General features: G+C 38.8%; 1 protein-coding gene across 1 annotated transcript; it reads right to left on the bottom strand.

The window, feature by feature from the left end:
- Positions 1 to 13,723: 13,723 nt before the first annotated feature.
- On the bottom strand, positions 13,724 to 109,428 carry crhr1 (corticotropin releasing hormone receptor 1). The gene is made up of 14 exons (XM_079455578.1): positions 108,803 to 109,428; positions 78,433 to 78,520; positions 67,189 to 67,239; positions 65,307 to 65,426; positions 56,138 to 56,223; positions 44,745 to 44,851; positions 27,903 to 28,023; positions 24,662 to 24,815; positions 24,281 to 24,341; positions 19,999 to 20,071; positions 19,729 to 19,814; positions 18,381 to 18,516; positions 17,131 to 17,172; positions 13,724 to 14,081 (listed from the first exon to the last, which is right to left on the bottom strand). The coding sequence occupies exons 1-14, from the start codon at positions 108,824 to 108,826 to the stop codon at positions 13,941 to 13,943; spliced, it is 1,290 nt and encodes a 429-aa protein (XP_079311704.1). The 5' UTR covers positions 108,827 to 109,428; the 3' UTR covers positions 13,724 to 13,940.
- Positions 109,429 to 144,179: the final 34,751 nt, after the last annotated feature.

Below are 144,179 nucleotides of genomic sequence, written 5' to 3' on the forward strand. Positions count from 1 at the left end.
AAAGAAATTAACATGCACGAGAACAGCAAACTCAAAACTTTATCGTTCTGCTTACTTAAAATTGGGAACATCATAACTCAAAACATTAGATGTAACATATTTACCTCAAAATGTTCACATATTACAACTCATTCTGGTTTACAGTGCAATAATAATGTGAAGAAAGTTGGATTGTAAGCGCCCTCCAAGAACTGCACTAAACCTTAAGACATTCTTTGTACAGTTTTAATCTCTGTGATTTAAGAAAAAAACATGACACAAGGCTTTAAGAACCAAACTAGAGTGATAAAAGATGACAACTTTTAATGTCTACATTTCTGTGAAATTCTAACTTCTAATCAGTCAGCCTTGTGTTTCATCCAACACTTCTCAGAACGTTATTTTGAAAGAGGTCACAGATCTTCCAGCTGTTAACTTCCATCTTCTCAGCTATGTAGTAACACAACAGAAATGATTTTAACAAGATTTTTGGAAGTGTCCCAGTTTAGAGAGACTTAAGCCAGGGTGATTCTAGAGTCAGCCCATTTCTGATAATGAGAGATTATGTGGATTTTCTTGCTGTAAATAAAATAAATTCACATCTTGACATGTCACCTTTGTAATAAAGAGAAACAAGAACACACCACAATCTAGACCGAATAGCCCACGATATTTCTTTAAAACAGTCTTTGGATGCACATTGGATCTGCCCACTGGGGTAAAAGTCCACTAGTTGGGGAATTTACTGTACACCAAATTTTGACAAACTGTTCCCAAGTCCACTTCACTTTGCTCTTAGTAAGTCACAAAAAGCATTTTGGGGATGTTAAGCAGAGTTTGTGCTTCCTTTAAAAGACAGAACATGATAAATTGAGAGCATCTTCCGGTTCTTCTCACAAAAAGTCAAGCATTTCTAAAATACACCATAAGTACACCAACGCTGGAAAGAAGAAAACCAGTGGGTTAAAAATAATACATTCTGTGCATTCAAATGACTAAATATCCCTAAATCGATATGACAATCGTCTTCATAAACATACCAAATAAATGTTTTGATTCATTTCCAAAAATGGAAAGTGTTTTCAGAAAGGTTTATTTTTAGAGGCGGAGTAAGGAAGAACCAAAAGGGATTAAAACAACAAAAGACTGAACGCTGCCTCAAGCTCATATTGGTTTGATCAGATGCTCTCTCACAATTGTTATACAGATGGCATTAAAAAACAATTCAAATGAACATGAGTGTACAAGATGAGGCAAGTTAAGTAAAGAAAATGATATTCTTTGTGCGGCAGGAAAATCTTCATACGCTAACAAATAAATCCAACCTCATTAGCATCAAGTCAGTGACTCAAGGTCCATCAATTTGAGACTTAGCTGGTGAGTTGCTTTAAATCAAACTGTGTCTGAGCACAACTCAATAAAACAATAGATTAAATGAAGTCACTGAAAGAATTTAGTCACAGAGGAGAGAAAATCTTCCCCAGCTGTCAGTCTGCTTACATTCGCATCTGCGACTCTCGCTGTCAAATTCCAATGACATGCCGGTCAGATATGATGGTGTCACAGTAGTCTTTATTCGTTTTTTTCATTGTGTCCTGATGTCTTTATTGGTCCAGTTCTCCGTCGTTTGTTTCCTTGGTTTCTAACGATTTAATATTCAGTTCAGGTGTGTCTTGTTTAGTTCAGGGTATTTAAACGTGCTGCATCCCAATCCTCATACTATCCGTCCTTAATAATATTCGATAGATGAATTAGTATGTACCAAGTGCCTACATACGAAATAATGAATGGATAATACCTTAATGGAAAGTAGAGCTGTATTTTGATGTATGTGACAGTTAATGGGCACAATGTTGTCTAAGCAACAACGGCCACTTCCTGTTAGTATGTCCCAGTGCGTGCATATTGTTTTGCTACACAATAAAATGTATAAACTTTTCCATTACAAAAACAGTACATACTTTAGTGCATAGTATAAGTAGGCGAACTGGGAGGCAGCTCCAGTCTTAGTTGATTGTCTGCCTTTGTTTACGTTACGTGTGGTTGTGTTTCCAGATTTGGGTTCGGTTGGTTTATTAAAGTACTCATTGGTTTATACTTTCTTTGTTGTGCGCTTGTTATACACAGCCAAACCCTAACAGATGGAAGTGTGTCAATATTTGTCATGATAGACATAAAGTAGCATTAAGACAGAACAGCTTTGAAAAATGAATTTGACAAACCTACCATTTAGCGACAGTGTTCTTGGTATTTACACTGCGCCTTTCCCCAATATAAACAGCAAGATGCTTGCTTTGCAGCCAGTGCTTATTAATGTAACTTGGCGTGCTCTAATCTAACATCTGACCTGTTGGGCTTTGTATTTTTGGTAAATAAATCCGTCACTGCCTTACTCGTCCAAATAGCTCTGGAGCGCTCGTGTTTCCTATTCCGTTATCTTAATTTACTGTGAAATGTCTTCAGGCCTTAAACTACCCCTTGAACAAAAGCATTTGCAGAAGAGCAGAGGATTTCACAAAAAACTAAATACACGTTTGTTTTAAATGCTAGCACCTTATTGAATGATTAAATGACTCTTATTGTGTAATAATGGGAACGTATGACCCTTTAAGAAGTGTTACTAGAATGGCATTAAATATCAAATAGAATATTCGTACTAAACTCTACACTTAGCTTCACATGAAATCTCAAATAAATAAAAACAAGAACAGAATGGTTCGTTTCATTCATTCTTTTAGAGAAAATTGAACCTGTCAATGATTTTATGAGCTGGGTCAAGATTGTATTTTAAGGCCCCAGGGAGCCATTTCAACTAATGGATTTAGACTAGACCGCTCCCAGATATATTGGGGTCCAAGGCGAGGTCGACCCTAGATTGCCATCACGATCAAACCGTTGACTGACATCATCAATCCAATGACCTCTAGCTCAGTTAAGAGCTCGCAAGAGTAATAGCACGCATCATGCAACATGAACCTGTATGTGGATGCTATATTTGCATTATTTCCAGTCCAAATACATCAATACCGCTCTGCTTAGTAATATTGATTCATTTAGCAATCTTTCTGGTTACAAAATCAACAAATCTAGAACCAGAGTTATAATTTACCTTCTGAGGTTTTGCCTGACTCAATGTCTCGAAGTGTTTAGTGGTTTAGTGTATCTTGGTATATAGTATGTATAAAACACGGACACAATGTTTTTATAGCACTTGTTGTTTACAGATGAAGGAAAAAGACCTGAGATTTTCTGATCTAATAGTTGCTTGACGTTAAAAATAGTATTTGATTGTCAGTCCTTTGCATCTTTAAGAGTAGATTAAACAGATAAACATTCATTTATGTTATTTTAGAACTATGACAACAAAACCATTTAACAAGGTATTGCTGTTTGCATTTTTCTGTTCCTGTATATTGTTTAACAGTGTCATGTATAACAATTATTTTTCACTGTGCCAACAAGGCAGATTTATAGCACATGAGTCATTTTTAATCTGAGCTACAAAAATGCAACGTCTCAGTTAAATCTTTTACAGCTCGTGTTAATATATGACAATGACCTCCACCAAAGGGACATCTGCAATCCATTGTTTCTTAATTTTTCCTAAGGACCACAGCCAATGTTAATCCATCATGACTATGGTTTTATATAAAACAGCCACAGTAAAGCATCTTTTCCCCTTTGGTTTGTTCACCAGCGTCCCCTGAGGTTTCACACCCCAACTGAGAACCTAGTGCAGCTTGAAATGACCGCTCACCTGAACAATCATCTGAGGTGTTTTACCTGCTGGCTTGTTCTCCATACGGTCCACCACGATTTCGCAGAAATTCATAACCCATTTAAAAAGTGGCTAATTTGTAGAAGAACAATTTGAGTAGCATAAAATCAAACTATTATAACAAGCTATTTTGAGCCCCTAAACCTAAACACCACTGACATGGAAGCAAATCTTACTACAAATGAATAGAAAAGTTATATGGATTCAAAATGATATGAGAATAAATACAAGAGGGCAGAATTTTTTTTTTCATTGTTGGGTGATCTCTTTAAGAGAGAGGTTTTAATAGTAATTTTACTACATTTTCCAGGGTCTTTCTGAACCCCTTATTTATACAGTAACTAAAAGATCACAGCGTAAGGTCTCATGTTTACTTAAAAGAATCTGCAAGTATTCCACAAATAATTATATTCATTATGAATAGTAATGACAGCTTTATCATGACTAAATGTGAAAAAGTTGAGATTTAAACATCATCTGAAAGCTGAATAAACATAATCTTTAGTTTCCATTGATGTATGGTTTGTTAGGACAGGACAATATTTGGCTGAGATAAATCTATTTGAAAATCTGAAATCTGAGGGTGCAAAAAAATCGAAATATTGAGGAAATCCCCTTTAAAGCTGTCCATTAGAGGCACTGTAGAAGGCCACAGGTTTGTTTTAATGCTCTCTATTGGCAAACCACTGTAATGACGTTGCGGAGAGATGAACCTGAAAGCAGAAATTGTAAGCTTTACAGAGATACCAAACTTGAGTGTTTAATTCCTAAAGAGAAGACACAAGCAAGTGAAGTTTGTAGGCGTGTTTCCAGCTATTTTATTTCATGATGTTGCTGCATTCACTCAAAAATAAAGTTTTTATATATTTGCAGTAAGAAATGTAAAAAATTTGATGGAACGTGATCTTTACCTAATATCCTAATGATTTTAAGCATTAAAGAAAAATCTATAATTTTGATCCATACAATGTATTGTTGGCTATTGCAACAAATATACCTATGCCACTTATGACTGGCTTCGTAGTCCAGGGCCACAAATATAGTATAGCAGTTTGGTGCTGTGGCAGTGCGAAATTTAACAAACACCTTGGAGACTCCAAACAGGCTCTAACAATATGACTTTCAATGTGCTGTTACTCTCCTACGCTACACCAGATCTGACTTCCTGTAAACCAGCTCTTTTCTCAAAGCCTCACAAGATTATCTGACATTCCCCATCTGCAGCTATCGACCAACCACAGCAATTTAATCTGTGAGGCAGTATGACCACTAAAACGCAAGCAGGGCGCTTGGAGTTGTCAGACAGATAAGAGATGTTTTCATGGTAAGGCCTGCGCTCTGAGCATTTAACCTTCTCATGGCCCCAGCTCTGAGCACAGAGAGAGAGAGAGAGAGAGAGTGAGAGAGAGAGAGAGAGAAAGAGAGAGAGAGATAAAAAAAACGACATCAGAACATAACTATTGTGTGACATAGCAAAAATGTAGAAAAAAGCAGTTTACTATACATTATTTTATATTTGTAATATAAAATAGTATTTGAGAGATTTATCTCTATTGTTTTTGTTTCAAATTGAACATTTTTGCTGTCACACCATAAAACACGCGTACACAATTATTTATACAATACAATGTCTACGCTCGCATGAGAAGTGTTCACAAAATTTCAATGGATGTATAGTCTATAACCTTAAATTTCACATAATGGAATCATAAATTAATCTGCCAATCTGAGTCTCGTCTTCTTCTGGATAGAAGTCTAAATATAAATGTGGAGGTGAAACAACTACCTTTCCTCTGAAATCTGAAATAGTTCAGGTAAAGTTGACCCTCAGAGAAAAGAAAACCGATGAAGCTTTTCCATAAGAAACGTGTAAGATCGCCTCTGCCAGAATAAAATCTGCTATAGGATTTTAGTCTAAGCATTACTGTAGACATTTAAAGAGATTTACATCTGGAGAACACAAATACTTGTTTATTGGCTTTGTGACATTCTAATTGCTGCCAAATTTAAAAACAATCTGATAAAATGAATTATGATGACATAAACAGGAAGTCATCATCTTTCTGGATGTTTAAGAGGACACTGCGTACTTTGGGCATGACACCAGTTAAAACATCAAGCAGGCAATAGGGACTGTTCAATGCAATTAGAGCATTTAAATGTGTCACAAATGTATGCTAAGATCTCCAGAAGTGAATTTACACCAAACGCGCTGCATATTTTCAGTTGATGTGCATATTTACAGGGTGACATCAAGCATTAAATATGCGTTTATCCTCATCTCTTTGTTGACAGATTTATGTGAAAGTCTTGTAATGTGGGAGGGACAAATCACAATGTTTTCACATCAATGTCAGATTTATGGTCTTGGATATTTTTATGACTGCCCAGAAATGTCGAATTGATAGACATAACGGGCATCTATAGAAGCTATTTCGGGTCGTGATGGGTCCTCAAGCTCTGTGATACATGCTCAGATTATTATGACATCTGCTGTAAAATAGGTGTGATGTTAGAATATCAAATCAGGTTAAGCAAGAAACAATTAAACATATTGTTTCGAACTGAATACATCACCTTCTATTTCTGCTTCCCATTTTGTAGTAACCATCTGCAAAGCATCTGCTGAAGTCCCTCTCTCTAAAGGACTTGTGCCTCATTCTCAAAATGTTACCTGGAAAAAACAAAGCTGTCTGAACATCACCTAGATGTGTATACATTGTTAAACAATGTATACAACGCACCCAAATTAACTACACTTTTAGCTGCCGCCATTCGTGATTCAACAGCCTCATGTACAGCAGATGAAAAACATGGCACATCTGAGGTGACAGACTGACTTCAACCAGAGCAAGTGGTGAAAATGAATTGAAGGTCATTGAAAGGGATTTATCTTCTCAAACTAACATATCAAGAGCTCACCCCACTCTGCCTGTTAATATTATTGTCAGCATTTTAGTCTTGGGTGAGATCCTATATTGTTCAAATCTAAACTCTTCACTGACTTTCAAGTCTTATAAATGGGACATGTCATTCCAGACCTGACTTATTTTGAAGAACGTTGATAACCAAACAACACTGGACCCCATTGACTTCCATTGTATGACCACAAAACCACCAAGATGTTTATCAGAATGTCTTCTTTGGCAAACAATTACAATAAGGTAGCATAAATGTCAGAGAAACCAGCCTTTTGGTGGAGCTCTGCAGCCCGTCTTATGCCAAGAACATAGGCCTGTGATGTATGAGTAAAGTTCAGGCCTTTTAAATTCTCCCAGTCGTGCATGAAGTCCATTGTATCTGCTTTGCATTGTAGCTACATTACCACGCATTGAAAAAAAGACACAATTGGGGATTAAAGTGAAACCGTGTGCATATATTAGTAATGAGTAAACACAGATATATCAATCTGCTGTTGTTTTGGATCCATTTTTATGTGTTGGTGGTTTTAATGAATTTCGAACGCCACCGCAACATCATTTTTAATGCTATTGAAGAAGATTGTTTGCAAAAGGATTATTGCACCTGTAATCAAGCCAAACAAATCCATCCAGAGTCTCATGTCAGGTTAATCAAACAATTAAATCAAAACCGTCCACATCGGATTATACAATTTATACTAATGGATGCTGTCTCGCGGGCGTTTATTTCATTTCGAATGAAACCCAACCTTACATGACCCATTTAAAACATTTTATCACAATTTCCCCTTGATCCAAGCAGTGTTGATCTTTCAGCGCGATTTAGTTTTACAATTATTAAAGCGAAATGTGTTTAATGAACTATGGGTTAAACTCACTATCCTCTGTGTGTGTGTGTGTGTGTGTGTATCTGATCTCCCAAAAAAGGATTTTTGACTTGGATTGTAAATACTTTATAAAATCTCTCCAGCTTTGCTTGAAAAGCTTTCAAGTATTACAACACTACACCACAGGAAGAATCTTACGCAAGAAATATGCAAGAATTGAAGAATTTCTCAATGCCAGGTGTTGTTTCCCAAAAACTGTCCGAAGCAATAAAACACACCTGGGTTTATCTCACGCGAGTTTATTGGGTGTTTGTACCTGAAACATACCATCAAACTTTCTGTTTTTGGAACGAACCTGCTTTCAACACCTGTCCTTTAAATGTAATGGTCTTTGTTTTGGTTCGGCCTGATAGTACCTGATAGAAAGTGACGTACCTCTGATAGCTGGGCCTTTTAGGGTGCTTGTATACCTTGAAGCACATCTGAATGTTCTTGGATTCAGTTAAAGGCAGACTTTGTTATAGATGGTCTCAGCTGGTAGGCATGCAACTCTTTCTTCAGCACAGGAATCCAGACGAGTCGTTTGTACGCCAGTATATATCCCATGAAAACAGAGGGAAGTAAAATGCTACAGGACCCCTTTCTATGAAAAAGGTGTCAAAACGATAGAGCGCTTTTCATTATAATGAGAAACACCCAGGGAACCTGAGCATGTAGGCAACACCACATTCTGAAGAGATGCTATTTTGAGCCATGAATCAGACAAAACGCTATTTATATGGAAAAGGAAAACAAATACTTTACTATCATTTGACAGATCGTTTTTCTCCGCACTTTGTTTTGTCAAAACTAGAACTTTTATCCTCAACAAAATGTATCCGCAAAGAGCTCATATGTCAGTTTTTACACAAAGAAGGATTAGAGCATTTCTATACATGCCTCTGAAAGATGATGTAATGACATATGTAAGGGATCAAACTCTTTCTCCTTTCGAAGAACTTGATATCCTGCAGGTGACTTGTGTTTTCAACCTACTGTAGTACAGCATGTGTGCATGTAAACATACCATGACATTTTTGAAAAGGAAAAACTTTATCAGCACAGTACCATATGCCTTCAACATTTGACTCTTTGAGTAGTTGATTCATATAAATTTCTGTACAGTTCCTAAATTCTCTCAAACATCAAACATAGTCATAAAATAAAGAGAAACAAAAGTAATACATAGAATGTTCTTGAAGCCTTGCAGAATGTGACAGAAAATGGCAAGATTGTCTCACAGATTCACGAAAAAGCTACACATTTACATTTTTCCCCCATTCCGGATATTAATGTTATGGATACTTACATAAGTCACGTGTGCGGTCTTGTGTATTCTGACCTTTATTTAAATAGTGAGATAAATATATATTTTCTGTGCCATATATGTATAAATAAATATTTTCTTTTGTACACTTTCACATGAGCGACTAAACACAACAGACATACCCGAAAAAGAACTCTTATTGACATCGTGTTACAAATACATACGCATGTACCCGTTCTTGCCCCTCTATACATGCCATGACTTTGGAAGAATTTCACTTTCTCTAAAATAATGAGAGCAAAATAAATAACAGAAACGGACGGCAGTGTTGCTTCTGAGAAATCTAGGGGTGAGAAACGTACTCTCCACGTTACTTCACTTACAGAAGAGATAACATTAACAGATCAAAGTAATACTGAAAACTCACAACTGACCTGACCAAGAACGAGTCTGAATCCTTACTTTTGTGCATTAGAAGTATGTTATTAAATCAGGAGTCATAAGAAGAAACTGTCTTTGTGTATCTTTAAGGCATGTTTGAGGAACCGAATGGAACCTCGCTGGTATGGAGGACAATGTTTTCTATGGAATGATAATTGATGGCTTTTGTATTTTCAAGCCAAAATGAAAAGAAAGATAAATCACATGATTCAGTAGCAGAAAAAAGTAGGATACTAAATACAGGCCACTGAATCTCAGACAAAAACATTTTATCTCTTGCTGTCAATCCATAGTATAACTATCTTGAATTGCAAACATGGTTTTGCAACACACTTGTTTCACGGAAATTCGTAACTTTTCTACAAGCTGCCTTATACGTACGATTTAATTTCTATGATTTAATTCTATCTGCATTCACCCAGTGATATTAAGTTTAGGTTTGGACCTTCATTCATGCTTTTGTCTATTAAAGGTGCTGTGTGTAATATTTAGGAGGATCTATTGACAGAAATGTTGTATAATATACATAACTATGTCTTCAGAGGTGTATAAAGATCTTACATAATGCAGCGTAATGTTTTTATTACCTTGGAATGAGCTATTTCTATCTACATACACCACGGGTCCCCGTACATGGAATTCGCCATTTATTCTACAGTAGCCCTAAACAGACAACCTGCTCTACAGAGAAGCGAAAATGCGACAACATATTTGTCCTGTCAGAGCTGCCGTAGTGCTTCAAAAGGGAGGGGGGAGTGAGCCGTTGGTTTCTATTCACAACCTCACCACTAGATGCCGCTAAAATCTCCACATTGCTCCTTTAATCGTACATTTATGTCTGATTCTCATTCAAAACCACCAATATGTAAAAAGTTACGTTCTCCCATGAAATCATGTTGGTTTTGACTTTCTGAAGAGAATGAAGACAGTGCTTGCCCATGTCGGTTACTTTTAGGAACAAGTCAAAAAGCCAACTTTTGTTCAACATAGCAAATCTGACTAGAAAAGGAACAGCATACCTGTCGTCAACAAGCATGATGTATCTTCATATCATTAAAGTTGCGGAAAGAGTTTGGGTTAAATCCCACATATTTTAACATGAAATAAGAGCTTGACTAAAAAACCCTGCAAAATGAATGTACATGTAATTCTCTCGATCTAAAAACTGTGGCGCTACTGTTCCAAATTGAAATGAATGGTTCTTTAAAATATACATGGAATTAGCTTCTTACTGTGGTACATGAACAGATTAGACACGGAACAAACTAATGGACACTAGATTACTGCTCCAGCAAACATCTAATGCACTACACGTAACATATTTAGATAATTTACCATGTATATAAGTCTCTTTAGAGGGCATTTTTACCTGTAACCCTGTTTCAATTGTAAAAGCTGGTTACTATTAAAGTGCTTTAAATAGTGAGACGCAGGCTAATGTAATATGTCTGTGCTATGAAGCCCTAAGGCCAGCACTGCTAAATCTGACCCAAGGTGACAGTATTTCACATGCACTAGCAGACAGAATTAAAGTTGTACGACTAAACAAAGCTCCTCTGCTTTGCTATTCAGCGATAAGATATTTTGATTTCCTTTTATATATTAATTGAAGCGATTGAATCATGCTTGCTATTTTAAATGAATTGAATGTGATAATTGTTTATTTTATCACTGGCATATTTGGCTGGATTTCATTACAGGCCTTTTTAATCAGTCATACTGTGCTAAACAGAAAAGTAAATGCAGTGGAAAAACCAAATGTTTTATCTTTCCACACTAACAGAGAAAACTGCTTAATGTTGGAAACGTATACTGTGTTAACACCAAGCGCGAATTAAGCGATTTGCGTGAGTAAATTACATACAAATTCAATGCAAAGATGCGAAAAAACAAACTCGCATCAATCGCATCTTCCGCACAAGTTCATATTCATCAGCTTTAAAATAAAGCATTTTTATCTGCGAGTAATAAAGAGCGAGGAACGCGATTGTTCGCGTTTGCTGTGAACACAGCATTACTGTATCGACCTTGGTCAAGACACTGTAGTCTTAGTCTTAGTACCATCCTAAAAACATTAAAACAGACCGTGTTTTCCGGTTTACTTGGAGAAACATGAGATTGGTCCTTTTTCGGAAATACATAAAATAGCAATCTCCACAATGCTAGCTTAGTACAACTCATATGTACATAACTATAGATGGCTATATCATACATATGGCGATTCTAGACGTGTCCACAAAAAGCACGGATGAAGTGCATGTTAAAGGGATAGTTCAACCAAAAATGTTAATACTTTCTTTCTTGTACAGAACTCAAATGGAGATATCATGAAGAATGTTGGTTACAACTGCGGTATCCATTTACTTGCATTGGTTTTGTCCATACAAAACAGTATCACAGTTCTTCGCTTACCAACATTCTTCAAAATATATTTTTTTGTGTTCAGCCAAAGTAAAAACGTGATCCAGCTTTAAAATGACAAGGGGGTTATTAAATGATGACAGAATTAACATTTTTGGGTGAACTATCCCTTTAAAGCTGGATATGCTGAAGCCTTTATACAATTCTAGCACAAGTGTGTTGAGAAGGTCATAGAGGCATATAAAGGTCCTGAGTCCGTTTTTTTAAATAACCTTGCTCTCCTTCTATCCCTATCAGCTGTGATTGATTGAATCCGTGCAGCACAAAAGGCATCGTATCTGTTTTTAGTGCCGAGTCAGCAGTGAGCGGTCACAGGACGCGGTCATCGTTGGCTCAGGCTTAGCGAGAATTTTAGCACAAGGATGTAGGTTAAAATAAGCTTGAGATTTGTTTTGACTCGCTCATTCGGTAGAAGCAGATTTGACTTAAACTGACATTAGATGGGACAATGAAACGGAGAATCTGGTCCTGGATCACGGCAAAAAAAAAGCTAATTTAGAGACGTTTTTCCTTCACGTAGAGACTAGAAAGAAACAAATGGTCCACTGCCAAAACAATCATCAGTATATCTGTCTTGATTTTAAGCGAAAAAATGCTGATTTGTTTTAATCTATTTGGGTAAAATAAGAACAAACCCAAGCATTGAAATCCCTGAAAATATCCAAATTTGACCAAATCATCATATATTTTGTTTAGAAAAAAAGATTTTGACATTTTTATGCAAGAACAAGACAGAGGTAATGATTAAGAATATGCGATTTCCTTGCTGTCCAGAATTCAACACCTAACACTATGACATCAATAACAATAGCACTACCATAAATGTCAAAATGCAGCTTGATTGTAAGAAACCGTAGAGGTTTTTAAGGCTGTTTTGCAGGGCGGATGTTAATGCAATCCAAACATAAAACATCCTCAACTTAGAGTCATTATGATGTTGTCTCCAGCATCCCTGGCATCTAGTGCCCCAATCATCTCAGCTTGAAAATATGAGAATTTAGAGAATAAAAGTAAAACACAGAAAAAAATAATTGAATACATTCAATCGCCTGCTTCGCTATAAATGCAAGACAAATCTAGCGTTGTTCTTGACCTATTATTTAAAAGAATGCGTTGTGTGTTTAGCTTGTGGGTCGTTCATCTCAAAAGGGTTTCGTGAAGGTCTTCTGTTCCTGTGAGCTTCCTTATTTCCCTGGGGTTCGTAGATCCTTGAGTCCCAGGATGCAAACAAGCATGGAAACATCAACATATACCGCTCATCTTTGTAGAAATTGTTTACAACATTTTGTCCCAGAGGAATTCCACAATACAGCAATAGATTCAGTCGTAATTTCAAAGCGCTTCCATGTTGGGTGAGTTTAGTCACAGATGTTTTTTTGGGGAACGACTGGGATCACTATTTGCAATCATTTGGACACCATAGAGCAGCAAGGAAAGTGTAACAAAAATATATAATCACAATCTGAACAACCTAAAGAAAAGTCTGTCCGCCATATCCAGTTAAAACAATCGATAAAGAGCGTTCAAGGAGAAATCCGAGAGATATGCAGTTCGTTGAAATCAGTCATGTTTCCAATTATGTTTGAACGGAAACTGCTGTTTTAGTCTTTTTATGTGATTCTATTAAAACCACTAACACAGCTAATACACTTTATGGCCAAATATACGTGGACACCAGAACACACTTTCATTCCCAAAACCATACACATTTTTAAATGGTTGGTCCTCTCTTTGGCATCTGTTATTTTGAGACGCTTTCCACAACATAGGTCCTGGGATTCGATCCTGTTTAGACACTGATGTTCACTGATGTCGGGTAATGGGAGTCTGGCAGTCTGTGTTTAAACTCATCCCAAAGATGTGATGTTTGCACTTTTGGCCAAATTTCATATTATCATAATCCGATCAGAGTTCTGGAAAAAAGTTAGGAATACCTTCTTGCGAAGTAAGGATGAGAGGAGTTTATATACTGTATTATAACTTTGGCCATCGAACAAAAAACACCCTGATTGTATGTATTCATCACCTGTGCCAAGTTTTTCTTTTCTTTCTGAATAAGACCACCAGCGTTTGTGTTCTCACAAGGCGGACTTAACTTGACTTCAATCGCTTAACTGTGTACACAGTTGCTGTTCATGTGTGTTCAAGCGGAGGATCATACCCTGTTTGGCCCTTAGCTGTTATCCCTGGGTTCTGTAGAAGGTGTGGAGGGTTAGCTTAGGATGGTAGACGAGAAACGAAAAAGAAACAAATTACTTCTGCTGAGGTCAGACAGCGGACGACTGTTTAATGCTGTGGAAGCTGACCCGTGTGGGGGATGTAGGAATGGACATGGCCCGAGCCACCCGCGCCCGGATGGAGTGCTTGTCCTGCCAGCGATGCCAGCGCTTTCGTACGGCTGACCGCACCTAAGAAAAAAACATACAAACTAACTATAATTTTAAATTCAGCATGCCTTTAAACTGCTTTACACTTTCCTACAAAATCACACCGAAAGCTGAAGATATTAATCATAATTATAAGCGTACGTGATGAGTTAGGTAAAGAGACAGTATTTGTTTATTTTTAACAAAAAAGTCAAAAATTGCAGCTTTCATAAAAAATGCTTATATACATTAGTCACAGTACAAACCCACAATATGTATTTCAGTATAACTCTATATAAACGGTAATGTTCTTTTAACAGGACTAATGTATCATATCATCTGATTTGTGGGTGTTAAGCCTGAAGTGTAGTTCCCTTTTTACGCGTACGTGAGGGACAGCTTAAAGTGCACCTGGCGCAAATTTCGTCATCAGAATAGTATGCACGTACTGTACACACACTGCCGGAATTATGTTACCATTCATAATAAGTATGCTCAGGTCGCGCATGCGCATTCAATTTCTTTAATTCTTTCATTTCTTCAGTAATCAGTTTAATCACCAGATGGCAACATGTCCTGGGAGCATCAATTCGAGGTAGTAGAAGAAAACCTGACCCCTTTAGGACCGGAGAGGTATTGCGTTATGTGTCAATATTATATATGCGTAATGATTTGAAGGACGTATACTTTGAAAGGCTGTGCATTTGGCTGTATACGTACACTCGCATAGATGTAAAAAAGGAAGTATGCCACAGGCTTGAGAGAGTGAGTATGTGTTTGTGTATGTGCAATGTTTGTGAACGTAGTATGGTTGCTTTTCTACTAATGGTTGCAATGTGAAGTGCTACAACTGGTCACAGGTCAGCAGTAAAGATCTACTACTAACAAAAGCTGATGTCAACATCAAACTGTTAACATTTATATTATACTAATCTGATAATACTCCAAAAATGAAAAGTGTGGCACCATAGCAACCACACATCTCTCTCCCGAACAACTAAACCTTTGGCATTTCCCTCAGCCGATGCTGTCAGAGAAGGTTAAGAATAACCCGTTAAATAATCTGAAGGATTCACTTCACTATTTCATGAGATAAAATCTACACTGAGCAGAACTGCATTGTAAGAGGAGTATCATATTGATTTGCATTAAGAACTAAAACTAGTTTCAAGCCACAGTAGATGAAGGCAATAGTCAGTTATACTATTTATTAGTCACTAGTCACAATTTATTAAACCAAAGTCGGATTAGAGTACCGGAACTTGAAGTGACAATGTTTCACACCAGCTCATGAAACAGTCTGAATTACTTTCCTGTGTCCATGAGGTTCAAAAGGTTATTGTCACATCAAAAGAAAGCACCAAAGCTCTGGTGTTCTATGTCAAGTGGAAGGATTCAAAAGATGAGCCCTCGGGGTCAAATTTATATGCAGGGATCAAAAACCAATCTAGAGGAGTTAAAAACAACAGTTCAGACAACAAATGGGGTTTTGAAGCTTCGCTCTGAGAAAGAGATGTACTCTTCCCGCATTGCTTATTCTCCGTATTAAGCGAGAAGGCCTTCGGGTCAGAGACTATAGAGTTCAAATGCAGCTTTGGAATTTGCTGAAAATAATCCCTGACATGAATGTTTATTTTTCACAAAAAAAGTGAATTAACATCATTTAACATCATAACATAAGTCATTATAACAGAGGCAGTATATGTCTGGAGATTATTTTAAGGTTCAACAATGGATATGTGTTAACAAGTTTGCTGATTTGATCAAAATTGATTATTATCAAAATGTTAACTGAAAATACATTTACATATAGGCTACTGTATAACCGTTTCTGTATGCTTTTCAACCAAGCCTTTCAATTAACATACTGTATATAAGGGGGGAAGGCTGTTTTATTCAACTACTGCATAAAAGGAGTGTTGTCGTGTATTGTGACACAAACTAATGCCAAATGTTTTAACTGGTAATGATCTCAGTTCAATTTTGCCACATTTAAGCACAAATCTACATATATACAGCATAAGGCTTTGTGAGATTCTGATTTAAAAGGATTTATTTTTATTTTTGAGTGTATTTGTCCTTTAAATGCTGTCATCCCATGAGCGATTTGAACAAACAGAGACAAAATGACCAAATAACTGGTTCAATAACAGCCTCTTTATCGTGTTATCTTCTTTACTGATGCGCTTCCAAGCCAGATCATTTCTCTGTTTTCCTTTGACTTTCAGTGACTTCCCTCATTGTGTCAATGCAGGTGTAACTTGGTACTGCTGTTTTTCAGTTCTGAACATACTTTGCGGAGCCAAAGACTTCATCTAAACTATCAAAGTGATGATGGCTTCTGTGTTTTTTGGAAGACTTGCGTCTTACAGCGTGGAGTCCTTTTCATATGTACCGGGAACAGATCAATGTTATCGCTTTGACTTTAAGCAATACTGTATACTCTGCCCTTCTCTGCTGTGCTTGTGTATTCTGATATCTATCTGTGATTCAGGGTGACCTCAGATACAGACCCATACTTTTCTGTCTCCCTCTGATATGTTCACTGGATAAATTGACAAGGAAAACAGCCCGAACTGAGCGGATCCCGTATCCATTTTCAACAACCGTAAGCACGCCACGGCTTCAGGGAACAACATGATGCGCACGATGGGTTTGTGCTTTCGATCCGGGCTCGGCATTGAAGAGGTATATGTTAGCTGAAATTCCCAAAGATTTACTGTCCTTTTAAAAGGGCATGTAATAGAAGCCGTTTTAGCCCTTCGAGCATTTCATATTTAATGAATGTTTTTATAGTTACAGACTGCCAGGGGGGGGTTTTGGGTTAACTGTGGGTTAAAGGGGGTCTCAATGTGATTCTATTTTTAGGGCATGTTTCATCGGGCGGGTATGGCTGAAGGAATCTGCAATGCCTGAATAACTCAGTCTGTTTGCGTCGCACTTCAAAGAACCCATCAGTTAGAGATTCCCGAGACTCATCACATAAAGAGAGGTTTAGAAGTAAGACTCAAAAACAATTTAATGATGAGGGAGAAAACAGCAATGAAGGGTAAAAACGGGACAAGGATATCAGGAAATGAGTTTTTCTTACCTCACTGTTTAAAAAGCAGTAAAACACAGACACAAAGAAGCCCTGTGAAGAGATTGAGAGAATGGGTCAGATTGAAGCATTGCTTTATCTTTGTGACTTCATGTTGACTTCATATATAAAATGATGATTAATGTGAGTTTTGAGTGCTATCTGAATGAAATCATACTTATAAAATGTCATTATTATGAAACAACTATTTTGTCACAGGAACAATTTGATCCCTGCCATCAGTCAATATCACGTCATGGTTAATATTAACTTAACAAGGCTAATGCTGAATGTTAATGTCTCATTTCTGTGTGACCTTCAAAAAGGAAATACAGGGTCTGTCTTCATTTCATCCCTGAAGTCAATCCTTACCAAAACCACAAATGTGTCACAGATTCCGATGTATAATGTTTTTTAAAATAGTTAAACCAACTTCTAGCCTTTTACTATTAATCATGATGAATACTATTATTTAAACAATATAGACGGTTTTAGTGAGAACAAATTATATGTGGCCAAAACCTAACTTCTAGCGGATCTCCTAAAATAACCAATAACTGTTGAGTAGTTTGAATTGAAAATATTACTATAAATCAATATAAAATATTTAATATTTGATACAAATACAAAGCATGATTTAAATCCAAATAAATTGATATATTATTACCAGACAAAGACCGGAAGTTAACTTTGGGTCATGTGTGTGCGTCTGATGAAACTGTCTTTGCAAATATTCGAAACCTTTAAAATGAATTTCATTGATCATTGTCTTCGTGAACATAACTAAAAAATATATATGATTTGTGATCCATAGTCTAGTGTTACAAATGGAATTGTGGGTGGTTAGTGAATCTTAACACATTACACTGCATGCAGCAATTCCCTTCACAGCATTTTAACATGTTTACATAATGTGAGTACACCAGCATTCGGTTTTCCCCACAGATAAACGGGGTTATTCCCATGTGAAGTGGAACAGCTGTGAGAGGAAGATGAATGTGAGGAAAACATAGATTCAACATGCGTGTGACCTCCATGTCACGGCAGGAAGCATATGGGGCAAAACAAGGGCAGTTGACCTTATGTGCTTTGGACACTGTTGGTTTTTGTGAGAAATGTACTTCTAGGAAACGAAATGGGATTTTTCAAATCAACAACATTTAGCTGTGCATCTGGTATAAGCTCATCAGTGTCTGACATCCACTTTAGAAGATAAGAACAGATATCTGGCTAAAATGCTACAAAGGAATCTGTTTGCCCACCTGAAAAGACTCTAGAAAGGAGTTGAAGTAGATGAAGACAATCTGTGAGATCTCATCCTCGCCAGGGTTGACGAAGAATAGCATGTAGGTGATGCCCAGCAGAGGCAGAAGAACCAGTGTGGCCTTTACAGCTTTCCTGTGATGACCAAAAATATAAAACAAGAAAAAACTAAATTGAATAATAAAAGGTTTGAAATACACAAGAAATTAAATACACAATAAAATGCAGTATTCTTAATTCAATTCTAGTTCTTTAGATTTTTGTTAATTCAGTTCAAGTTCTATAGTGGTTTTCAAAGTTTTACATTAAAGGTGAGGGTTTATGCATTATAAACCTGCTGTCTTCTCATGATAAACATGGTCAACTTTTCAAAAATATAGTTGAACTTATGACGTAGTATTTCGGAAAGTATCTTTTAAACATGAAATTCCCTTACTTAACAACTTTTCTTATTCCCTTATTGGACAATTCTTCCCGAAAAGCACGCCCATACGTCAACCCTCGAGAGTGAGATGAAAGAGCATGGCCACGGGTCAACCAACGAGAGAGTGGGAGAAAGAGCATGGGCACACGTCAACCAGACGGAGCAGGAGAGAGATAGCACTGTGTTCGCAAAGTTCACTGCATTTCGGTGAGGAATGTTATTAAAACAGTGGATAGAACGCTGGATTTGGAGATCTTTTGAAACTGATTGATGGAATGGTCCCAGAGCTAAAAGTTGCCGGACATGGACCGTACTTGGTAAGTCAAAATGAGTCATATGTCTGTATTTTATTGGAAATGGCTCACATGCTTTATTGCCACCCCCCATGCTGGCAAGAGGTCATCTGGTTTCCGAACTAATCATGGAGCTGTATCTGTCTTTTATAAATGTGATCAAACTAAAGACTCTTCGAAGATACAAATTATGCAATACTACTCTATAGATACAAAAAATGTATATGAGATTCACAGAAACTGCTTGTGTTACTTCCGCTTTAAGCTTTACAGTAAATACATATTAATACAATACACTCTAAAAAATGCTGGGTTATTTTCAACCCAGCGTTGGTCAAAAAGGGACAAACCTACCCTTTGAGTTATAAATTACCAGAGTTATTATAGTTTTTTTATTTAGTTTTATTAATATTTTAATTTTGCTTTTATTTTTTACATTTGTATGTTAATTTTAGTTAGCAATTCTGATATACTTTTATCATTTAATAATTCATGTTTTATGTCGCTTTATAAGATTAATTAGTATTTATTTTTGTTTATTATTATTATAATTTTAGTGCTTTAAACTTATTACAGTTTATTTCTGAGGCAACATTTAAATATTATTGACTACCTGACGTTATGTCTCACCTGTATTGAATGGTCTCTGAAGTTGTGGAGGCCCTCAATTTAGTCATAAGTATCCTCACAATGTTGAAGAGAAAAATGAAGTTAATCTACAGAGAAAAAAAAACAAGAACAATGTATCACATGATGAATTCTCATTACAAAATTGCACACATAAATCACAGACGACACATAAAGCCTCCTGTGACAGAACAAAAAAAAGAAAGTCTGATCAGTTCCCCCCACACACCAAATCTCATGAAACATTCATGTAATTACTATGCTGTGACTCACCAGCAAAACCAAGATCATGGGACCCTGGTAAATATAGTCAGTGTAAACTCCAGCCCGCTTCCCAAACCAGCATCTGTAGTGAAAAAATCAGATCTAAAATGAAACATGTCTTTGTTGGAGCCTGTAAAAGAACGTTTTTTTATGGCTCCTTGCGGCGAGCTCTTGTCATTTTGACCCCAATTATTCTTTGTGAATTCATATAACACTCATGTAAATGAATATTTCAAGCAAGAATGTATTTATTGTTTAGAGAAACAAGTCTTGTTAACCAATTAAATAGGGGCACTGGGGAAAAAATCTAAAAGAAAACTTTTCTCAGAAGCAGCAAAGCAAGGATGAGTTAGACGTATGCAGTCCCTTGGGCAGATGTGCACCAGTTTTGCTAATTTTACAGTTTCAGTCGAGAGTGTAATCTTATTTTGTCTCGACTGAATGTGTCAAAAACACATGGGATGATAGAATGGCAAAACAGGTGTCACCTGTGGAGCTCAACCAAAACAGATGTACATTCAACCTCAAGTTTGTAAATATGTGTGTTTACTGAAGCACTGCACAGATTTGATATCTACTGCATTACCAACCAAGCACATTACCAATATAGCCTACTAATATAGCCTAGGTCATATTTTCTTTAACCTGGTCTAACTGTGTCCATAGTGTTTTGAGGATGAGAGTATGTGCTGTAACCTTTTCGTGTTGGGAAATTTTTTATTTGACTGTGACTGGCTACCACCATGTGACAGATAAATCTGAGCAAAAACACTGGAGTAGTGCACGTGCACAGCTTTTAACAAAGGATATGCAAAGCATTTTCTCCTCTTGTTTTGCTATCTACACATGAACGGTTAGATGGACTTTATTATTTATATTCTCAAAAAAGTTTGTATTTCTTGCTGCCTTTGAAGCAATATGAACAGACCAGCGAACCATTTCAGGGACAGCTACCAGAAACTCTTTAATTAAGCTTGTGTGGGATATGAATTACTTTTTCTCTGCATAGTGATCCAAAGCTCTCTATAGACACCACAAAACACCAAATTCACATTTTAACACTGTCCAGTTTTTAAAGCCCCCCAATGTTATATTAAAACCTAAATTTGAGTCGCCAGGGTGTGTGCAAAACCACCCTGTAATTATACAAATCCATCCATTCTGTTTTTTGTAATCTCATATAAACAGCTACACTGAACGCAACTGTTGCACGATCGCATTGAAAAGTGATGTCACTCTGATAGCGCCCGGTCCATGACCGCTCACAGACTCCGCCTTATGAGCATAGATTCCACCTTCAACCAGAGACACGCTGTTTGCCATTTTCATGCAAGAGCAGTTGTAGCCAGTGACAAGTATGTCTCCGAAACAGCTAAGGTGTGGAGTTGTCGGATATAAAAACGAACATAGAAGTCTTCATTTACTCCTGACATCTGAGCCTCTGAAGTCACTGTGGATTAGTTTTATTTCTCACCCTGCACTTTCTGCTGTAAAGGGGGCGGAGACCAGCAGCTAATTTGCATTTAAAGAGACACACACCAAACACCCTGTATTTCCTCACAGGCAAAAATAGACTTGTAGGGCATAGTATTGAACAAGATCTGTGGTTTAATTTGAGCTGAAACTTCACCGACACATTCTGTGGTATCCTAAGATTTATATTACATGTTGTGAAAGGGCTACATTACAGCGCCTTTAAATCTAACACTTTCGTGCTGAGTGACTTTCAGATAAACACTCTCTATAATTAACCATTTAAGATGTTTAATGGAGCATACAGTAAGTGTTTGAGTATTGATGGTGTGCGATCTTGTGGGTCTGCCATTGAGCATATGTAAGGGTAACTGCAGTTTTGCTGGTGATACCCCTGGGATGGCATGCTGAGCCACTTTGTAGTGTAGAAGAGTCTGAGACAGAATCAGTGACTGGTTGAATCTCTCTACGGTCCCATTTGACTGTGGGTGAAAATAAGACGCTCGAATGTGTTTGATCCACTTGCTTTGGATGAAACTGGTAAACTCAGCAGACACCAGTTGAGGGCCATTGTCTGTTCTCAGGGTGCTTTGCAGGCCACAGCAGACAAAGAGAGACTCCAGAAACGCAATGATGGAACTGGACGTGACAGACCCCACAGGCAAAACCTTTGAGTGTAGATCAAAGTGAAGGAATTCTCTGCAGATATCCATCTGAATGTGGTCCCAAGGTTGAGTAGGCCAGGGCAAAGACCCAAGGGGTGCCGAGGGTGGTTGGCCAGTTTTCCCACTAAGAAGACATGGAGTACAATCCTGAATGAGCTGTTCAATGTCTTTGTTCAACCCCGACCACCATATGAGGTCCCTACAACGCTGCTTCAGTTTAACTATACCGAAATGGCCCTCATATGGCTGGATATCTGTCGCAACTTGAGACGGCCAGCCCCTCTGGACATGCTCACGGACAGCCGAGAGGATGGAGTCAGCAGCTGACTCCTCTGTGAGTTCTACAAGGACACAAAAGCGGTGAGGGTTCTATGCACCAGTTGAATAAGGTCCTTTTTCTCAGCTACGTGACAGGAATCAGAGGTTGATGACACAGAACTAGACAGCAAGTCAGCAACTACATTATCCTTGCATGATGTATACTGTGTGGCAGTGGCATGTCCACCGGGGTGGCACCAGCCACCCTGAAAAGGAACTTTTTCACCTCAGCTGCCACCCTAACTCTGACCAAACAGTCAAGACTGTAATGTACAAACATTTTTGGATTATGTTTATGGAGTAGGTTATTTTCGTGCAAAATCCCAAATTGCTAATATTCTGATAGAGACGCGCTTCTGTCTGCGTTTGAGCAATCTGATCACAGTTTCTATCCTTAGACAGGAGTGGCAGTATTACTGAAGCGGAGTCGAAAGAAAAACACACTTCTCCACAGACATGTACGTGAGAATGTAAATCTCCACGCATCAAATATACCAAAGTAATAGTAGCAGTAAAACCTGTTTACTGTTACAATAAAAGCTTGTGGGCCAGCGGGCATTCCTGTGACCCGTGGATTAATTGCAAAGTTTATCTGTCATAGAATGAAATACAGTTCTAAATGCGATCTCTTTCTCTACCTCGGCGAGTTCAGTATAAATGCACATTTTTGCATTTAAATCGCTGCGTAAGGCAAAGTGTAACGTTAAAGTACTAGTGTTGTGTAGCTTTACAACTGTTAGCCGCTAACTCGACACACAAATGATGCCACAAAGTATCTGTCCTAGCTGTCCAAGATAAAACTATCACATTTGTTTAAAGTAAATAAAGTGTGCGCTGCTGGAAAAGAAAGAGCCGAAGCAGTGCATATAAGATTTATATGTTTAGGTCGCCCCCCCTCATTGTACTCTAGTCCCCTTTTGCCACCCCATTAATAAAATCCTGGACATGCCCCTGCTGTATGGTAAAGTCATAATGTTGAAGATGGTCCGTCATGCGCAGGGGTTTGTGGCCCGAACCAGAAGTGTGCTGAGGGCTTTTATTGGTCATTTCGAAGGGTGAATTTCCGTCCAAACAGCTACACATCCCAACGCTCGCAGGCCCATACACAAGTCAGGGCTTCCCTCTCTCCAGCTGAGTACTTTTGTTCTGTCTGGTTGAACCTGGAGATAGTCTTGGAGAAGGTCAAGTTTGGAAAAGACTGTTGACCCATGAAAGTGTGTAGTCAGCTCTTCAATTGATGGCAGAGGGTAGTGATCCAGAATTACTGCTTTATTGACGGACCTTAAGTCCACACAAACTAACAGCCCACCATCTGCCTCTGCCCAATGCACTGGTGTTCATTCTTGTATAGTGCCCCCACTGCTTGCACTTGATTCAATTTAACGCAAAGTGAGATCATCATCCTTCAATAACAGCCGCTCCCGAACGAGTGTATTGTTTGTTTTTTCAATTAACTGATCTCGTATCATCTCGTCCCATAATGTATCAAAACAGCACGGTTTTGCTAGACCGTTTTAATCAGCAACATACTGAGCAATCGACTCACCAGGCGCTGTCGGAACTGAAGCTTCTTCAGCAGGTGACTGCTTTTTCTCAAAGTGAAATAGTACTCATGCCACAGGGACATTTTCAGAGTAACAGGTGTTAAACAGCATTACACAGAGCCCAGACGTGTCCATGTCTACCTCTGTTGATCGGTTGTTTAAAGACCAGAAGCTAAGGTGGATGATGAAGATAACTGTTTGGTAAATCTAACCATTAATTGCTTTAACTGTGTGTAAAACACTTGAAACAGGGAAAAAGTTCAGGTAAACATATGCATTCGATAAACTTACTTTTCATTGTCATAGTAGAGTTTTCCCATGGCCCAGGCAACTATAATTGGAAATGGAATACCTGTAAAAAAATCAGCGAATTCACTTATTCCATTTACTTTGAATATCAAAGACATTATACAAACAGTTTAACTCATCCTATTAAAGTACTGCCTTTAGACTTTGGCTGTGACTCATTTACAATGTACAGTTAGCTTTCTTATTGAGAAAAATCCACATAATCTTTTTTGCAACAGTTCAGAAGTAAACCTTATCCAATACTAGTCCTCATTAGAGTAATAATCTACAGTAGAATTGGAAGCATAATACATCCAAACATTTTAAAATCACAAGATTTAGTTTTTGCAAATGCATCATGCAGTTCACCAATACAATACGTACACCAGCCTATGCAGATGAACATCCACTTCCTCAATTTGTCGGTGGAGTAGGTTAGTACGATGGCTGTGTGCAGATAACAACCTTCTCCAAACATCCAGAAGAAGTTGGTCACATGAAAATAATTATATGACGCTGTTACCAGCCTGCACCAGATCTGAGAGAGAGAAGATGAGAATGATAGAAAATCCAGTTAGATATTTAGAAACGGCCCTCAATTTAGCCTGAGGAAATCACTATGCCACTTCTTGTTAGCTTTTGTTGTTTTAAAAACGCTTTTATTATAATAGCTTTAGGAAATGAAAGCTTTGGTATGCGTGTGCATGTGTTCTAATCTTTTTGACTAAAGAACAAGCGGGGGGGGGGGGGGGGGGATAAAACCTGCCTGTTTCAAGGGAGCTGACATTAGAGATGAGAGGGACGGGTGATTTCAAACGAGGCTCTGGGATGGAGCAGATTCAGATGGAAGTATGATGAAAGCCAGAGGGTTTTGAGTTCTCATAACAGGACCATCAGAAGTGTGATACACCTCTTAGGACCCATTACAGATGGTCACAGTCAAAATTGAAGCTCTCCTTTAAAGCTCATATTTGTAAATCTTGTAAATTTGGTATAAAAAGTAGTTGGATAGTATTTGATTAATTTGTTTTAGGCACTTATTTATATACTGTATATAGGACAGTGAAGCCAGACAGGACTATGAGGGCACGACCTGGGTCGTACTTGAACCTGGTGAGCCCTTGAGCCATAAGTGTCATATGTGTCTGAAGCGCTGACCACTGAGCCACAGCTCTGACTCAGGATTTGATCGATTTAGCAAAAGTAAATGTCATAGATATGTCAGATTAAATGATATTATATGCAATACTGTACACACACCAGATGCATTGAGTTTCCAAAAGGCTTCAATTAAGCCATTTTATATAATTAGATAATAAAGTATGAAATCTACATGTTATCCAAGCATGACAGAAGCATGGAAATCTGACATTTTGTACAAAGTTAACATGGTCAGTGTCACAGATTTTATGACTTGGATTTATTTAAACTTTTTGTTTAAGAAAATAATGTGTATCCAAGCATTCCAAATCCAAAGCCTGCCAATTTTAAAAATAAATCTACAGAGAAACACAAAAAAAGCTTTGTTTAATTATTTACAAATGCATGTATTTCCCCATTTATGTATTTATGTTTTACATTTATGTATTACCACATGTATATATTGTCACATTTTCTGAAAATTGTGATTTATTTCTGCATTTCTTTTTATTGTCTTGACCGTATTTCACCGTAATACTGAAAATTACAGCTTGTGTTAAGACTGTGGTCTCTTAAGTATTGCAATGCTACAAACCACAGGTTTCACCGTAAAATCATCTCTCTCTTTAACAGACCTTTAGAGAAAAGGAAATCTAAACTTATTTCAGCATTGTGGGTTTAAGAAACTACCGTCGACTCATATTTTCCAGGCATTAATCGGCGAGCTAATAGTCCATAGTCCATTACATATATTCTGTGGTAACGATTTAGTTTCAACATGTGAAATAGAGGGATACAAATTAAAAGCTCCCTGAGTCATAAAGCCCGCAAGCTTACAGAAGTATTTCTGAAGCATTTTGCCTGTCTACGGTTTAACAACCCATTTCATTATAAGCCCTATGGTGTGACAAGAATTTAGTAGCGTGCAGAGATTATGTACTTCTGTGCGAACTTTATAGCTAATTTTGCAGTTGTTTACCGAACAATGTATTTCATTAACTGCCTTTTATAAACTTGTTGCATTTGTGCTGTAAAACTGGGTAAGAAAAACTTTTTCTAAATGGATTGACCAAATAGCAAAATAAGGCAAATCTGTCAATATTTACTTACACTGGTGTCATTTCGAACACATGGCTTTTATCTCTCGAACACAATAGTGGACTTTCATGATAAATCTGTATGCACTTGAAGCATAAAATTCACATGAAATCCCATGTGAAACCCTTTTAATCCCATCTGAAATGTGGTGGTGAAAAACATGTCAAATTCACATGGTTTTTCTGTATGGGGAAATTATGTTTTTGTGCTCTATCCCTGATCTTCTGAATTCATATATAGCTTCATCCGAGAAAGAGAAATTTAAATGGATAGTTCACCAAAAAAGAAACCTCTGTCATCACTCTTATGTGAACGTATTTGTTTGAACGTTTCTGTGGAACACAAATAAGGTATTTTGAGAAATGTCTCAGATGTGTCTCAGAGGATCTGCAGAAAAGAAAGTCATAGAGGTTCAGAATGACATGAGAATGAGAGAAAATGGAGCAAAGAATTTTCATTTTTGAGTAAAATCCCCCCCAAAAGGCCTATTTTCACTCTATTCATATTCCAGCACACAGTCAACAGCAGTTGTTCTTTCTTAAATCACTCATTTGTAAAAATCTCTAAAGATTTTTAACCTTTCACCGTACAGCAAGCAAGAGAATTAGGTCACAGCTGTTTCACAAAGACCTGCCGGAATGTTTAATTACTGCTTCACCTTAAAAGCCCTCTCAACTTTTTTTGTTTTTTTGCCTTTCTTTTAAAAGTCACTCTCTCCAGGTGAATGCCACCTCAGAGGTGGAACCAATGCACGGCTACACAATAATGTGCCTGAAACCCTGATTAACAAATTGATAAAATGTATGCTTTGGAAACAACAAAAGATAACGTATCAAGGTCGAACCTGGTCGAATCTAATTCTAATACCTTTGGAGAGCCGTGCATGTAAAATAGAGTTTTCACGGTAACAGCACGCATGGGAATGACCCTTCGGGACTGGTATTGACATGACAGTAGATGAATTAATTGCCCGGCTCAGATAAGTTGATTAAGGAAGCACAGAAATCTGTATGGTGATTAATTTTGTGGAAGGCCCGCTGGATGGTGACCAAACTGTTTGCATACCCAGACACCCACATCTACAGCCACGGCACACCCGCTGGAGCTAAAATAGTCAGGCTTCAGTGGTTATGAGGCCAGAAACAAAACTCCAGGGGTCAGAGTTTTTCAATCCAATTAATGGAGGAAGATGAAAACCTGTGTGTGCGTACATATGTGTATGTAAATGAAAGGGAACCATAGAGAGTGTGAACAATAGATGGTTTGGAACAATAGACAGGGCCTGTGGGTTTTGTCAGAAGGAAAACTGTATTATTTGCTCACTGTATTTGAGAAAGTAATATGAGAAAGGGAATAGTCCCAGTCGTATGTGTTGGGGTGCACTCACCACGTTGCTCTCATGCACCTCGGGATTCATGGTGAACTGCACCACAAACCAGGTGGCATTACGCAGGATAAACGCCGTAATCAGGTTCCAGTGGATGATATTTCTCAGGCACCGGATACTCCTGAGAATAGAGGAGGAAAGAAAGATGGAGGAGGAAGAGCGAGGGGAAGAAAAATGTAAAAGACATTTTAAAAAAGGATAGGAAGACGGAAAAATGAAAGGAATGTAGAGAAAAAAAGACATTTCACATTTGAACACATTGCAACGCATTTTGCAAAAGCATAAGCCTTCCTCTGGGCTGTGAGTGTTTGTGCGCATTTATGAGTTTTTGTGTAGTGTGTGTGTGTTTTGGCTTTGCAGCACGATTTAACAAAATATTTCATGTTGTTTTATTGGCTGCACATCCATTGTCTTGACTTTTCTCTGCGTGCATTCTCATCCGAGCATGTTATGTTTATCTTCAGATGGCCCACCAACCGCGTGAAGCATCTTTAAGTAATTCATATTTTACATTCAGCACTCATTTCATAAAAAAACACATCATGTTAGGAGCGTGGTTGAAAGTCTTGACACTTACACACAAATGTATTTTTAACCATCAATATTCATTATACTCTGCACCCAAGCTTCCCTGTGCTATAATGTTTTCAAACCCCTGTAGCCATTTTTAAGACTGAAATAAACATAGTGCTTTAGAAAAATGGTGTTTCACGAAACTCGCTGCACTAATGGGAAAGACAACCAGACATAATCACGGACAGAAAGACTTACTGTATTTACTGCAAACTATTCATATTTTTGTTATGTTAGGACTCAATTTCTGCGAGTGTTGGTATGCAAGAACAACATTAAAACAGATTCCTCTTAAAGCTTCTATATTCAAGTGTTTAAAATGTAATTTCTGGCTGAGTTTTGCTCTAATCTGTCCTTGCCTTGCAGTTTGTTATGACCTTTATTTGGCCTTAGTATTTTGTTTTGAGGATATGTGATCTTCAAACCAAAACTTAAGCTCAAGCATGCACAAATAGTAATAGTAACATAAACATCTGGGAATCAATTCTCAGGAGCACGAACACAAATGTATACCCTGAATAGCATTGGATAAAAGAAGAGCACCAGACTACTTTTCTTCTTCTAGTTATAAATCACATAACTGCAACTGCGAGGCTGTGATATCAGCTTCAGGATGTAGTCAGTATTTACGCCGAAACCCAAGCTTTTTTCTTTATGAGATATGCAACAAAACTGGTCCCAGATCAGAAGAAAAAAGTAAGAACTCACAGCAGCACCACACACCTCAAACATCTATTTATGGATTCGCAGCTTTAATTTATCTTCTTTAGAAACCTACGAAGTCGCCTTAAAGAACCCAGAAACCAATTCACAGATCGAAACAGCGTACAATCTAACATCAAGAACACATGATGAAATAAAAGCATGTAGTAAACCTGAAGTATTCCTGATATAAACTTCATGTTAGAATTCAAGAATTCAAAAAGAATGAATAACGTTCTCACTTAAAGAAACATGCGCATGAGACATGCATAAAAACAGACGCAAATGTGCAAATTTGGTTTAGACCTTCATCCTCACGGCAGAGATGTCAGAGTATGGCGCAGTCATCTCCATAATGATCTCTAGCCCCATAATGATCTCCAAAGACACATTTACACTTCGTATGGAAAATAGCCTTGGCTTTCCTTATGCATGCTTAATGCAAAGTTATGCTAGATGAAACCTCGTGCTCTGGAAACTTTAAAGCGTTAAGGGTTATTAAGGGATGATGAACAGATATGTGGCACTGATTTTGCATTACTCATTTAACCCACGTCATCAATTAAATCGATTAGCTTCAATCTGACTGCCTGTTAGACAGAAACACAATGTTGCCATCACAGTTAATGCCCCTAAAATGAGATTAATATCCATCTCTCTCTCTCTCTCTCTCTCTCTCTGTGTTTGAGCTTCTTACCTCTTCTCCACTTAACTTCAACAGTTCAAAGCAAGATAATGTAAAATAGAGGAGAAAAAGGAGATGTTGAATTGACACCAAGCATGTCACTTTCAGGCATTTTCTGTATGATGTTGCTTCACATACTAAAATAAATATCTGAAAACACACACACACACACAAAACCTAACCTGCCAGTAGACTTACACATCATGTAATTTGAATGAATCTTCATTTTGTAAACATTTGTAGACCGTCACCCACTTTCATCCTCATGAGTGTTTGACCTAAACGTTAATGTACACAACAAATGTTATCTTTGCAAATACAAAACGTTGTGCCAGAATTATAATACATTCAGTTCACATTCATGAGTATTCAGGCACACTTGCAAAAACACATTCATGAGCATGCAGTTAAATTTGGCCACAGTTCTGCATTTATCTCAGCAGGAAGATGAAAGTCTGTGGTCATTTGTTTAGCGCAAACGTGGGACGCAGGGCAAAAAAAATGATGACATTACACGTTACAAAGCGTGCCTTTGTTTTACTGCCTGTGCTTTAATCACAGACACCTAAAAGCGAACAAATTTCCTATAACATTATTTCTCTTTTTCCTTATGTTTATAATGCATATATGCTTGACTTATAGACAGGTCCAAACAGAATCTGCAACAGAAACTCAATATAATATACATGTCTTCAGAGGTGTATAAAGAGCTTACATAATGAAGCGTTATGTCTTTATTACCTAAGAATGAGCTATTTCTATCTACATACACCGTGGGTCCCCTTACATGGAATTCGCCATGTTGTTTCTACAGTAGTCCTGATCGGACAAACTGCTCTACAGAGTGTGTTTTGTAGAAACGTTATCTCCTTCGGTAAAAAAGTGAAAAAGTGACGACATCTTAGTTCTGTGTCAGGTTGAGTGAACTGTTGGTTACAATTTGCAACATCACCACAAGATGCCACTAAATTTCAAAGACTGGACCTTTAGAATACAGCCACGAACAGCCTCTAATGGCGTCTAAAAGCATACAAAAAACGTATGCAGGTATAATATGTTGTGAATTGAGATTCGTTCAGTATTTTCCTGACCTAATAGTCCCATGGTTGGAGAATAAAACGTCCTGTACCAGCAGAGCAGCTGCCATGTAGATGAATGAAAGAGATTTCTCCTGGTATCATAGACCTTCCTGAGATACACGCTCATTCAGCTCTAATGATAACATATCAAAGACATTAGATGTCTTGAAAGTGACATCAGAGAGTAGCTACATCAGAGATCTAAGACAGGAAATAGATTAAAAGCATGCTTCTTGTAAAGGTCTATCTCACACAGACAAGTCACCATTCCTTATCCAGATCAGAACCTTTAACATATAATGAAAAAATGTCAGCTAGAAGGGTGGGCATATTTTGAATGGCTTGACAGATTCTTGCTATAGAAGAGCAAGAACGCGGTAGTAAAATTGTGCTATGTTTTGAAAACAAATCTAAATAAACAGTGGGGAGCGGGCATCTGACATCAGGATGGATAGATGGATCATATGATGGTGTAATTGTCTTGGTGACAGATGGGAAGGCAGGGTGTCCTCAAATGGTAATCGCCAGTCAGATGGGAAGGCATGGTGTCGTCTTAATGGTAATCGCCAGCTTCAGATTTGTGAAGTCTGAGCTGGAGATGAGAGTTGACGTATAGACTCAAGCTACACGCTGTTGGTTATGAATGGCGCTGCTGGGTCATAATTGAGTATTAGAGGTTATTTCACATAGAGCCAATCGCTCAATATGTCTCATTTCGTATCTTCTCCATGCAATCCGATTATTAAGAAACAAACAGACCTCCCCCTCGCATGTCATTAAAAATCCATCCATAGCTTCTGAAAGAATCAAATTCTGATATTTTGTAGTACTGAATCTCATTTCCCTGTGGAACCGAAATTGTGAATTTCTAGTGCCCTTCCTTCTATATTATGAAAGTAAGTGGGGACTGGAGATATCAAGCATTTTTGGGTAGAACTATTCCTTTACATCCCCAATTGAATTAATTGATGAGCCCTGGGTAGCAATTTACAGTACAGTTACTAGTGTGATGGATGAATGCCGACACACAATGAGCGGGTGAGAATGACTTTTATCTAAAGGAAGGACAGCTGTAAGGCCAGAGCTGCCCTTGTACAAAACACAAGCTCTGGGCTGTTAGCAGCCGAGTATCTGACGCTTGTGCAGTTCCCTGACCTCGTTCACACAACCCACTGAGCAGTTGAATCTGACGTTACTTTCTCATTAGTTTCGCATGGTACATTCGCAAGCGCACACACACAGATGTGCACTCACATATTGCACACAAACACTAAATGTCAGTTTGTATATGGCTGTGTGTGTCTGTATGTTGTTAAGATGTTTTTAATGAAGTTCTTTTAACACAATGCATTTCTTGAGATGCATACAGTACATTGCGTGTGTATATGCACGGATCTCATTAAATTTACCCTACGGATGTTTTTGCCTTATAGCCAGTTTGAAAAACAGAGGATAACTGATGAAAGCATTTTTGTACTTAGAATACATACAGTACATTTAACTGCGAAAGAAAATATTTGAGCTGTTGGTCTTTATTTGCATTTGTTGAACTAAAAATAAAATTTATTGTATTTTACCCTTTCTGCTGTGTAACACAAAAGAAGATATTTCGACGAATGTCTGAGTTGTTTTGTCTCCGTACAATGGAACTCAATTGGGGGAAATGTTCTTTGGTTACCAACGTTCTTTAAAATATCATCCTTTGTCTTCTGCAGAAGAAAGAAAGTCAAAAAGGTTCGGAAAGGTTCCATTTAAAACTTGTAAGCTAGTTATTTTCATTTTTATATTGTGTTATAATTGGAACTAATAATTAATTATATATTATTTTATAAATAAAATCACAGGACAAAAAGAATCATGTTTTGGGGTGAAATTGTTCTCGGTTTGATCTTTAGGTATATCATCATCACATTTGTGCCTGTGCTTCTTTGAGACTAACTCACCAAAGCTCAATGACATTTTGAGGGAGTGGATCTTACCTTCCAATGACCTCCTCCAGTAAATGTGACACATAGATCAAGTCTACTGTGACTCTACTGCAGTGCGATGTGACTGACCCTGAATCTCCATCTCTCTCTCACCCTTCCCCCTCCATGCCCCAAACCGGGTTTCAACTCCCAGTGGGCAACACGGGAAAAGGCCACACATGACCATATTACACGACGGTCTGAAGATGATACATGTGTGTTTGCGGCCAAAAGAAAATACTTTTTCTCACGAGAAGCAGTATTATTTAAAGGGGAAGTCTGTTTTATCTGCATTGCAAGCTTCATCATACGAATAAAAAACGTTGGGTCCTCATATGCAAAAGCAATGTTACTTTAACCCCATTCACACAGACCACTGATTCCATAAAATTGGCATACAACTGCCAGAGTGTATTCTATGTGAACGCGAACACATCCCGGTTAAATCCATAAAGTGATTACGGAAAGGAGACCTAGTAACATTAATGGGATCAGTACAGGAAAACACCCTGTGTGAACAAAAGGCAGAAACAATGCCGTAAAAGCCATGTATACTGATGACAAACATCTATAATAAATCGTAAATAATTTGGTTAACATGATGATCATATACCGACCTTAGTGTCTCTAATTCAATATGCGTGAGCTTATTCCGAAATGGTTGCCAAATCTAAATGCTAAAAACCTTTTCCCAAACTTTGTTTTAAAAAAAACAATAACCTTATTTTTAAACTCACATTTTTGTTCATCATATTACTGAAAAGTCATTATACTGTGCCTTTTGTATGGTTGCAAAAATACTGGCAAATTTTTACTTCGCAACATTTAGATACAAAAATGTTTTAGATTATCAAGTCAACAAATTGCGCTATTTAGCAGTCTAATTATTTTGCCACTAGCACCAGGGAAAATTGAACACCGTGATCAACCCTATTTTCACGATTAAAAAAACTGTATATTACGTCATGTGCCTTTATGGGATCTTCAAATGATGTGTGTGAAAACACGCACAGATTTCAGAAAATCACTGGTAGTGTGAATGAACAAAATCTAACGATCCCGGGACAAATTCCTGGAAACATTTTCCATGTATTTTCCAGGATCTCTGTGTGAAATGGCTTATGTTCGTCTGGCGAGGAAGCATTGAAAGCATGTGCAATGTTTTGATATCACCCAGAGCCAGTATTTCACACACATTTCAAGAGAATTAACTAGAAATGTGTTCTCTGTGTATCTGATATAGGTGAAAGTAGTTTAACATAAACTGTATGGAAATGCATCGTAACATTTTCTCAAATGTGTCTCCTTAATTTCTTCCAAAAAACACACACACAACAAAGAAGGCAATAGCTGACACACAATACGAATATAAAATTATAAAATTCACGTCACATCTCAGTATAAATGTGATGAAAAGTTTCTAATTTCATGTCCTGGCTTTGTAGGGGAAACTACAGTCATATTAAACGTTGATAAAGATCCCAGAAATCGTTTAAACTGATAATTTTCATAGAGTTCTAATAGCTTGGCAAAAATCATTCCTCTGTCATTTTAATTGAAAGGTATTTCACTTATTAGAACAAAAATCCACTTCTTAAACTGACGGGGCTATATGTATCCATTTAATACTCACTAGATTTGGGGAACAATGCAACAATAGCTCCTTTCAGATCAGTACAAACCCTAATGAAAATAATTTATTTCGAATGCCACTTGAATGTATGAAATCTCTGGGAAGAATAGAATAGCAATCCACACTTTTATTACACATAGGCCAAGAGTGGGTGGGGGGGGGGCTACGGGCTGGCAGTACTGGTGACAAGTGGACATAAGTTCTCTCCAGTGGAAACCTGGAAGTGAGCCTACTGCAGCGCTTATGAAACCAGCACAGTCAGAAAGAGCCCTATTCACACTGAATGATAATGAATGAAACTCCTATTTTATAAATGCTTATCTGAACTAAGCTGGAATTTAATAAAGGTAAAGATCATTCTGAGCAGGGATGGACGATAATACCAAAATATTACGGTCATAACACATCCATATACCACAGTAAGTCTGGCCATTTATACCATGTTGAAAAATATATTTACCATGGGATAAACCGTATACGCCCTGTAGACGGTTTCATCATAACAACATAAACAAACGCAACGTTTGCATGGGCACTTTTGTGACCCCAATTTAACTTCCGGTACACATTCACAAACAAAAGAGGGTCTTGTAGATTATTTCTGATAACATTAAAAAGAAACAGAGAAGAACCGTTACTTGGCTAAACTTGTCTAGCCGATATTTTGACATTTAGACTGTGAAACCAAGCTCAACCACAAGTTTTGAATGTACCATACGGTTTGTTTAAATGTGTCAAGGACCCATTCAACAAATTGTTTATGTAATAAAATGAATGTACAACAAAATTCAACAAATTGTATATTGAATACAATTATTACACAGTAGAATAATCATATAAATGAATATTAACATAAATAAAATAAAGAGTTATATTGTAAGACACTAGCCAAACATAAACCGGAAGATAACTGGAGGTCATGCGCATGCACGTCCGATGAAACGGTCTATACACTCTTAAACATAAAGGTGCAATAAAGGTTCTTCACGATGCCATAGAAGAACCATTTTTGGTTCTACATAGAACCATTCAGTCAAAATTTCCTCAAAGAACAATCTCTTTCTTACCATTTTACCTCATTTTGCATTATTGAGTTTACCATCTGACAACAGATGAATCTTAAAGCTTTGTTGGATATCCAAGATGTATGGCAGCTGTCTGGCAGTGCGGATGTTGGTGGCAGGACAGGAATGAGTCAGTGCCTAGAGGCTTGTGTTTCCGAGGAACGGCCAGCCAGGTTGGCAGGAGAAGGTCTGGTCATTACACCACTGAAGCTGCACTACAGAGATTGTAGCCTCAATCCACACACCACATCCCAGCTTCATCTACAAGTCCATTATAAAAGACTGCACAACTATTTGAAACGGAGCGCAAAAGTATAGAATGTATGTCGAAAGGTACAATTCTTAAATAGAAATAGAATTAAAAGGAGCCTTTTTCACTATACAGAAGGGTCCTTAATGTGGCCACACAGCCAATAATGGGTTCTTCTAAGGCATCGCTTGTCACCTTTTACTTTTTACTGCAGACAAAATTATAATTGTGCAAACATATTGCTAACATACTTTTTTGAAAAATTCAGTAAAGAAGGTTTTTGAAATGGGCGCCTTTAAATAAAAAAAGGAATCAAGAGCCCAGCATAAATGCAAACTTAATAACTGACATAAATCGGGGTGAGACCTCAAGAAGCTGTTTGATAAAATGCAAAGAAACATTTCAGCAAATCTATGCAGAGGGCGAAGATGCTAAATGTATAAAAAACTGTGCATGTAACCCCACACTTCTGAATTGTGTTGCATAGTAAAAAACACACACACACACACCAACAACAACCATATGTGAACACACACATGCACTTTCCATAGACCAGATGATTTTGTACAAACTGTATATCCTACCCATAACCCACACCCTACCCCTAGGAAATATTCTGCATTTTTTCATTCTCAAATAGACATCATATTTAATGATTTAATACCTGTTGCTCCAATGAGGATCAGAAAAATGACTTGAATTACTGTCTTTGTGGGGACTTTTACAGGACACACACTTCTTCAAAACAAAAAAATAACTTGAAACAGTCAACAACTCATGTACTTTTGGAAAAGCTCTTCCATCCACTTCTCAATCACAGCGTGGGTCAATCACTGTTCCAATGCCTGCACACATTTAAGTTATTATCATTCCCATTGCCTGTGCTAATAGAAGTGCGTTATCACAGCTGTCTATTCAGTACCTCATCCTCATCATTCACTTTTGTATTGATCCACTGCACCAGCTTCTTTCCCCTAAAAGATGTCCCTTTGTGAATAATCACCTGCCTTGGCCATTTGCCACGAGTTGGGCTGCACAATCTGATCCTCCAGCTAGATTGGAAAGGGGTCACAGGCAAAGTCTCTGAGTGTTGCAATTTCAGGCAATAAACATGGTAACGATAATCAAAAACTGCAGGGAGCTAAAGCAGTATGCTTAGGGCAGTTAAGGGTCCCTCGCTCCACAGGGGGCCGATATTAACGGACCGGGTTGGCTTTATGCAACGCCTGTGGCAAAAGAGATTCAGACCTCCTGGAGCGTGCTCAAGCCAAAATGGTGTGCAGATGTACTGGTAACATCCCCTGCTGGGACCCAGGACGAGCGAACTGTCTGTCCAAGCGTACGGTACAGTGGGGGTGCTGGCAGAGAGCCACCGCTTCATACAGTGACCATGTGCTCCGAGGTCTGCTGACTCCATCACCCTGCTGAACTCATTGCGTAAGCAAGGATAAAAATAGAATAACAGAGGTCCTCCTTATCTGGTGCCACTTGAGTTGCATGACACGTTTAGTGGGGTATGTTTCAGGAGAAGTGTCGGGTTAGTTACTCAAAAAGTTATACACTGGAGATGCTTTATGGTAAAAAGCAATCACTTATATAAAAGGGACGTTCACCAAAAACTTTTATCATTTACTCACCTCACTCGAGTTGTTCCAAATCTGCATTCATTTCTTTGTTCTGATGAACAAAGAGAAAGATATTTGGATGAATGCTTGCAACCAAAAAGCTTGTGCCCCCATTGACTACCATAGTAGGTTTGCTATCCCACATTCTTCAAAATATCTTCTTTTGTCGTCAACTAAACAAATAAAGTTATAAAGCAAGTTTTTCTACTGTGGTAGTCAATGGTGGCAAAGAACAGTTTGGTTACAAGCATTCTTTCAAATATCTTTCTCTCTTGAACAGACCAAGGGTGAGTAAAAGAAAACAGAATTTTCATTTTATAGTGAACTGTCCCTTTACCCCACTTTTGTGGTACTCTTGCTTTGTATTATTAGGGAACGACTTAAAAATCTATGTCTTCATTTCACAAAAATGAAAACAAAAGTGAGATAATGCTTCGAACAAGAAAAAACTGCCAATGTAGTAAAAAAGTCAAGCTGTTATAAGCACTTTGCATTACAGATCATAATAACAATCCCTTCCAAAAAGCCTTCTTGCTTCCCAAGATACATCACACTCTGAATTTTCAGATTTCTCTGTTACTTCATCACTCCCATGTGAAAATAAGGTGATATCTTTATAGGTCTGATTACATAAACATCTTAAAAGCAACCCAAAGCGATTTAAAAGGTTTAACAATGTGTTATATTCCTCTTTTCAAGTTTGTTTTTGCTGAGGTGATCAAATGAACAAATTTAAAGGGACGGATGCCATTCCAGTTAAAGCATGAAAACTGAATTTTGTATGAAAGCTCTGCATGTTTGAAAGAATGAGGCACTACCCAATTTAGATAGACACACTTTATCGAAGGCACATTACTGTGGAAATTTCAAAAAAAGAAAATGATATGCGCTACTTTCCCAGGATCACAATTTTTCAAAAGCTCTTTGTATAGATACAAACTTGCCTTGTGGGGTGGATTATGTAAACAGCCTTGATTTTCAACTTGAATTGAATTGAAAATGTATTTCAAAGCTTTTCTTACTGATTCGTATTGAGAAAATTGATGTGCAGTGTACTGCTTCCTGTCTCTGCCCTACAGGAACACGTAAGGAGTCACTGAGCTTCAGGCATTTGTCAAGAATCAGGATAAGAGACAGTGATGCTGACCGGGGTCTGTTTCTTTTATCTTGACCCGGTGAGCCCCTCTATCGTGCCACCCGCTATGGCTTTGCTCTTCTTTCACACTTTGATGTCCGTGAAAGCCAGTGAGCAACATCTTTTTACCCAGCACCACTTCTTCTGTGAATGACTGAAGGTGTGGATGACACTCCTCTGTCAGTAGTGTGCTGCGAGGACTGTATTGACTGAGGGTGAAATCACATTGAAGGTTATTCTGTTCTTTAATATTAAAAAGAGTATAAACTATTTTCACACTGACCTTCCTGTAAGAATTTTTGGTATTGACACTTACAGAAAAGTGGACCGAAATCTCTTGTTAGTGTATTATATGTTCACTCACACTGTGTCTATTCTAATATTATATTATTATGATTGCAAAATAAAAATGTATTGTACAAAGGCAGTATTTCTGTTTTGTCATCATTTTCCTTTCTTTAATTTTAAGTAAGCAGTGCATTGAAAATATTACACATGCAGTGTAGTACTGAACACTTTACGTGTTTACATGGAGCTTTGTAATCTGTTTGAAAGTCCAATTCGAATGAAAATACTCCACATAAACACCTCAATCGGAATAAAAATATCCAAACCGATCATAATTTCATTCGGATTGTAAGGGGTGGTTTATACCGTTTCTAATCCGCTTGACAGGGCGTGTAAACACATAATCGGTTTTAAACCTGAAACCGGGAGTTCTGTGCATGTGCAATGACATCGAAATGACATACGAACGTAATTACGTATGACGCACAGGATGCCCTATTGAAGGAAATTACTATATCTGTGGTCCTGTCATTCTCAATTTCGCTCACCGCTTATGAAGTGGTGCTGTACAAAGTTTCCCCAACAGTCCTTGTTTCAGACGCTCATCCACAGACGCATCGTTTTCGGAGTGCAAAATAGCATTTTAACCACTTGATAAATATAAGCACCATGGCACAGAAAGTGATTTCATCTTTGTGCGGCACTCTCAAACCGACTGGTGTATGACATGATAATAGTGGCATCATGTACTTTCAAAGCGCTCTCGCTGTTATTATGTCATGCACTTGTAAGTTTCTGCAGCGCTGCATGAAGTTGAACAATTTTAGTCAGCTCTTACAATAAACAAGCAATGGTGTGTTTTTTGTCATACCTTCCAATAACAGTATGCCTAAATAGGGAGGCTCAGAGATGACGTACAGTATTTTTGTATGCAAAACCCGCAAGTGAGTTAGCATTTTAGGACTTCCGGTTCCATCGCTTCAAAGTCTATGGCTGCATCCGAAATCGCATACTGTGACAGTACATACTGAATTTGAATAAGTACCTATCGGCCGTTAAAACAGTTCGTTCTACATAGTATTAGACAGCATGACTATTGCACAGGAGTGCCTTAGGCTGGCCACAATAAAAGGCCACTCTAAAATATGCAGTTTTACAGTATTGGGGGGTCCGAAATTTTGAGCTGAACTCAAAATTATGCACCGGAGTGCCTTAGGCTGGACACAATAAAAGGCCTCTATAAAATGTGCAGTTTTATCACACAGCAAAATCCCACAGATGTCACAAGTTTTGATGGAGAATTGGCATGCTGTCTGCAGGAATGTCCACCAGAGCTGTTGGCCTGTGAATTGATTGTTCTTTTCTCTACCTTAAGCCGTCTCCAAAGGCGTTTCAGAGAATTTGGCATCCAACCGGCCTCACAACCACAGACCACGTGTAACCACAACAGCCCAGGACCTCCACATCCAGCATCTTCACCTCCAAAATCGTCTGAGACCAACCACCCGGACAGATGCTGTACACAATTCCTGGAAGCTGAAAACATCCCAGTTCTTTCTGACATCACAGTTTTCTGAACCCACCGGACCCCCCCAATACAGTTAAACTGTACATTTTAGAGTTGTCTTTTATTGTGGCCAGCCTAATGCAGACCTGTGCATAACTTTGAGTTCAGCTCAAAATTTCGGACCCCCCAATACAGTAAAACTGCACATTTTAGAGTGGCCTTTTATTGTGGCCGGCCTAAGGCACACAAGTGCAATAATCATGCTGTCTAATTAGCCTCTTGATATGCATTTGGATCATCTCGGCAAAGGAGAAGTGTTTACTAAAACAGATTTAGACAGATTTGTGAACATTATTTGAGAGAAATATATGCCTTTTGTGTACATAGAAAAAGTCTTAGATCTTTGAGTTCAGCTCATGAAAAATCGGGGCAAAAACAAAAGTGTTGCATTTATAATTTTGTTCAGTGTCGTATGAAAAGCGATGTCGGACACAGCCTATGGTTTGTTTTTGGTAAATTGCCCGAAATAAGGTCTGTGGTAAACAAAACCTCTAAATATTTTAAAGTTTTATTCTCTGACATAAAACACACTAGTTTTGACCCGCTTGTGATATTTTAAAAATGGCGGTTTCTAACAAAAATTGCTAAAAGTGACTATTTCCTTTGGCGGGGACGTTAGACGTCATCACATTTATAAAACTCACAAATAATGCAACATGGGCACAAATCTCTTAAAACGTAGATGCAGATTCATTAGCGAAGAATTTACTTTGCAGTTAACTAATTTTTAATAAAGTTTAAAAGACTTGTCAGAGGCTTGATACAGGTGACGTAGATTTCGAGCAACCTTAAGTGTAGTCTGTTTATAGCATCATGTAAGCTTTTTACTTCTGCCGATTGTATTTCGGCTTCAAAAGTAACAAATGTGGTGTTGATTTGCAAAGATTTTCTTGATAGACAAAACTTGTAAACATCATAAACCAATGTTAATCACAGAGCTTATTTTTGCGATCTTCCAAAAGTCTATGGGTAAAATGCATAGGCTTTTGGTCAAGGGAACCAGCGAGGCGCTTTCTTCCGGGCTAGCCTACAAAAATACGTCATCTCTGAGCACTGGATAGTCCTCACCCTGTTGCTTGAGTAAGAGCAACATTTTACATAAAAGTAGCGCAAATAACGGAACTCCATGCTGAGAAGAGTATAGTCCGGAAACATACTAATGTGCGCCAAGGTAATGTTTTTCACTAAAATATTAACTTTGAAAACGTTTCTGTTCTTTGAAATCAAATAAAATATTGATCTAAAAATTATTGGGAAATCTTAACTTAACTTAAAGTAAAAAATATAATAAAAAATAAACTGAAATCGGTTAAAGCACTAAAATTAATAATAAACAAAAACTAAAGTAAAATGTAATAATATTATTAATATAGCAACATAAAAAATAAACAAATACATTTTAAAAAGACAAAACCAAAATGGCTTAAACTTGAACTAAAATTAACATACTACAAATCAAAAGCAATTTTAAATATCAATGAAAACTAAATAAAACTAAAATTAAAGTAAACATAAGTTTTAATGCAATTTTAATGTAAAACTTGACATGTATTTATTAAATGTATTTGAGTAAAAAGTATGAAATATGCTTTATAATGTATGAAGTAAAACATTTCAATAATACAGTAAGGATACTTAATTCCATAAGACTAAAAATACTTAAGTATTTTAAACCTCTAGTCAAAAATATGTTTGACCCAACCATATAGGTTAATTTATATTCCAACATCTGGGTTTGTCCCTTTTTGACCCAACCATGTGTTTAAAATAACCCAACAATTTTTAGAGCCTCCTAGACACGCTTTCAAAACCTGGAATCCTTAACCCTGGAAATAAACCCTCCAAACATTGATATGCTGATAATTTAATACTCGTATCCTTCTGTCCTGACACAAATATAGCCGAAGGGTCAGAGTGCTCTCAGTTTGTACCCTAAACATCTGCTCAACAGTTATTTCATTACACTGTTTCCCTGCTACAAAAACAGCTCCAGCCCAACTAATTTTATGACCTCTCGCTTTATTGCGCACAGTCTCAGTTCATCCATGACGCACTGACTCTGGAAGATTAGCCGGGCAGACAGAGACAGAGGTTAATCAGCAGGGAAACACTGTTTTAAAGGACTGTGTGAAAAAAAACAAGTCAGATGATTTCTAGTGTGACTTCAATCGAAAATCCAGGAAAAAATGCCAGAATGGCTTCACCGGATTAATCAAGGCAGATTAAATCTGAGATAATCTAGTCGAAAGAATCCTAAAGGCTGGTTATTTAATCTGATCTGTCTACACAATTTGTGGACCAGATTCCAGAGCGTGTGTATGTTATAATTTGATATACGTGACATCCGGTTTTGAGCATCAGACAAGGTTTATTAAAGGAATAGTTAACCAAAACATGAAGATTTAAAAACGTCAAATCTCATTGGTTCTTGCGTGTCTCGTGACAAAACACGTAAATGAAAACTTGTCTTGGGAAATGCAAGAACCAATGAGCTTCGATGTAATTGGCATACTTGCATATTTAATTATTTTGTCAATTTATTAGAAAATATTTGTGTTCAATTGTAGAAATGATATCACATCTGGTAAACGCATTTATCCAAAGCGACATACGTTGCATTGCATTATACTACACCGAGTATTTGCAATCCCGTGGATCGAAACCATGACCTGGCGTTACTAGCGCCATGCACTAACCACTGAGCAACCCCATTTCAATGCGCTATTACTTTAATTTTGGTGTGTGTATGGGGGAATAGATTTGTTGATAAATAAATAGTCTATTGATGTATTAACCATCAATTTCATGTTGTTATTATTATAAGAAATATAGGTAGCACTTTATTTTACAGTCCTGTTGCCCATGTACAAACTGTGTACTTATTACAGTAAATGTAATAACTAGGTAATTACCTACACCAAACTTATATAATGTAGTTACCTTTTACTAACCAGTACTTTCTTAGGTAAGTACACTGTAAGTACACAATAGGTACACGTACTGTAAAATAAAGTTCAACCAATATATATTTAAAAGTAGTGATTATCTATCATGATTAATTGCATCCAGAATAAATGTTTGTGCTTACATATATATGACTGTGAACTATACATATTTATTTTGTATTTATAAAGACACACATACATACATGTTTACATATTCAGAAAATGTTTACATGTGTTTATGATAATGTATTTATCACGGTTTAATGCTTGACAGCCCTATAAAAAGTAAAACAATCAACAAAAAATATTTATGCAAACTAAGATAATAAACTCTTGTTTGACAACTTAAAACGTACTCTTTGTAAGGCACAAATGATGAAAGATGAAAGCACAACAAAAATAACCCACAAAATTACAAAAAAATATATTGATTCAGGTATTAAAAACATTCTGTCCATGAGCTATTTTAAGGGGACGTTAACGCTTGGACATGACCTTCTTATTAATATTATTATCACCATTTAATGGCAACCAGTTCAATAAACACCTTCAGTTCCAACCCCTAAACTGTGGAAAAGCAAGACATACACTCATGTCCTTGGATGGGGTGCTGAGGTGTGTTAATTTCTACGCCATCACTCTAAAATCTCATTGTCGTGGGGCAGTTTGCTGACCCTTGGCTTATCGATTTCTCAGGTGAAGTGACAACAGGTTGTCCTTGGACCCAAGAAACCTGAGATCAAAAAGGGCCCACCACCAAAACGTCATACGTGATTACGAAGCACACACAATCCTTCAGACCTGATGTAAAGTTTCTGTCAGCAGCTAGAAATGCAATTGAAGTACTGATGAAACGTGACAAGGAGGACAGACTATATATATGTGTTGGGGACAGGGACTGTGTCTCATTGGTGAAAACTTGATCAAAGCTAAGGACATTGAGCATGATGATGGAGTTGACCAGAAAAGAAAGAACTGATGAGGAATCAGGATATTTGACTCTATTTTGCACTATTTAAACATTGCTAAACATTGTCTGTTTCACCCTTTAAATGAAGCGTAACTGAAAACTCAAGTCTCCTGGGACGTAAAAAGGAAGCTCTAAGCAATTAAAATCTTCTCAGAGATTGGAAAGAGACTAAAAACTGTGCACTTTATGTTATTTATATTCCTGAGGTGCCCTCCTTGTCAGCTTTGAAACCCAGCTGAGCAGCCCGCTCATAAATCTGTCTCATACTGTACACGTCCAGTGGTGTGACTAATGCCCATGTCGCTCAATTCCACACGATCTACACTTCAAAAGTCCTCACGGCGGAGGGTCTCACCCACCTGAGTCTCATGAAGAGGGTGAAGGCGACCAGCAGGGCTCCCAGCGATATACAATGTCCCAAGTAGTTTATGATGACTGCAATGTGGTAATGCAGCTTGCTCTTGTTCTGAAAGATCACAGACAGACACACAGAGAAACAAATTAGGAAGATGTCAGACTTACCGCAGATATGTGGCATCTAAATCCCATCATGGAAGAAGCGCTAAAAGCTTTTTGGGGCATTACTGGAACAGTCTACAACCTCAAGGAAAGAAAGTCCATTTCTTTAGTTTTTTGGCATTACAATTTTTTAAATAAAAAAACTGACTGACCTTTAATATATGCATGTTATTTCTGTGTCCTTGACACAGAAATACTTCACCCAACAAAGAAAGTTCTGTAATTGTTTTCCCACCCACATAATGTTCCATATCTTTATACTGTTATTACTGTTATCTGTGTAATCTTCACACAGCCATTTTCTATAGAATGATCTTTCAAAATAACCGTATCTGTCAACAATGGATGATAATGGAAATATAAAAGCATGTGAAAAAAGTAGTCTATACAAAAGGACTATCACATGCTTCCAGACATGGGATGCAGTGTCACAAGTTGCATGGACTATTTTAATGATACCTTTAAATCGCAAGTTCATCAAAAGTAGATCAGCTCTTTGTGTCTGGAGGGGCATTTGAAATAGAACATGCAACAAATAAATAAAATAAAACCCCACCGCAGCCAACACTGAGACTGACCCTAAAGCCATAACAAAAAAGTATTGTCCGTAAACATAAACCCTGCACGGTAAGATCATGTTATACATGACAGAATGTTCCTATTTAGATGAACTATCCTTTAAACTGAATTTGAATTATGATTTTAAAACAGTATCATTGCATTTTGTGTCTATTTTATTGAAAATGTGAGTAAGGCTTAGATCACTTCAGTATAATCTGCTGTTGCCAGTGATGTTAGATTAAGGGGTGGGGTTAGGGGCTTTATTCTTGCTTTCTTGTACAAAAGACTACATATGACATTATTCCCCATGGACCCTACGTGCGCCGGATTTAACTGAGCTTGCTTTCGATCCTGCATAGAGTCTAGTGTTGTTTTTGTACAACTTGCATTATATAAATAAACAATATCACCCATGATATGAGGTGTCTTTCCATATTTGTATCTCGAGAAAAAAAAGTGTTTCAGTGTAGTCAACTAAACTTAATTTACAGTGTTTATCTAATTGATATGTCCGACGTATTTGACAAAGTTTGAATATATGGATCGGTCCAACCAAAAAACCCATGCAGAGAAGAAAATTTAAAAGATGAATTGAGATTTCTTACAGCGTAGAAGAGATCTCAACAATGTCTGAAACCGACCTCAGATTTTGCAAGACTGCTATCAAAAATGGATATGAATTATGGGTACGTGCCAAATGGCACTCTAGGTAGCATATGTTGATCACGTAACGCATAGGTTAGTGTGCGTATGTGTGAGCATATAGGCGTCATGTGCTAGGCATCATGGGTCCAGGACCTTTTCTTTTCCTACTCCTAACTGTGTCCTCCCGGTGCACAAATCTGCCACTGATTTCCTTCGGTACTCACAGGCCTGTGAAGCAAAGCCGCCACTGCTCAGAGCCACAAGAGCACACAATGGGGAGTAAAGGCAGTCTGTAATCCTCAGAAAGGAATGGATGAAGAGATCAGCTACAATTTATCCTAAAAGAAATCTAACAGCAAATTCATCTAAAGTTGTTGTTCCTAAGATTGTTTTTCAGAATGGACTTTGCAGATCCAGACGTTTTTTTTTGTTATCATAATAACAAATGCCAGTGGAGATATTAGGAAAAGCTGAGACAATGAAGTCGGCTAGATGTCTGTGAACATGCGCATTGTCTGGAAATGTGATCAAGAGCCTTACGTGAAATAGTTGATTTAAATACTGTACAATCTCTCAAGCTGGCAGGTCAGTTCATTTCATAATATTATAAAATAATATCAGTCATCAAGATACAAATGTGTTTGAACAGGTTGCCGCCAGGTTATATTTCAACATACAGTCTGACAGCAGTGCTATCATTGCTTTACCTCAAATTACCCCAAAAATTATTAGGCCTACTACAGTTTATAAACAGTAGTATATCTACGACTGGAGCGGTGCACAAATGACAAACTTCAACATTAAAGTCGTCCGTTCAACTGAAACTAAACCTCTATGCCATTTTGATTTGTGCTCGACCACAGCTTTACACTTTGGCTCGGATGCCTCTTCTTTTGAACTAAATCCTGAGAAAAGAGCTCTTCAAAGCAACCCTTTCTGATCCCTGTATTGTATCACGGTTGTCCTATTTTAAGAAGAGGCTCGCTCCACCAAAACAGAGCAAAGCGTTCCCCCTCGGGTAACCATGGCTGTCTTCTGGCTAGACTACGAGTCATCTAAAGGCAGACGGTTTCAAACCCAACATCCCCATCCAACGAGCCTGTGGGAACACATGCTTTCACATTTTTGATTTTTCTGTCATTTTGGTTTTGACAATGCTAACTCTCTAGCGGACATTTTGGAGGGAGCCAGGGTTTCACATATCAGTGTTCTACTTTACTAATTGAACTGGATTCAACTTAAAGGGTCTGGCAGTTCTCTGTGGATGCCAGTCGTGACTACATTCCTGCATTAACACACCATTCCGAAGGGAACGTGTTGGAGATGACAGTTACTTTGTCAATGCCCTCGTCTCGCACTCTTTTTTAGAAGACTTCTGCAGAGTGCTTTTTTGTGTTGAAGCATTTAGCATTGAGATATTAACATGTTCAAAATATTGTGAGCTCCTGAGCAAAAAGGAGCCAGGCTTTGGCTCTTGACCTTTGGTCTACAAAATACATCACAGCATACAGAAACTTCCCAGCCCCTTTTTACAGCAGTCGGGCTCCTATAGTAAAAAAAATGCCATTCATTTTCCCCAAAGGGAAATTGATTTTCAACAATAACAGAAAAGCCCTTTAAACCAGACTCAGGGTTGTTAAGTGATATATGCTTCTGTTGAAGACATCAGTCAGGGGGTTTAACTCAATGAATGCAATTTGTATTAAATAGCTGATTTACTGAAGTACTTCTGTACTTATAATCCTCAAGTGGGCTGCTTTTTGGATCCACCAATTAGAGAAGTGCCCGTCACTATGGAAACGAGAACAAACCAAATAAATTCAGTAGAGACATTACTAACATAAAGCATTGTTATAATGGAATGAAGTCTCTCAAACTTATATACAGTTTTTGTGCATATTTTGCCAAAAACGTAATAGATAAACTTTAGAAATGCATTATAGAGAATTATATATAATAATAGTCTATCGACAAGGTCACAGATACATTTATTTAAAAAGTAAATGTATTAAATGTGGAGGCTCATTCTGTGTTTTCTAGCTCGACTTGAAAGGCCTCATATCAAGGCATCCCAAGTAAATGTGACTTTCTCCTCTGAGAATAATGTAGTCAAAGTTATAGTACCACGTATCCTTTTTCTTCCAAGCGGTAGAATGGGAGTGAAGGGGGGCAATTTTTTTAAGCTCCAAAAAGTACATCCATCCCTCAAAGAACTGATCAACACAGCTCCGTGTTCTTAACAAAGGTCTTCTGAAGCAAATCTATGTGTTTGTTTAAGAGAAATATCCATATTGACAACGATATTAACATTGATGTCTAACATCCACTGCAGGCGAACAAGAGGCCTGTTTTTCCGCTAAATGATGTTGACGAAAGCTTCCACCAACCACGAAAGGTGGTGATTCTATTGGCTGAAAACGAAAACTGCTGTGTTGGTCACAGGAACTTAAACACGCATGCGTCATTTGGAAAAACAAGCCTCTCGTTCGCCTGCAACGGATGTTAGACATTATCTTTAATAGTGTTGTCAATATGGATATTTCTCTTAAAAAAAACATTGATTCGCTTCAGAAGACCTTTGTTAAGACCATAGAGCCGTGTTGACTCATTCTTTGATCGATCGATGCACATTTTGGAGCTTCTACCGCTTGGAAGAAGGAGGATATGTGGTATTATAACTCGGACTGCATTATTCTTCAAGAAGAAAGTCACATTCACTAAGTGCCCCAGACCTGTTTGCTTTTGTGCATTCTTCAAAATATCTTATTTTGTGTTCATCAGAACTAAGACATTTATAGAGCAATTTGTCCTACTATGGTAGTCAATGGTGGCTGAGAACTGTTCGGTTACAAGGATTCTTCCAAATATCTTTCTCTGTGTTCATCAGAACAAAATCATTTCTCTCGAGGGTAAGTAAATGATGACAGATTTTTTTGTGAACTGTTCCTTTAAAGGCAACAAATCACTATAAAATATTGAGTGGAGCTCTGAATTGTTCACAGTGTGCACATTTTTATGCTGTACTTTATTTTTGTTGTGCCTGACAACCATACTTCCTTGTGCGTTGTATGCAATATCTAATCAATTCAAATGAATATACATTTATTTATTTAATTGACAAGCAGCCTTGTAATAAACGCAATGTAATGTACAGTCAGCCAGCAAGCATTACAAAATAATCACTTTCGGGATGACACAAGACCTGTCAGGGCTCACTTCATGATAATGACTATACGGTTACTGACTCTGACCTCTTACATAGGTGATATTCGTATAGCGTGAGCAATGAATATTTTTTCCCCACTCAGAATCTCTAACAACGTTGGTAATTCATAGAAAACGAATTTGGCTCATGCACCACCACACCAAGCATACACATTTCTGTTGCAGAACCAAATGGTTTAAGGACAATTGCTCATTTGAATTCCAAGCCATAAGGTTTTCCTCAATGCTACAAGAATCCATTCATTTGGAAAACCGAGTATTCAACCTATTTTTTGTTAGCGGGGAGATTTAGAAATGAGATTTAAATATGGAAAATGTGACAATTGCTAAAGCTATAACGGCTATTTAAAATCTTTCTTAACTAATTCAATTAAAGAGTATCCAGAGCCTCTTTGAACATCTGAGGTTTATTCATGTATTTGTTTAAATGGGTTAAGTGCATCCCACTCATACATGAACCAATTTTTTAAAACTCAGTATTAAAGAGATATTTCAGAGGCAAAACAAATTTCCCCATGTTTTGATCACCCTCAAGGCATCCTGACTGAATATGACCTTCTTTTTGAAGAATAATGTCGGCGTTATGATACTATGTATAATTTTTCTTCCAAGCGGGCAATTGTTTGAAGCTCAAAAAAGCTCCCGCACAGAGAAGACAGTCTCCTATTGGAACAAAATGTAAAATGCTGTGTTCGGCACCGCAACTTACGACAGGCCTGTTTCATTGGTCAGAAAAACAAGCCGCTGTCAATATGGATATTTCTTTTAAATGCATCAATTCGCTTCAGAAGGCCTTCGTTAAGACCACAAAGTCGTGTTGAGCCATTCTTTGATAGATGGATGCACTTTTTGGAGCTTAAAAAAATTGCCATCCATTCACTCCCAATTTTCCAGCTTGGAAGAAAAGTGCATCCATTGATCAAAGAACTGCTCGTCACGGCTCCGTAGTCTTAACGAAGGTCCTCTGAAGTGAATCGAACAAAAAGGATACTTGGTATTATAACTACGACTACATTATTCTTCAAGAAGAAAGTCATATTCAGTCAGGATGTCTTGAGGGCGAGTAAAACATGGGGACATTTCTGTTGCATCTGAATTATCCCTTTTGAAGGAGTCTCCACAAGCAGATTTCTGTTAGTGGTTTAAACTGAAAACTCATTCGTTTTGTGAGACAGGGTTTCTATGAAGTTTTCTGGGTTCTGTAGCGTCACACAATATATGAAGACATCACAGATCACAGACATCATTATATAAATCCATAAACCCAGTCCAGTCCAAATCCCATGACAGCTGCCACACTTCACTGTCTCTGTTCCTTTCTTCTTAGCCAGAAGCGCAGTGATTGTAGGTTTATTCAACCTGCCTGGCCGTGCTTATCCCTCAGGGCAAAACCCACGCAAGTGTGGCCTTCCCTGCTGGCTCCGTTTCCACATTTGCCTAAGCTGTGAGCACCACGGCGCCACCACATGTTCTCCCATGAGAGCGAACTTATTAATTATTAAATCAACAATCCTGCAGAAAACAGATGGCACAAATAGCGGGCAGCTAACGCACGCCTGCCTGGCATGTGTGTGTGTACCGTAGGTAAGTGGGTGGTTTTAGACTACCTAGGATCTGTTACAGGTCCCAGCAGTGCCCGGTGCCAGTTTGCTAGCAGGCTGATTTGTGCGTATCGCATAAAACGTAGAGGTAACCATGGTTCGTTTTTAATGCAATAATTTTAAAATCTGGAAGAAAATGTTTTACAATTTTTTGTCCAGCTGAACACTGTTTGAAATGATCAAAGCTGAAGTGTTAATGAGCCATCATCACCCCCAGTTTAACCGGAGTGATTGTTATCACGCTACAATGTTTATTTAAACGCTCTTTCAGTTTGGATTAAGAGACATGAATAAATACACCACGCTGTGATTTGCTCCTACAGCACTGAGCTCTTCACCCAACACTTTCACGCTGATGAATGACATGGCTAAAAATAAACTTGTGAGGATGGCCACGTATAATAAAACCCAACCAAAGGCAGATTGATACAGTTGTATGGTCTTCAACATGTTGTTTTTAGCTGTTTGCTTTTCATCTTGTCTTAAAGGAGTAGTTCAGCGAAAAAATAAATGTCCTTTTCACTTACTCATAAAATGGTGAAGCTTCAAAAAGCATATATAGAGCATTAAATCACCATTAAAGTAATCCAAATGACTTCAAAATAGAGTCTCAAATGTTAACAAGCAGATCAGAGAACTACATTCAAATATAGATTTAACTTCTCATGACGATACACACATAGGACAACTAGTCATGGGTCACAAGAGAACCAGATCCAAAGTTCCTTAAGTGGCGTGGCACCATATAAAAAGTAAATTCATATACATCTGGGATGGCATGAGGGTGAGTAAATTGAGAGAACTTTTTTGGGGGGTATTTTTAAAAGTGCTGCACACTGTAACACAATGATAGCCAAATAATGTTTTCATATTTATCAATTTATTTATTTATTTATTTATTTATTTATTTATTTACTATGTCTTGTCACTTATAGGGATAGCTCACACAAAACTCATAATTTACTCACCCTCATGTCATTTCAAACCTATGGCTTTCTTTCTTATTTAGAAGAAAATATATTTAAAAATAATTTTGGTAACCGCTAGGGATGCACCGAAAATAGCAGGAAAAATGACATGTGATATGATCAAGAGAGAGAGCGACACGCGCACTTTATTAATGCAGCAAACATGTCGGCATTGTGTGGAGCATTTTACAGTGTCAGAGAAAGACACCGCACGGAACTTGCGGCGCCACAGAAAATTTCTTAATGAAGTACCAAGCGGTTGGTACTTGTGTACTTCAGTCTGGAGGGGGCGGTCTGACAGTTGCCCCGCTGCCCCGCGACATCCTTTGACATCATACAGTGGTCGCATGCACACAGTTCCCTGTACTAAACAACCTGTCAAAGTATATTCTGTGCATCCCGGTCACGAGTGCACCTTCTGAGAGAACAGTGACAGTCAGCTTTTGTGGGTGGAGTTTAGAGGAGAGACGTGAACTGAAATGGTTGTCAGTCAGAATTGCTTTCATGGATGTCTTTTTTAAAAATAATTTTACTATAATAATCCAACAGGTTTCGTTTATTCATATTTTTTACTTATGATGTTGAATAACACTTTTTAATAAAGTGTTTTGTTGTAGGGGTACAGAGTACTGTCATAATCCTCCCTCATCTTGTGATGCTTTTATGGTCTTGTGGCAGGATCATTACAGTCCCTATTTGTGGAAGCACATGATCATTGTTTGTTATGATGGCCATGTGCTCTCCTGTCTTGTCTCTTGACCCCGCCCCCTCGTCCCCCACACCTGTCTTGTGTAATTATACCTTTTTAGCGCCCCTATTTAGTGCCCTTGTGTTTGCTGTCCTGTTCTGTTTCATATTGGTTGCTTGCTTTGTTATTGACTTTCCTCCTGATTCCTACATTATCTAGTCTAGTCAAAAACCTCCTGTTTTTGCTCCCTCGTGGGAAGTCTTTGTTTTGAAAGTTCATCATTGTTCTTTTTGCGTTTTGCCTCATCGTGGGTCTTTATTTTGGGAATTCAGTTTTCCGTTTTTTGTACACGCTGCTTGCACTTGGGCTCTATTTCATGACGACCCTTACAGAGTACAGTACATTCTTTCAGCAATCACTCATAGCCTAATATAGGCTATTCAAGAAGGGGTAGGGCTCAGTTTGTTATTTATTTAGCCTACTTGTTTTGCTCAATTGTATTTTAAGTTATATTGTATTATATTGAAAAGCAAGACAAAATATAAAAAGGACATTTTGACCATTCCGTTTATGCAATATTGGAAGAAATTGGCTTGAAATAGCCTTCGGCAAAGTGTTTCATTTTTATTTGGCTTTGGCCAAGAATTTTAATTTCGGTGCATACCTACGAATAACGGCGGTTATTCTATTGACCTATTGACTTCCATTGGTTTTTAGTCCCTACGATAGAAGTGAAGGGGTACCGACATTGTTCAGTTACCAACATTCTTCAAAATATATTCTTTTGCATTCTGCTGAATAATCACAATTCATTCGCCAAATTAAACCTCACAAATGAAATCCATGGAAAATAAGATGCTTGATGAAGATATATTTGGCTTAATATAGCTTACTGTAAACTAATGAATAATAAAGTGCCAAAGTAAAGCGCTTTGGGAAGGTTGCTTTCAAAATCATATGCTTCTTTTGTGAACAAAATACGTTTTTCAAAGCTCTGTCGTTTGCTTAAGTACAGACATTCATTGCTTTCTGATTCTCATTCTAAATTAATTGCAATATGAATGGCATCATTATAAGTGTTGAGTCTGTATTGAATCATCTGTTCCTCTGTTTAAAACGTTCTTTCCAAGTTGTCAAGTGATGCTGACAAGTTAAAAGCAACGGTGTGTTTGCTGAGGGGGTGACTAGGCAACTGCTGATGCCTTTATTCCTCACAAACCTCGATCACCAATCACTACAGAAGAGTACTGTAAATAATTGAAGCGGTTATCTTATTTTGTGTTCCACTGAAGAAAGAGTCATGTGCATATTTTTAACAACATGACAGTAAAGGAATGATGACAGCATTTAAAAATTTTTTGGAAGACTCTCCATATAAAAGTTCCCAAAAAATCAGAAAATATAGAATACAATATCTGACATGAAAGCTATTCATAGCTAGACAGTATTAATATTAAATTAAAGGGAAGAAAATCAACAAATGTACTTATTTTACTTACTGACCTTCATATAGTATAACACATCTAATGTGAGAATGAAAGTACACATACAGTAGTTATTTAATTATTTTATAGCCACATTTAAAACATTCAACATCAGGAACTCGCCTCGCTTCATCCGGCCCACAGCGCCAGCTCTAAATGCCAGCCGGGCCTCTGCTGACAAAGTATAAAAAGGCTTAAAGACTTAAAGACTCCACTCTGTTATGCTTTTAAGTCAAGGTACCAAAGGCCTGCTAACTCCTGCTGTAGAAATGTTTTAGAAAATTGCACCCTTTTACCTTTTACACAAAACACCGAAAGGAGATACTCATAAGGATGGAAATGGAAATACATTATTAAGAAGATACAACCAAGAATAAAACTTGCCGACCCTGCAGTGGCATTTTCATTTTATGCCTCTTTTACACCACAATAAATAGACAACGTAGGCCGACCTAAAAAGAGATACATTATTTTGAAAAGGTTTCACATTTTTGTTGTATTTTTATGAAAAATGTCAAACTTTAAAATATCAAACCATTATAACAGAACTGATAATTGTAATAACGGCTGTCAAACAATCCCAAATGAAACAATTAAAACACAATTAAAATACCTCTGAAAGCAGTTTGAGCATGAAACTGGCCGGAATAGAATGTTACCGTACATTTCCAGCATGAACACCACAATATCCGACTCAAGCAACGGATCAAGGGTTCAAATGAAATAGCGGGACATTATTGAGTGGCTTTCTCTTTTGTTGTATTGTTAAACCCAATGTGAACATGAATTCCAACAGTTTGCTCAGTAATGAGAAAAAACCTTATCGCTCGCTAAAGTGGAGTCTATTGGCAATCACACGCACCAGAAAGCCACTGGCTGTGGAAGAAAACCCTCCCCGCTGTCTAAATATAAATCGGAAACATTGTTCTTTCTATCCGACCCCTCCGTCCATTCTGATTGAATGAGCGATTTCTTATTTCACCAGCCTCATGTAAACCCTGGCTTAGCACGTCTGCTTAATTCGCTTCCTTTGAGCTCAGATAAAAGCACGTGCATTATTAATCCAATACTTCTATTACACCAAAGTGCAGTAGATGACATGTGTCTGACATGTGTTTCAAACAGAGATTTGTCTTTAAAGTTGTTGGGATGGATTACAGCTGTTCTGGACACAGATCACAGTGACATCAATTTTGTAATACAGTCACTCAGAATTTCAGACATGTAGGGAGGGATTTTTTTTATTGGCAACTATAATATTTTTATTAACAATGATGGTGGCATATTATTTAAAGTTTACCTTTTATTTTCCTTCTTCGTAAAATTAAACATACTGCCGCAATTATTTTGCAACACCATAAAGAATGCTATAACAGAAAGGCAAGTTCAATGTTGATGGTTACTATTATTAGTACATCTAAGGATTGCCGCCCAGTATCCAGCTGGAACACATTAAATAGGTAAAATATGAGCCGCAAACTACACAATCATCGCGATTATATGACAACCTTGCCAAAGATTCAACGTGACAACTCTCAGCATTAATGTATGAGGTCTATTGTGAGGACTTCGGAAGGACAAAGGATATTGTGGCACATCGTGTAGTAAAACCCTCACTGAAAGTGCCCATCATTCAGCAACGAGTCTTTCTCAAAAAGACATTTGATTTTATTTGATTCCCTTCAGTTCATCAGAGGTCATTGTGATATAACATCCACATGCACGTGGAAAATATACCAAGAATGAATTGCACCAACTAATAGCGCTGCACCACAGCTATTTCTATGCACCATCTGGGTTATTTCACCGCTTGGTTCACTGAAGGAATTATGCAAAACAGGTTATGCAAACGTGTCCACAAAATCTGTGCAATTTACACGGCGCAATTCCACATCTGTCAGGCTTGTTGTGAGCACTGGGTTGCGGAAGGCTGCAGGCTACCACAATCCAGCATGCGAAAAGTTATTCACGTACAATCATGATTTAAACATTTGTAAACATGATTTATGTATCCGTACCTGTAACTCTAAAAAAGTGTGTGATGATTAATGAATCACATACCTCCTCGTTGAGTATTTCTTGACATTGTGAATAGTTTCCCTTCTTCGCCCAGGTCCCATTGGCAAGACATTCTCTGTACACATTATCTGGAACACACACACAAACACACGCAAAATGACATGTGCATAGTTTTTTTGTATGTAATAAGATATTTAATGGCAGGATCCATTTAAACAATTTACTGTGACAAAATGCCCTTCATGCCCTAACTGCTTTTTAACAGCATGGCATGTGTCTGACTTTCTAAAACAAACCTGAAAATATTTAGATATTTGTAGAACAAAATGTGAGTATTCCCTTATAATGTTTATGACAAATCTTCCACCTCACGCACTGCATTGTTTACATTATTTGGAGTTTTGCAATGACCTTAAATGCAAGAAATAATATAAAAATAATAATATACATTTGAACTATACCCTCAAAACTGAAATTGATTTACAGATCCACCCCCACTGCACATGAGCAAAGACTAAATATGTATGTGACACAAAATATCAAATTGAAATATCAGAAGACATACAACCTTTGCTTACTTGTTTGACAAACATTGTATGAGACTTAAATCTCTGGTAACGCCCGGAGTGTGGGTGTGTATAAAAGAAAAATGTAAGTTTAGGTTTTATATTTCCCATTTTATTAGTCAACTTTCTCAACAAGACCTGTTTTGTGTTTTCAATGGCTATTATTAGATCGAACCAGGAATCTGGGGCAAAGTTTTATTTTTATCAAGTACTTCAAGAACCTCTGTAACCCACCCATGATAATAAATATCTCTAACCACTTAAGTCACTGGAGCAGGTAATGTCTGGTACTGTATATGATGGTAAACTACTCCAGGGGTCTTCAAGCCAGTGTAGAAAATATCTTCAAAGTTATTTTAAACAATCAAACCTCATTTTTTTGGAAGGTTCTCACAATGAACAAAGCTATTATTAGCTTTCAGCTATCATGGGAGAGATAGACAAGTTGAAAAGTCACGGTATCTTATCAACTTCAGTTTCCATGGTAACTTCTGCAACTTGATTTGAAAAGATACAATCCAAACAAGTTTAGAAATGAAAGCGGTTTTAGTCAAAAATACCATTAAAAGTGACACAAATGTCAGCTAAATAAATCGGTGCAAATTTTGCCGTCGCATTTTATGTTAATATTCTAGTGTAAGCTTAGCTATACATATTATTACAAAAGATATCACTTAAAAATGACTTCATATTAACAAATTCATCAAATAACTTATCAGATATCTTTCTACAATATGGCTAAAAACTGACCTCATAAATGTGAAAAAATGACCCTGAAAATCAAATCCAGAGGGAAAAGATTCACTCAAAGCAAAAGGCAATTTCTAACACTGGATGCCACAAGCTGATCAGAGTCCTGATTGCTCTATGGATCCAACATCAGCACTCTTTATAACAAAATGTAATTATCGGATCTCCTGGAGCTTGTCGTCCATCATGGAACAGTGACACGAGAAATTGATATTAAGTATATCCAAGACTTAGTTGATTTTTCTTTTAATCTATTTTTCTCATAGCTTGGAGTAACATCGTACATCGAGTGACTCATAAAAAAATTACAACAAGCATGTTATTGTTTGTCGGCTGACGATGTCCCCGGACATTTGGCGAGATGCAGATGTCTAGATGCGGTTATAAGGGAACTTTGATGGACATTAATATTTCCCTTCTAAAACAATTTTGTAGAGTTTATCAAACGGTCTCGTGAGAAGGACTAACAATAGATGTTACCGTGAGAAGTAAACAAACAAACCCCAAAAATAGTCAGTACAGTCAGTACATCTACAAATACAAACCTGTTCTGCTTGATTGGTAAAGCATTGCATTAGCAGTGCACAGGTCACAAGTTTGACTCCCAAGGAACACAAGAACTGATAAAAAAGCCCTTTTGATAAAAGCGTCGGCCAAATGCATTAATGTAAATCTAACCTTAATTTATAAAAGCAGAAAGATCCAGACAAAAGCCCCAACACTGAAATCAGAAAGTGTCTGAAATGCACTTACAACTTAAAGAGATTTGTGAACTCAACCCAAACACTTACTGCGGGGAAGGAAATGTTCTTTCCATTACCCTCTTATAAAACCCCTCTTCTCTTTACTTTTGGCCCATGGCTATATTGATTCAGTAACTGAAGGAGAATGACAGCTCCATAGATCACTCAACCAATCAGGGCACAGAGGAACTGCTGCAAGGCGAGTTATCTGTAAACCTCCCTATCCAACCGTCTGGTCAACCCCACAACTGCCTGAAGCACATGTAAAGACAAGGGCACATTTCTGTGATGATGAGAAGGTGACGATGCTGGAAACAATATGATATTCTTCAAACAAGGGTGAAATGGTCCATTGTAAATGCTCCTTTTGTCATGACTGTAAACGTGTGGTACATGACATCAGATTGTTGACATACAAAGGTACAACCGTGTGGGATATAACTCAGTTGCAGCATTACCAATTTTCCAAAATCTGTTTATATTTTAAGATTTTATTTAAAGTCTCACTTTTGACTTGCAGTTTAATATTTAAATATCAATTTATCCATAAAAGTCCAAGTGTTGTGAAATATATCCAATTACAAATTTTTTAAATATAAGCAGGTTTTCACCCGATATATTGCGTGTCATGGCCAAATGCAATGGAAAATTGGTTAATGTTGCATTGTTGTATTTGAAGTGTATACTGAAGCTCAGCTTTGTGAACAATTTAAGAAGAATTTAATTTCATAACATAAAGCTTGAACTTAACTTCCCATAGACCTCAGCATAGAATCTACTTTTGAGGAGTTTTTATTGAATACAATTAATATTTAATAAAATAGTACTATCAATCAATGTAAATGTAAATTAATTATAAAATAAATTGGTACATTATAACCAGACAGTGACCGGAAGTTAACTTCGGGCCAGGCTGGACTTCTAATGAAACCATCCATGAGAATTATGTTTTTCCATGAATTCTTTGTATATTCTAATAAAACCCCCTTTCCCTTAAATGAGCTTGCTTTTTGCCAAACAATTGTCTAATAAATACCTTGTGCCATTTTTTTTACAATTCACCTCATAGACTGCTGTTAAAAAAACACAATCTGTCGGAAACTGAACACATATCTGAGGACAACACTTTTAACTCAACCTTGTGGTATGCATTTTTATTTGTTTAACACAATATCAACATTATAAACCCGAGGCTCCACGTATTTAAATCATTGAAGTTCCAGAAACACATTTTTACTTTTAAGTAAAGTAGGCCTATAATTAAAATTTTGAAGATTTGGCTAAAACTAAATAAAAAATAGCTAATTTAGTTCTATAGCACAGCCTTTGTAAAAACCGCTGTTACATAATTTTACTTCATAAACTGTACATGTACTAAAGCACTCTTTTTGCTCCCGCGGTGTTTACTCTTGGGCTATACAACTAGATCAAACTAGATTCTGAGGTAGCAGCTGGTTGTTAGCCATTAGCGCAATAGCGTGCTAGCTACATTGCACTTTATTTTAAAATATGACTACTATAGGCCTATGTGTTTTCAAAATAAAATAAATATAATACCTGTCCAAAAGGTAAACAATTTGCATGTACATATCTTTAAATACATCATTGCCTTTGTGTTGTCTCAAAATGCTCACAAGTAATGTTTTTAGTTGTAGTTCACTTAATTTTCCTAATTAAACTGAGGCCTAGTCCTGGCTAAAATAATACCTGTCTGGGAAACCACCCCTTCATGTTTAATGTTCCCTTATCTTGGATATTTAGAAAAGTTTTACATATTTTTCAGCTTTGTGGTTACCATTGTTCAGAAGAGTGGTGCATGTGCTTAGGTGTAGGAGGCCACATGTAACCTGTAACCTGTGTTGTGTTACCACTGAGAAATGACTGTGCTAATGCCAGTTCTGAGATCAGTCTCTTCTTGCTCATCTTGGGTTGCATAAGTCAAGGTGTTTGATTTTTGCACACCAATACTAATACATGTGTGAAATAAAGAAACTCAAAGAATTGAGTTTCGTTAACTTAAAAATGCTTATTTAGAACTTTAGTTTAACAGTAATCAAAATTGGAAAGTTCTGCTTACTAAAACCAAGAATCTCTTAAAAATAAATATTTCTTTGAGTATTGCCAATTTATCCGGGTTTACAGTGAACATGTGTTATTATTGCATAACAAAAATGTGCTATTTTTTTACATATCCTTTTTGACAGTGTATTTTGATGGTTGAATATAACCTCAGGTGGCATTTACAGCAAACATGGTTGAACATCACTTTTGACCCATACATACAATATACTAGAGCAAAGGAAAGCAAACAGAAAAGTGGTAAAAAGCTCTTTAAATTAAATAGAATTTCTAAAAACGTAATTGAGAGACTAAACACACAGCCCCACATCAGTCAGTACAGTGGCAGCTGCTGCAGCAGCATTTGGAACATGACAAAACAGCTCTGTGCACAGAACACTAGTACAGATTCGTTTCTGTCACATTCTCTGCCAGTGACCCATGAAGAGCCACTGTCACTTAGCATAATGACAGAAAGATCCAGCTCAGCTCCCACTGAAGCATCTTTACCTGTCACTAAAACTCGCTAAAACGCTGCGTGGTGCTGCTTTTGCAAAAAGCCAAGGCAATAAAAGGGCCTATCAAGGTCAGTGCCTGAAGGAAGGCAGGAAAAGTGATGTGGATAGGGAAGATGAGAAGTTATGTCATTTCATGCAAAAGCTTCCTCCCGCTAAGGGAGTATAATTAACTTTCACACACTTACCCTGAGGTGGGAACTAGACAGTTTTGAGTTTTCCCCTCCATATTTCTCTCAAGGGCTCTTGTGTTCGAAAACAAGCCTTTTACAATGCTCTATTTGTAATGCTGCACTTTTAACCTACCGTGGCGCTCAAACCGGTTCTTGAAGACTGGACTTTCTTCAGAGTCTAGTCACACCCATGCATGTGATTTCCAATTGAACTCAAGGGCTTTGAAGCCACCTTGGGTCATTCAATGGGAGCTGGACGTTCATTGATCTCTAAGTGTAGAATTGAGCAACCCTGATTTTTAACATAGTTCTCGAAAAGTACAGTACTAGTATTAGCTGTAATCTGATCGCCTGTCTCGATTTTTACAAGCAAATTGAAGGTTATATTTGTTTACATAACTCAATGCACTTAAAGGAACAGTTTACACAGGCATTTAAATAATGTCATCATTTCCTCACCCTCAAGTTGTTCCAAATCTGTATACATTTTTTCCTGATGAACACAGAGTAAGATATTTGGAACAATGCTTCCACCGAAACTTCACCACTCTCGGTTATTTAAGCCCCGAGACTGGCAAGAGCACCCTCTAACTCGTCTGTACTGTATCTGCTTTCTTCAACAACGACAACCACCACATCCTCCTGTCGACCCTCAAGGCTATGGGTGTCTCTGGAATGGTGCTACAATGGTTCTTACCTCTTGGGTAGGTAATTAAGAGTATCCTAGAGAGGTGAGGTCTCTGAGTCTCAACCTCTCAATACAGGGGTGCCTCTGGGCTCGGTGCATGGACTGTTGCTCTTTTCCATATACATGACATCCCAAGGTTCTGTAATTTGGAAACGTAGCTTTTCCTGTCACTGCTATGCGGATGATACACAACTCCACCTGTCTTTTCAGCCTGATGATCCGACTGTTACTGCATGCACCTCAGCATGCCTGAAAGACATTTAGCTCTAGATGAAGGACCACCATCTGCAGCTGAACCTTGCAAAAATTGAACTGCTTGAACTGCCAACACAAAGATTCGTCACAACCTCTCCATTCAACTAGGCTCATCAACTATCACACCTTCCAGAACAGCCTGGGAGTGGTAATCAATGGTCAGCTTACACTCACGGATCATGTTGCCAGAACCACCCGGTCCTGTAGATTCATCCTCTACAGCATTACAAATTAGACATTTCCTGTCCGAGCATGCTACGCAAGTCCTAATCCAGAGTCTTTTGTAGTATAATGTTGTATGCAATATGAGACCAGTTTCACTGTGCTTTTCCATTTTGTTGTCCTTATGATGTGCCAATTGCTCACATTGTTTACCTCATTTGTAAGTCGCTTTGGATAAAAGCGTCTGCTAGATGACTAAATATAAATGTAAATGCAAACAGTTCTTGGCACCCGTTAACTACCATAGTAGGAAAAATGTGTCTCATTAAGTGTTTCTCACTAATAAACAAATTACAATTGTTTTATTCTGGGGTTATTTTAAATGACAAATAAACTATTATTCATTATTAATTTATTTTGGTTCAGAATACAATAACTAAATAATTTACACACTTATATGTGATATACCTATATACAGTAATGTAGAAATTAAGTATTTAATACAGATTAGAGCCCGCCACGCGGTCTGACATCGGTTCTACGCCCGTGTGAAGTGCTGGGCGTCGCCCAACCCACCAGGGCCACGTTGAGGCACGAGGGTGTGGAGCAGACGGGGGGATTAGCACTACCGGCGTGCCCCTTAGGAATCTGCTGATCGGGTCGTGCCGACCAAGATACTTGCCTGAGGGGGAGAGTGCGACATTGACCGCACAACTCTTAAGCGTTTTTTGACCGCACTTAAGCGTTCAGTCGCCTAGTGGTTAGCTCTTGCCTGAGTGACCGTGCTCACAACTGCGGGAGACAGGTCACTCTGGATCTCCTCGTCCTGTCCAGGGGCCAGACGTGGAGGTTCCAGAGGTCTGGTCTCGGGTGCCAGACGGTGCCCCTTCAGCGAGAACAAATCTTCGACAGGGGGAGCGGTCGTCATGACCGAGCACCAAGTCTGGTAGTCTGCCGACGCCCATAGGAGACAGGTTCGGTGAGCGTGATGGGGTGTGGCAATGGCTGCGACAGATTTACGTCCACTAGACCCCACCTATCCCCACCACCAGCGCTCGCTGCCGCAGATGGCTTAGCAGCCGCTGTCGAGTAGGAAAAAGACGATGTTGTGGCTGTGTCCACGCGAACACAGCCAGCTGTGACCGCAATACCGTGATCGACATGTGCCGCAGTGCGGGCATGTCATATCCATGAACGCTACTTCAGCATGCTTGGGACCCAGACATGTGACACAGACATTGTGCCTGACTAGCTCGAGGATTAGCGGCCGCACCCAAGACTACAGTGGCGAGACATGCCTGGCGACATGTGCACGCTGTAGGAGAATTAGCTCTTTTAGAAATATGCGCTTTGAAGACACCTCTGACCAACTACCAAAACGAAGCGAAGAACAAAAAGGTGAATGATTGGGCACGCCATCTTCCCTTTTATACCAGTACGGAGTGGGGACTGTGCCGTCCCATTCGCCAGCTATATGGGCTGTATGTTTCTGATGTACCTTGTACTTTGCCTGAAGCTCTACAATATGCTGCTTCTGTGGGGATTTTAAATCAATTGTGCTATCAGCTCCAGTAAATCTTAATAAACCAGTCAAGTAAAGAAGCATGTATGGTTGTAGGGCCACTGCGCTGGCCTTCTTTCATGTGTAGTTTATTTTCTTTGGGTTTATCAACCGCGACAAATACGATCAAGCGACAGGAGAAATTTTCCGAGTTCCCTGCGTATTGTGTTATGCTTTATTGAATATTTCATGGACTTTCTGGGCTTTGTTGCAGGTGCAGAAGAAAAGGTTATTATTATTAAGGACAAATCAGTTCAAACAAACCATTACTCACATCAGAGTTCACTGTCTCCCGGCAAATCATCCATTGTCTATCATTTATCTTAAAAAATTAGTTTGGCTTCAGAAATTATTCTCTCTGTCTCCACCCCCTCTCTCTTTTTCTCTGTCTCACCCTTTTAGCCACCCATCTATATGATTTCCTTTTAAGACTTCTTTTATTAATTATAAAGTATTTTATATAAATATTTTTTTTTTATAAAATATAAACCAAATTTTTCTTTTATTTAATTAGTTTTGCTTCAGAAATTGTTCTCTCTCTTCACCCCATCTCTCACCATTTCTTGCCACCCATATACGATTTCCTTTTAGAAGAAATATAAATATGAATGTGAATGTGAATATGAATACGCTATCCTGTAGCTCAGTGGTAAGAGCATTGCGTTAACACCGCATGGTTGTGGGTTTGATCCCACGGCATTGCAGATACCCATGTATAAATGTATAGGAAAATGCAATGTAAGTCAAAGCGTCTGGTAAATGTAAATGTATATGAACACGAACATAAATATATATATATAAATGTGGTTTATTATAAACAAAAGAAAATATATTAAAACGTTTTTTCTCCGCACATACACTAGCTCAGCCTCAATCTAAAGAACCTCCCAGAAGATATGCTCAGTACACTCACATTGGCAAAAGAATTAGTGAGCTTGTTATTAATGGCGAAACATAACTCTGCATTATGCAACAGTATAAAAATTGACCTACATGTATCCCAACAAACACAGACCAATTTGGCTAATGTGCGCACACTACCTTTCACACACACAAATACAATTTTAAATTGTTTTATGAATCTCTCAGCTGTCGTCTCTGTTCAGGTATTCTAACTACTGCTGTTCAGAGCACGTTGCGCCAAGTTTATATTCATCTAAAACCTTACTTCCACATATCTGAGGAAGAAATACCCCAGAAAACCTGCCAATTTGTGAGGTCCAACAACACTGACTTGAAAATAGACAAGAGAACGTAATATATGCGACTGCTGAGCAACTAAATCTTCTGTAAAACTGAAGAGAAGAGAATAACAGACAGACAGTGCGGAAGAAAGGGTTCAGATGGGACGAGCATTAAGCAATTTTTCATAACCAGGGTGCGAGAAGGCTTGAAACTTTCCAACAGACGAAACCATTCGAAAATATTGCTTATCAACCCTTTTTAGGACACATTGAATGTTAAATGAGCTGTTGAATATTGTATTCATTCAATATGGGGTTTGCACTTTTTATAGTTTCATGACCGGCCTGATCTCATGGGAATCTGTGACTAAAACACAAAATACCGAAGCCCCACCCCTAAACTCAATCGTCACTGGTGCGAAAGTAAATCGGTAAACAGTTACAAGCAAGTTGCATATTTTCAGATATTTGTATTTAAAACTAGCACACAAAACCCTGTACATGACCATTGTGCTTTTTTGCTTCATGGGACGTGAAATGTAGGAAATAAACTTACTGGTGGTGTTGTATCGGACCCCGAGGAAGGTCTCCGGGCAGGGACGGGACACTACTTCTCCAGCACTGCTCCTGGGCCAACACGTGCCAATGCCATCGATAGATGTGTTACAGAAGAGACCTGACAGACAGATGAACGTGATGCTTGTGACTTTTTCTAGTTAAAACACTTCCTGTCCACTCGCTATCAATAAAAGTGTTGAAAGTAACTGTGTGAATGATGGATGTTCTGACTTTTCCAAAATCTGCTGAGCATTCTCTTGAGGTGGGGGGGGGGGCAGATTTCATGTGGCTCTGCATATAATATATTGACGACGGTTTTAGATTGAGTCTAACATCTTCAAGAGTTTTAAATGAACTCTACAGGATATAATTTAACAATGGTTATTTTCAATGGTGTGCCTCAACCATCAAGTCTCACGTTTCTTAAAGAAAAATTCAGACGAGCTGACATTAGCACTTATAGCTTTCGGTGTTGACGTCTGTACTCGGGTTTCAGATTTGTTCCAATCATTCCAATCTACAGTATCTCTCTATACATCTTCATTTCTGGTGCTTTCCTCTCAGTCTGTGTGTTAGCTGGAGGCCAGAATTGCATCTTGACCTCCTTTTTACGCCTCTGAATTTTTAGCACTTTCATTTTTAATCAAAGCAGATCTGAGGTGTTCAGCAAACATAAGTATTTGAAAAGCTTTTCATCCGTTGTAATCATTTCCATTCAACAAATGCATTTAAAGCCATTTGATAAGAATGAGTGGACCAGGAGCATTTAGTGCTCCATTCACTTCAATTGTATTATGCACTTCTGTTATCTTTTGTGAAAATGTAACAATTTCCAACAGACGCTAAAAGTTTTCCTTGTGTTGTTTATATCGTGTTCCATCGAAAGGAATATAAGGTTTATTTATGACACACTGAGTCATATTTACAGACAGCTGGAAAATCCATGCACACCCCGTTATTGGGTTCACCACTGTTGTCTCTTAATTCACTTCCGAGAGCTTTTGTCATGGAGAAAAAATAACTCATTCCAGCAAATCGAGACGTTTTTGAGCATTTTGATTACTAATGTTTATAATGCTATTAAGTATCGCCCAATAGCAGTGAAACACAGGATCATTGTGAATTGTTTATATAAGTTCAAACAACGAAAATGTATGGAAAGAAGAAAAGTATGTGCTTACTCGTCTTTTATTGAACAAAACATGATAAGAGAGTGTTTAAAAAATGTCCTCCCTAGTGGACTTTTGTAGTTATTACAAAAAAATTTAAAAGAGCAGGAAGTCTTATAACAACTCTGAGTATAACATAAGTTTATTTTATTTTAAGACTAATTTACTCTTTTCTTCCTATGCTTTTCTTAAGATTCAACCCCAACTGGACAATCCTCCCATTATTCAGAGCAATGATGCCCCATTTCCCCACCACATCAATGCATTATTTTAAACAGTACATCAATGGCTCTGTGTTCAAAGAAATGTCTCTGTGCACAAATCAACATGAAGTCTTCGTGTCTGAAGCACCACTATTGAAAAACCAGCTGGCTGGTTTGAGCTGGTCTCCCAGATGGTTTTAGCTGGTTAAGCTCAAACTTCATTTTGACATGTACCGCATTCCGATGTCCACTGTAGTGGATGCATGACACAGGTTTTTTTTTCAAAGCAATTTTTCAGTATGCTTTTTGCCTTCCAAACAATTGGGGGAGTTAAAAATAAAATAATTTGGAAACAGTAGAATGAGAAGTGAAATCCGCAGATTTTAATCCGATGTATTAATCAATAATGATATATTTCTTTGATTTTCCCATGACATGACTACTGTAGAAACATTGTGATTGTCATGTTTACAGATGCACACTGCAAAGACCAGAAATGTAAACTGACCTGTGGAGTTGGTGGGTGTGAACGTCTGATTCCACAGGAATAAAGTGCGAGCTGCGAAGAAAGACAGGACAACATTTCTTGAATAGCCGTATTTGTGCATTGTCTTTGTGAGTTTACTATACAACTGAAATATATATGCATGAAAAAAATCTGTACACTACAGTATTTATTGATCAACTATTGTAAAATACCTAGATACTACATAGTTTTTTAACCTTAACAAACCAGAAAAATAGGGCAACAATGTTCATATAAATATCTTAACAGCACATTCTTTTTCTAATAAATCTAAGTAGTATTTTTCTTAATTTCCCAAACACAATTACTTTCATTTACTAAAGTAAAGCCATTGCATACAAAAACGTTGAGCGTAAAGTTTAAAATAGTAAAATAGCATAAAATCCCAATTTAATTTAAAAGAATTAAAATGACTTGAGGGTGTGTAAATGGTGTGTAAACATACACATAAAATGCACATATCAATGAAGAACAGAGCCGGACAGTAACGGAGTACATTTACTCGAGTACAGTACTTAAGTACAATTTTGAGGGATCTGTACTTTACTTGAGTATAATTTTTGGGGAGTACTCATGACTTTACTCAAGTACATTTGAGAGGCAAATATTGTACTCTTTACTCCGCTACATTTCTATCCATAACCGTAAGTACACGTTACTTCTAAAAAGGAAAAAGAAAAATCTCGGAAACCACCAATTTGTTTTTTCCCTCTCAAACGTGATTGGATTGTGCAGGCGCCACTTATTGGGCGAGCCTATCAGCAACAATCACCCAGACCTCAGAGCTCTATCATTTGCTGTACACAGCTGTCAATCATCTCACGTCTGCATGACACGTCCTGTGTACACTTCCTTATTCAGGACATCCGCGATGAAGCTAAAGTAACATTTCTTCACCAAAACAAGAAGCTAATAAATGCACGATTGAAGAATATGTGTTTTGTGTGTATTTTCATGCGATTTGGGGGTATTTTTATACGAATAAAGAATAAAGGTAAGGGAAGAGTAGCCAATAGCGTCATATAAAATGCTAAATATAACATGAAATGAACTTGAAAACATCGCGACCGGTCAGCTGATTTTCTTTAATCATTATTATTTTCTCTTCTTTGCTCTATGCTGCGTGTATAACACGGTCAGGTTCAGAGGTGTGTCAGAACATTGCTATATCGCCTTCTTTGCTGTTTTAGGTTTATTGATTTCAGGGGCGGCGTTTGTGTATGGCCCTAGCGTTCAGAAAACATTGTTGAAACAAAGTACGTGTGCATAATGAGACTCATTTAAGATAATTAAACTACTTTACACTGATGTGTACATGTAGCATAGGCGTCGGTAGCATGTGTATTTGAGAATGTATAAACACCGTTAATTCACATAGCGTCATTGACGTATAGTCGGTAAGACCGAAGATATGTAGTTTTGACGTGACATCATCGTAATGTTGGTTCGAAGCTCTTTTTGGCTAAACTCGTTTGTCTGCATTTTCCACATTTAAGATCATATACAGGCATTTATTTTCAATAAAACAAAGAAACTGCTTACAAAATGCCTAACAGTGGTTTTGGAATCAAGTGTGAGGTTATGGGTAGTGGGGATGGTCTTTATTTTCCCAATTAGTTGGCATCCATTTAATAATTTTAATAAATCGAATAATTTACACTATTGTTATTGTATTTCATTCATAATGTACAACGCTATCTGTGAAAAATTAAAAATATATATTGTACGGAAAGACTTTGTAGTGCAGTCGCAGTTTAGGCTATTATGTATTTTGCGATTTGCCACTAGCTATGCCAGGATTAGCTTAAAAATGAAAAGAATCGAGGCTTAACAACCCTGCGACAAGGTAAGACATGTTTTATATTTAATCTTGTTTGCTGAATCTGATCAATGGTTGGTTTTTATTTTAGTCTCATAGTCGCTGTAACGTAGTCGTTGGTGGTGGTTATGACAACATCTGGCTGGGTTATTTTTTACTACTTTAAGTTTTGTGGTTACATATATGTGGTATCATTTGGTTTCATTGTGGTTCGTTTTTGTATGGTCTGAGGAAATTTCGCCATACCCTAGGTTTTGATGAAACGCCACTACTGATTGATGAAAAAACAGAGAAACTCACATGTACACACAATTGTTAGCTGAATTGTATTTTCTAATATTACTCATTAATGTAAGCAGAGTATTTGCTTTGATGTTCTTGAGTATGCGGTGTGTTGTTTAAAACTGTTCGGTTCAAATGTGGGTGCAAAAAATCCATTAAAACTCTAGCAGAGGTGAAAAGAATAAAGCATGGTAAAAAGATTAAAATTACTTTATTTTACTTTAAATTCCTTTAACATTCTCCAAGGTATTAACATTAACATTTTTCATAACTCCATGTAGGACGTTTCTGTACATAAGCACTGTGGCAGTAGTAATGCAATATTTAGAAAATGTACTCTTGTACTCTTGATACTCAAGTACTTTTAAAAACATGTACTTCAGTACTTTTACTTAAGTACACATCTGACTGTAGTACTTTTACTTGTACTTGAGTAAAATTTAGCAAGGGGTATCTGTACTTTTACTCAAGTAATGAACCTGTGTACTCTGTCCGCCTCTGATGAAGAAATACATGCATACTGCTTTGCTTCTTTCAAATGATACAGTCTCACAGAAGATTCTCAGTCTTATACTGTAGTTTAATGGCACACCGTTATACTGCACAATGACTACTGAAAGATGACAGTCATTGGCAAGTGCTTCCCATTAACAAAGACCCCTCCGTCCCTCGTGCATTCATCTCACCCTGAACTACCTTCAGATTTAATTTACCGCTCACATTTCCCTTGTTTTCTCACTGAGATATCAAAGCACGTGCTATCTACATAAATAAAAGAGAGAAAACGAAAGTTGAAGATGCAGCCAGGGCTGATTTGATTCTCTGATATCTTTCATCTGTGATCGGCACAGGTTAAGACACAAATGTGTACGTATACTGTATAAATCACAATGCGTGTGGAACTTGATGTGCCTCTAAAAGTTTGATCACTGATTCACGTTTACCTAAAAACAACGTATCTTGGAAATCCACGGTTGTCTAAGTTGGTTTCATCAGAAAGGAGGTGAATGATGCTAGTGAACCGCAACCTAATTCATTGTTGTTTACATCACATTTGTTGTCTGTCTGCAGCAAATCTATTGTTTACAAGGTCTGCTGCAGGGATCTCATCAGGTAAAATCGTTGATAATAGACACGAGCGGCTTTATTGTATTTACAAATCACGGTAACGAATTTGCTCAAAAATGACGTGTCCTAAACATGTTAATTTAAAGAGGAGGATCCACCCTACGGTTGGAGTTTGTATATTTTGCTGCACAATGAAGCCCACTGTTGTCCCTGCAAACACAATTTATGCTGACAGCTTTGTTTGTATTTCGTTCTGGGAACAACAGGACTCTCAGGAGCTCCACGAGATTAGCATACAATGTCGACGGGCTTTGTGTTCGCTCCTGTACGCCATCCGGACTTGGATGTGATCTTCTTGAAAACTGGATTTCTGATGGGTTCTGTGATATCACAAATGTTTCAACACTTGTTAGACTGAGCAGCTGAGGAAACATGGCAAAAGCACAAATAATGACACACGTTAAATTATTTTGAATTCCAGACCGCAATCCACAAAAAGTATTTAAGTGCCTCCCTACAAGAATACTGTCCAGGTTCATAATCGTGGCTGAGTACTGCAAAGTACATTTTTGTACAAATGTACAAATAACCCCAAATTAACTTCATTATTTTGTCTGCGTCGTTTTTTTCTAACAATATTGTTGAGGAACAACAATTATGTGTCTTGATGTGGGTTTCCATTGCATATTCTCTGATTTTTAATTTACAGGCATTGAATATGAGTTCAGTATTTTTTCAGTTTAACACCATGAAGTAAATTTAAGAAAAAGAATATATAAATTTTAGGAAACTTTATATAAATTGTTACTAAAGCAACAATTGCATTGTTTTACGCAAACTTAAAATAAGGTAAAAATAGTAAATAAATGCATATTCATCATAACTGTGCTGATAAAAACAACATTCAATGTATATACCTTGCTCTTTGGGGTTATACTACATATGATATCAATACATGGTCTCAGAAACTGAATCGAGTAACAGAACGAAGCCTACAGTGAGAGAGAGAAATTGTGTGTGTGTGTTTGTTTGTGTGTACTGGTATTCATCACTGTGTCCCCACAAAGATAGTAAAACCAGTAGAGTTCGACCTTTGTGGGGATCTTTTTCGGGTCCCCATGAGGGAAAACAGCTTATAAATCATACAAAATTATATTTATTGAACATTTTAAAATGCAGAAAGGTTTGTGTGATTATTTGGTTTAGGTGTTGGGGTAGGGGATAGAATATATCACTGATATAAAATAAATGGAAATTTTTCGGTGGAACAAAGATATTTGAAAGAATGTTGGAAACTGACATTTCTGGGGAATCATTGGCTAGTATGTAAAATAATTGTATTTTTGTCCTGTTTAACACAATAAAGATATTTTGAGGAATTTAGGACAGCAGAATTTCGGTGAAGTTTCTCTTAAAATTCTGTCATCATTTTCTCACATTCAAGGTGTTCCAATCTTTATGAATGTCTTTGTTCTGAAGAACAAAGAGAAAGATATTAGTGAAAGCATAAGAATGCTTATAACCAGACCCATATTTCCCCCCATTGACTCAAATTGTAGGAAGAAAATACGGTTATCATTTTGTTTGTTTAGTTGAACACAAAAGAAGACATTTTGAAGAATTTAGAACAGTAAACAGTTCTGGTTGCACTTTTAACTACCATTATATTTTTTCCTATTATGGTAGCCAATGGGGAGCAAAATCTGTCCGGTTATGAGCATTCTTCCAAATATCTTTCTCTGTGTTCATCAGAACAAACACATCTATTCAGATTTGGAACAACTCAAAGGTGAGTAAATTATGACAGAATTTTCATTTTTGTGTGAGATATCACTTTAACATGACATGTTGTCTTTATTGAATCAAATTTACATTTCACAACATTTTGCAAGTCCTTAAACAAAGAATAAAAAAAGATATACTAGACCTACTGTATACATACGAAGAGAAAAAGTCATTTGAACAGCATATCACTACTGCAAACTTGTTCATTATGACAATGACAACATGCCAGAGAATAAGGGGGCACTTGGTGATAATTACACTGAGTGGGCTTCAGTATTCCAGCTAATCGCAGGGGTCTTTCAAGCACCTTGATTTTCACAGGCTTTGGATGTGTGAATGTTTTCATTTCATAATTAGTGTTCACAATGACTACACAAGTAACCGTAACACCGAACATGATCTCATGAAATCTGATCAACTCAACTCCTGATATTGTATCTACTAAATATTACAACCAGCAAAGCTGGCCCAAGCTTTTACGGGCCCTAAGCATCTTTTTATGTAGGGGTCCTCCTGTGTCCCCGATACAATCGACAATTGTCAATGTTTGATTATTTGACGCACGCTTTAAATCTAACACACCCAATTCTATTAGTTGTAGCTGTGTTTGGGATGTAGGAACGTCATTAAACAAAAACACATAAACCTTGGATTACAAGTGTACATGTGATTGTCAAAACATATGATAATTTACTGTAATTTCTTCCAATTTTAGGTGAACTGTCCCTTTAAATTTTGAGCACAGACCATACATACAAAGGTTGTAGAATACATTTTTAATGCACTTAATTCATTAAATCATTTTAATTTCATTCTAAAGCCACGCAGCTCTTTTTTTATTTTTTATTTAGTGTATCTACTTATTGCCCATTCAATTATTTTACAATATGCACACAATTATTCTTAACCTTATCCCAACTAAAATGCTGAATTGACAGATAATTTTAAATTACATGAATCACGTATATTACATATTTTTCATCTAAATCATAATTTTGCATCAGTGAATACTTTCAGATGTTCAGCCTTTCTATCATTAAACACTAAAACAGTTGTCAAATATTGAATGTTTTTAGTCACTTACAGTATGTTGTGTGTGGCACAGCGCTATTTCTAGTTTAAAGGTTTAAACAGTGTTTCGTGCATTCTGAATTCTTTACCATGTTAAACGTGCTGGCTTCTCATGCTTGAAATGGTTAAGATGGACGTATGACATAGTATTTCTGTGCTCGATACACTCCCCCAGTGTTCGTATAGGTTTGTTTTTGAATACGAAAATTGGAAATGTTTCTTAATCCCTTATTGGACAATTCTCCCAGAAAAGCACGCCCACGCGTCAACCCGCCAGAACTAGATTAAAAAAAGCACAACCATGCGCCAACCAGGGAGAGCGGGAGAAGGAGCACGCGCACACGTCAACCAGCGGGAGCAAGAGAGAGAGAGCTATGCGTTAGCTATAAATTCAGCTGTTATTAGTTGAATTTCAGTTAGAAAAGATCAAATAAAAAATAAAGGAAAACTGCACCTCCATTAAGTTTTGGGACACTGTTCAAGAAACAAATCTTCTGCTCTCATGCAAAAATAACAAAACATTTTGGCAGCAATAACACAAGATATAAAAGTAAGAAGGGATGAAAAGGATAAAAAAGTGCCCCATGTCCACAGTTAAATATACCACCAGACCTTCATTGTTGTGGACCTACTTTTAAACCAGAGGTTCTGGACATCTTGATCAGATACATGGCATCATGTTTTATATCAATGACTATGACTCTCAATGTATTCAGAAACCTCATCAGACTGAAAATAAAAACTCTCAGAGCGTTTCTCGTATAAATTGTGTATTAAATAAAGTGTGCCAATAATTGTGGCCAACATGTTTTTTACAATGTGATATCCCCCCCCATTTCAAATTGTTTATAAATATTGGAATTTGGAATAATAATACAAAAAATATCCGTATAAATATTTAGCTTAAAGTCACGTACCTTTGACGGTGATTAAACATTGTGTCACATGGATTGGATTATGAACGAAAATGATATGCAGATGAGGTTGTGCATAGTAAAACTAGGTGTTGTAAACTCCATATATGGTATTTTTCCTGTACGCACAATCTTTCTCTGACTGGGATTTACAAAGAGATTTTGTGCAGGTTCTGGCGTATGCATGGTTTTATAAATCTGAAAACTTTTGTGCGTATGCAAAACATAGCTTTTGTGAGAATGCTCACTTTTATAATAAAATCTATGGCGAATTTTATACATGAGGCCCCCTGATGACCATCTGCATAATAATATTTTACAATTGGTACGATACGGTTATCATGTGAAATGCTTTGTAGTACTACTGTCAAATGGAAAGAACATGCTGTCTGTCAATCATTTTTCATTTACTTTTATTTAGATTTTTATTGGAGATGAATCTGTCCACTAGTACTCTTGAGACAGGTCATAAATGACAACACTCTTAACCTGTTCTGATACAAAAACAAACAGCACCTTGTAAAACAACAGGCGATGATGAAAGGTCAGCTTGTTAAACGTCTTTCTTTCAAGAGTCTCTATTAGTATCAGCTAGGTTACCGCAGAAACACAAAGCAGATTAAACCAGTTGGAAACACTTGATTAGTTTTATTTCACTTGAACAAACTTCTTTTAAAGCATCTCTCTCTTACTCAAAGCGCAGAAGCGGCTACTGAGTGTAATGTTCTTTGCTTGTTAGTGTAAAGTGTTTACAGCTCATTAAAAATGCGCTACAGAAGTGTGGGTTTACAAACTGTTGCTAAACAACTGAAAAGACGCTTCAAGGAATCAAAGACTTGGCACCACGAACCCGTGGGCTGACAGGTTTCTTTCCACTGGAAAATGCTCAATTTAAAGGTATAATTCAAAAAGGAAATTCTGTCATCTAAGTTAGCTCAAACAATGAACATAATTTGTTGCATTTCACCATAGATCAAAAATAATTTCTAACTCAATTTCAATCTCATAGAATCACACTTAAGTACCATTTAAACCAGTGCATATGTGACCCTGTCTGTGAAAACAGGCTAAAGACATTTGTTTGTGATTTACTAGAAAAAATCATTCTCTGAAAATATCAAATTGATATCTTGAATATTGACTGAGTAAGGCCATGTCATAGACTGAAATCAATGTTGAAATGATTGAAATCCATGGATTTGACAGACAGGGTCACATATCCTAACCCACAGCTCTCCTATTTTATTTGTGGGCCTCCAATGTTACAAAACACATGAAAACCAATGATATGTGGCATCACTGACCACGTTTACATGAACGTCAGTAATCAAATGATTTGCCTTATTCTGAGTAAGTTAATATTACGATTAAGGTGTTTACATGAGTTGCTTTAAGAATATACCTTTCATGTGCCCGTTTTACTTGTTACACTACATAGTTCGATTAATGGCATACGTCATTACGTCCCGAAGCGATGCCATTCGACGTTCCCTCCATAACTTAATGTATCAACAAACAGTTCGCTTCGCGTTGGTACCACATACAGTGTTTGGTGTTTCATTTATTTTCTAGAATTTCTAGAGTAGGCATCTTGCCTGTTTCCCGTTCGGACCAAAAATGTGCTTTCTTGCTTGGAGCTATGGTGTTTGCCGTAAGATGAAATGGCTGTTCACTGGCGTACGTGTGTTTAACCCAGGGTTCTCCAACCTTTTTGTAAGCGAGGGCTACCAAAATATCAAAAATCCTCTAGAGGGCTACTTGTTGATAACATACTTTCAAACTTTAAACATGTGATGCCTTATTTTTACACTCACAGAACCAAATTCAGTTTTCTTTCAGATATCTTTGCACTTTAATATATTAAAGTTTATAACACTTGCTAATAATAAACTTTCATGACGATGTAGCACTTGGCTGATCACAGATTTGTCAACTGACTTGAGCATTACTGGTGAGCCCTGTGTTTAGTGGGTACTGTACAGAGTTCATGCGGGCTACCAGTGATATGTGGCATATCACTGGTAGCCCAATGGAGACCCCTGGTTTAACCTGTCGCAAAGTGCCGCGTGTTAATATCGGATTATTATTGTCCATGTAAACGTGGCCACTGATGTCATGGTGTGACACATCCTAAAATGCCACAGAAATGTTAAACAGAAAACATATTAAAAAGTCATTAAGTTTCGAACAACACAACAATGTTGTTCATTTTTGGGCGAGCTATCCCTTCAATTATGTTTTTCTCATAAAAAATTATGCAACATTTTCCTCTAACGTAGAAGAAATTCCCCTCCAAAAAATCATCCATCATCTGCTCCCATAATCTCAAACTCAATATTCTTTGAGAGACTACATTTCTCCTCAACTTCTGAGATCTTTATCACTCTGTGCATATATTTAAGAGGCATTTCTACGTTGTTTGGGGTGCCGGTTTCACTCGCGAGAGCACCTGGGAGAGGCAGAAACATTAGACATCATCTGATGCTCTGTGTCGATACCGAGCGTGACAGATGGGCCGAAGGTATTTCTCTGCACTTCACAATCGCCCCCACAGGAACGGCACAACCACCAGACAATCACTTCCTCTGCCTGTTTTACTGTTTGCGATGCAGCGCACACACAAATTGAATTTGAGGCTGGACTATAGCCTTCATTAAACAGCGTGAAGCATTGCATATAGCTCTTGCACACTCAATGCATGTTTTTACAAAAGAAAATAACATAGTATTGATTGTGGCTCTGTGTGAGGTGGCAATTGTGTGTTGGCACCAAGAGGCTCTGTTGCCACAGCTGTGGTGGAGACTAGCGGTTAAATTCCTAAAGACTTGTATAATTATATCATCACTCGGTTGGGGTGGACACTTTAGCGTGAGCTTTGCTTTTACAGGAGTCGAGAACAGAGTAATAGTGCGTTATATCGACAACCATTAAAAATAGGATGTTTGGTTTGCTTCTGGAACCTTTGGAAAATTATTATTATTAACGGTGCATAAAAAACATGATTATAAGTCAAAGCAAACATATTAGATAAGAACTGCAAGTGCTTGCCGATTGAAAGACCTGACTATTGATTCTCTGAAGGAGCTTGCTGTACAACTCTGCATATAAAACTCAGCAGTGTAAACTTGATTCATGTATCTGTCTACTCGATGGATTAGACTTGTCTGCATTTGAGAGGAACATTTTACTTTACCACATGATAGAGGGAGATTTACTTCTTAAAGTTTTGAGGATTCATCTCATACACGGGGTTGGTGTCACATGATCTTTAGGATCTGTTTTGTACATATGAATATCTGAGAATTTTGCTCTGTGACAAAGAAACAATTTGTCCATTTTGGGTTTCAAAAATATCTAAACAATGTCTCAAGCTGTCTACAATCGAAAGTCAAAGAACTCCCTAAGACACTGTGTATAATGGATATCGTCGCTGCACTTTCACAACCTTGCATGTCCAAATGGACTGTTTTTCAGGAAATGGAAAAAACACTGACAACACAGCATTTCAATCATTTAAAAAACAAAGTTGTGAAGCACTTTTTGACTCCGTGACAAACATAAAGAGTGATTAATAAAAATGAATAACGGCAAAAAATACAAATTACAAAATATGGAGATTCAAGGGAAGGTCAGCAATGAAATGTGAGTTTGTTCCAAACAGTTGTTTGTTTGTTGACCCTGGGACAATATATAACTTATCCAACACAATCTCACGGCAAAAACCTAACAACTTTACAATGTGGCGTATTTTTGCAAATTCATATGAATTTGTACGATCTCACTTGTACATATTATGACAATTTGCTTTAGCGTCAGTGATGTTAGGTCAGAGTAGGGCTTCATTATTGCTTGTTTTCTAAAGATCATCCGTTTTTGTATGATTCACAACGTACGAATTCATACGCATTAGCCACCTTGTTTAAATAGTTACGAATTCCTGTCTAAAGATTCCTGTCGAAGATCTGGTAGACTTATCTCTATAGGTATACAATAATAATATGTATAAAACCAAGACCAGCTCTCAATGGGTCCTCTGAAACGTTTTCGCTTCTTTGTCGAAGGAGATAACGTATTTACAAAAGTCCATTCTTAGATGCGCTGGTGATATGCAGCTTAACTACAAATCTGGTAGGTGGCCATGAAACGTGTTCAATACTTCAAACGAAAGGCCATTAACACCAGAGGCCATTAACCAGACTTGAGGAATGTGCGACCGACCTTCTCAAGCTCACGCTAAGCATTAACATACAGAGCAACAGCGGGATCAGATCAAATATGATGACTTACCTGTGAGATTTGTGGAGAGTAGGAGCAGAGCGTCACAGGTCAGGTCAGCTGTCGCTCTGGAGATGAGCGTAATCCAGATGGTCAACACCTGCAACAGAGTTGCAGAGATATGAACATTTGTGGAGGTAAAATGAAGCAAACAAAAAAAGCGTGTGCTAACATCCATCTGGACATACAGTGAGAGACAGCATGTGATGGAAAAGAAAAGGAGGTCAACATCTGTCTCTTGGTTTTTTAACACAAGTGATGTCGGCACAAAGTTGTATTTACCGGATGCCATCCTGGGAATCAGCCGGAACCTGGTGATATGATATCATACTGACATCTATATAAAAACCTACTTTATTAATAAACATGTTGCAAAATAAAGATACGGGATAAGTATAAGGGATAAGAATATTACAACTATATCAAGTTTAATAATATTAAATCATTTATTCAGAACTGCATATTGAGATATGGAAAACAGAAATTTGTTGCCCGAGTCGAATTCATTTCAGTATAATAGTTGTAAGACCAAAACTTATTTTTGAAAAACACAGGTAATAAATCCAACACACTGACCACACAGTGGCCTCAGATCATGAGGCATCTAAGAGAACAAGGTATTACTACAACATCCTTTAGATTCCGAAAAAAGCGAATATCATTGGACCCTTGTGCCCCGTCATGTTCATTCGCTAAACGATTCACTCTAACTGAACTAAATGCAATTTATATATTTCAAACAGAATCCATTAGAGATGTTTTATTTACAGCTTTAAGACTAATGGCTCTATTAGGAGAGAGATTGAGAGAGTGAGCGATAGAAAGCCTTGATGTTTGCGGTAGCATGAGAATGCTGGCTTTAGTTCATAGTACTGTGTGTACTGAGAGAGTACAGTATAAAAACACACATGAATAATAAAGAGGTTCTTTGTAGTGAAAAAAGCTTCTTCCGATTAGAAAATGGTAAGAGATGGTTCTTTAAAGAATAGAAGAACCACTTTGGCATCGATGTGAAGAACTGTTTAAACACCTTTCTTTAGAGGGTGTGGACAAAACACCAAGGTATGTTTCATGTTTACTCATGTCTGTTTATTATATACTGTTCAAAAAAAGTAAAAAAAAAATAAGTATAGTAAGACACATCACCACACGATCACATGACCTCTAAACGCTTTCAGGGTTACTGAGAGAGCAGCCATCACTCTAAATCACTTCCACAGCCCATGATGAAACCAAGAAAATTTACACTATCCACAAAGACGCAGCATGTCAACAGAAATCAAGACTGTCATGTCGAGTAAGGACTCGTGTTTAAGTGCTGAAAACATCTGACAAAAATGACAGAAAATTTCCAGCGCCGCAGGGTTAACAGCCGAAGGCAGTCTGCCTTTCGTTGTCTGATGGTCTCTGACCTCTGTCAAATGAGGACAGGTTTACAGAGTTGTGTGCTGTAAAGCTGTAAAGACGTCTATACCACACACTCAAGCTAGCAGAAAGAAAGAAAAAAGGAATGGAGGCTGGGGGGAGAAACCCGCCCTTTGTAAGTTTCATGAGTTGGCAGACTAACACTCATCTCGTTGGTCTGCTCCTGGCTCACTCCGCTGTAATCTTCTTTAAGCCCTGAATTGCCTTTTCCTAAAGGTCTTCCAGAAATATTTCACACTCTTTTCCCTTTTACAAACCTCATCTTGCCTCTCCAGGAGACCAAAGGCGAGTTGGGTGTACATGGGCGGTTGTGCCTGCAGACGTTCCTGTCACAGAGAACAGTTTCACTTCATCGCCCTCAGCCACTGTAAAACCAGCATCTAAGCCTTATACACACAGACAGTGCTTGACAGCTTTAACCATAAGGCTTTTAACACCTGTAAACACATATATCACTTTGACAAAGAGATATAGAATTGCCCGTTGAAATTAACTGTACTGCTGGTCATCGGGATATATTTTGGGTGCTATTTTTCTATCGGATGCACTGTTCTATAAAACAAGAAACAAAAGAACAGAACTGCGTAGCAAAGGCAAAAGGCAGAAATACAATTTTTGGCTGAAAATGTTATATTTTGGGACATCCTTTATCATGTGGATTAGTACCGTTGTTGTTTTAAGAAAATAATGGGTTTGTTATAGCAATGAGAAAATAGCAAACAAAAATATTTTTAATCATTTTTCTTTTTACGTGCGCCACACACTGACAGGACAGAGGAGAATATATAGATGAAGTCTTTATTTTGGTTTGTTTTTCGCACATAAAGCATTCTCGTTGCCACTATGAGCTTATGGACCAATTTAACAATGTCTTTAGTATTTTTCTGGACCTTGACAAAACCTATAACTATTATGTCTATGGGACGGCCTGGAAATCTCTCGGATGTGACCAAAAATATCTTTATTTGTGCTTCGAAGATGCCGGGAGGTCTCAAAACATGTTTAATGTCATATGGGTGAGTAAAAAATAACACAAATTAGATTTTAGGATGAATTTACACTTTAAGGTCTTTTGCCTAAAGAGCAGAAAAGTTTTGAAGTATCTCAGATTTAGAAATGATTAGCAGGTTTCTCTTTGACCTTTCACCTCGAAAGCAAATGTGACATGCCAGCTCAAAATAAACAATTACAACAAATGTAATATCTAAGAAGGAAAATGTGATATGAGATTTGCAATCTTTAACAATTTTTCAAGTTGGCTAATTCACATAAATGTATTTGTTTATGAACTATAATTGAAAAGCTAAACCAGAATAAACAAGCATGGAAACGACAATCTTAAACAAGGTGCTTCAAAAGGTTCTTCGATGCCATAGAAGAACCCTTTGGTTCCATAAAGAACCTTTAACACCCGAAGAACCTTTCTGTTTCACAAAAGGTGCTTTGTGGCGAACAAGGTTATTCAGATTATAAAAAGGTAAGAAAGAGATGGTTCTTTAAAGAACCTTTAACTGAATGGTTCTTCTATGTGAAGAACCTTCCCAGCACCTTTATTTTATATTAGTGTAAGAGGAAAGCCTTCTCTATAAGCAGCTCTAAAACCTCCAGAGGACTTTGCACATATTTTCTCTCATTCGAATGTTGGAATAACACACATTACTGTTCATTTTCCTCCTTTATCAAAACACAACATACTTCATAGGGAAGCTATTAAGCGCTTCCCCAATAGACTATACAGGTAAACTAATGAAAAGACACGAGGCCAAGAAATAAACAATTGTTGTTTCAATAGAGATTTAGTGTGTGACAACTCGATTCCTTCTCACATTTCAAACACGGACCCTTCTCTAACTTTCTAGCCAATACATCGCTTTCCTTTACCTCTCCTGAGGAACACAGGGAGGACACAGAGGAGCACTCAAACCTCTCAGAAAAAAGGAGGCAAGGAAAGAGTGCTAACTGCCTGAGCAGAACAGATCCCGGCCCTTTCAACAGAGCTCGGATTAATCCAACAAAGCCTTGTGGGATAAAAGCTCTGGAACAATTTGCAATAAGCAGATACCTGAGGGACGTTTTAACATATTGTAGAAATGACATTTATATTTATGTTTGGTGTTACTTGTTTATTATTGGTGTTATATTTATTTATGCTACTCAATAGCCATTACTTGAGAAAACACTGAGCCTGTTCTCTCATCCTTTATTATGCATAGAGAGTCACAAGGGCAAAGAGATGTGAAGACCACTGCAACATATAAAATACATTTTTATCATCTAGCAAAATGATCTAAACAGTTGAATGCTTGGTTAAGCAGGACTGAGATGTGACAGAATTTAACACATGCTGTACAGTAATGTGACACAGTATGGCAGTGATACAGTAAATGAAAGATGGCATTTAAAAAAATTCACCATTTAATGGCTTTACCGTTATTTTATTCTCACATGGTGACCTGTAAATTAAATTTGAAGGAAATGCAATTTCAACTCTCTTCCCCAGCACCGATTCATATTCGACCAGAACATTCTACGATTGGCTCTTTGTTGAGCAAATTGTTGAGAAGCTTAGAGCAGATCAAATTCTATCCAACACAAGCGTGTATGTTTCTCAGAGGCAGGCCTATTTCAGGCACAGAGTCAAACATCTAATCCTGCTTATAGACCAAAAGGATAGACCATCGCCAGTCTACAATGAAACAACATCCACCTCTTTCCTTTTGATTATGTGTCTGTCTTTATTTTTCTTCCTGCTGTCGTTTCCTGATTCTCTTTTCCCCACCCCAGTGTGTCTATTACCTTCACCCTTCAGTTCAGCTTTCTATCCCATTAGTTGCCTTCTCTCCTCTCAGTTGGAGAAGAGAGGTTCAGTTGTGTTGTCGTGTGTATAACAGCGGAGGCTGATCACCAGCCTCTTATCGCTGCTGTACAGAGTTCACGGTGGTGGCCAGGGGGTCTGTGTAATTTTTACTTTCAAATATTTAACAATGAAAAGAATAAATAAAGGTAGCAGCTATTTGCAGAGTGTAAATAGCAATAGATGGTATTTACACCAAGGGAAAATAGAGCCAGATGATATTAAGTTTAAATAGGAGTCTCTGTTTACACGAAGTGAAAATAGCAGCATTTCTTAGCGATATGCTTTTTACACCAACCGAAAATAGCTGTATTGCTGCTATGGTCACTATTTATAGACCCCAAAACCTCTTTTGTCTGAATGTGCTGACCTTCTGTCCATTTTTCAGTAGATCAGAACACCTGTGCTATGTCCAAGGATTTTCTATCGCTTATGGATTGTTTTAATAATTCTCAGTTTGAAAATGTTCCCACTCACTGGAGAGGCCGGATTAAGTCGTTGCAAATGACCCCTAATCTCCCTAATTTTTCCATAGTGGATGTCGATCTTTCAGACCATTCAGCAATCTTCCATGGCATTGAGATTGCTCTTACTCCTCGAGAGCCCAAACGTACTATTACATTGCGTAAATGGCATCAATTGATTATGCTGTTTTTGCAAATTCGATTCTCTCTACCTTAAACTATATGTCCTCTGCTTCACTTGAGGATACAATTTCATCATTTAACAATGCTCTCACATCCAACGTAAATGTTCTTGCGTCTCATTTGTACGGTCGGCCAGCTGGTTTAATGATAACTTGCGTTCGCAGAAGGCTACTTGTCGAAAACTAAAGCAAAACTGTAAAAAGCTGTTAACAGTTTACTCAATGCAGACGCTTCCAGCTCCTTAACTGCATCTGATCAGTTATGTAATGATTTCCTTCAGCTTTTCAGTGAAAACTATTTTTAATGTCCGCAAAGTTCTTCTCGGCCTGCCGTTTCAACAGTTAATTCACAAACCTTCTCTGGTAGCTCATTCTTTAAATTTACCTGAGTACAATCTGTGGCTCTCTGCAGGCAGGTTGCTCATATGAAAATTTCCACTTGCATGCTTGACCCTTTGCTGTGTAGTCTTTGCTTTGACTATTTGTGTTGACTTTTTGTCAACTGGAATTGTGTCTGCAGCCCTTAAACTGTTGCTGTAAAGCAAAGCACTCACGTGAAAACATTTTTAACTATCGCCCAATCTCGAATTTACCATTTCTGGCTAATGTCTTAGAGGGTGTAGTTGTGGCCCAATTGAATAACCATGTAATGGAAAATAACCTATTTGAGCCCTTTAATCTGGGTTTCAGTCACAGAGACTGCGTTGGTCAAAGTCACTAATGACTTGCTAACAGCTTCTGATTCTGGCTCTGTCTCTTCTCATTCTCTTGGATCTTAGCTAAGACTTCGGTCCCATTGACCATGCATTGCTACTTAACCTTCTTGAATCTTTATTTGGCTTGTCAGAGACAGTTCTAGATTGGTTCAGGTCTTATCTTACTGACCGCAGGCAATTTGTGTGTATGGGTAGCTTAAGATATAAGTTCCCTTTCTGTCGGTCTCTCGACGTTGTGTCGAAGCCGACAGATGGGGTTCGCCCTTGAGAACCAATCGTCTCTGACTATTTTGAAAAGGCCAATGAAATTTGGCGAATGAAATTTGCATGCCGGGCTCCGCCCCCGGATATCCGGGTATAAAAGGGGAGCCGGCGTGCTCATTCATTCACCTTTTGTTCTTCGGAGCCTTCGCATCTGATGACATTCTTCGAATTGCCGATTTCTACGACGCGGTGCAGCGGAGATTCCCCTGGGCGTCCTGGCAGTTCCTGAGGTATTTTTCTAAAAGAGCAATTTCCTCAGCGTGGCATTGCCCGCTGATCTCTTGGGTGCAGTACACTCATCGAGGACGGGGACGGACACGGTGGTTGCCGCAAGTGTTCGGGGGTCCGATCACTGTGGCAGCCTCGTGGATTCGTCCTGCCCGCACGGCGCGCGGATGGCTATTCAGACGTTGCGTCACTGCGCGCGGATGGCTAGTCAGACGTTGCGTCACTGCGGGCGGACGGCTATTCAGACGTTGCGTCACGTTGGCTACGTTCTGTCAAGAGCAAGCCACCACCTCGTTTGCTTCCCGTTCTGTGACCGCAGCGGCTACGGCCCTGCCGTCAGCGGCGGCGAGCAGCGAGGGTGATGTGGGGATTATCGTGAGCGTTAATCCGTCAGCCGGTCGGCTCGCGGACCGCTCGCGCCCCGTCTCGCTTGTTTAGCAGGTCCCCAAGGATGGTCCTAAGCCATCTTATTCCTCAGCCACGCGCTCGGACACGAGCCGTGGAGATGAGGTGTCTCTTGCAACATCGGAGCGCGACCTGCTGGCATCAGACTCTGGCGATTCCCTGAAGCTCCCTCCCTCGGGAGGTCGAGCACAGGTGAGAGCAGACGTCAAGATGTCAGCCATGCTCGCTCGGACCGCCGTGAGCGTCGGGTTGCGGTGCAGCCCTGGTGCTCGCGGCTGGGTACTCGCACATTGGGCCCGGCTCAAGTGCCAAGTTTTACCGAGCTGCATAAGGAGTTCAGTAAGACCTGGAGCGTCCCTTTCGGCGCGCTTCCGTCTAGCTGACTCTATCGCCCTCTCTTCCCTCGGGGCGGGGAGGCAGCTAGGGACTATGTCAATGCACCCTGGGTGGAGCATGCAGTCGCGGGTATCCGCAGACGGCGGCCACCTGGGGGGCTTGACCTAGACTCACCGTCCAGGGCATGTAAGGTCTCAACATCTCTGGTGTTGAGGCTGGCAGTGCCGTGGACCAAGCTGCCTCCACTCTTACGCATGGCCTTCCTGCAGGCCAGGGCGCTAAAGAGAGCCCCACGGGGTAAGACCGACCCAAGTAGTGCCGCCGCCGACTGGCCCTCCGGGGACCGCGGTGGCAGCGCAGGCTGGGTCGGACGATGTCCACATCAGTGGCCCGGAAAGATGCCTCGGACCCAATCTTGCGCAGGGGGGCGATGTCGAGAAAGACCACTTTCCCGACTCCCCTCTCGCAAGGTCGGCTGATTGGTGGCGCTGTCAAGGACTGCTCCAGCAGCCTTTTGACAGTGTAGAAACAGACCGGCCTGCTGTGACCCGGCCGCCTTTCGGCCGTCGAGGTCTCGCACGTGGTCTGCCCCCAGCAGCCCTGGCCTTCTCCAGCGTCGACTCCGGTTCTGGTGCCCCCGCAGGTGGCCCCCCGGAGGAGGACGTCAAGAGAAGGACCACCTAGAGAGATTGAACCATCGGGCCCGACCCAGCCTGGGTTGCTGGATGGTCGGACTGGGGCGGTCCCTGCCGCGTCCCAAACACCTTCTGGGCCCCTTCGGGGGCCTAGTGCCCGCCTTCTCACAAGGAGAGGTCTCTCTCTGGGTCCCACTTGCAGCCGCTCTCACCCTCTGAAAGATGGTGTTCGGCAACTCGACGTTGCGTCGTGGCGGCACGCAATGACGAGTATAAAGCAGCCCTCAGCACTCTCGCTTCGACGGTGCGTCGAGCTGCGCCATCGCCTGGCAGGTGATTTAGCGGAGCCGTTCCCCCCGGGGAGAACAGCACTGCTAGTCATTGAACCAACCCCCGCGGGTTGATGAAGTAGATCGCAGCCCCCCCTGTGAGGTCTCTGGGTGCTTGGTTAGCATTTCAAACCATCACGGTGGCTGGGAGTGTGGTCCGTCTCGGCATTCGATCCAGCTCACCAGACCTCCGCCGGACTTCAGGCATCCTCTTACCTCAGCAGAGGCAGGGATGTTCCTGTGCTCCAGGCCGGGGCTGCCACCCCTCTGGCGAAGGCGATCGAACCGTCCCCTCGGCCGAGATGTCCAGTGGCTTCGACAGCCGCACTTCATCATCCCCAAAACCAGGGGTCGCTGCATACCTTGAGCAGCACCTTGCAAGGGTGCCGTTCGGGAGGCGCAGAAGCGCGTCCTGGTGTCTGTCAGACGCCAGGAGTGGTTCATGACAACTGACCGCATACTCTCATGTACAGTTCCCTCGGCACTGTCGAGGGGCTGGCATGTCAGTAAACGGGTCAGCCGGGAAAAAGAGAGCAGCTCTCCCTGGCGCGGAGCTCCCCCTTTTCCTGGTAGAGAACTCAACACTGTCTCCATGACGGCGTGCTCGCTCACGAGCACGCACAATCAGTGCTGAGCTGCTTGAACTTTCAGGCAGCAGCCAGCGGTACCCTGAAATCAGTTTCAGAGGCTCCTGGGCATGGTGTCCTCGGGGGTGGCCTGTCCCCCTCGGGTTGACGCACATGGGACCGCGACAGCACTGACTACAGAGATGAGTTCCCTGGAGAGCGTGGCGCACCGGCAGTAGGCGTATCGTCATTACACCTGCTGCCGTCGCATCCTAACCCCGAGCAGGTCTTGAGGCCGGTCGTGGAACGACAGACGCCTCCCTACGGGGTGCGGGTGCGGTGTGCAATGGGCGCGCAGTGTCGGGTCGCTGGACGGGCCCCCGCCTGCGTTGGCAGATCACTGCCTTCAAGTTGCTAGCTGTCCTGCTTGCACTGATGAGGCTCCGGCCTCTCGTGCAGAGCCAGCATACTGGCCCGGACAGCACGACCGGCGTAGCGTACTAAACCTCAGGGTGGCACTCGCTCGCTGCAGTCATCGCAACTCGCCCAAAACGCCTCCTCCCGTGGAGACAGCAGGTGGCAAAGCCCCTGCAGGTCACATGCCCACCGGGTGTCCTGAACCAGACAGCCAAGCGCTCTCTCGTCAGTTGACACCCCGTGGGAAGTGATGACTCCACCCCTGCGGGCTGGCCTGGGTGTGGTTTGGGCGGGCACAGGGGGACCTGTCGCCTCCCTGAACACCACCCAGTACCGCTGGGCATTCCTTGGACGAGGACCCCCTCGACACGGAGGCCCTAGCGCGCAGCCTCCAGTGGAGACAGCAGGTGGCAAAGCCCCTGCAGGTCACATGACCACCGGATGTCCTGAACCAGACAGCCAAGCGCTCTCTCGTCAGTTGACGCCTCGTGCGAAGTGACGACTCCACCACTGCGGCCGGCTTGGGTGTGGTTTGGGCGGGCACAGGTGGACCTGTTGCCTCCCTGAACACCCCCCAGTGCCGCTGGGCACTCCCTGGTCGAGGCTCCCCCCTCGACACGGAGGCCCTAGCGCGCAGCTGGCCGCGGGACAAGCGGAACTACGCTTCCCCCCAGTGAGCTTCATTGCGCAGGTCCTGTGCAAGGTCTGGGAAGGGAGTATCAAGTGCTGCTAGTTGCGCCTTACGGGCCCAACTACACTTGGTCCTCGGAGCTAATACTCCTGACGACAACTCCCCCTGGCCAAATCCCCTGGCGAAGGGCCTACTCGCAGGGGATGGACACGTGTGGCGTTCGAGCCGGACCTCTGGGTCTGGCTCCTGGATGGGACGAGGAGTTCCTGGATGACCTACCCCCCTCAGTGGTGGAGACTGTCACTCAGGCAAGGGCCATGCCCACAAGGCTGGATGCCTTTAAGTGGCGCCCCTTCTCGTCCTGGTGCTCTTCTCGAGGAGAAGACCCGCGGAATTGCTCGCTCAGGAACGTGCTGTCCTATTGCAGGAGAGGCTGGGGAGTAATCTCCCCTTCCACATTGGAACGTGGGTACCCGCTGTCGCGGTTATCACGTACCAGTTGCTGGTGAGCCTCTGGGGCGGCATGACCTGATTATTAGGAAGGTGGACCTTTGGGTCCCCTTTTTTCGGGCCCTGCCGAGAGCCCCTTCCTCGTTCTGCGAGGGGGGTTGGCTCTCCTGCTGGGGCTCGAGTCCATCCAGAGGGTGAGGCACCTGCAAGCATTCCGTGTCCACCGATTGCCAAATTTCAGGCCCGGTGACTCTCACGTGATCCTGAGACCCCGGCCGACTTACGTGCCCAAAGTTCCGCCGCCCCCCTTTGGGACTAGGTGGTGAACTTGCAGGCGCTCCCACACCGGGAGAAAGACCCAACCTGTACGTGGGGTGTCCAGTAAGCGCATTGCGCCTCTACTCGAACCACACTGAGGGCTTCAAGGCCCTGAGCAGCTCTTGTCTGTTATGGAGGTCAGCAACGGGAGTGCTGTATCCGAGGAGAGTTGTAGCGCTGGGTCGCACACGCCGTCACTACGGCGTGCCGATCCTAGCCCGTGCCCATTTGAGTGACGGTACACTCCGCTCGGGGTGTGACCTCCTCGTGGGCATCGGCTTAGTGCGCCTCTCTGGCAGACATCTGTAGAGTTGCGGGTTGGGCTACGCTATACCTCGCAGAGGCTTACAACCTCCGTGGGGAGTCGGCAGCTCGAGTCTTGCCAGCAGGTGAGACCAGCAGTCGTGGGGCGTACGCCTGCGCATAGCGCCATTCCCCTTCTGAGGTGGACCAGTGCGCTATGGGCTGCCTCCCTTCTTTCCCCAAGGGTGAAGAATAGGCAGTCCGTCCATCCATCAATAGCACTCAGGGCGGCGGGCTCGGCGGAGCAGCCCTGCCGCCTATGGCCGGGTATCAAGCTGAGTTATTACATATAGCTCTAACCGGACCTAGTGCCCCACACGTAGTAACCCCCCACTAGGGTGGTTCCGTCTGAGATGTCGTCATGAGATGGTTCCCCGCGTGGCAACCCATGACCTCCCCAGGTGGACATCCACCTTGCGGCATTCCGCACATACCTCCCATGAGTTCTCCCCTATTTGGTGAGACCATGTTGGTGTCTCCACTGTATTCCCCCCTAGGGTGGGAAGTGGTCTCCGTAGCGCACGTCCTCATTGAAGGAACAGCGCTTACCCAGTAGCCCTACGACTGGATGGCCCTCGCCAATGGGGCCGTCCGAGTTGGCAGAGGGCAGGGGCTACTCATCTTTGCCAAAAGCTCTGGGAGCCCCTGCCTGCCCACTGGAAGGTTACAAATTTCGCGATAGCGCTCACGTGTGGCTCGCCCAGGCCGGTCAACGTCGCTTCGCTAGAGATTGTGACGCGGCTAGTGCCGTGGCGTTTTCCATAGGAACCCCATCTGTCGGCTTCGACACAACGTCGAGAGACCGACAGAAAGGGAACGTCCCGGTTACGTATGTAACCTCTGTTCCCTGATGGAGGGAACAAGACGTTGTGTCCTTCTTGCCACGACAATAGCCGTCCGCTGCAGCAGTCACGAGATGCTCTCAGGCTCCTCAGCACAAAAGGTGAATGAATGAGCACGCCGGCTCCCCTTTTATACCCGGATATCCGGGGGCGGAGCCCGGCATGCAAATTTCATTCGCCAAATTTCATTGGCCTTTTCAAAATAGTCAGAGACGATTGGTTCTCAAGGGCGAACCCCATCTGTCGGCTTCGACACAACGTCTTGTTCCCTCCATCAGGGAACAGAGGTTACATACGTAACCGGGACGTTTGGTCCTATAAATATACTGGTATCCAAAAGGGGTCAGTATTGGGGTCAGAACTACTAATTCCTTTTTTTGCTGATGACACACAGATTTATATTTATTCAAGACCAGGTCAACATGTGGAAATTGTGGATCTATTCTGACTGTGTTGCTGTGATTAAGAACAGGATGTTTGATAATTGTCGGATAATTTTCGATCTATCGATCGAGCTGCTTTGGAGTTTTATCGCAAACAAAAGAATCTTGGAGTCATTTTTGATGCTTAGCTGTCATTTGAGCCTTTTATTCAGAACACGGTTAAGAATTAATTTTTCCATCTGAGAAATAGTGCACGCTTATGTCCTTTGTTGTCCTTTTCAGTTACAGAGAGGTTGATAAATTATTTTGTTTTTTCGCAAATTGACAATTGTAAATGTCTTCTTGCTGGAGTAACCATTAAAAGAGTAAGTAACATTAGATCATGAAAATTACATTTCATGCAGTGTGTTATGTTGCCGTGTTTGAGCAGTCTGCCCAGTTGTAAGTCTGAAGGTAAATGAATAACAAAGTTATTGGCTTGCAAAATGCAAAATGTTGACACTATTACAAAATTCCTTGTTGTAGTATGTTTGGGCTTTATTCAAATAGGACTTACTATTGTTTCCCAACTGCCAGATTACATCACACCAATGGAATCCAAATACCAGTGTACACTATTATAGAGCACTTTATCACCATCGCGCCGAATCATTCTCGTTGCTTAATCATTCCACTCGGTGCCAATCCATGCCAGAATGTAAATACAAACGCTGACTGAGCTATAACGCATCTGCGCATTCATTTGCCTGATTCAGCACAGTTAGACAACCGTGTAGAAAATTCAGAGCTGAGGACAGTTTAATGCAAGTAAAAATACGTCACTATTTACTACTACAAAAAATCGGCTACCCATTGACTTGCATTGGTTTTGTGTCCATACAATAAAACTTAATGGGTACCGCCGTTGTTCGGTTACCAACAACTTTACCAAAAAAATATAATTTCTTTCAATTTTGGGTGAAGTATCCCTCTAACTAACATTCCAAAGCCTAATAAATGCTGAAATTATACTTCTCTATAGTTCATGTTAGTTAATGCATTTACTAATGTTAACAAATACAGCTGTGTGGAACAGTGTTACTGCCATTTTTAAAACAAATAAATGTTGCCCCTGCAGATACAGTTCTCCTAAAAGCAATGACAATAACCCAAAGCAGCCCATTGACCTTGTTTTGCCGATGACTGAAAGGAGAAAATATAGTTTGCGGTTGGTTCAATGAGGTCAACCGAGGAAACGGCTGTTCCCTGGCAGTGGTGTTGATTATGTGTAATCCTACTCTAACAATAGCCCTCCAAACAGGAACACCGCACGGACATGTAACGGTGTGTTCCACACGCTTCTCCTCTGGCTTGGCCTGCTTTTGGAAAAGAGCGAAGACAAATGGTTGGATTGGCTTGAGCCAGAGGCCGTGAAGCCTGAAACGGAGTAATGTGCTAGCTTAAGCCCCAACCCTTCCAGTAAAGACCCAATAGCGATCAGCTGAACCAAAGGCTCTGGAGATCGCCGGCCAGCAGAGGAAGGATGATCTCAGGATACAAAGGCTAGAAATCCTATGGATTGATGCCAGACTGCCAGTAGAAAGCGTAAAGCTATTGTGATCCCACAGCTTCATCTGACAACTTTGGTCTTTGTGGATTTAAGGGTGAGTGCCAGAGGTAGCATAAAGTCGGTTTATTTAATATTTTGTGGGTTAATAGAACTGTGTGGAACTAAGATCACTAATGCGGTCTGAAACCACTTGTGAACTCAAGCTTCTTTATGTTTTGAAGAAAAATCTGTATTCAAATCAAATTTACGTTAATTACAATGATGAAGGAAGTTGGTAACCGAACAGCGCTGGCACCCATTCACTTCTATTTTATGGACACAAAATCAATGCAAGTGAAAGGGTGCCGGTTAACAACATTCTTCAAAATATCTTCTTTTGTGTTCTGTGGAAGAAAGAAAGTCAAACAGCTTTGAAATGAGTAAATAAAGACATCATTTGGATTTCTGGGTGAACTATCAGTTTAAAAGCGAACAGTTCTGATAAGAAGTTGAAGACAGCGAGAAGATAGAATATTCTAAATAGTTGACCATATATTGACCATAAATATGAAGATAGATATTACTACAAATAAATAACTAAATACTGTATATTTACAGATTTAGAAAAAAAAAACCTTTAGAACACAGACTAACCTCTGAGAGTGAGCCTAGTCTTTCGTCATGTGACAACAAATTGCTACAAATTTGCGCACAAATTGATAAAAATGTGCACATTTGTAGCTCAAGTCAATAAAGTTCAAATAACATATAAATTCTAAAAACGTATTCAGATAGAGTTCTGCTTAATAGTCAGCTGTTGAGTTAACAACATATTTTTTTATTAAGTAAACTAAGCTTTAAAAAATAAAAAGTTAAATGAACTTTTTTTAAATTTGCAATTTACATTCAGGTATTTCAGTGCAGGATGCTACCAGAATGAAAGCATACAAAAGAAAAGACATTTACTCTGAAAACTCCAGTAATCTGAAGACAAATAGGATGACAATCTATAAAAAAAGTACAGAAGTTGCAATATATGACGCACCATAAATCACATGCAGCAATTTGGATAAATGATGTTGTCAGACAGCAGTTGTTTGCAGATATAAAGGCTTAGATTTATTAATGCTTTCAATTCTTCATTTACTGACTAGAGGCAATTAACTACATTTTCTTTTAGGCAATGTGTTTCAAATATCCTTGAAAGACAATCTTTTGTAGCAACAGCAACATTCTGCAGCATAACTTAGATGTACAGTATTTTAGGTCACGATTTAAGCTCATGGTTTAATTTCTCTTCTAACCAATTTACACAGTAAACTAAAGAGAGGGGTTCATTCTACATAACATGCAGATGAAAGTGACCTGCATGATTCCAATAAACATTATTCTTGTGTTTTACTGGAATGAATATGCTAATGATTTTTAAAGTGTTGCTGTTTTGATCAGTATTTCCTTTCATTTAAACGAAAGTGTGTCTTCTTCAGTATGAAAGAGTGCGCTTCTACAGTAACTGACTTGATGCCAAGCCACCGACCACACCACAACCATATGGCCTATATGTGATGCCAACGCAGGGGAGTGTGAACGAGAGAAAGACAAATAGAGCTGGGAACTGTGAACATGTTTCATTAAAAAAAATGTACACAAGCTATTCATGATGTTCTGCATCATGTACTACGACAACAATTGCCATGCAGAACAATAGTTAATCAAATGAGCTCTAGTTTTACTTAACACATTTTGGTTAGTTCCTCCACAACCCAGCCAAAATATATTCAGGTCTATAATAATAATTCAGCAATTGTTAAAGGAATAGCTCACCCAATCATGACAATTCTTTCATTTGCTCACCCTTATGTCATTCCAGAGCTTGATGACCTTTTCTTTTCAGAAGGATGAAGATACATCTTTATCTGCCCACAAAGAAAACAATCCTCTTTGTTTATTTGCGTTGATGTCACTTTAGTTACTGTGAATACGAGATTATGACAACAGCTTGTATTCATGTTCATGATCATATACGTAGCTGTGTGTGTGTTTGTGTGTGTGTGCGTGTGTGCACTTACGTGTACTTGCACGTGTGGACACTTCTGTGTGTGCTTGATAAGTTGCACAGATAATTAATATTCAAAGTCTTTGTCAAGGGTGACTATAAACAGGGAATATGCATGTGTGTTGGCATGAAATGTAGTTTTTAACACCTGCTACCAATATTGTCTATTGGTTGGCCTTCTGATTGAAAACCATCAATGGGTATCAACATGAAATGGTACTGGTGAAGGGGCTGACTTCATTTCATTAAACTCCATCACCCCTAACGAAAAAGATTACAAATTGCATGCAGGGAAAATGTGAGCAATGTAACCAAGGACTGTTTGTTATATGCAACGTTTATGTTTGGTGTTCTGGAAATGCATTGTTAAAACGATTAAAAAACAAGTGAAATCAAAATGCATGCTCGTCTGATCTGAACTTTGTTTTTCTGCTGTCCATCAAACCCGTTGTTATCACAGAGTAAACAACTTCCATAATGCCATAGGCATGGTCCAGTATTACATTTTGACGGTATGACCTTAAGCTACACTATGACACGGTTTCACAGTTTGGCGGTATTGCAATTGCAGCTTTAAAATGTGTTATTTTAAATGGTAGGGTAAAAAGCAATATATCGCATTCACCAACACAGAACATTTGGAACAGTAGTGAACATGTACAGTGTATCAGGTTAAAACAGTAGTTTCCAAACATTTTGAAAGCACGGCACCCCTTTCAAGTAATTTGTTTACATGCATTTCTAGTAATTACATTTACATTCAAATATTAATAAATTAAATGCAAATGAGGAAACAACAAATTAAGCATAAACAAAAAATAGCACACAACCTGGGGGATTCTTGCACGCCCCATCTTTGCGTGGACATAAAAAACAGCTCGGAATAACGGTGCCACAGAAAACTTCAGTGGTTTTAAATAATATAGTATATACAATGTCAACATGCAGAACTTTTTAAAACACCACAATAGCACTTTTCATTTTGGAGAACAATATCACTATCAAAAATTGTTGAATGCATTTATAAAATAAACCATGAAGGTGTTAATTATTCTGCTTGATATGAAGTATTAATCATCTAACACTGCATCAAAGAGTTGTTTGGATTCTGTGAATGAGCTCTTGAAGCTTTGCTTGGCAGAAAGATTCACAGCTAATTCAGGCCAGGCTGGTAATGGATAGAGTGAGTAATGAATCGAGCATCAAGGCTGTTGTTATGAGATTAAAATGATAGGATATGAAAGAAGTTCATTAGGCCTGGATAACCTCACTGAAACTCTGTCTCCATGTTGGAAACTATGAAATAATACAACAGTTAATCAGAAACAGTAACAAATCATTTTTACATTTGATGTTCAAATATCATTCATTACAAAACTCTAAAACTCTGTTGTGGATATTTGTCTTTAAATTGGACTGAATTATGGTACTACTGTAAACTAGACTACACCAACATACTCGTTTCTAAATCGTACAGCACATTTTGTGTAAGTTGGTTCTATAGTGCGCAGTCTGCAAGCACAATAGAATTTTGTGTTGTCCGACTGTTGTTTCTATATTATTTTGTTGTACACAAATTTCCTCCCTTAACATTTCTCTCAAGATAACCTAAACTTTTAAATGGTACACTTGAAAAAAGTTCAACTTAAAAATGTAAGTTAAACAACTTCATTAAATTAAACTTAAATTATATTGATCAGACTTATAACTATATATTTTTGAGTCAGTTCAATATAATTAAGTAGAATTGACTCACAGTTAATTTCCCATTGATGGCATATAAATATATTATACATTTATAATGTTATATTATATTTACATTTTTGCATTAAATTTTACATTAAGGTTCCCTTCATAAAGCATTTATAAATGTGTTCATTAATGATTAATAAGTCATTTACAAATGCATTATAAAATAGTTATAACTGTATAAATTACAAAAATACCTGCCAAACGGTGAGCCATTTTTAACTCGCATGTTATAAATGCTTAATAAATGTATGTATCACTATTTGGTAGGTATTTCGTTAGAATGCCTTTATATTTACGCAGTTATAACTGCTTTATAAAGCATTTGTAAATGACGTATTAATCATTAATGAACACATGTACAAATGCATTATAAAGGGAACCTGCATGTAAAGTGTTACCACATTTTGCATTTCAGCTGTACAGGAAACATACATAAAAATACCTTGATTCTATATACTTGGACAGCAAATTATGATTCTAGCGCACACAAAGCTTAATTTCTCTCAGATCTCCAGCTCTGCCTCATCACACCCCAAACTCATCCTCCTTAATGAATGATCGCTGAATGATAAGGAATCAGAGCAGACGAGACATTAAGCAGATTAAAGGATCAAAGACATTGCACTCTACAAACTGGCTTCAACACAGACACCAGCGCACGTTGGGAATCCATGTTAATATTTTCATGAGCATAAAGCTTGTGCTTATCACACAAATTAATGAGATGTCACAGGCTATTCTCTCCAATCAGAGTGTCTGTGGTAAAACAATTCTCTAGAAGTTTTGGGGGAAAATGTCAGAGCTTTTATTCTACTTTGGACTTCATAGACGCGTCTATTACAAAGTGAATGAGAATATATTGACGCTTATGAAAGCAGGATAAAAATAGCCATTCTTGCCCTCAAACTGTATTTCTGCTGTCTGGCATCAATATTACATTGGGCCAGCTGGGCTTTGGGCAGCACATGTGTCAGCTGGTGTATATATATGCAAGCACAGTCAAACAGCGGTAAAACATTGGGTTCCCAAGACACATTAATGTGCTGTCAAACACTTGCAAAAATAAATAAATAAAATCTGGAGTCTCTTTTCCAAGCACCTACACAAAAATTCTTATTATTCTTATTAGTCCCCACAGCCAAATTAAATACAATACAATCTATCTTAACTTCATTAACCGTTCATCTGAAAGAAAATCCAAAAAGGTATGCAAATCCTGTAACTGTCCAACTGAGATTCCATTATAAATGTGGTAAACCAAAGGGATTAAAACAAACCACTTTTATTTTTGGCTTAATTTTGCCTTCCTTATTTTTCCAGAGATTTGTCACATTCCAAAACTTCACGTTTTATGTAATGGGCACATTTTTCCAGTCCAGATAAGTGTATTTGCAGTTGAAACATGAAAAATGAGGTACTGAGAGACTACCTGGCAGAGACAAACTCTAAAGCCATACATTTGTGAATTTTAACTGTGAATATGTAAATCCCAAATCTTGTAGCTGAAGCAGAAGGGCCAATTGCCCCTTCATCTACTTTCATCTCCTCAGATTAGGCCTTTTCAAGATTTGAAACTATGCAATACCACGGTAAATTAAAGTGATTTCAAATTAAAGTGATAGTTCACCCAAAAAGGGAAATTCTGTCATTATTTACTCACCCGCTAGTCATTTCAATTCTAGACTATTCTGAAGAAAGTTGGTGGCTGAACAGCTATACCATTCATTCACTTCTATTGTACAGACACAAAACCATTGCAAGTCACAGATGCTGTTCAGTTACTAAAATTAATCAAAATATCTTATTTTGTGTTCTAAGGAAGAAAGGAACTAAAGAATAACTTTATACATATGAAAAAGGTGAATTTTGAAAGTTTAGGAGTCCACTCGCATATACAATAGCATAGATCAGGGGTTCCCCAACTAGGGGTCGGGGCCACGAGGGTGGGGTCGCAAATTCATTTCCAGAATTTTTTTTTATTATAGGGAATAGCGTATTTAATCAATACGTGTAACAAAAAATAAAAAAATTAGTTAAGTAAATAAAACCATGCAAATAAGAAGTCTTCAGCCTTTGGAATTTTCTCCTTCTCAATCGTGACCCCTGTGGTGATTACGTCACATTTGGAACCGCATTAGGTTAGGTGCCGCAAGTCAATTTACAGCACCACGTTAAACATTCCCATATGTGTAGACAGATTATTTTTCAGGCTTTAAGTTTAGATATTTTTTTGTCTAAATGAAACCAATCGGTTATATCGACCAAAGACCACGTAGGAGGGCGGATATGCGCTGCAGTCAGAAAGGCTATCGTCCTCAGGTAGGCTATGAAAAGAGGCTGGCGTTTGCATAAAGAGGACACACATCAGCACTCATATCAGTTTGATGAAATTTGACCATCTGTAGTAATAGTTCATGGATAATGTATAACAACAAGTAAAATAGTGAGTAAATAACTATAACGTAATTTTATGTTATTAAAATTATGTCATTATGCGCGTGTTTGGAAAAACCATGAGTGTATGTGCGCAGTTGCGTGCAATGTTTGTTTACTTTACCGACCTACTTTACCGATAGTGGGGGTCTCGAGTCCCTGGCACTGTTATTTTGGGGGTCGCGGGCTGAAAAGTTTGGTAACCCCTGGACCCCTAGATGGCTAATAAACATGGACTAAAAGCCAACAAATGTGACTTTTTTATAATACCAACCGAGCCCAACAGCAATATAATGAGAGTACCTGTCTTTTCTTCCTCAGGTTTTTATTTGCTCTGTGACATGCTGGTCCACTTAAAGTGAAAATAAAGCAACAACAGGAGAATCCTTTTAAATGTCACATGTTTTCAAGCAGCTGCAGTCATTCTCTCGGAGGATGTTTTATCTGTGAAAGCAGGTGGGCTACTGAAGAATACTTGGACACTCTTGAGACACTGACCTCAAAACGAGTCTCGGAGCAATATACTTCTGCCTGGATTCAAACCGTTTTTATCTTAATTTTATTTTTCCAATCAAGCTTTCAACAAATTTGAAAATTTAGACATTTGCAGTGAGGATCTTTGTAATGTACTTCTGTGGTGTTTTAATCACAATTCTTCCCTTATGTATGAACTGTCTGATTTAGAGTTCACTATGACATCTTCATAGCATACTGTATTGACACGATGTATATTTTTCAACATTTTCAACGTGGTGAAACTTTATCTCCAATACTTAATGCCTTTAAAAAACTAAAGGTGTTGAGTGTAATTTGTTGGAGGATCTATTGACAGAAATGCAATATAATATACATAACTATGTCTTCAGAGGTGTATAAAGACCTCACATAATGAAGCGTTATGTCTTTATTACCATAGAATGAGTTATTTCTATCTACATACACCTTGGGTCCCGTTACATGGAATTCGCCATGTTGTTTCTACAGTAGCCCTGAACGGACAAACTGCTCAGGGTGCATTTCGCAAATACATTATCTCCTACAGTAAAGAAGCGAAAACATGTCAACATCTTAGTCCTGTGTCAGCCACCGTAGTGCGTTGAAAGGGTGAAGTGATGGCACAAAAAATGTTGAATGAAACATAATACACATCACTTAGATGGAGAAAAAAAGAAAGAGCTTCATTTATTGGTTCACAGTGGCTGGGTTTGTTGCGATAGTACAGAAGCTTCTTGTAACACTTGTTCCTTGTTAATCTAACACATCTGCAGTTAATCAACCATTCTGACTGAAATAACTAACATCTGGGGTTAGAAACCGTGACAATTTGCCAGAAAGCAACATCACACCTGCAAACCACATTGAGTTTTATAGAATAGTTCACCCAAAGATGACAAACTCTGTCCTTATTCAATCACCCAGAGGCGCTCAGAAACCTGCATGACTTTGTTTCATGTAACACAAAGATACATTTTTAATAAAGCTTGTTTTTTTCCATGCAAATGTAAGGAAGCTTTGAAGCTTCAAAAGGACACAAAAGCATTATTAAATATAATAAAAGAGGTTCATGCAACTATTACACTACATTCAAGTCTTATGTTTCCATATGATAGCTTGAATAGACCAACAAGACAATTTACAGTAAACGTCATGGGTTTGATCCTCAGGCAACACATATACGGATAAACTGTATAACCTGTAATGCACTGTAAGTGCTAAAAGAGCTAAAGCATCTGGCAAATAAATAAAAACAATTTTCTATCAAATTTCCCCTCCGGTGAGATCAGAGCAGCAGAACCACAGCGAACAAATTCATTGAGCTGAACGGATCTGTTTGATTTGTGAATTAATTATTCAGTTGTGTGAACTGGCTCAAGCAATTCATTGAAAAACATCTGACTCGAAAGAACAATTTAGTCATGAATTAGACTTCTCTCACAGACACTACTAAACGTGCCAGAAGAGCTAGGGGTGTGTGCAAGAATGTTCAGTTAATTAAGACCTAAATGTAAGTATTTTAAAAAAATGTAATGGTGCGTTTGCATTCATTTTGAGGTTTGAAAGCTCCAGTATTTATTCATTCCCTCCCTTCGTGCTTTGAAGGAAAAAAGTCAAATGAGTTTGGAATGGCATGAGGGTGAGTAAATGATGACAGACTTCATTTTTGGGTGAACTATCCCTTAAAGAATTCTCTGACATTCTTAAGACTTTTTATCATGAAACAAAGTCAAAAATAAAAACAAACCGCATGAATTCAAGAGCAAATGACAGTTGTGTAAGAAGAATACAGATGCAGACAGGGAAGCGATTAAAACTGACTTTGAACTTCCTAGATTTGTGAAGTAAGGGAGGAGACTCTCTTCGTTTTGCTTTCTCTTTTCTCTGAACGACACAAATGATGCTTTCTTCCAACCTGAAACAAAGCTTGTCAGGTGAAGAACAAAAAGCAAGCCAATGCACTTCTATCCGCGATGACGGTGATGAATATGTATCCTCATAATAAGTTCTCATACGTCTTCAACGCTTAAACGCCTGCAGCCTTCAAGATTGCTTAAAGGCTCGACCGCAAAGAAACAGTCAACGACTCGAGAGGTTCACAGACCGTGCTGTGAATCCATCTGGTTCATGTGAATGCCCCTGCTGATAGCTTTTGCAGGCAGAATGCAATGGGAACCAACCGTTTTAATACGTAGGTCAGCTTATTGCAAAGCCCTTAAAACCCTCTGCAAACTGAGCCCCGTCCAGTCTAGTTTTGCACTCCGACAGTGTAACCGGCTCAACCTGTCAATAAGCTTCAGGGTTACATGTCGCCGACCCGAGGGTGTTTGGCACCTATGAGGAAGCGATCCTTCACAGGTGGTCCGGTTTAGATTAGCTCCTCTCAGATCACATGGCTCAGTCACTCAGAGAGAAAATGAACCTTCCCTCAAATCCGCAGTTAAGACACACAAGAACATGGATGCTGTTGACCGTCGACCAGACGCCATGGAAACAGAGGTGACAGGGGGAGGAGTTTGGCACGGACTTGCGAAGGAAGATGCACACATCAGTTAAGAGAGAGAAAGCTGCAGTGGAAATAAATGAGAGGGAATGGGCGCTTCTGGCATTTTCTACAAATAGGGTACAAAACAGACTTCAACTGTAAAAAAAAGTGTTTTAATGATTAAAAAAATCTAAATGTTCAGGCGGATTTGTGTGATTTTATAAGAATAGACGTTAATAAAAAAATGAATGAATGAATAGATATAAGTCAATAAATAAATAAAACAAGTCAATAAATAGATTAATTCATTAACTGATTAATTACCTCATGTAAATAAATGTAAATAAATAAAAACAAATAAATAAATGCATATAAATAACAAATTATTATAAATAGATAAATGTTAAATATCCCAATTTTAATAACATTACAGAAAATGTAAGTAACAGAGTTGAAAAAAACTTTCATCAAAAACACATTTGATGTGTTTTCATATATTACTCTATGCGAATCCAATGTAGTATAACTACTTTATCTAACCTGCATAATAAAACTCACTATAAATAAAAAGGACTTGCGTCTTATGCTTTGGAAACAAATCAAAGGACTGCAAAGAGAACCATATTTATGGAAAACACCTTCTAGTCCTCTTGCTTGCTTTAGATCCGCTTGTTTAACATCTGTCTGTTGTTCTCTGCGTCTGCAATTGGGAATCCTGTTTATGACTGCAAAACTATTTACACAGACTGCCCTCTATAACCCTCATGTTTTTTTACCCTGTGATAATCTGACACTGTTTACTCAGGAGGCGATGCTTTTTAGAAAACACGGGTGCTATGCAAGTTCATGTCTATCTGTGTGTGTGAGCTATGATTCTATGATAGAGAGCACGGACAAACCTGTGACGTAACGTGTGCGTATGTGAGCTCACAGAATTGGGAGGTTTGACGTGTTTGTGGGATGCAGCTGAATGAGTAACCACGTGTGGCAGTTGAACAGAGCGCACAGAGAGTACGGAGCATGTTATAGTTGAGATTTGTGAGCAGGCTTGTCTACACATATAAAGAAATGTAGTTGGTGACATTTCGTGACAGTAGTGTAAAATCATTTCACAGTTAGATTATATGTCAGCTGGTGTGAAAGAGACAAGCGGATGAACATACAGGCAAGCGTTTAACAGCAACTTGATGGGTTTCGCAAATCCTCACTGAATCAAAAAGATGAAACTATGTATTCAGATCTACTTTTAACTTCAGGATAGTTGGCCAAAACTAAAAAATATCTCATCTTTTACAAACGCAATATTAAAATTTCGCATAATTTCGCATAAAAATAAAGTAAGATTTGGAGTACGAAGTTGACTGACAAAATTGTTCTACTTGAAATTAAGGTATACTTCAACCAAAAATAAAATTTCTGTCATGAATTACTTTGTCTTTGTTTGGTTGAACACAGAGAAAGACTAGTATTAGGACGACAGCTTGTAACCGAACAGTTATTGGACCCCATTGACTACCATAGTAGGAAAAATTACAATGGGAGTTAGAAGCGTCGCAGAAATGTTGCTGTCTTTTGTGTTCAAAGGAACAGACTATGGTAGTCAATGGGGTCCAAGAACTGTTTGGTTATAAGGATTCTTCCCAATATCTTTCTCTGTGTTCATCAGAACAAAGAAATGTATACAGATTTGGAACAACTCTGATAATGATAGACTTAATTTATGGGTGAACGATCCATTTAAATCCCAGGACACTCTCGATGTCAGGAAATGAATGGACACGGCTCTCAGCTTCAGTGTTATGCATTATGTATTTTCCCTCTAAATTTAGAACAACTGGTTCAAGAGCGTTTAGGCTGACATGATGCGCCTGATCTACCTCCTAACCTCATCCTAGTGTTAAAAATAAACTCCCCAAATCCCAAATTTAACCTCAGCCTAATCTGATGCCTCAAAGTCCAACTTTGCTGGCAGAGGCTTCAGCTCAGTTGTAAAGTTGTCAGTCAGCAGAAAATGCAAGCTTTGCACCGAGGCCAAGAAAAACAAAACTCCAAAAATGATACGATTATCTCCAAAACTATCCACACACACTTTATACCAATTCTGTATCAATTGGACTAAAATAAAAAAGGAATTAAATTAAATAACAAATGTAATTCTAAAGCTATGAGATTTCCTTCTGTGCTCCGGCCTGCACCTCTGACCTTGAGGTTGTTCTGTTCAGCATTACTTGGGGCTGCTGGGTTATTAATTGTGATAAATGGAGATGACATGGGCTACAGTGTTAGCGCAAGGAGTCAATATCTTTAATGCCAGCGTTCCACACAGGCATAGCTGGGTAATTAATGTACATGGCGCCGCTCCTCCTGCGTGCGTACTTCATTAATAATCCTACGAAAAAAGAGGTTAATGTCTGTGTGTGAGTGTATACAGGGGTGTTCTCTATTGCCCCAACATGATGTGTATATGGGTACATAAATTTGGCTGTTGCATAAATTTGGCTGTTGTTAACACGTAAGTATTTTTGAAAGTGCAGAGGCAAATAAAAAAAGGAAATAATTATGGATCCTTATTTCCAGTCTGCATGGAGTGATCTGATGAAGGGTCTTAAAGGAACAGTCCACCACAAAAATTTAATGTTCTTACAAATTTGTATTAATGTCTTTGTTCTGATGAAAGATATTTGGAAGAATGCTTGAAGCCAAACAGTTTTGGCCACCATTCACTACTACTCTGTTGAACACAAAAGAAGATATTGTAAAGGACACCAAACAGTTCTGGGACATTTTTGACTACCATTGTCATTTTTGCTACTATGGCAGTCAATGATGACCAAGAACTGTTTGGTTACAAGCATTCTTCCAAATATCTTTCTCTGCGTTTATTGTTCAAAATGCCGAGACATGCAAAAAAGAAGAGAGTTCATGTCAAAAACACTTGTTAGCTCATAGTCCACAAAAACATTGAGCTTGTCGCAGTGCATTATGGGATTCCCTGCACACTAAAGGATGGTTTATGTCTAGTTTTAAAACCTGAGCTTTTACCATAATTAATTCTTTTTGAATTCACGGTTCATCATTGTTCGAAGCCGATGTGCGTTAAGTGCCGTTAGTTGTCTTGCCAGCGAAGATGAAAACTAAATTAAAAACGTAAAAGAGAGGAAACAGATGCCACCATGAACACATGGAAAACAGAGAGACTTGATGAAACCTCAAAAGCATTACTAAAATGAGACTTTCTCATAATCAAAACTCGCTTTTCACAGTTAAACAGATCCCATTTGTTTCTTATCAAACAAAACGTATATTCACAATCATACGAGTGAAAGCAAGCAAATGCCAAATTTGCTTTCAACAGAGATCTAATTTAGTCCTCTCCAAAGAAGCGGCTCTCACTAATTTGCATGTGTAATCTGCTGTGAGAAAACATTTCCCCCTAAAAATGCAAAAAATTGAAGTAAACAAGAACAGCATTCCTAATGGTTCGGCATCCTGATCAAATAATACAAAGGAAGAAATGCCCTTTGGGAAGCGTTGCGAAACTCTCTGATGTACCTAGCTCGGTTTAAAGTGGGACACAGGTTCTGCGTGTGAAAAACGCCTGATGGAAGAAGAAAATCTATTGGAAAGGGATTAATGAGGTTTGGTCTTTTTTACGTATGCACAGCATCTGCCAGGTAGCAGCTGCATGCGAGGAGCCACTGACAAGCTAATTGAGATAATTCACTCATTTCATCTCAAAGTGAGGCGGATCCGAGACGAGCTGCGAGTCGGCTAACACAATATCTCTTATTTGTGTAAAAGTTTACCCAATTCTAGCTTCATGCTCACTTCACATCTAAACCAATATTATATATTAAATAATACAATAATCAATCACTTTTTCATACCGCAATTTGCTTTCTTTGTCCTCCAGATGTGGAGATGAATACTAGCACATAATTATCTTTCTCAACAACAACCAACGTATAAATCAGATGATACATCTTCACACAAAGCCAAAATAACTTTCAAAACGTCCAACTAGCTGACACTCCACCAAAATGTTTCTGGATTCCAGACTTAATCACTCAAGAAGGTTTGGACTTTTGACCAATCAGATGTATAATTCAATTCAAATCTGTACCCATAGACATAAGCTTTATCCAACATTTTTGTTTCAGAACAAAGAATAAAATTGCTTAGTAAAGATAACTTGAGGGTACTTGAATGTAAACACCTAATATATCGCTTTAATAAACCAGTCGAAAATTGCTACTGAGCTCTACGTCTATCTCTTAAAATGAGCAACATATGTATCTCTATTACCGTTCTGCAGGGAACAAGGTTGTACGAGTGCAACACAATGATGAGGATGAACTATGATTTTGTAGGAAAGGATCTGTGAAAAGACTGACTCCATTGGACTGACTCCATTTCAGCTCAAGTTTAGCAAGCATTTAATGTCACTAACTTCTCGGCCTGTACCCATCAACCTATGACTTCTCATATCAGACAACAAGTATTCACATGTCCAAATCGATATATATTCAGCAGAAAATATGTCCGTTTGTTACATCAGACGTTTTTGTCCTTTTGGTTGTGAAAGCGACAAAACACCAAACGTTGTGTTTATGTAATTTTGTATAACTATGATAAATTTAGACTGGGGTAAATGTAATAGATTTTGCCCTCACAGCTGCATATTAAACCACAGATCGGTGAGCAGCAGTCATTTACGGTAAATGTAGAAAGAAATTATGATAGCACTCAACTTTAAATCCGTTTAATCTGAAGATAATCATTCCTTTCACTGGTTGTGGCTTTTGGAGACACTATATAAACTATGGTTCCGGTGAGAAGAAAATTACCTTTAATGTCATATACAGAGAGAACCGGGAAAGATATAAATCACTTCAAGACCAATATCGTGAGTGACAGGAAAGCACAAGAGCCGAAAAGTTGGAAATCTCACAATTCTCGGCAGCCAGTTCTATTTCAAGAGTCTTACTCTGAAAACGGCGGAGGGGATTTGAAAAGAGACATTCAAAAAGCAGCTCCTTAATGGCTTTACAGTATTACCATAGTATACTACATTTTCAGGAGACGAGGCAGCGAGGCAATTATTGAAAAAGCCCTCACAACAAAGGCATTGCGCTGCTACAAAACACCAACCAGGGGGTTGGCACAGAGTAAGCCTCAATTTATATTGCAAAACAAAAAAACTATTGTTGCCTCGATCGTTTGCAGGACAGTTATGCCTAAAGCAGATGTCCAGTTTAAGGTTACAAGCGGTCATCTGACATGTCCATTGTAAAGAAATATGAGCATTGGGATGCTTCATGTGTGTTTGTACTCTACTCGTTCGGTTAGTCACGCTAAGACTAAATTACAGACCCAATATTGACCCCTGGGATATTAGACCAAAACAAAATAGGGTGCACCTGCCGTTACTAAGAAACGGTGATGAATACATTTGGATGTGATGGAAATGGCTCGTACACGTCCCTAAAATGCATATTGTGTTATGGAATGTGATTTTTGCTTAGTGTGTGATTTCTGCAAGTTTTGTTTTTCAAAAGATAAATCCTGTCCTGTTACTTTCAGACATCTCAAAGTATGTGAGACATGCGATAATGCGATATTCAATTTCACCATGCGAGAAAAGGCAAATACCACATACGTCTCCCAGCGAAAGTGAATCATGACAGCAAATAAATAACCAATGGACCTGACACACATTTTAATTCTGAGGTTTCGCTGAGAAATTGACAAGCAGCTCCCTTTTGCCTGAAATGTTTGTTCATCTATTTCTAAAACCTTTTGCTGGAAGTCTCGGGGTCTGCAGAGAGCGAGAAACCCCACGCACCTCACACCTCCATGATAAGTTAATTAGTGCCACGTGCTTATCGAACCGCACCGGAGTGACTTTAATTTGACAAAAGCATTCTGTGGTTAACCAGGCCAATGTACCGGCAGCGAGCAATGGCGTATGTCTGAAATCATTCTTCTCTTGCCGGGTGATACATGCACACGAACAAGCAGTCACAAAAGGATGCCCGTGGGGTAGATGACCTCACAGACGTTAACGTTTCCTGCAGGATGTCTGATCTGAAAACACAAATGGTTTGAAAAACGTTGCTTTCTAAGCTAACGGGGTGCCAATGAAAGACATGCTAAAGCCTTGTAAACAGCCGGTGGAACTGTGAGGGAAACTATCAAAAGGGCAGGAGGGAGGGAAAAGAAATGATATCACCGGTGGCAAAAAAGGGATGGATAAAATCAAGCATGCATCCCTTTTACCTTCTCCTGACATAGAATAGGTCAGTTTTCTTCTGCGCTGAGCTTTATTATATATATCGGCACAAAAAGCCAGTCAAACACACTCAACAGCATGTCGATTTCTATTACCTCCAAGAATGAAAAGTGACTATCCCATTATTTGGATCACCTGCTACATATTTTCATCTTAGATCACAGTGACCAGACTAATGTGCCGAGGCAGGGAGAAAAGTTAAAGGTGAAGTGTGTCATTCCTCTCGTCCATCTTATTATGCAGAGATTAAAAAGAGTAAATGAAACGGCTATGTGGCAAAGAGAAATTGCTTTATGCATTTCCTTGTTCTGTTAAACACAAAAGAAGATATTTTCAAGAATGTAGGAAAGCAAACGTTGTGGGGCACTTTTGACTAATGGTTTGGGGACAAGCATTCTTCCAAATATCTTTCTCGGTGTTCATCAGGACAGAGAAATGTATACAGAACAAATGATTCAGTAAATGACGACAGAATTATTATCTAGTGTTAAACTATCCCTTTCTGAGAGGAAAAATGACAAATTTCCCCCCTGCAAATACGAGCAGTTGTGTTCATTCTTGACTTTAGCACCAGCTAAACATCTGCAAAGCCTATACAAACAATCCACAAACTGACATATTCCACAGCCACACATATTCATTCAATAAATACATTCACTGAGAGAACAGAGAAAAATAACCTCCGTCGTCTACAGAGATGAATCATAAAATGTGCGCTCGGTAATCTAACAATCATTAAAAGTAAGCTACCTGCAACCTGTTATGACTGACACACGTCTTCCTTACGGTGCCAAGCTGGGCAGCTCCCCACAACGGTGACGAACCCCAAAAATAAAAGTGCTGCTTCTGTACATTTCAGTGATGTCATTTTATATAAATGATCATTTATACAATTGGTTGTGATGCAATGCCAAGCTTCCATGATAAGCCAGAAATGGCATTCTTTAAAATAGTCTCGAGGCTCATCTGAGGACTGACAAAGGATTGGGTCATGTTCCTGCTTGTACACCCGTCTACAGAATTGAATAGCGCACCCACACGCTGCTGAGTCACTTTGGCAATGATCTCCCCCGTCGAAGGCTTGTCGTTAATTAGCTGCACAGTTTCCCCCGTAATCTCAATGTCAAACCGCACTTTCATGATGTGCCCCATTAACTGCTAGACACAAAAAACAATTGGTGACAAAAATGTATTAATATGCTGTTTACACTTATGTTTGCAGGGGTAAACGTGTAGCTATTTTACGCACGTGTGTGTTGTGGGTATTTATAAACGACACTGGGCATTGCATTCTGTGTATGCAACACAATAATAAATTATAATACACATTTCATTATAGCTGTTAAATAGCCAGATTGATTTTTATCTTTAAAGTTAAATAAAGCCTATATACTTAAATACGATAAACAAGTTCCAGTTAGACGAATGGGTGCAAATAGTTTTTTTTAAAGTTTGAACGGATTTTAAATGCGTTAGTTCAGACTAAATAAAAAAGTAAATAACCCCCGTCGATTGTCTGAGATTGTAATGTTAAACTACTGATGTGAAATGAGAACACTCAAAATGTACGCGTTCACGAAGCAATACTCGTACCTGGGGATGCATGATGCGACTCATCGCTTCAGTGTTCTTCTGCAGAAAGCTTCAAACAGCACAGCGCTCCAGATGCAGCTGTCCGGATGCTTCGCTCCGGGGTGACAGACCTCTGCTTTAAAAACAACACATATGCACCCCCTGTGCAACACTTACAGCCGAGAATCAATCTGTGTCATGGTGAATTGTGCGCGCGTTTGAAGCGCTCCTTCATTTTTCATTTGGAAATTGTATACTATATATCCGTATTACTTGAGATGAGCACTTAATCCTTTCCGTTCAGTCCTGTTTGGGTTCTTTAAAGGTCCTCGGAGGAAGGTGTATATGGTTTCTGTCTCTTCTGCCCCAAATGCGCGACACCCGTCGTGCGTAACGCTCAGCTGGTGGCCCTGTTAACATACGAAAAGCATTTCAACCCGTTCCCCTGCGGCTCCAAGAACTTTCCAAAAGTCTACGGGTTACGTCGGACTAAAACCTGCTCTTGCTCTCTCTCTCAAAACGATTCGTTGTTGTAAACACAGCGGCTCGTCTTTATGTTGCCTCCTCGCACCGGTGACCCTCAGTTTGTGTCCCATCGGTCAACTGTAATACGCTGTGCTTGACAGCGAGGAGGCGTTGCTGCGCGCAAATGAACGAAATAGCTCCACGGATTTTGCGCTCGTGTGGGTATCGATGTCTAGCGCGTAAAGCGTGACGACAATAGAAGAAAGTCTTTCTGAGTTCGCCGGTATAAACTATTCTGTGGGCTGCGTCTGTTATCTTCAAACCGGTTCACAGTGTGTTGCGCACTAGCACTGAACAGCAACACCAACGCTGATAATAACGAGTTTGACAAATTCAAGCATATAACAGTCCCTGACCACTTCTCTCTTTTTCTCTTCGCAAACGTTTGGACAGCAAGCTTTCAAGTGGGGTAATAAATCATATTTGAAACCGCACGAGAATGCTTGCGTTTTATTTAGACACTGCGCAATATTCTCAGAAATAAATTATTTCCAGCCGTAAACGAAACGCCAACATAATGAGGAAAACAGTGCTATTAAAATTCAGTTTAATTACTTATGTTTTGATGCCTTGGAAATGATGCTATGAGGTTAAACTGTGTTTTTTTTTTGTGATGCACACACTAAAATGAATTTAGCATACAAATAATATTATGCATTATTCTATGTCGTTTTTGAGACACTTGCATTGTGTCGCCAACTGTTGGACGACAAAGGATATGATATTTTTTATCTTGTTCATATGGGGTACATTGTGAAAAAACAACTTGTGCTTGATGGAGAGACTGGATTCTGTCTCACGGTTCATCGGAAATGGTTGCGTTACTACTCGAGACTCGAGCCACGCCATTCGTTCATTAACGCGTTGACGCAGTGGCACCTCGCTCTGTCTGTCAGATGAAACGAGCTTACTCCCACAGCAATTTGTCATACCATCAGCCTATGCTCTATTTCTAAATTTTGTAACTATTTACTAACTTATTTTTATCCATATATTACAGTATAGTAACTTATACTATAATTTATCCTAAATTACAGTAATAGAAATCCATCTTGGAAATATCCATCTTTGGATTTGGTTTGGTGAACAGTACAGCCAGCTCTCTCAAACTCTCTGTCTAAATTATCAAAATAGGTGGCAATAAAAAATATATTTAAAGACTCATCGGAGGAGCACTTTGGTATGATTTATTGGGGTCTTCATGAAATCTCTGGAACATATTTTGCCTAAAAACTCTCAATGGCTGTGTAAACAACTGTTTTGGTGCATGTCTCTTTAAATAATAATGCGTTACAGCACACCCCACCCCCCTTCTGTCCAGCTTGTCAACGCAACACTACAAGTGTACAACTGCCATGGCAATGGTTTCGTTAAATTATATTTAGTGAACTCCTTTGCGGTTAGTTTCGTTTTAAATGTCTCAAATCGTTCGTCCGGAGACAAAACAATATGTCACAGCAAAACGCGCATCCTAATGCGCTCACGTTGTGCGTGTATGCTCGCCTAAAATCCACGGAATGCGCACCTGCATATCTCAGCGGAATTACGTGGATTTTAGCGCTTGTCGTTGACAAGTTATAACATTACACACAACGGGAGAGCATAACTGTGACAGATTTTTCATTCAGTTGGTCTCGATCCCTCTTGAGGAACAACTATGAAGCTAATCCTGCTTGTACTGTCCAAGGTTGATAAAGCACTCCTGCTTGAAGTGATTAGCGCAAACAAGCAAGTTTTTACTTTACTGAATAGCTAGATTTCTCGCATGCTTGCAGGGAAAGGCAAACAAAAACAAACAAACTTGTGTGCAAGAAGTATGCAACAAAATGCACAATACAAACTTCCCTTGCTTAAACCACTATTCGGTTCAACGATAGGCCTACTCGGGTATCTTCATATCTTCAAAATAATTAAGTTTCCTCAACATACTTTATTTTTTAGAATCGTATAGTTTCGACATATAGCATACATCAGTCGCGTGTCGTCACGCTTGCGCAATCCTCTGCTAAATGCTGCAGTTTTTGCAAAGAAAAACACAAATGAGCACGGACATGGATGAACTCTGACCTGCGATTTCGCATCACGTGAAGACGTGCGACCAGATGGATTCGTCACGATGTGACCTTTCTCTCCTCATTGCGTGACCCTCCTCCATTTTTGCATTAAATGCACACTCCACACTCACAAATCTCGACTGAAGTAGTAGACCATCCGGGAATTTTCTCGCCTACAGTTTTTTTGCATACTGAGGTTTTGGACATACTATTCTTGACCCATACTAATTTCCGCCTACTATATAATATGGAAGTATGCAATTTTGGACGCAGTCATTGTGTCCGGGTGATGTAGGGATTGCTGGAAGGTGCGGTGATAATTGATGAGGGACAGGTGAGGAAGCGTGGAGGAACATATCCAAGGGGAAATACAGGGAAAACAGGCAGGGTTTGTGACAATATAATTCTAAATTAAAATGTTTTATCTATTTATAAGCTAATTTTCTGGTGATGTCTTAATTTTTGTCCCTCTTTTTTCAACTCCGACAACCTTCCATTCTGGAATATGGCACATTATAAATTTTTTTCTCATTTATCCTGTTTGATTAAAATATACTCTACATCACGCTGACAAATTAGACGTTTACTTTACTTTAATAACCATAACAATTCACTAAAGTTCTAAGTTTTTTAGTAACGACAACTTATTTAATTTTCTACTGTTTTAGTAATGTTTTACTTTATCCACTTTTAAAACAAGAAATTAGATATACATTGAATATTTGAATGAGATTTATTTTCTCTTCAATACTTTCCAGGAGAGCCATTCAAAGCAAAACTATTCATTTTCACAACACCTGCTGCTCTATATCTCATACATTTTATTTTTTTGACATGCTATCAGCTTTCTAATGATACATTGTCATCCATTGCTGCGCTTACTCGGCATGTATTACTCATTCATATTGTCACCTATCTTCGCTGAAGCATTTCTGAAATAGGCAAGTAATGGAACTCTTCTTTTCCGAAGGCAATTTCTGCTTCAGGGGACGCGAACAGGAATTTTTGAGTAAGCTCTTCTAGGGACCGACATTAATATACTATGTGTTTTATGTTGAACACGTTGCAGGGATGTTTTCCTTTAAGGCTTTCAAATGGTAATGCGTGTTCCTGTCATTTTTAATAGTGCTTGCACTTATATCTGTTTCATTCACCATCAATTTAGAAAACCTTATGACATGTACAAATAATTGGCTATGAGTATTAATATGTAATGGTAAAGACCTTAAGTGTTTAAATGGAATAGGACTTTTTCACTGATACCAGCATTTTTTATATCCAGTAACATGGATGCCGGGCTGTATTTTTGGCCTGAGGGGTTGTTTTGTGAAATTTGTCTGGCTCTTCACTGCTAATTTAGAAAAAAGGGGATGACATCATGAATGTTTTTACTCTAAAAGAACACCAGCCAGGGGTCAAGAGGGTCAAAGTAATACTTTGATGTCCTCAGACTTCCGGCACATGGTTCATGAGTCATTCAGGCTACATACACACATCTGCCTACACAGACACAAAGTGGATTTCTTATTCCTTGTTGTGTAGTACTTCACAGAAGCTTCTGTTTATCAAATTATAAAACCGCTTATCAGTAAAATAGTATTTTGGATCAACGTTTATTTAAAAATAAAATCTGCAGAGCATTCGAAAATATATGATAACCCGAACATAGCGGGATAAACATATTCATAGCGTTCCGTTGCAAACTGTACGCCGAGTGCCAAACCTCGGCTTTCCTCTTTAAATAAACAAGGGCATAGTGTATTGCTATGTGAAATATATATATATATATATATATATATATATATATATACAGCAAATCTTTTTTTAGTATTTTTTATGAATGTGGTGGTGACAAGTGGCATGTCCGAAGTGATCCACAACAACATGCCACAGAAAAACAAGGTGAAGCTCCCTCTACGGTGCGTTATCTGCTAAGCCCTGTCAAGCCAGACCACATTTTCACGCCTCTTGTGAAAGCAATGATTCGGCCGAGAGACAAATGATCAGATCATTTTAGTTTGCAGAACGTAACCAGCAGTGCTATGCAGGCGGCACAAGATCCTTATTTAATGTGTCTCTAATCTTTATCTGAGATGGGAACTATGCTGAGTTCAAATTTCTGTGTTATGACTACTACACCGGTGTCTTATTCAAAAACCTGTTCCACACTCCACACCACAATTCCATGAATAGTAATAATAACTGTGACTCATGTGTCCGGCAGATCTGCTACAGTGTGTCCCAGTTTTAGACTGAGAATGATGTCTGTGGGGTCTGAACTGAGCTTTTGCCTGTCTCTAAATATTTTTGCCAAGAGCAGATAATGATCACAATGCTTTCTAACTTGCTTTCCTTGTTTCACAGGGGCTATGTTGGATGACACTCCTTTGCTAGCTTGCTTGGAAAGTAGATCTGAACTGCAATAGTGTTGCTTATTTCTCTCGTGTTTGTCAGAAGTTTCTTTAACATCGAGAGATTCCAACACAGGGCAGTTTTACATTTACATTTAGTCATTTATCTAAAAGCGACTTACAAAGAGTTTGAGGCGCAATAATCGATATGATACGTCAAAATACATAACATTGCTCGCGTCACTTTTATACATTTATGTTTTTGAACTGTTAGTTTGGTTTCCAACGGCTACTGAAGTACATAGCGGCACTTTCTTCTGGGAATGTACTGCAAATACTCTTAAGAACGTTGAAGGCAAACAGAAATGAGATAGCCTATAGGCTACAGCTCTCTGCTTGGAGCACGTCAGTCAAACACACACAAGCACACATTTTTACCAAAGAATACGTCATCAATAGCGGTTCACTTCCGCGTTTTGGTACGATTGAGTTCATATAAGGAACGAAGCGTACTGGAGTTCACATGAACCGCATCCCAGACCTCCCTTTTAAAGGGGACTCGGGTACAGTTCGTGGGTGCGCACCCGGGTTTGGAAGACAGTGTTCACATCACCCAAAAGAACCAAACTCTGACGTTTATTGAACCCGGGTGCTGCCGGTGTGAAACCGCCCTAAGATTCTCCCTGATGCAAGGCTTGTGCACAATATTCACATCCCTTGCACTGGAGGCCTTTTTACTCAACTTTAAGAACATACACTAACAAAAATGAATGACATTTTACTATTGCAGATTACAGATTAAAAACACTGCAATTCACAACTTCTTACACTAAATTGAAAAATGATGGGTTCTTTCAACCCATGATTGGGTAAAAATATGGACAAAACCAACTGTTGGATTTGAATGAATCTATTCTTGGTTGTTTAAACCCTAAGCACAGGAATAATTTTAACTCATAGTTAAGTTGAAAAATATATAATTTCATGGGTTAATGTAAACCAAATTGTTTTTATGTTCACTCATTAAACACTCTAAAAAGATGGTTAAATGAACCGCAAAACATGTTTATATTTTACCCAACAAGGGGTTAAAACAACCCAGAATATGGTAATTTAAAGCCCAGTGGTTGGGTGCGCCCTTTTGGCCCAGTGACCTATAAGGAGACAATAAACTTGATTTTAAATCAAGTTAAATACATCCAGTAGTATTTTTCTTTTTGTTTGATGTACTTAAAATACATTCTCAAGATATCACATCTAAAAAATTTCATCTATGATCCATCAAAACATATTTAAGACTGTGAGAAAAACAAAGAGAATGTTTACTCAATAATCTCTTCTAAATTGCCCCCCACATACACGTCAGTCTCTAGTTTCTGCTGATTTATTCAGTATTTTGCAATTAAATTTCCGTGGTTTTATGCGCCCTGGCGAAACATGAGAGGACTGCAGGCAGACGTAAATAAACCGAACCCCTGACCCAGTTCCCATCCGCAGGAGATTCATGGCAATCACAGCTATCGGTCCTGTCTTTTAGTCTGGAAAAAGGTGACAGAGTTGGAATTGGAGCGTGGAAACGGGGTATAAACACAGCAGTCTTTCTGCAATCATCAAAATGCAGTCACCGTCCAACAATGGAAATAAAATGTTAGCCTCTACAATCAAGGAAAATATTTTTTCCCCAAAGCTTGATGCAAAATACAGGCAATTCAAAGCTGTAAAGGCTCTTTGTGTGGTTTAACAGTCGAATGCAGATGCGTTCCACCTGAAATGGAGTTAGAAGCTCTGCAACACATCAGTCTATCGATCTGTTACTGCTGCTGCAGCTCATGTTATCTCATAGCTAATACATTAGCAATGTTAACATAATTCAACCTTATTGTAACCTGTCATGAAAATGTACACAGTTTACTATGTGTATATTATGGAAATGTGTGTATTGTATATTGTGTACAATTGTTGGTAAGGGGTAAGGGTGTCTGCGCCTGGATCCTCTGTCCTTGTCTCACCAACCACCCCATGACAGAATGAACCAGCCAGATTTGGACCCAGCAGACAGATGGATAACAGCGGGAGGGTTGAGGCCGCTAGGCTCCCCTCCAGGGTCGAGGATGCCGCTTCCCATCCCTGCCACATCCAGCCGGAATCCAGTCAGGTCCAGCAAATGCAAGACAATCCAGCCGGCATCCAGTTCCGGTGCAGCCGACACCCAGTCGTGCTCTTATGATACCCTTAGTGGTTTTTTGGTTTTGTCCTTGTAATTAAATGTTTTGTTTGATAATAACCAAAACCAAAACCAAAAACATAACATTACAAAACAGGGGACTATAATATCATGACAAGACAGGACTAACTACACTTGAACAAGACTAAAGTTAACATTTGACTTGAACTACAAATGACTTGACTTGATTTGACAAGGCACAGGAACTCACCATGAACCAGCACAGGACAGGAAAAAATGGGGCATTATAAAGGGAAAAATTAAGAAATAACTAATCAGGAGGGCGGGAAAAGGGACGAGACCGGACACGATGTATGGCAAGCCATAAGGGGAATGTCTCTTTCTTGGACAAGTGGCAGAGCCATGACACTTGTTCCTAAGAAATTCACCATCAGAACATTTGTGTACTTGATGTGTGACAATAAACAGAAATGGCTGAAATATATTTTGTTTGTGTCATGATCCTGCCTCTCCTTGTCTTGGTTTTCGAGTCTTGTGGCAGGATCATGTCAGTCCCATGTGTTTTGTGTGGAGAAAGAGCATTGTTTTGATTTGAGAAGCCATGCTCTCTCTCCGGTGTCACGTCCTTTAGTCCCGCCCCATTGTTTCCCCGGTTAGCGGTCCATTAGTGTTAGTCTTATCTCCAGCCCTGGTCCATCTTTCCCTTAGTGTTTCAGTCCCCTCACCTGCCTCGTGCAATCCTCCTGTTAGCTTTCCCTTAGTGTTTCATCCATGTCACCTGCCGCCACTCTCCCTGTGTCATCAGTCCTTGTTAATGTTTCCCTTTATCAAGCCCCAGTTTCCCTCTGTCTCTTGTCGGTTCATTTTGCACACTTTGCACACTTACCCTTCGTCTGTCTGGATTACCCGTGTTCCTGTTCCCTGGACTCAAGTTTGTGGACTTAGTTTGTTATTCTTAAGACCTTGTTTGTTTTGTCCCCCTTGTGGGAAGTTTTAGTTTTCAGTCTTGTTTGTGTTCATGTTTTCCCCATCGAGGGTCTTTGTTTTGAAATAGTCTTGTTGTTCGACACATGTCTGCCTGCGCTTGGGTTCTGTCCACAACCATAACAGTTTGTATAAAAAAATCATCAAGGTGTTTGTTTACTTTATCCTGTTTTTAGTGACCCACTAGCCATTGTGTAAAAAATATTGGTTATAGACGGTTTCATCAGACACGTGCCTGACCCGAAGTTAACTGCAGGTGTGTTTGGTTATATTAATATTCATCTATTTTCATATTTTATTGTATTCAAATTGAATTAAATGACACAAATCAACTATTATTGATTTATTTGCGGAAGTTAAGTTTGTTCCTGAAACCATATTATTTGCAGCTGAAACCATATGTAGATCACTTTGCAAGGTATAAACACTGGTCCAGAAATACTTTCAGTTTTTAAAATGTATATTATTCGTTTTTATCTTACAGATATAAAGTTAAACCTTACAATATTTGTTTAACAGTTAAAAAAAAGTTCTGTTGGTTGTATTTTGTTCAAATGTTTGTGTAGTGTGAAAAACTGAAACGGGAAGTTCTTCTGGACAAGCACTGGACCATCTAGGTTAACTGTCATGAAATGGTTTTGGACAGAACCCAGATGCAGGCAGATGGTATAACAAAAAACTTTAAATCAAACAACCGCAATGGGGAAAAACAAGCACAAAAACACACTAGCAACCAAACACTAGAAACAAACACCTCCCACGAGGGGGGATAAAAACCAAACAAGAATCTTTAGGAAAGATAAATAATAAGTTCACAAACTATAAACAGGAACCAGGTAATCCAATAACAGGAGATAACACCGTGCACGCAAAACATCAGTGTTGGGCATATAGACTATAGATATAGATAATGCACCGACACTGAACAGAGGGAAACTAAGACTATATAAAGGGAGACACTAACGAGGAGTGATTACATGGGGAGAGTGGTGACAGCTGATGGGAATAAAACCCTAACGAGGTGAATTACAAAACAGACGATGGGAATGAAACCCTAATGAAATTACAGGAGATAGAAGGGTGGGGCTGAGAGACATAACAGGAAGACACGTGGCATCAAGTAACCACATAAAGCCACATGTCTCCACACATAACACAACATAAACCTGAAAGACGTGGCAATGTCATGACTCTGCCCAGGGAGCTTGAAAGCTCGAGACAGGAAGGACAGAGTCCTAACAGTTAACATCCTTTGAAGCGGTCTATAGTGAGTAAAACAGTCCGACCAGGATGCTCGTCTTAAAATCTGGTATAACATGTATAGAAATACTTCTTAAATGATAAATCAAGTATATCGATTTTTATGCAAGTTACAGCGCTCAAAATGTACTCTCTGGCAGGAACGTCCAAACTCATTTCGCCAGTCAAACTACTTAAAACGGTTTCAGCCGTATAATGTAATGAATACTCCAGACTCTGAAGGTTCTTATAGTCAGGCGTGGCTAGTCCCATCTTCCTCTAGTGTTCTGGGAATATGAAAATGTTATAGCTGTTAGTACTTCCTGTCTATAAATTATTCACATGTCACCTGAGGAAAGACATTCAGCGTGACCAAGCCAGTTAATTCTGAATGCCATTGTACAATGCAACCTTTTCAAATGGGCTAGATAAAAATCCACTATATTTAGATCCTTGTTACTGGAGACCTTGGAGGGTTTGGTAATGATGTGTTCTGGTTTTGTTATTCATCCAGTTGTGTCCAATATCCCCACAGGCTGGCCCATGGTAACTCGATCGCACCCTGATGGTTAGGCTGCTGCTGGCCGTAGTGATATTCTTTATTATTTATTATACAACAGTTTACGGACCTCTAACTTTATTGGACAAGCAGCATTTAGAGAGTTCTTTAATATAATATTTCATGGTTGCACTGTTTGTACTGGTCTATGCGGCATGCAAAAGGATTCGGGTGATTTTCTCAGCTGTGACACACGAATAATCTGGATGCTTGTGTGATATTGTTTAATCGTTACGCACTAAAATCTTTCCAGTATTGCTTTGGGGTTGATCGCTGTGTTTTGATTTTCTGCATGTCTTTTTGGTGCTCAATGGTTTGACAGTCACAGCAAAACCAATCTCCTCTCATTGAAGACTTGGGAACCGAACTTCCAACGTCAGCTGGTTAGAATATAATCGTAGTCTCGGTTCTTCAGCAAAACATGATGTGACCTAAACGCTCTTGTTTCACACTGGAATGAGTCTGTTGCCCGGATCATAAAGTGTTCTGCCATCGATTTCAGTCCCTCAAGGTCAGCTCTAATTGAGCCTCTCAGACGAGGAAGATTTTGACCAGACTGAGCATACTGTACACACACATACACCCTTGTCAAGCCAAATACCACTGTCCTCATTCTTTTTTAAACTTAGACAAAGTTGATCATCTTGGACATCACAAGGTCGTAGACAACATTCCCACACTGCAAAAGTGCCGGTGTTAAAAAAATATATTTTCTTACAAAACGTGCGAAATGCATAAGATGCAATTGTGCAGAGGACAGTTACAGTGGACAAAATGGTTTTGTGTTTAAACTACAAGTGCAATTGTATAGCTGTACTATCTAGGTCACAATATACTGTCCAAACAGCTGAGCAAGAAATGCACATTAATATTTAAATGTGCTGAGAAGGAGAGAGTGCATTCAAAGTCACAGAAGGTTAATTTATTAGCACAGATATGAATACTAAATCATGCCTCAAGGAAATCTTTGAAGGCTTTGCTCCAAGAAATCATGATGACACTATATATTCCCTTTTGAAATGTGACTATAATAAGGTATGACAATTTCTGTGTTTCACGGAGCACACACCTTTCAGCCATTTGATGGCCAGTGGGAATCCTTGTCTTGTCATTTAGAGCACAGTACACGGTATGAACCTGAGCTCTGACTTATGATTTAAAAAAAAAACCTTTGTCAAACTTCATTTTCTTTCCCTTAGATACATTTTTTGTATGTTTTCTGAATAATTGCTAACGGCTGTCAGTCATGTTTTAAGATTTCTCTAGTATTGACAAATTTTATACAAAGTCTCTCTTTCGGGATGAAAATCTATAATACATATACAAATTCAGTAGATTTATATCTATGTATATATAGATATATATATCTATATATATCTATATATATATATATATATATATATAGATATATATATATATATACATCTTGAATACAAAATATCTATAAAACATACAAAAGTTATATAATAAAAATATAAACAACATTTCATATTCTTATTATAAATTACCGTCCATCACTATCATGACAATGACATTAAACGTAAATACACTTTAAACTTTTATTTAAAGCGTTCTTATAAGCAATTTATAACCCTTAATAATTTATAACCTAAGATGCCCTTAAATAAGGGTTTTTAAAGACTTTTGAATGATTGTCGCAACTTATGCTCGGGCAGGTTCAAGCGTTTTGCTACGGTACGGTACGGTTTTGAACGACACGTTTCCTGGAAACCGTGTGCAGTGGTGTGCAACAGGGTTTGAGATATACGTTTTCTCCTGTTTGGTGGGTGTGTCAAAAATGTCAGCCCAATGAGCAGCAACATGTACGTAAACAACGCGCTATTAAAGAGACAGCTCATGCAATGGGTCCAAGTAAAGTCATTTACAAATGTGTCGGCTGCCACTCGGTGTGGGCAACAATTTAAGATTTAGAAGACATGTATGTAAGGAATATTTGAAGATGTGCCGTTCAAATATTCTAAACGTAATGCACACCCCGAGGTGGTAATGCCTCCACGGCGTGGACCACAGTTACACCTCGGGTGTGCATTATATATAATAATTGAACAGACCAGAGTCAATTATTCCGCTTATACCACGGTTACCACACCACAGGACATTGTTCAAATGTTTAATTTCAATGGTTGCCATATTATCGTATCCATGCAGTTGATGGTATGACTACTGTCTTGCGCATCTCATTTCAAGTGTCCGTTAGAGCGAACAGACCCAGAAGTTTGAGCCACATGGTGTGTGTGTGAGCGAAAGACAGCGCCCACACCTGCATGTTTGCTGCAATGTGACAAAAGAACAATGCAGTGATCGTATTCTTTGTATCACATCAGTAAAAATATCACGCACATTTTTGGAAGAGTCGGTCTATCAAAATATATTTGTTATCAGTTAAATCATTTTATTCGATTCGATTTCAGTATGTGTATTTCTATATTGTTTTTGAAATGCTTTGTTTATGTAAATGAAACTGTGCACTGGTTTCCATTAGCAGTAAAGTTTGACATTAAACGTCAGATCAAGAGCAGGGTGCTGTGTGAGGTGATGGTTTGTGGGCTACAGTATAATCTTTCTGTTTTAAACTTGGCGAAGTGACATGGAACGGTAATGCGGTCGGCAGAACCGGAACACCTTAAAACGGTGTGCATTTACAGTGTGTGCATACTCAAAAAACGTTTCTCAACCAATCAGATTGAAGCATTCAACAGCCCCATGGTATAATTTGCAGTATTAAACACATATTTTTACTGATCTCATCAGGCTACGGATTTATTTTAAGAACAAAGTTGCAACTCTTGAGTCATCAGAACAAGGTGTTCAACGCACCACCGTTTCCGTTTGAAAAACGTTTAGCAACGTTGGCTGGTTGGGCTGAACGCAGCCCTGATTTCCAAAATATTACAAACTTTGATGTTTTGGTGAGGCACAAGCCCTTCTGTGCCTCGCTATCCTAACCATGTCACATCCTCTCCAAAGAAGGACGAGAGTCAGTTCTGCATTACACGTCAGTCACGCAACCGTGACACGTGGATCAAGGGTCAGTTATGTCTGTGAGCTACGACACGGCTAGAGTCATAACAATGTCATGTGGTGGTGGTGTTAAACGTCGGGCAAACCTTGCCTGTTTTTCTGTTTGATCTTTTTACGGCAGCGGGCACCCAATATATGCCATTCTCCTTAAAAAACCCAGTTTCCCGGAATGACAGCTGTGGGTCATAAAGCAGACAAGGGCTGAGACACTGTAAACGCCTTTTATTTACTGCGCATTCTTGTTGCCAAATTCTCTGCTTGTCCAAACAGAGATGTGGAAGGGCACAAAAGCAATGCCAACTGTTTCCATGATGATAAGGCCCCAAAAGGGAGATGCATTGTGGGCTTATTAAGAAAAAAAAAATCACTACATGTGGGTAAGTGCAGCTTTAACCGGTTTAACCCCTTATGGTGGATTCACACAGTACGTAGTGAGCGGTGGAATTGCCGTGCCACAGCCGCCTTCAAGCCTATGTGGCTGCCGCTGCCGTTCACAAAAAGATTTAAAAAAAATGCCGTTTACCACAGGTTTCTCTTTGAAAATGACCTGGACAAACGCGACTGCCACGTACCATGTGAATCCACCATTATTAGCCACCACAGATTTAAGAGGTTTGAGGGAGACCTGACTGTGTGTTTTTACAGTTATAAGGAGTTTAAATGGTTCATAACAAAGCAGACATAAGACAAGAAGTCTGTTTTCTTATCAGGAACATTTAGCAAAAAATATTATTTGATTTTCAACTAGAAAACGAGAAAACGAGAAACAAAAATCATATCCAATTGTGCTCTATCCATTCTGAATGACAATGAACATGAAATGGTAAGCACCGCATTTATGCGTCATGCCATGCATATGGTACAGCCTTGATGCGTGTTGTTTTCCATTGATTTGAATGATCACTTAACCTTCTGTTCCATGAAACAGAAACATTATCTCCTTGTTCTGATACGTGCATTTCACTGTGTTGTGATGAACAAAAAAAACAGGCGCGTGGAAAATAAATCTGTGATGGCCTGCAATTAATACGCAAATCCCCCATTTAATGTCACTGAAACCCTCTTATTTGCTTGTCCCTCTGCAGTAGCCCAGAGAATAGGAAAAGAGAAGTTTGACAAGGCCTTAAACTCGACTCACACGGCGTTTAAAGATTTGTCTCATCTCCCTAAATGCTTCTTTCAGCATAACATTATTATCACCTTAAGAAATGTGATGAATGACTTGTATGTTGTGTGCATATAGAGCAATTAACATCCTGTTATATACCCAGTCTTCTTGGCCTTTTAATCATACTCAGTTGTTATCTATAATTATGCTTCGAATGTTGATTCCGATGACAACTCTAATCATTCCACAAGGGGATTTGCAGGACGGAAGCCACAGAAGATGAACTATTTGGACAAATGTACAATTGCTCGGAAGTGCACAGGCCAGTACAATTTGCCAACAAAAGAGTTTGGGAAGGACACAAAAACCGAGCACATCTAGACGGGACTGCACAGCTTGTTATATTCGATAGCAAGAAAGTTTTACAATAAATGTATGATTGTTAACCAGGCCCTGCTGCAGAAAATAAGCCATTTTAATGTGGGTCTTGTGAAATTGCAGTATAGATAATATACAATAATATATAAAAAATTTTGAAGATATATTATGACAGCGAAACTGTGAAATTGACCTTTATACATGTATACATGTATACATGTATACAACACACCATCCTCAAGTCATGCTCAGGTTTAACACATGCTAGTTCAAAAGGGAGCATACCAAATACTACAAAAACGCTGCATGTAAACTTTTTACTCTTTTTTTCTTTAGTTATGCTAATAATATAATTTGTAAAAGAAAATGTATAATAGATTAGATAATACAAAGCGGAAGAATTTTATTAGGGTTTTCAGCCTTTCTTGATGGTCGAATATTAATAACTGACATCCACTGAATTGTTTGTCCATCTTTTTTGTGCAGTACCTGAGCAGAAAGCAAGACGGAAAGAGTAAAAATGAAATGAGATCAAACCAAACAGGATATTTGCTTTTAGAGGTAAAAAATAATAAACAGACCGCAAGCTGAATAAGAATAAGACCACCCAAAAAGTCTACATTCAATCAGTCTGATAGGTCATGGGAGTAAAGCTCAATAATAATGAAGGGCTCTCTCAAATGATGTGGAATACCAATGGATAGTCACCTTGAGCCGTCTCATTGTTTCCCAGCGATAGATTTTTCCTAATCCGGCACATGAGAAATCAAGACTGTACCACTTCATTCAATCGGATGGCCATGAAGAAGAATTTCTTTCATTCAAACACTGTTATTTACTAATCACCATCTACTTTTTTATAGGCAACAGTGTTTCGTGCATTCTGTCTTCTTTACGATGATAAACGTGCTGGCATCTCATGCTTGAAATGGTCAACTTGTCAAAAACTGGATGGACGTATGATGTAATATGTCTGTGCCTTATACACTCCCCCAGGGGCGGTCTAGGACTAAAAAGTGGACATGGACATCTTCGGCAGGAGCATAACCCAGCTCGCAACATAACGCACTGATGCACGAACCATTCTATAGAGCTATAATTCATAAATGTAAATGTTTTTTTTAGATCTTTTATACCACATTGCAGTCAATAAAGTCTGCATTATTGGCTGGCTGAAAATCAAAATACACACAAGATTAGAAACATTTTGATTCATGCTCGACATTTACATACAATTCCTTTTGGCTATGCTCAGCTGCCAATGTTTACAACATAGTCTTTTAATTACACCTGTATGAAGTATGAATTGTAAAGGATCAACATATTTAGCGATATGAACTTCACTGTACTTCACTGATCTTTGAGAGCGTTATACTGTACAGACCTGGTGTAGCAGAATGTAAGATGAGTGCTGAACTCCATAAGAGTGCAGAATTGTCTTTTCCACACACAAGAGAGGACTCATCCCAAAAGCTGCTTTGTAGGCCTAAATAGAGCTTTTGATGTATTGAAAGCAAGCATATTTGTTATATGAAATACCCAAGGCTGAATGTCAAAGATAATACTGGAATCTGTGCATGAATGTCCATTTAAAGGTTCTGCATCAAATCTCATTCTGCAAGGACTTCAGTCGAAAAATCATAACATTCACACAATTCAAATTATCTCAGAAGGATATTGAATCCACACTGCTTTCTCAGTGTTGCCATATAAGTCTGATCAAGGGCTTTGATGGGCTATGTGAGCACAAAGGCCAGAAAGAGATGGTGAATTCATTGCATTGTAATAATACGAGGAAGTTTTTGCATTTTAATTGCAATATCATATTTATCATATTAGAATGAGCCATTGGACGCATGTAATATCAAAGCAAAGATAGTTTTAAATCTATGACTTGCACTTTACTTATACAAAAGAGAACTGTGAAAAAAAATGTGACCCAGCCTCTGAAAACGTCAAAGTTTAACCTTGATATATTGGCTGAGTAAAGCCATTGAAATCGGAGTGAAATTAATGGCTGAAATTTAATGAAATTCATAAATACAAAATAATCCAAAATATTAATATATTTTTTCCACAATACAGACTTCAATTTAAAACTAAAATGTTGGATTTTTTACTTTTAAAATGCTTCTCCTGTAACAACCCCAAGCCATTTACAAGTTGATTTTCCTGAAAGTGTAAACGGAAAATGTGACTCTGTTTGTTGACGTATCCTTACCAGCCCAACAGCAATTTTGGCTCAACCACTTCATCTTCAAATGTGCCTGTAAAAGTACACTTTGAATTCTAAAAAGTGCAAACCACAGGGGTTTTCGGCATTTGGAAGTGCCATGTAGTATTTTTTATGTGCTAGAAATAGAAGAAAAACCGACAGAAACCCTTCACGTAATACCAGTAAATACCAGTGCTAAGAGGTCTTGTTTTTATAGGTGAATGGGTAGAAACAATGTCTATAGTTTTTTATTCATAAAAAATGTTCATGAACAGGTTTTTAAAATACCCATATTCATTATTTTAGTATTCCAAACCCAATATCTTACTTTCTCTCGAAGTCGCCAACATTAGCAGTGTCACATGACGTGCTGTTTGTTTTCCCTCATAGTGCATTTCTAATTTACGCGTGCTTGCCTCATTCTGTGTATGTGCATGATGGAAGAATCTCGTGCATTATAGCAATGATGTATAGCCATATGTTGTGTGAATGGGCAATGGGGCTGTACAAAACCATTAACATCTGTTCCCTCGGTTTATTCTATCTGCTGTCCTCTGCATGCTTTTTCACCTTGTTCCCCCCGGTTAAAACCAGCAACCTCTGGGTTGACCTCAGTGTACAAAGCAAAGCCATTACATAAGTGGTTTGTTCTTACAGGCTAGACCTAGAGTTTGTGTAACAAAGGTCTAGATCTTAGCTGTATGGGGATGGGTTAGATTTTCTTCAGATAATATCTACCTTCCTTTCTAACAAGACGCTGATGCATGCTGCTGTTTGGCGTATAGTATTGCCATTATTTCTCTCAACCATTTATTTCCTGCACTTGCTGCCCCACTTTCCATCACAAAAGAATGTGAATAATGTTTGTTGCAATCACTTCTGAATATGCAGTCATTGTTATAATAAAATTTACGTTTTGTTAAAATAATACAATGTCACATTCAGATGAGATTCGTTGCTTTGTGCCTAAATATTCAAACACAGTGTTTAATTAGCAAATGACAATATCAAGAAACAGAAGTTGTCTGTGTTGAAACGGAAGCAAAAAATGATTTAATTGGTTTTCAGTTCTTTGTGCTGCAGTTCACATTTAGCGTGCAGGTTTTATTTTATTATTCTAAAAAATAACTGAAGGGTCATTATTAAGAAAACATATGGGAGAGGCAAAATCGTGGGGTTAGCGGAAGTCTGCCGGGTTGGTGGCATCAAATTTTGGAAAGATATTAAAGTTTTGTTTGAGACACTAAAGCACATTGTGATAGGAGCACAGCAACGAGGGAGAACAGGTAGAGACGTTCTATTAGAAATGTGATAATATTATGTGCTGATGTTACTGTGCTTGTAGTATCTTTTTAATAAATGTTCCCTTCATATTAAAATTATTGCATGAAAATGATGGTTGAGTTCTGTTTCAGTTGGCTTGGAAGAATACGTCATCCAGAGATTCTCTATGTTCGTCCAGGGATCTTTATTTGCTTGGTCAACGATGGTCTGTTTTTCTCAGACTAAAAATGCTGGGTTATTTTCAACATGGCGTTGGATCAAATAGGGACGAACCCAGCCGGTTTGGTCATAGATTAACATATGCTGGGTGGTTGTAACCCATTGTTGGGTCAAAAATAAACATTGTCAGGGTTAATTTAACCCAATTGTTAAATGGTTTTGACCCAATTCTGGGTTGCAATTAAAAGTGTAGGTGGGTAAGCCCTGTTGCATTTTCTATCATGGACAACAGAACCACATTTTGCTGGCGGTAGAAAAGGGGAGACAATAACAGCATGTTTATCCCCATCAAGATTTAATATGCACATCAGGTCTGTGCTTCTCATATTCTAGGCTTCACGATTCACTCTTTTGCTATCATTCAAAACCACCGGCGTATGTAAATACGATACCTTCATTAGAATTATGCAGAGGTAATTTACCCTGGTGTGGTTGAATGGTAATATAAATTAAATGAAGTGCAACAGGCCATCTGCAGGTATTTGTTCCCTGCTTCATTATGTGTGTAAATACCATAAGTTGTTATTTTTAGGTCCTAGCGCAGTTTTTACGATCCGTTCCAATCAGTGCGTTTCTTCTTTCTTTCGTTGTTGTCAGCATTGGTTTCTGATGATGTCCATGAGTCATTTAGTATTTCGTATTTGTTCTTATTATCATTGTTTGCTGTTTTGCAAGGAGCCACTTAATATGTAAATGAACCTCGTTTTGTAAAGCATAGAGGAGGAGAGGTCATTTCCATCTTATTGTTTACGAGTGTGGCTTCGCCCCCTTTAAACGTCTTTTATCGCCATCTTGAACTTCATTGATCTCAAACAAACCTGTATCTGAATTTGATTAGCATTTTAAAGGCCGTGGTCCAAAACCATGTTTTGTTCAACCGATGACAAGTTCGAGAGCTCCGGCTGTGAGTGTTTCTGTGCATTGTCAGCGATCACAACGTGATTACGGATATTCTGAACCGTGCACAATTCCAGCGATTGTTGACATCTCAAGCATTTATCTAGGTTCTTAACATGAGCCGGCAGAGCTCTGTGGCTCTATGCTTTGACTCTTGTCTTGTTGAGACAAAAGCTTACAGAACCAGATCGATCATTGTCTGTATAAATGAAAGCGTTGAAGTCAAATATATGTGCATTCTCTGGTAGGGAGTCTATACAATATCATACAGTATTTGTCAATCTCAGAACTAACCCAACTGTGTGGGAACATACGGTCATGAGGTAGGTTGAAAAAAAGCCAACTGATATTCTGCTGCTGTGTGAGCACAGCCATTGTAATTGAAATTCCGCTAGTCAAGTGAATGTGTCTGCTTGACAAAAATGTCCAAAATCACACCTAATTAACCCTGCGAGTGACCGAACGTCACTTTCAATTAAGCATTCGGATTCAGTGGAATGCATTAGTTGCTATTCCGAGAGCAACACTTTGAAAACACTGACCTTTTTTGAAGGGATGCTGCTTTGTGCATACAGATAATTGAATACCCACACAGAGTTGAGACAGGTTGAGACATAACTCACACTCGGAGGACAGCGTGGTTTCGTTTCTGCTGTCAGCTTCATAGTATTTATAACAAAACCGCCTCTGAAAGGGTCAACACAGCAGCCGTAAATAAACTGTGTTTGGTGTGCAGTTGAACGGTTTTCCGTTCTGTTCTGTTCTGCTCTATTGTAAAAGCAAACATTTCATGAAAAAGTCAAATTATATTTTTGATTTTAGAAGTTAGTCTTTTAATAAAGCTTTACTTTAATTTCCTCACAAGGTGGAAGAAGTTGGCACAAAGCACCAAGGAAGGCAGTCTCTTTCTTTTTTTAGCACGATGAGTCATTCTCGGCTAAATTTCATCCGTCCAAAAAATGTCAGGGCATTGATTTAAAAAAGTTCACATTCGGAGTGCATTATGCAGCAAGCACCTGCAGTGTTTTAGAAAGGAATTTTAAATGTATAATAAAAAAATACAATACTGATCAATACCAGATATAATACGAAAAACAGCTTTCTTAATATAATCTCTTTCTCTCTCTCTCTCTTAGTCATCTGTACAATCCAACAAATCTGAAATGTTTGTAAAATTCATCAAATGTAATTGCAAACATGACGGTACCTGAGCAACGAATGAATGATTTTATTTTGCATAGGCATTTTCTGGTAATGGCTGTGACTGGAGGTAAGGCATGCACCACCAGGGGCTGTTTCATGTTCACCAGTAAAACTTTTACCGGTCGGTATCGTCTTTTTGTTACACTATTGACCAGCAATCCATGTGTCTGAGTTATATGCACGTTACAGTAAGTCAGTGATATCATGCACTGTGAGATCATAGTAAACCCAGTAGTAAGAATCAAAATAAGAATACTGTGTCTCGAAATCTATCATATAATAGTTTACCTAAACCCACATTACATCATTTTGTTTAAATGGGTATAAATCTCTTAAACTCAAAATTAGATTTCGAGACGTTTGCCTGGATTTAACAGAGAGGGTCAGAAATATTCTCTAGAAAAAGGGGCTGCGTTTAAACGCCCGGGTATCCTAGGTTTCAGCAATAAAATGGCAATATTGAGAATTATTGTAGCCTGCAAAGTGGTGTTGTAAAAACAAAGGATTTAAAGATCCAGTGTATGAAATGTATTGGAATGTAAAGGTGAGGTTGCGACTGACACAGAACTAAGATGTTGTCGCTTTGTAGAGCAGTTTGTCCATTCAGGGCTACTGTAGAAACAACAAGGCGAATTCCGTGCTAGGGGACCCGGGCTGTATATAGACATGATATTTAATAAAAATTTAACTCTTCATTACTTAAGCTCTTTATACACCTCAGAAGAAATAGTTAAGTATATTATATTGCATTTCTGTCAAAAGATCCTCAGAAAAAAAAATTACACACAACACCTTTAAAACCAAGTTCTTTCAAAAACATCCAAGGTCTCGATTCCTCCCAGGACTTAAAAACTAATCCTCCCACAAGGAATCATTCGCATCTAACCTCAGGATTCAGTACTAAGCATTTAACCCTAAAAATAACATACTGTATGTATGACTCACTTTCTAATATGACCATTAATAACAACAAGCTGTCCACAAAATGTGATTCATATCCAAACACATCAATCTCCAAATTAAACCCAGGCATTAGGGTTTACAGCTTTCCGGTACTGCATCTTGTCTCCTGAGGTCACGCGATTGTCACAGTTTTGTTCTGTTTAGATTTACCCTGCGATCCAATTCATTAATGCAGTGGAGCGTCACTAAACTCCGCCCACTCGCGCAGTAGAGTGTGCATCATTCTAGAGATACTCTTATTAAAGACATGGGAGGGTCTGTCATACTTCCAATTTTGGAAGTACACACCCTGTGACACTAATTCTAATTTCTTAAGTTAATATCATCAATGCCTATATGACAATGTGATCAAAGTACAGATAAATGCCATTGCAATGACCCAATTTGATCCAAAGCCACTTATAGCACAGGAAATCTAGGGAAACTCCTCTGTGGTAAAATGGTGACATGGATCTCGTTGTTACTGTCAAGGTCAAAAGAAATGGCACAAAATTCTGTTGGCGGGAAAGATCTGTGAACTCACTGTCTTTTAATGGTGATATACAGAACAGTGATGTTTTATGGGTACTATGGGTATGTAATATGTGTTGAAATGCTTTTCTGTTTCATTTAATATGACAGAGATAACAGCAAGTAATGCTTAAATGCATTCCTGAAAAGTGTAAACTTTGAGTTATCAAAACTTTTCCAGGCAGACAGTTACAGAATGTGACACACGTCTCCCGGAAATCCTGTAGATTTCAACCAATCAGACGATGACTTCGAACATACTGAAGTGTTTCCACGAAAGTGTGCCTCATGCATCAGACGGTCCGTGCATCACGTCCGAGGCTGACACTAACGTGCCTGACCTTAAAAAATCTGAGATTTACCCGTAGTAAAGATGCTTAGAAATAAACACTTCACTCAGATGAGGGTTTCGTCACCTGATTCATCATGAAGGAACACGGACAAGAGCTTCCTTCACAAAACAGCTTTTGATTAGCTGCCATATGGCTCTTCAGCGATCAGTGGAGTGGAACGCATCCCGACTGCAAACAGTATGACATCGGCTCGTCTCGCTGTGGTCTTGAATCTTTTCTGGCCCGTGTCTCTGGAGATAAGAAGTTTATGTCCTCAGGGTGGCCACTATTTAGCTGGTGACTAATCACAGAGAGCTATTGATTGGGTTTCGCTTTTTTTGTCTTAAGGGTTGCCTGGTGCATGCTTCACCGGACAAGTTATCCTTTCTCCACCCTCCTCTTGCCATATTGGCTTAAAACCTCATTTCTGCACATTGCCATTGCATGTATCATTAACCGTATCCGTCACCAGCTAATTCGAACGGCGGCTCGCTGTCAAGTGGCCATGGAGGTCATTAACTCTTAAGTAAGTCATCTGGCCTCATCGCCGGCTTCTTAGGAGGAACGTGCATGTGCATGATGGCGTCTGTGTGTTTTGCACCGAATGCAGCCAGTTAAATTAAATGACCCCAAAACCACAGTTTCACACTTATGGGCTTGTGAAATCTGAGTTTACTAGTTTGCTCATATAACAAGTAGTTGTACTTGGATTCTGTACCACAATGATCTGCTTGGCACTGCATAACGTGATAAAAACACAGGATTTTCCGATGTTATGTTATTTTATTTATTATTTTCTAATGATATGGATCAAACCTTTGCTTGATAGGTTTGAAAAGGTTATGTTCGTTTTTAAATGGTTTTTCTATGCATGTTAATCCTAGTGAGCTGCTTTGCTGTCGGTCTTAAGGCAACTAACTGAAATCTCATTCAGTGAGTGCTTTTCCACCATGGCACAGAATCGTTCTCGTTGCTTAATACGTGGAATCATAACTGTAAATGTTTCAGACTGTACTTAGAACGGTTCGGCGGAATGGTGGGAAAGCGCTCAGTGTCTGATTCCAAAGGCATACAGTATCCAACAGCTGATACAAAAAAACAATAATGGGTATAAAGGGAAACCTATACTTGCATTGCAGTATTAGTTTCTTTAAAGCTGATTTGAAACAATAATGATAATGAAACAATAACAATAAATACATAAATATGACAAAATACATGCGTGAATGCTTGCATGAATGTTTGCTCTGAGTTTCTGAATGCATTATTAAAACATTATTGACTTTAGCCACAACGATATTTGAAGACTCCCAATTTCTACATAACATAATTTTCTTGATGTTTTCAATTCTAAGATGTATATTCATTATACAAATAACACATATAAGGCACAAATAACACACATAATATCTTGCCTTCTAGATGTTTTTACTGTAGCTTATTTGAACCTTTGTTTCGTTTTTATGTTAAATATTTTTAGTCATCTTAAAGTGACAGTTCATCCAAAAATAGAATTCCTGTCATCATCAACCATCTTGTCATTTCAAACCTGTATGACTTCCTTCCACAAAACACAAAAGAAGATATTTTTTAAAATCTTGTTAAATGGATTCCCATTCACTTGAATTCATTATACAATAGAATATTACAGTAGAGGTGTATAGGGTCCAGTGCTGTTAAAGATGAGACTGGAACTAAATGCAGGTAAAATGTATTGAATCCAAAAGTACAAAAACCATAATCCAAGACCTGATCATAAATCCATTGAAATGAACGCCACAGCAAATAATAACCAACCACAACAATGACAACCACCGGGGAGTATATACACAAAATAATGAGGGGAAATAAGGAACACCTGGAAACACTAGGACGGGGCTTAATCATAATATAACCTTCAAAATAAAAGACATCACCTAACAGAACACAGACACATTACAGCTATTCGGTTACCAGCATCCAGTCCTTCAGACGTTAAAGGTTCTTCATGGGAAAATGTAAACAAAAAAATCTTCTATGACATTGTAAAGCAACTTTATTTCTATAGTGGACACGAGCCTGCTGTGAAACACATATGTTTTGTGACACTGTGTAAAGGTTCTTACACACAACAAACCCACTTAAGACGAAACCATCAAAGTATCTCATGTGTCACAAATCTACTGGTTAAGGTTAGTCCTTCAGAGATCAATGTCACTTTTTCAAAATCCGGAAACACACAGATATTCCATTCCTATGTTTTTATTGATTTTAGCCTGGAGCCTCTTAGGGTATGAAATGTCAGAGATCAGTCTTAATAATACATGGTCACATCTCATGGACATGGCAAAAACATTGACATAGTCGTTCACCATGTCCCCCGTCAGCTTCTCCAAATTAAATTATTTTATTGGAAAAGTGATTTGTATTAATTGCTAAACCTCATCCTACAAAATACAATCCAGGAAAACATCTGTCTCGACCTCAACATCACAAAAACAAGACCTTCTTACAAAAATCTTCACTGTTCGTAGATCTAAATATAGCCACCCTGTGGCATTCATTAAGAAGCAGGCCTGGCTCGTTTGAAATCTGTAAAGTTTATGATGCATGCAGGTGAATCAAACAGCTTCTCTAAACCTCCTCAGAACTTCTCAAGGAACTCGAGTAAATCACAAATATAAAACAATCCATCCATGCAATGGCACCTGTGACATAAGGCTTGCTGTCTTCCTCCTTAACCCCACCCCTCCCTTCCCCTCTCTCTCTCTCCCTCTCCTCTCTGTCCCCTCTCTCTCTGCATCCCTGATGTTTCAAAGCTAAATATAGCTGGCACTTTCTCCCTGTTCAGCAGTCTTTGAGACTTGGAAACTGGCCCAAGATTTAGGGACGCTAGCTTTTATAGCGAGCTGACAGAGAAGAATGAAGACGTATAGTTTTGCAGTGTTTCTGGCCAAGATTCAATCAACAACCGTGTGCTATTAATAGACACATGACTTTTACGCGGATTAACTGTCCAGTACGATATGTAAATTCATGTTTTTGTTTATATTTCGCTAAATATTAGTTTTTTACAAAATTAGGCTGTATTTAAACGATTGTGAAAATGTTATCTATATTATTTTGCCATTAATAGTAAAGATATGTACAGTATTAATGCATTTATTTTAGGGGTACTATACTGAATAGATGTATAAGATGGTTATCCTTAAAAGTATTTAAAATGTCTTTATTAATAAAATTGACAGATTTTTCGATAGCCAACCGTGAGTCATAGGATGTGAACTTTGTCATCTATCATTACATATCATCTTCTTTATTGGAATTTAGGTTGTTGCTATGGAAATTCGTTTTATTTTTTGCTCAGTCAGTGCATAGTAAGATTTTTTGGTCCAGCTGTCAAAAGATTATGTAACATTTGTTATATGAACCTAGATTTTTTTATTATTCTTGAAGTTCACACAGATATACAAAAACAAATTTTAGACGATATTGTTTTTTATTGCAATCTCTTCCGTTGTCATAGATGGAGAATGTGCTATCTTAACAGAGGGTATCAGCTCAGAGGAAGCTTTGTTATCTCTTCTTTCATCTGGCCAAATGTCAGTTCCTATAACTCCAATAATGTTGACATGTTATTGGGAGCTTCTGAGGCCCTTTGCTTTGTACTTTAATCATGATGATATTTTCAATGAGACTTATTTCTCCCCAAAATACAGTATGATGCTTTGAATCAATGCATATGATTGTATTGAAGATATTGTTTGATGTCTGATAGATGTCAGGGACATTTCATTGGGAAATACAGTGCCTTTCATTCATGCCGTTTACATGAATCGTACCACAGACAGGGCAGTCGAGTTCAAAACAGCTCTTACTGAACATTGTGTTGACAAACATGTGCTATGTTCTTGCTTGGTTTCCAATTAATGATACACTTAAAGGTTCAGTGTAAGAAATTTACCGGCAGCTAGTGGTGAGGGTGTGAATTACAACCAAAGGCTCACTCCACACCTCCCTTTCAGAGCACTACGGTGGAACAATAATCTTGTTGCTCATTGTCTCCTATGCTTACTCCAGCTTTAATCCTAGTAGCAGGGCTTTGTAAACTAACAGTACTATTTAGTGTGTTGACAAAATATTTATATGCTCTCCTACTTGTAAGTCGCTTTGGATAAAAGCCTCTGCCAAATGAATAAATGTAAGGTAATAAAAACACAAAGCTTCATTATGTCAGGTCTGTATACACCTCTAAAGACAAAGCTATGTACATGATATTGCATTTCTGTCAAGAGATTCTCCAAACAAATATACACACAGCACCTTTAAGTTGACAGACATAAAAGCATAAATTGATTCTAAAACATTCCAACTGATCGCCATCTTTTCTTTAATGCTGCATTTAGTCCTGGTCAGGGAACGATGCTCTCTACCTTACACAGTGTGACAGTAATTTAAACTAAAGACTGACAGCATCGGAAGACTGTGTACGAGGAAACAATAAAATGAAAAATATAGCCCCCTAAAGCCCTTTTAGCACAACGTGACAAAGTGCCCCGTTTTTAATGTATGTAGAGAAAGCGAAGTGTTCGCCGCTGGTTGATCGTGTTCTGTAAATGGACTAAAAGCAGCGTTTTAGTCGTTGCTGTCAAGAGCAGATGACCATTAGCCAACTTTTCGCTTCAATAATGGACAGAGGACAGAGAGAGGATTGTGCATTTGAAAATAAATATTATGTCTTTCCATTGGCTCAGTATTTCTTTCGTACAGAAGGCTTTCCTGTAGCTCAGTGGTAAGAGCATTGTGTTAACGGGCTGGACGTGCGAGTAGACGTGCTTCACCTCTCCCCTCTACTACAACACGGAATCAGGTTGCTGTATCACTTAACTTGCACTTCTTTCATATTAGTGTATTTTATTCATAGCATACATTGTTAATTATCACTGTCGTTGCTAACTTATCCTGATATCTAAATAACCTCTCCTGGTTATTTACTTGAAAATCTTAAACCAAAACACTCAGCGCCGTTAGCATAGCACAAGCGTGCTAGCGGGCTTTCTGTTTACACTGCTAAATATCATCTCGCCTTCTAGCTGTCTTGTGTGCTAACGGTTTCTCTTTAAAGCGTATATGCTAAGAATCACCGAGCAGCCTTGGTAAGTTGGAATTACTCTTCAAACCCGGTGAGTTATGGCTTCTTCTCTTATTATTGTCACTTGCACCTCATGTCATATGTTTAGCTTAGCCTTCTCTGTCAGCGGCGAGGGCTTTACATGCGATAAATGCAGGGAAATAGCTAGGCTGACAGAGAAGATCTCAGAATTAGAGTCTCGCATCCAATCTTTATCTGAGGATAGTAAGAATGTAAGGAGCTTAGAAAACACTTTGGATGCGAGCAATACTAGCGCGCACAGTTCGGTTCCGGTTGAACAACCCCCGCAGCTGGGAAACTTTGTGACTGTGAGACGGTGTAGTCGCAGGTCAAAACATCACTCAAACGTTCCGACTACAGTCTCGAACAGGTTTGCCCCGCTTAGTGACGCACCGACTGAGAAACCTGCTGAAAGTGCCCTAGTTATTGGTGATTCTATTGTTCGGAACGTTAACATAGAGGCACCAGCCACCATAGTCAAATGTTTACCGGGAGCCAGAGCGCCTGACATCAAGTCAAATTTAAATGTGCTGGCTAAGGCTAATCGTAAATTCAGTAAGATTGTTATTCACGTCGGCACAAATGATGTTCGACTCCGTCAATCGGAGATCACTAGAGATAATATTAAAGAGGTGTGTGAGCTCGCAAGCACGATGTCAGAAACTGTAATATTCTCTGGCCCCCTCCCCACTTATCGTGGTGATGAGATACATAGCAGAGTATCATCACTAAATGGCTGGTTGTCTGAGTGGTGCCTGCAGAATGATATTGTTTTTATAAATAACTGGAAGAGTTTTGAGGGCAGACCTGACCTGTTGAAAAGAGATGGTCTCCACCCCTCCTGGGCTGGAGCTTCTCTACTCTCTAGAAATATGGCACATAGTCTTAATGCTAAAACTTGACTCACTGGGGCCCAGGTCAGGGAGCAGACTGAATGGCTTAACCAACGGTCTGCTTGCCGTCTCACGTTGCAGAACACACATAATACACTACATGCGAAAATACTTTCTCCCAAACATCATAAAATAGAGACTGTGTCTGTCCCCCGGATTAGTAAACATAAAATAAAGCGTAAACCTCTCAAAGGTAATTTAATTAACTCTAAACTAACTAAACATGAACATAATACAGATAATCAACTGTTACGACTCGGATTGCTAAATATTAGATCTCTCTCTAATAAAGCACTTTTTGTTAACGATATGATAACAGATCATAAAATAGACATGCTCTGTCTAACAGAAACATGGCTAAAGCCAGATGAATATATTGCGTTAAATGAGTCTGTCCCCCAAGATTACTATTATACACACGAGCCTCGCCTAAAAGGCAGAGGGGGAGGTGTTGCTGCACTTTACCGTAACTCTTTTAGCATTTCTCAGAAGTCTAATCCTAAATATAATTCTTTTGAAGTCATGGTACTTGATGCATCAATACCTAATATTAAGGACAAAACATCTTTAAAATTTATTCTGGCTATTGTATATAGGCCTCCAGGGCACCACACAGATTTTATTAAAGATTTTGGTGGGTTCTTATCAGAACTAGTACTGTCTGCAGACAGAGTCCTTGTTGCTGGTGACTTTAACATTCATGTAGATAATGATAACGATGCTTTAGGAATGGCTTTTAAAGACACTCTTAACTCCATGGGCGTTAGTCAACATGTGTCAGGACCTACTCACCTTCGTAATCATACTTTAGATTTAATTTTGTCTTACGGTATAAACGTGGTCGATGTTAAAATCCTTCAGCAGAGCGAAGACATCTCAGATCATTATCTGGTATCATGCTTGCTTCAATACCCAATGGTGGCAAATCAAACTCCAAGTTACAAATATTGTAGAACAATAACTTCGACTACAAAAGGTGCGTTTCTTGATAATTTGTCTGAATTGTCTCAAATCTCTAGCATGAGTAATAACGTTGAAGATCTTGACTTTACTATTGAAAATATTAATGCCACCTTCTCGGAAACGCTAGACATAGTTGCTCCCTTGCGCTTAAAGAAGATTAAAAATGACAGACCGACACCGTGGAAAAATGAACACACTCAGGCTCTAAAGAATGCGGCACGAAAAATGGAGCGCAACTTTAAAAAGACTAAATTAGAGGTATTTCGTACTGCCTGGAAGGATAGTACAAAAAAATACAGGAAAGCCCTAAAAACGTCTCGATCCGCCTACATTTCATCACTAATAGAAGAAAACCAGCATAACCCTAGGTTTTTATTTGATACAGTGGCTAAATTAACCAAAAATAAATCGTCAGCGACTTCTGATGCTGTATACCAGCATAGCAGTGATGAATTTATGAACTATTTCACAAATAAAATCCAAGATATTAGAGAAGAAATTATAACTATGCAACCAGAAGTGAATCGCGCTGAACAAACGACTAACTACAGCGCCTCTAAGGAGAAATTACGTTTATTTTCTACTATAGATCACGATGAACTATCGAAAATCATTAGATCATCTAAATCGACTACATGCATGCTAGACCCTATACCTACAAATCTTCTGAAAGAGATGCTCCCAGAAATTATAGATCCTCTACTTAGCATTATTAACTCATCTCTGACATTAGGACATGTGCCTAAAGCATATAAGGTGGCTGTTATAAGGCCCCTTGTCAAAAAACCCCATCTGGACCCTGGAGAACTAGTTAACTATAGACCTATTTCGAATCTACCTTTCTTATCTAAAGTTCTGGAAAAAGTAGTCTCAACTCAAATATGTTCCTTCCTCCAAAGGAATGAGATTAATGAAGATTTCCAGTCTGGATTTAGAGCACATTACAGTACAGAGACTGCTCTGATTAGAGTTACAAATGATCTGTTTATGGCGTCCGACCGAGGTTGTATCTCCTTATTGGTGCTGCTAGATCTTAGTGCTGCATTCGACACCATTGACCACAGCATGCTCCTACATAGACTTGAAAATGATGTCGGTATTAAGGAAATAGCTTTGAAATGGCTTAGATCTTATTTATGCGACCGTTTCCAATATGTAAAAATAAACAATGAGGTATCACGCAAATCGCAAGTCCAGTACGGTGTACCACAGGGCTCAGTACTAGGGCCTATGCTCTTCGCATTATACATGTTACCCCTAGGAGATATAATAAAGCGACACGGAATAAGCTTTCACTGCTATGCTGATGATACGCAACTTTATATTTCCTCGAAGCCTCACGAAACACAGCAATTCCATCGAATAGTGGAATGCATTGTCGATATAAAAAAGTGGATGAGTAGCAATTTTTTATTACTGAACTCGGACAAAACTGAAGTGTTACTTATCGGACCGAAAACCGCCCTACGTAACAACCAAGAATACTGCTTAACTATTGATGGATGTTCCATAAAACCCTCATCTTCAGCTAAGAATCTTGGCTTTATATTCGATAGTACTCTGTCATTTGAGAACCAGGTCGCCAAAACCTGTAAGATTGCGTTTTTCCATCTTAAAAATATATCTAAATTACGTCATATGCTGTCATCATCAGATGCGGAGAAGCTTATACATGCCTTTATGACATCAAGACTAGATTACTGTAATGCACTATTAGGTGGTTGCCCTGCAGGCCTATTACAAAAACTCCAACTGGTCCAAAATGCGGCAGCTCGAGTTCTTACACGTACAAAAAAGTATGAGCATATTAGCCCGGTTCTGTCAACCTTGCACTGGTTACCTATAAAGCATCGCATAAATTTTAAAATCTTGCTTATTACCTATAAAGCCTTGCATGGTTTAGCTCCTCACTACTTGAGAGAACTTCTTACGTATTATAGTCCATCACGTGCACTACGCTCTCAGGCGTCAGGTCAGTTGGTAATACCTAGAATTTCAAAATCAAGTGCAGGCGGCAGATCCTTTTCCTATCTAGCGCCTAAACTTTGGAACAGTCTTCCCTGCAATGTCCGGGAGGCGGACACACTCTGTCAGTTTAAATCTAGACTAAAGACGCATCTTTTTAATCTTGCATACACTAGATTATCATAATATATGTATTTCAAAGATCTAGGCTGCACTAGTTAGATCAACCGGAACCAGGGACACTTCCAATAACAACTGAAGCATTTGTTGCATCAAAGAGTGCAGAACAGTACTCTACTCTCAGCCAGTCTTGTCTCATTGTTCCAAGGTTACAAGAGCGGAGCGGGCAGGGCGCAATCCATTCCTAGACCTGACAAATGCTGGACGAAGGAAGTGACGTCCCTACAAAACTTCAGCCACTATTAGATTATTAATGATAATTTTAAATCTAATTTTTTTTTTATTTTCGCCTTGTTGTGCAAGCACTGTTGAGCTTGTGCAGAGGCTGCAGTTTTTGCCAGAGGGGAACTGGAATCCCCTGGTTAGGCCTGGTTTCCCTCCGAGGTTTTTTTTCTCCTCCAATGGAGTTTTGGGTTCCTCGCCACCGTTTGCATACTGTTTTGCACTGTTTTGCCTGGCCGGGGGGGCTGCTAGAATTTGGTAGTCTTATTTAATTAACACTGCATATAGGAATTTATTGTGTGTCTGATATTTGACCTGTGTTTGGAATTCCATAACCTTTTATGTTTTACTTATAGTCATTTTTTCTTGTACAGCTGCTTTGTAACAATGAAAATTGTAAAAAGCGCTATATAAATAAAGCTGACTTGACTTGACTTGACTTAACAACACAAGGTTTTGGGTTCAATGCCAGGGGATTACAGATACCTATGTAAAATGTATAGGATAATGCTATGTAAGTCGCTTTGGATAATAGCGTCTGTCAAATGCCTAAATGTAAATTTTATTAATCTATAGAGAGGCGACTAGATTTATTTAGACGTGTGAATGTATGATTCCTTGCTAATGGAACTAATGGTTTTATGTACAATAATCATGCAACAATAACACCAAGGGATTGATTCCCTTTGAAAACATATACTGTACATGTACACTTAAGTACACAGTAAGTTGGATAGTAATGTCTGAAGATGCAGAGACAGAAAACAGCATTAAGAGAGTAGCTGTCCATCACGATTTCGGTCCAGATGCTCATGTCAGGATGCTTTACAGGCTGTGCATTCTTTTCCTTCATTGGATATTCTGAGCTTCCTGCGTGATGTCATTTTGCTGAAGCTTCAGTAAGCTGTGGGCTTCAAAGGCAAGCTCAGATATGCTCTTACACTGATTGTGTGCAAGTTTACCTTTAGTCTGATCCAATCCTTAATCTGTTTAAGCAAAGATTGTGTAACATAATACATTTGTGTCATGTTTAAATGTGTAACCTGGATTACGGGCACAATAATTCCTGAGTCTGCTGGGGAAAGAGGGAGGGTGATTGTCTGTCAGTGGATATCTTTAGCATCTGGAGGAGGACACTTTCATCATCTTAGGAAATAGATAAAACACACTGGAACTACCTGAGGCTCCCGACTTCGGCCGGTCGACCCAGGACGAGTCTGACGCGGAAGTGTAAGTCATGCTTGCCCGGGCTGCTGCGAGCGTCGGGTTGCTGTGCACCGCCTCCCCGAAACACTCGCGGCTGTATTGGTACCCCGTACCTCTCTTCCGGAAGTGCATTATGAGCTCACGAAGACCGGGAACGCCCCCTTTTCGCCGCGTTCAAGTCAGACTAGACCACAACTGTTCTTCGACACCTCACGGTGGACTCCACCGTTCCGTGTACTCCATGAGTTCTCCCCATTTGGCGAGACCGTGTGTAATTTTCACACATCACCTTCCCGTCTGTGAAATGTGGCCTCCATAGCACAGGCTCCTCTCTCGAGGTTCCGGCGCTCCCCAGTTTCCCTCCCGGAGCCAGGCATCGTATCTAGAGTAGGAAGGCCTCCGACTGTGACGGCCTTTGGTAAGAGCCCTCGCCCTTATTCAAGTGCTGCCTTACTGTTTTCACTGGAAGTATCAAGATCAAACCCCATACGTTAGTTCCACACAACATCTCATTCCCTACACAATACGTTTTCTATCTTGAATTATACAGATCATGAAAGCCCTTTGATTGTCACCCCATAGTGTGAATCAATGATGGTTTCATTTGTTAATTCATATTGATGTTTTCTAATGCAAAATCTGTTGTAAAGTGACAACAAATCACTGAATTAACTCAAACTTGGAGTCAAAGAGTACACCAAATGAAAATGGTCCCAATTACAAGGAAAAAATAAAAAAGCAACAAATGAATAATAATAATAACCCTGACCTAACACTTAACTCTTGGCAGGATATTAACAAGTGAGAAAATCAATGGACTTTGAAACAAACTGAAATATTTATGGAGATTGTTAGACAAGTTGTCAGTGGTTATAAATCTGATTGCCATCTTCATGTCAGTTTAATGCTTGTGCCGAAAGGGCACACACACTGAATCCTGCAATGGCTGTGTATTAAACTAAAAGTGCATTTTAAATACTAATGAGATTAAGCTGAGCACACAAAACACACTAGATAGTCATGGAACAGATAGAGAAAGGAATGCAATGAGAAATACACACAGCAGGATTTACACACAATAAACACACAGACTCACACTTTAAGACTCACTAAGCAATGTGGCATGGTAATCTTTCTGCAAGACAGCCGTGCACTTTCCCAGAGTTCTTTTCACAGTAACACACTTTTTTTGTGCTGTGACAACAACGTAAATGATTCCAACATGGCCACAGATGGTTATATTATTTCGCTTCACATCTTGGTTTGTCTTGGAACGTTGTTTGTGTGGTCTCAAATAACTTTCTCAATCTCATTCAACAGCTCCTGATGCTAAATAAAAGCCTGAGCAGAACGTGCAATAGAAATTGAACGGAAGTCAAACCGACTAAAATACACACAAAGTCTGAGATTCAAAACCTGGTAGACTGCTACCAGTCTTTTGCTCAGGGGTATTTTAGAACGGTCATTTTGAACATATATGCCATGATGCCCCAAAATTCTGTTTTTAGGTAGGTACCTTAGATGGCCGCTGTGAATTTAAAGCAATAGTTCACCTTAAAATGACAATTTTATCCATATTTACTTTTTAAAATGAAGAAAGAAAGATAAATATTGGATTGTCAAATTGTGGGGGATTTAAGGTCGAAAATGTACCTAGAGCAGACAGCCACAGAAAAAGTGAAGATACCATTTCGAAATTATTTTCAGTTTTTCAAAACAAGATTTTTATCACAGTTTTCATGTGTCTTATCATGCTGTCAAGTCTTTGTAGTTGGATAACTTTGTCACTGAGGTTTGATTTTGTTGAAATTCAACAGACTTTTGGCTGGAATGACCACAATACATCAAAAAATGTTCATTTGATTTTAATTCTAATTGTTTTAGTCTGTGTAACAGATTCTAAGGCATCTGGACAATTGAGTGGATTTAATTTCAAAATTTCACATGAACTGACATGACACAATCTTCTTTGAGCTGTGTGTTACTTTTATTTTTTCTTACATCGACCACCCCACGATGGCATTTTGAAATGTCCTCGGCTGTGTATTCTCATCTCATTCCACACTTCACCCCCTCTCTACCTTCACATTTACTTGCCTATTGTTCCAAATAAACTCACTAGAACAGTGACTGCGTATAAGTGGCTGTGGGGTTTATTGTGTAAAGTGGCTCACTCATTCCCCCACTATATTTGCTATTTGCTGTAATCTATTTGTTGTCTAGTGTGCTGCCATGAGTCATGAGTCTCTCATGAGGCTCCATTAAGACAGAGAGGTGGGGCATGAATAGATTTACACATTAAATCCTTTTCCTCTCCAAACGTTTATATGGGAACGTGAATGCAGCATCAATGCATCATTAGTTTGAATGTTTTGCTCAAACTGAAGATGGATTTTGATACACTACATGGCTAAAAGCATATGGACACCCCTTTCTAATGAATGAGTTTGGCTATTTCAGGAACACGCGTTGCTAGTGCATAAAATCAAGCATGCAATCGCCCTAAACAAGCATTTGTAAAATAGCCCTGTTTGGTTCCAGTATGACGCAAACTGCAGATCCATTAAGAAATGATTTACTGTGTCCGGGGTGGACCAAACTCATTCAGCTCATCACCCTTACTAAGCCCTATCTCACCATGAGGATACAACACATCTTCTTTTGTGGACAGCGAAACTAAACTAAAGTATAACCCTAATCTTGCTGGATCTTCATGTTCATTTTGATGGTGGTTCCACTTTGTGTCGGTAAGCATTACTCTGCAAGCAAAGTCATTTAAATGTCTAATTA

This window comes from Barbatula barbatula, assembly GCF_947034865.1.
Source record: "Barbatula barbatula genome assembly, chromosome: 5".
In the NCBI taxonomy this organism is placed as follows: domain Eukaryota; kingdom Metazoa; phylum Chordata; class Actinopteri; order Cypriniformes; family Nemacheilidae; genus Barbatula; species Barbatula barbatula.

Coding starts and splice junctions, on each gene's coding strand:
- crhr1 (XM_079455578.1), bottom strand. CDS start 108,826: ATGAGTCGCATCATGCATCCCCAG. Junction 24,816..27,902: donor AGGTGCATGAGAGCAACGTG/GTGAGTGCACCC, acceptor TCTCTCTCTCAG/ATCTGGTGCAGGCTGGTAAC. Junction 19,815..19,998: donor CCATGATCTTGGTTTTGCTG/GTGAGTCACAGC, acceptor TTTTCTCTGTAG/ATTAACTTCATTTTTCTCTT.